The following is a 144,179-nucleotide window of genomic DNA, read 5'->3' as shown; positions in this document are numbered from 1 at the left end:
TCTAGGCAGTTTAAAGAAACCATAACTCCCCTTTGGACAAATGCACACTTATCAATCAACCCTTTCAGAAAGAGAAGGCTAGGTAAACGTATTGGCCTTACGTGTCCTGAAGGTCAGACTTGGGCTGTTAGGTAGGATTCCAGACTTGAGGACCCTCCTCCACTGCTCACGCTCTGCTCCAAGGGATACAAAACTGACACTTGTATGTTAATTTAAATACAGCAAAACTGTAGGTCAGCCATTGAGCAAACTTTAAACTGGCATATGCTTCTGATAAATTGGGAGTGTTTCATTAGCCTCAAACTGCCAGATGGCACTCCACACTTCCATAGCATTCTGCCATGCCAAGGTCTTATGTGAATGAATTTTCCCAAAGGTTTATAAGGATCTGAAATCTTCCGAAAACAGGAGTTTGAATAAACAGTAAGCAAGCCTGGTATGAAGATGCAAAATCCTACTTTCCAAGCAAAATTCTGGAAGTTTCCCTGAGTAGCATTTAGATGGGAGGCTCTCGGGGAGAAAAAGCTCTGGAGAGTGCAGGTCTAATTAGTATTTTCCTTTCCATCTTCTGCTTTGCCATTGCCTTCTCTATTATTTCCTCATGCCATTTAGACTCATAGACTTTAAGGTCAGAAGGGATCATCATGATCATCTCATCATAGCTCTTACATAGTGCAAGCCACAGAACCTCAACCACCCACTCCTGTAATAAGACTCCTAACCTCTGGCTGCATTACTGAAGTCCTCAAATAATGATTTAAAAAGACTTGAAGTTACAAAGAATCCACCACTGGCACTGGTTTAAACCTGCAAGTGACTTGTGGCCCATGCTGCAGAGGAAGGTGAAAAACTCCCCAGGGTCTCTGCCAATTCCTGCCATATTTGGGGTCAGTCAGTTAGGCTCTGAGCATGTGGGCAAGACCCATCAGCCAGACACCTGGGAAAGAATTGTCTGTCCTAATTCAGAGCCAGAGGTGAAAGTAAGCCGGTACACCCTGGTACGGCATATTGGCAAGAGCCGGTGCGCCGTACCGGGGTGGATCGGCTTCCCCAGGCGCAATTTAAAGGGCCTGCGTCTCCCAGCAGCGGCTGCAGCCCCCGGCCCTTTAAATTGCTGCCAGAGCCCTGGGGTAGTGGCGGCGGGACTGGGACAGCGATTTAAAGGGCCTGGGGCGGTAGCAGTGGCCGAGCCCTGGCCCCTTTAAATCGTCCCCAGAGCCCCGCCGCCGCTTCCCCAGGGCTCTGGCAGGCTCTGGGGATGATTTAAAGGGCCCGGGGCGGTAGTGGCAGCCGGAGCCCATCCCCAGAGCCCTGCTGCGGAGCCCTGGGGAAGCGGTGGTGGGGCTCTGGGGACTATTTAAAGGGCCCAGGGCGCCAGCTGCTGCTACCGCCCTGGGCCCTTTAAAACGCTGCCAGAGTCCCCAGCTGCCGCTGTTACCCCAGGGAGGGGGAAGGAGGCACTTGCCGGTACAGGGTGGGCAGGGGCTGGCTCTGACCTCCCCCAGCCCCATCCCTTCTGCCCAAGGCCCCGCCCCTTCCAGGGGCCAGAGCCTAGCCCCGTACCTGTAAGTCTAGTGTCCCATCACCAGCCATGGGAGATATTTGCAGCATGCAGTCATAGATCTGCTACATGCCACTGTAGGCAGTCTCATCATACCATCCCCTCCATAAAACTTATCAAGCTCAGTCTTGAAGCCAGTTAGCTTTTTGCCTCCAATGCTCCCTGTGGAAGGCTGCTCTAGAACTTCACTCCTTTGATTATTATAAACCTTCATCTAATTTCAAGCCTAAATTTGTTGATGGCCAGTTTATAAGCTGTCACGGGATAAGAGGGAAGGTTCTCTTATGGATTGGTAACTGGTTAAAAGATAAAATACAAAAAGGTAGGAATAAATGGAGAGGGGTAAATAGTAGTGTGGCCCAAGGGTCTGTACTGGGACCAGTTAGTCCTATTCAACATATTCATAAATGATCTGGAAAAAGGGGTAAACAGTGAGGTGACAAAATTTTCAGATGATACAAAACTACTCAAGATAGTTAAGTCCAAAGATGACTGTGAAGAGCTACAAAAGGATCTCTCAAAACTGGGTGCCTGGGCAACAAAAATGGCAGATGAAATTCAACGTTGATAAATGCAAAGTACTGCACATTGGAAAACATAATCGCAGCTATACATATAAAATGTAGGGTCTAAATTAGCTGTTGCCACTCAGGAAAGAGATCTTGGAGTCATTGTGGATAGTTCAATGTGCAGCAGCAGTCAAACAAGTGAACAGGATGTTGGGAATCATTAAGAAAGGGATAGATAATAAGACAGAAAAGATCATCTTGCCTCTCTATAAATCCATGGTACACCCACATCTTGAATACTGGGATGTGGTCACCCCCTCTCAAAAAAAGATATATTGGAATTGGAAAAGGTTCAGAAAAGGGCAACAAAAATGATGAGGGGTATGGAACGGCTTCTGTAGGAGGAGAGATTAATAAGACTGGGACTTTTCAGGTTGGAAAAGAGATGACTAACGGGCGATACGATTGAGGTCTATAAAATCATAACTGGTATGGAGAAAGTAAATAAGGAAGTGTTATTTATTCCTTCTCATAACACAAGAACTAGGGTTCATCCCTGAGCGCTAGCTCCACAGCTCCCATTGGCTGGGAATCACAGCCAATGGGAGCTGTGGGGGCAGCACCTGCAGCTGGAGGCAGAGCACAGAGCCATGCCTCTGCCTAGGAGCACCTGGCACAGGTCACTGCTTGCCGGGAGCCATCCAAGGTGAGCGGCCCCCTGATCCAGCACCCTGTACCTCCTCCCTGCTGCCCCTCCCACACCCAGACTCCCTCCCTCTTAGTTAACTGGCGTTTTTCACTTACAGGCACCCCCTCGTTCCTCCAACATGCCGGATAAAACAGCTTTTACTGTAAATTCATGGAGGATAGGTCCATCAATGGTTGTTAGCCAGGATGGGCAGGGATGGTGTCCCCAGCCTCTGTTTGCCAGAAGCTGGAAATGGGCGACAGGGAATGGATCACATGATGATTACCTGTTCTGTTCATTCCCTCTGGGGCACCTGGCATTGGCCACTGTCGGAAGACAGGATAACTGGGCTAGATGGACCTTTGGTCTGACGCAGTATGGGCGTTCTTATATCCATTTGTTCTTGTTCATTTACAGTTTTATGCTTAGTATATATTTAAATTAGCATGTTGCTACAAAATGGTGGATGCGGTTCTGGGGAGGCATTTCCTCCTACCTGTAGGAGGAAAGGGTGTTATTAACGATAAGTTAGAAGGGTCTCACTAAAGGATTGTTACAGATACGGGCGCAATAATACGTGCTTGGGCTATGTATTAGTTTAATCAGACTTTCATTTTCCCAGATCTATGTATTCGTTATATTGATTTTTAACTGTTACTTTAAGACCCAAAGTCTGCCTTTCATAATTACATAAGAGTACCTGTGAGATATGCACACAGCAAATAATATACAACTTTAGAGATGGTCAAATTGCCCTATGCCCCCAAAGCAGCCCCAAGATTGGCATGTCTGTACCTTCCCCAGACAGGCACCCTCCATCTCTGCTTTCTTCTCTATGGGAAAATTCAAGAGAAGCTGTGTAAAGGGAACCTCATGAGTTTCTGGCTGGTAGGTGGATATTTCCTTGTAGCAGCATGATTTCATCCTAAATTTTTACCACAGTACAGATTGTAAAAATTGAGGAAAGGACCTTATTATATAGCCCCAGGTCGTAAGAGCACTATGATGCAAAATTTGCACATTGAATCACTTTTTATGAACAAAGACTTTTGAACAGTGCCCCAGAGATAGATTAGAGAAGGAAGTTATGCTTGAACAGAGTACATAAATTCAAAGGTAAGAAATAGAAAGTGAGATACAGAAGGGAAAAATGATCAGGCAACCCTGCATTCTTCAACCCCTGACAGGCTCGTGGCTAATTTCCCAGCTGCCAGCAGGGAACCCAACCAGAAAAACCCTCCGCAAATGTGCCAGCCAAGGAATCGGACGCCCAACAAGATGCTGCTGCTGGAAAAGATATTCTACAGCTTGGCTTCTGTGCAGGACAGCTGTCACACATGGTCCATCTGTAGCTACAGCTGTTGATTCCATTGCTGAAGGAAAGGAGCAGGCAGAAGACAAATAGGGGGTTTCCACAGGACTAACGGAGTCAGAAGTACTGTCAAGTCAGCATTGCAATTACAGGGTTGTGTCAACTTTTTTTTTTTTTTAATTGCACATTTTAAAATGTGCTTTGCTCGCTCACTCAGTGGATGCCCAAATGTAATGGGTGAAATAACATGATGGTTCAGGAATAATTCCTCTGCACTGACATTCAGAATAGAGAAGCAAGAACTCATAGTTTCTTCTGACATTTTAAAGAAACCACCATGACCTTATTGGTCCCCTTTCAGTATATCAGTCACTACAGATGAGACCTCTATAGCTCCTGACGTGACAAATGTACACATATTGATCAGTTAAATAGAGCTGTGAAGTTGAAAGGGAAAGAAAATAGCATTTTCCATACACATTTACCCCTAAAAATTAAAACAAGGGCATCAAATATTTGATATAGAATACATTTCAGACTGAGCTACAAGTGTGTGGAATTAATTCAACATTAAGCAGGTACTTTGATGGTACAGGCTGTAGTTATTTAAAACTACAGTAATTAGATTTTATAAACCAATAGTCCTCATATCAGTTAAGTATTTAACAAAGTTATCCCCAATTCTGTTTTACAAAAGTTGTTCTAGTCCACTATTTTGAATTAAAATTGGACATTTTGGAAGAGAAATTGACCCATTTCAACACTGCTGTTCTCAAGGTTCTTTGTCCACCTTTCCCAGTTATTTATATAAGTTAGTCTACTAAAGTCACAGGCCCCAATTGCTGAGTTTATGATGTAAGGTTACCTGCAGAGATTAGTTCTTCAGTGACAAATATTGTAAAAAACAATATTGGTGCCCTAAGAAAACAACAGGGACCAACTAAATAGTGTCCCAAATCTTACCATTTTCATCACAAGTTTCACTCGTGTTTCATAAAGCCCCAGCTCCTGAAGTAGGCAAGTACATGAGAATCTCAGCTCCCTCTCCCCCTCTGCCCATTCTCCCCATAAACTACCAGCCTTCACTGGCGTGGAGGAAAATGTGAATGCTAAGGGCTCCACAGGTAAATAAAAAATGCCCCAAATTTAGTTATTTTTTAAAAATCTCATGATTTTTAATACTTGGCATTGGGGATACTGAAGAATAATACTGTAAACATCTATCTCCAGAGGGCTTCACACATACAGGAAAATGTGCCATCACTATTACAAGCCATCAGTTTCTACAACCGTAGCACCTCATTTCCCATATGCATTCAAGGCTTTTGAAACTGGTATTTATTAAATTGATTTGGGTCCACGCTAGACCTTGACAATCCAAGCCTGGCTGTATTTTACAGCTAGGACAATCTATAACAGTGGTTCTCAACCAAAAGTGACTGTACCCCTGGTGGTACACAGAGGTCTTCCAAGGGGGACATCAACTCATCTAGTTATTTTTCTAGTTTTACAATGGCTATATAAAAAGCACTAGCAAAGTCAGTACAAGATTAAAATTTCAGAGACTTATTTATACTTCTCTATATATAATATACACTGAAATGCAAGTACAATATTTATATTCCAGTTGATTTCTTTTATAATTATATGGTAAAAATGAGGAAGCAAGCACTTTTTCAATGTTATGACACCTTTGTATTTTTATGTCTGATTTTGTAAGCAAGTAGTTTAAGTGAGGTGAAACTTGGGGGGTACTCAAGAGAAATTAGACTTCTGAAAGGGGTACAGTAGTCTGGAAAGATTAAGAGCCACTGATCTACAAGACCTTCAGCAGTATGACTGCAGGTATGAGAAGAAATGAAGGATAAATCCATCGTGACACAAATATTCCTGTTTGGATAAAAGATTATTGAAGCATTTAAATTACATCATCAATTCATTTAGAATCAGAAAATAAATTAATCTCAAGTTTCCAGATGTCTTATTTCTTAATTTGTCAAGACATTGGGGGTGGGGGGAGGATGTCTTCATTAGCGTTAAACTTGCTACACGGAGCATTGAGAAAATGTCAATATCACATCAGAGAAAGAAGTGTGCATACTACAAGAATGATGGAGAAGGGCTTTAGAATGCAACAGCAGAAATCTGTGATTTAATAGATATGAAATCAGTTTAAATTTGTATTATCTTCAAAAACAAATAATGGAATATAAAGGAGGCTAAAGACCCCTTACTTTACTAGGTTTTTACCTGGAAATCAATTTCTCTTACATATAAGAAACAGTACTTAGCAGTATGGATTTTTGAATCTCATCCAAATGCAGAATGACTGCCGTACACACAAAACAATTGTTTGTCAAAAATGTCACAAGGATTTTTGATAAACCCACAAACTGGAAATAAATAATTGCATGATATGCCAGTTTCACTATCAAGGAAATGATTTGTGTATTTAAGGTGTTTTAAACATGGAAACCATAAACATAGAAAAATAGATTGTCTAGTCAGTCTCCTGGTTAGTATACCTAGCAGGTGTTTTCTCACTATTGTTAATGATCTCTGAACATCCAAAGCAAACTAACATTATTGTATATGGCTCTAATCCTGCAGACACTTGCCCATGTCAGTAGTTTTACACTTCTGAATAGCCTCATTAAACTGAGCACAAATTTGCTGGACTGGGGCCTGAAGTGTTTTAAAACTAATTCAAATCTTTGTTAACGTGAAAGGGAAAAATAAGTCAACAGAAGACAAAAATGACTTGTGTCCTTCCTAACCAAAATAAGCATCTCCTGTTCTTCTTGGCTCTAGAAACAGCCATCTCAAGAACAGGGAAGGATACGCTTGTTGTGGAAGTCAAGCTGTACTGCAAAATTAAAGATCAACTTGCTGAGGGATAAGTACTTCATACATTGACTCTCTGTGCTAAAGACTCAAATGTTGTAGGGAATGAGGAGTGGTAGGGTAGATCTCCCTAGGTACTTGGGTAGGCTTTTACACCTACATACACAGAAACAAAAGTACTTGAGTACTTATAGCCCTACTCTCAGTTTTCTCTCTTTCATCTCTGCTTCCAGTCTAGCTTGACTCATTGTACCAGTAGTCATAAGGGCAAGAAAAAAGGGCCAACTCCAGCAAGCTCCTACTCAGTTATAGTAATGGGAGTGCTAAATGTCCAGGCCCTACCTGCGAAAGAGAGACTGCAGGGTTACGAACAGTTGGTCAGTCAATCCACTGGCGAACGAGCCTGCTCATGTCCACAGGCACAATGCGCTGCCCCTCTTTTCCAGCAAACTCAAAATCTTCCACAGGACAATGAGTGCAAATGTCTAACCTCCCACCCCCTTCACCAAAGCCTCTGGCTTTGTACATAAAGGTCCTTGGCTCCTAGCAACAGTACAGATAAGAAGGTGCAATGCCAACTATCTAGTACATGCTGCCACCCCTCTTGAAGTTATTTATAATGCTGGCTTCAGGGGAATGGTCTTTCATAGAAGAAGGAAGGAAAGAAGCAGCTTGTATTACAGCATTTAGAAGAAATATTTGTGTAATTATACATTTGTGTCTACCATTTATTGATCTTCATTTTAAAACTAAGTATTAGTAAAATGAGTTCAGCTGTACTATAATGGACAATACAAACGCTGATCCTTCAGCCTGATCCAATTCCTACTGAACTCAGTGGAAAGACTCATTAACTTTAGTGGCAGCTGGCCCCTAGTTCTTGTACATTTGCTAAAATGTTTGACTACTAGTTAACTGATTACATCTCAAATAAAAAGTCAGTGACAAAGTCTGTGCACCCAGTCTCCAACTAAAGTACTTGCAACTTCTGAATTGCAACGTTCAACAAATTTCTACAGAAACAGAGAACAGTCTCACTCACCTCTTTTTGTAAGTAGGAAAAACAAGTAAGTGCTGCAAAAAGACTTGGCAACAGTAGAATTCTTGCACTGGCAAACTAGCTCATTGCAAACAACTCTATCTCTTGAAGGAAAAACTGAAGCCTCTCTGTGAGGCTTAACTGCATAAATGATCACATGATATTAAGCACTTGCCACCACATTTAATTGCAATGGGCTGTGTTTGAGCCAAGTAGTGGTATAGTCCCTGCATGCTTCACATTTGTAACAGTTGTGACAGTAGCAGTAAAGGGAGTAAACGCAATAGCCCAAACCAATTTCTTGCTTCAGTAATTGATTGTTTAATTACAATTGGAGTCACTGAACTAACAGCCTATTCAGGGAGACCAGTGCTCCTAATTTTGTTACCTTTTGCCCAACCTGCTGTGCTGAGCAAAATGAGGACAATTTTTGTATAAAGCAAATAGAGCAAGTAACTTCTATAGCAATTTGCATCTTAAAAATACTTTACAAACATTTCTTAACCTTCCTCAGACCCCATTATGACAGGTGAGTGTTATTCCCTTTTTACAGGTGGGGAGAAAGAGGCACAGAGAAATTAAATGACTTTTTCAAGGTCACAGAGTTCCTGACCAATACTCAGAATCATAGACATGAGAGCTTGAAGGGACCTCAAGAAGTCATCAAGTCCAAGCCCCTGAAGAGGCAGGGCCAAGTAAACCTAGGCCATCCCTGACAGGTCCAGCCTGTTCTTACAAAACCTCCTGTGATGGGGATTCCACCTTCCTTGGAAGCCTATTCAGAGCTTAACTACCCTTACCATTAGGAAGTTTTTCTTAATATCTAACCTAAGTCTCCCTTGCTGAAGACTAAGCCCATTACTACTTGTCCTACCTTCAGTGACCTGGAGAACAGTTGATCAGTCCTCTTTATAAGTCAACATACCTGAAGACTAATCAGGCCCCCCACAGTCTTCTTTTCTCAAGACTAAACGTGCCCAGTTTTTTAAACCTTTCGTCATAGGTCAAGTTTTCAAAGCTTTTTATCATTTTTGTTGCTCTCCTCTGGACTCCCTCCAGTTTGTCCAAATCTTTCCTCAAGTATGGCACCCAGAATTGGACACAGTACTTCAGCTGAAGCCTCACCAGTGCCCAGCAGAGCAGAATTAGCTCCGGTCTCTTACATACAACACTCCTGTTAATAAATCAAAGAATGATATGAGCCATTTTTGTAACTTCACATTGTTGACTCATCTTCAATTTGTGATCCACTATAACCTCCAGATCTTTTTCAGCAGTACTACCATCTAGCCAGTTATTCCCCATTTCTTCATTCTGTGTGAAGTATTTAGCACTTTATCTTTACTGAATTTCATCTTTTTGATTTCAGACTAATTCTTTAATTTGTCAAAGCTGTTTTGAATTCTAATCCTGTCCTCCAAAGTGCTTGCAACCCCTTCCAGGTTGGTGTCATACACAAATTTTCTAAGTATACTTTCCACTCCATTATCCAGGTTATCAGTGAAAATATTTAGTAGTACCAGACCCAGGACTGACTCCTGCAGGATCCCAATAGATACATCACCCAATCTAATAGCAAATCATTGATAACTACTCTTTGTACAGTCATTCAACCAGTTGTGCACCCACCTTATAGTAATTTTATCTAGACCACATTTCCCTAGTGTCTGTCAAAAATACATTAGCTGAGGTTTGCTCTTTTTTCTGAATCTGAACAATCATGAACACATAGCCCTATTCTTAATTCATCTGGTTTCTTCTAGTGATCTTTCAAAGTGATGTGTGAGTACAAAAACTAAATAAAATGAAAAAATTAAAGTTCAAATGCAATTGCTCCTTCAGACTATATAAAGAAATTTGTTTAATGAACAGAATTCTATAAATAGTAACTTTCTGTAACAGTTCTCAGAACAATCTTACCCACTTAAGAAGTAGTAGCAGTACCACTACCAAAAATGCAAATTCTTAAAAACAAAACAAAACAAAAACCCGAACAAAACACCACACATCCAGAGTGAAAAAAAAACTGTCTCCTTACCCCAACATGCACAATATTTACATTTTCCAGTGGGATGTCTTTAAATGCAGATACAGCACACGTTGAAACCCATTACAAACATTAGAAGCAATTTTCAAGTGAACTGCAAATTTTTTCTGGAAGATTGGATTGTTGATTCCATTACCTCTACATGATGCCATGTTTGAGAAATATTTTCCCCATTCTAGATCTATTCCATCTTGTCATTTAGTAATGTTCTTTCACTAAACAGCAGAGACGAGTTTCCAAAATTTTAATTATAACTGCAAAAGGAACATAAAATATAAAATTTGCATTATATCTGGGATTGATCAGAAAGATACTTTAGTTCAAATTTGTCACTTCCTTTTAGACTGGGTAGAAGGGAAGAAAGTAATAAGCAAAGGGAATTACAGTGAAAACTAATAGAAACACAAGCCTTTTCCACCAATTGAATTAGAAAATTCAAACAGTACTTTGCCAAACAAGTTTCAATATGTGATCCACGAAATTGCAGTTCCCCACAGAAGTGTTGCATTCCTAGAATATCCTAATGCCCTTCTGTTGTACAGAGAGTCAGTTACACAGACAAGACAGTATTTACAAGAGACCCAGGATTGGCAGCTCCTACTCCTGGATTAACAGATACATTAAAGTCCTTTAACCATTCATAGCTCATCGTGTTTTGCAGGGTCCATGCTGGGTTTAATGAAAACTCCTTCCATTGCCATCCAGTAGTTGTGATGATTAGGAGAAGTCATGCCATGAACTTCCCGTTGGCCTCTGATTGGGTGGCCATATTGTTCTCCCGTTATTGAAAGGAATACGTCAGTTCCTATGTGCTTGAAACGCACTGCATCCTCCCGCTCCCAGTGTGTCCCACTGCACTGTACGGTCCATATATCCAAGTCATCTCCTTCACCATCATCACCAAAGGCACTTACTTCCTGAATTAGAAATAAGGGAACACCAATGATACTTAAGACACCAATCACTCAGCCAGTAGGGGGAATTGTAAAGACAAGGGTAGGTAGGAAACAAAAAGTGATGTTGTATTGCTTTTGTGGCAATGGATCTAACCCAGCTGGGATAATTTGCCCCCCTCTATAGTCCAGAGGTAAAGTGCTAAAAATAAAGGCATTATGAACAAAAATAAAACAAGGGAAACGGGAGGACAATCCTTTTGAGGAAAAAAACCCTTGAAAACTAAAGAACAAAATACTCCTCAGATACAGGGCTCACCTTCCTTCCTCTCAGCAAGATAGTATGGTATCAATCAGGTATTTACCGGTAAGTCATTCGTTTGAAACATTTCCTCTCAGTCATTTATTTTATTACTACTTATATCGCAGTAGTGCCTAGAGACCCCATTGTGTGAGGCACTGTACAAACACATAGTAAAAAGACAGACCCTTCTCAAAGAGCTTAGAAGCTAAGCAGACAAGACAAATGGTGGGAGACCATGTAACTTGCCACGATCGCACAATAGGTCTGTGACCAAGTCAGAAATAGAACCCAGGTCTCATGTATCCCAATCTAATGTCCTATCCACCATACGATGCTTCCTCTCAGGAAGGAAGACTCCAGTGAGTACTTATGGAAACCCACAACAGCTAAATAAGAAATTTACTTTAAAAAGTATTTTCAAATTTTGCAGAAGTACTTGCTAAATGAAGAGGGAGGGAGCCGGGAGGACTAAGAAGGGGAAACGTTGATCTTCAGAGAAATACAAAGATGAAGTGTATAAGTGTGACTGTGGAAGCAAAGGGTTCTTTTGATGGGGTGGGCAGAGAGCAAACTGAGGACAGAGAGAGACTTAGGGTATGTCTACACAGCAGTTGGGAGGGTGCTTCCCAGCATGATTAGACAGACACGTGGTACCTCTACTCAAGCTAGTGCACTAAAATTAGTAGCATGGCTAAAGAGCGGCGTAGGTGGTGGCTTGGGCTAGCTGCCTGAATAAAATTCTGCCTGACCCCTGGATACGTACTCAAGCAGGTAGCCCAAGCTACTGCAGCCACATTGCTATTTTTAAATTTGCTAGCTTGAGCTGAACGAGTGTGTGTCTGTCTCCCTACACTGGGATGCACCCTTCCAACTATGTGTAGATATACCCCAAGTGACTTGCCCAAGCTCATGCAAAAAGTCTGAGGTAGAGTAGGTCTCACAAGTCCCTGGCTAGCATCTAAACCCCTGGACCATGACTGCTCCAAATTAGGGTGAAGACCATTTTAGACACTTTTTCCATATACAAGAGAAATTTATAAAGCACAAGCTTTGAGGGCTCCACCATCTTACCTGATTATTGGACAGCGGTGACGGGAAGTGATGGGTGTGTAAGTTTTTTCCTGTGTTAACATGGGTAAGTCGTATTGCTTGCCCACACTTCACTGGTGTTCCTCGTTGGCAAGTGTCGTCATTTTTCCCTCGAATCCGCCAGTAACTGTTAGCATCATCTGAAGCTTCAACTCCAGTCACCGATTGCTGTCCACTTCCTGTTTGAAAATAATTTTAAAATGGTGGTTGACCTAACCCACCTTTCACCAGTTCAGGGAATCAAAAATACTTTACTACTAAAGAGCATCAATCTATTCAGACTAATAATTGGAGGGGAAGAGCAAAGGAGGGTTACAAGACTAATTTCCCTTCTCACCCTATTTTTACACCACTCCTGTCACTAGTACAGCTTCTAGATCAACATCCTCACCTGTGATGCAAACCCAGAAAAAAAAATATATACTGAACTGTTGAGAAGCAGAAGAGACACTAATACACAAATATTACCAGGGGATGCCAGGATTTTCATAGGTGTTGTGCCCTAACAGCTCCCCTATTGACTTCAATGGGAGTTACAGGTACTCTGCACCTTAGAACAGTGGTTCTCAATCAGGGGTCCGGGCCCCCAAGGAGGTTTCAGGGGGGCTGCCAAGCATGGCCAGCATTAGACTTGCTGGGGCCCAGGGTAGAAAGCCAAAGCCCCACCGCATGGGGTTGAAGCCTGGGCCCTAAGCCCCACCACCTGGGGCTGAAGCCAAAGCTGGAGCAATATTGTTTTTTGTTTTGGTTGGGGGGGGGAGGGGGGCATGGCATGAGGCCACAGGCAATTGCTCTGCTTTCTATCCCATAACCCCAACCCTGGCTTTTATATGCAGAAAGCCAGTGGCACAGGTGGGCCGTGGAGTTTTTAATCGCATGTTGAGGGGGCCTCAGAAAGAAAAAGGTTGAGAACCCCTCCCTGCCTTAGGAGATCAGGTTCTGAAGATGTAGAAACAGAATATGGCTCATTAAATTAAGCATTTTAAAATTAAAGCCTCTGTTGCCTATGGCTCCAGACCCCCTTGTGGATACCCCCTAACTGTTCTGTGTGGCTCAGTCCTGGATATTTGCTTGCTGCTGCTAAGGAAAGAGTAATGCTCCGTGGTAAGTGTGCTGCATGTGAGCACTTAGCTGGTGATGTGCCTCTCCATGCGAAAAACGAAACCCGTGAGATACTAACAGGAGACTTTTGCATTTTCTGCCCGCCCCCCCCCGGGGCTTTGTGCCAGAGGCATTTAACCCTGGGAGCGGCCCTTCCTTCCACCCTCTTCCTTCGCTCTTATGCGAGCCCATTGAGCAGCACTGGCCTGGCAGCAGACTTCTTCAGGCGCCAGCCTCCCTCCCCACATCTCCTGCCCCGCGAAGGGCAGCGCGCCTCCGCCCGCTCCCCGCCGCCTCGGCCAGCTCCTCCCCACGGGGCTCCACCCGCGCCCCTCACCAGCTGCGGGGCGCGCCTGGGCCAGCCCGTCAGCCCCGCGGGCAGGGCCCCCCTCTCACCCCGGGCAGCCGACTCCGGGCCGCTGGGTCGCGCCCCGTCCCAGGGCAGGGCTCTGGCCCTTAGCCCACCCCGGACACCTCGCCGGCATCCCCATCGCCCTCCTGCAGTCCCCGCCTCCGAGTTCTCCCGCGCTACCCACCCTCCGCCCCCTTCCTCAGCCCGGCGCGCCGGACCCCTCCCCCGCCTCCCCCTCAGGCCGCCCCCGCTCTCCGGCCCCGCTCCTCACCCGATCCGTACTTGACCTCATGCGAGTGCAGCCGTACGTTGTGGCGGGTGTTGAGCAGCTTCAGCACCGACCCGCAGGTAACAGCGCCCGGCCCGGGCTCGCTCCCGCGGCCCGGCTCGCACAGCAGCGCCAGGAGCAGCAGGAGGCAGCGGCGCCGCATCTCTCGTCAGCCCGGCGGCCCCGACGCCCGGCGGCTCCACACACACAGCCAACCAACCCGCTTCCGCAAGCCACCGGCACCCCGCTTCCGCATCCCGGCCAATCATACGACGCCAGCACCGCAGCCTGCCAATCCCCGCCCGCCTCTCTTCCAACATCGCCTCCGCATTGGGCCGCCACCTGCGGACCGCGCAAAGCGTCCACGAAGGAGGAGCCTATTGGGCTACGGACCATGCCGAGACGACCAATCAGAAGAGGCGGCGTGGCACCTCGCAGGGCGCGGACCCAGAGGGAAACTAAAAGTTGGAGTTGAAGGGAATTAGTCAGTGGGGCCTGGCTGTCTGGGGGAGGTGGGAGCTCGGAGCTCGCAGGTGGGGTGGACCTTAGATACGTGGGGTTACTTTATGGACAGTCTCTGCTATAGGGATTGGCAGCAACAAGAGGCCCAATTGTCATCCCTTGTGGTGCCATGCAGCCAACACACCCTGAAACATCAGTGTGTTACCCCTGTGCCTTGCCACTTTCCCCTGGCACCCACCCATCACGCAAAGCATCAGCATGCCTCAAGGCAAGGCGGTGACACCGCATCAGCATCACTCCCTGTTCATGGGAACATCAGCATACTGTGATGCAACACCATGAGTAGAGTTGATCTGACTTTTTTTATCCACTGAAAATCCCTACCTTTCAAAAAATAAAACAACCTCTCCCCCCAAACTGGACAATTTTCAGTTTTCAGACAAAAAACCCAACACAAAACTAAAGAGGATTTTTTGAGGACAGCAGGCAGGTTCTGCTAAAATATTTGTTTAGTTGAAACCCCAATTTTCAGTTACAAAAATGTCAATGGAAAGTTTTTGACCAGCCCTAAATGATAAGGCGAAAAAGGGGCCCTCAAATGCCCTGGCAATGAGACTGGGTTATTAAATAACATGGCATCCTGGAAATAACGGTTCCAAGAAGTTCAGTGAGCCTCTCTGACGCATAGCTCTCGTCGTTCACTATGCCACATTTAACAAAGGGCTGAAAAGAAAAGCCAAAATATTGTAATGGATTGGTTGGTATGCGTGTGTACCACTGCCCCTGTACTGGATAAAATCAGCTTCTCAACCATGTGGCATAGCCAACATATTGCTAACTGCTAATAATGACTGTCATTCAGCTCAAGTGATTGTGTGCCTGTGCTTTCGGAGCAGAAAGGTCACTTTTTTGTCCCAAGTGCTACTATGAAGTTATTGTAACATAAAGCAATTATTAAATTATAAAAACTATAACAGAAAGGTTGCCGTTTTAGCCATGGAAAATCAATCATATGTGTATAGAAAGTGACTGAGACAATGAATGGATCCTCTTTCCCTCCTAGTGCAGTTCTGCAGACTGAAGCAAATTTTCTTTCCTTACATAGTTCTGGATAGAAGAAGAATGAGTTTCTCATCACTTTATCTACAGGAGCACCTGGGTCAAGAGGTGACACTGAGGGAACTATTATGTGGGCTTCCTTAGGTATGCATCTGACAGTTGATACAGGGCCTGTACAACAAACCATGTTCATTGTTGCATGGTGTGAGGATGCCAAGCTACTAATTTAATGCTCCTATGAAGGCAACATAATTTTCTTGGGACTGAGCAAAAAGTCTCCAACCCTCTAAGCCCCAAGGAGGTAAGTAGGAATGGAATTGGATGAGTGAAACAGCACAGAAGTGGAGCTCTGCTCGGAGTTATCCTGACCTGGATAGTTTGGGCAGCACATCACCGCTTTGCGCTAGTGAGAGAGTCATGAGATACTCAGGTTTCAGAGTGGCAGCCGTGTTAGTCTGTATTCGCAAAAAGAAAAGGAGGACTTGTGGCACCTTAGAGACTAACCAATTTATTTGAGCATAAGCTTTCGTGAGCTACAGCTCACTTCATTGGATGCATTCAGTGGAAAATACAGTGAGGAGATTTATATACACACAGAACATGAAAAAATGGGTGTTATCATACATACTGTAAGGAGAGTGGTCACTTAAGATGAGCTATTACCAGCAGGAGAGTGGGGGGGGGGGGTTCCCCGCGGGGAAAGAAAACCTTTTGTAGTGATAATCAAAGTGGGCCATTTCCAGCAGTTAACAAGAACGTCTGAGGAACAGTGAGGGGGGGGGAGGGGAATAAACATGGGGAAACAGTTTTACTTTGTGTAATGACTCATCCACTCCCAGTCTCTATTCAAGCCTAAGTTAATTGTTTCCAGTTTGCAAATTAATTCCAATTCAGCAGTCTCTCATTGGAGTCTGTTTTTGAAGTCTTTTTGTTGTAATATTGCGACTTTTAGGTCAGAGATCAAGTGACCAGAGAGATTGAAGTGTTCTCCGACTGGTTTATGAATGTGATCACTCTCCTTACAGTGTGTATGATAACACCCGTTTTTTCATGTTCTGTGTGTATATAAATCTCCTCACTGTATTTTCCACTGAATGCATCCGATGAAGTGAGCTATAGCTCAGGAAAGCTTATGCTCAAATAACTTGGTTAGTCTCTAAGGTGCCACAAGTCCTCCTTTTCTTTATGAGATACTCAGCTGACTCAATTTTCCACCAGTGCTGAATCTGTCAAGCCCTTTGCTCCCCACATGAGGTAACTCATTCATTTGCTCACTCAAAGGTTTGTTATTTGGCTTGTTGATATTAACCTATTACATATGTAGGGAAGTGTCTCTGACTTTTGGTTCATGTGTGTTCAAATTGCCTTTATTAAATTAAGCTTCAGTCCTAAATCTCCCTCAACCACAACTGTACCCCCACTCCCCACACCATGTCCATTTCTGTTCATCAGAAAATCATTTTCTATTGCTTGGTGTTTGTGTCTGATCCAGAAGAATGCAAATGAATATGGTGCATTGTTTGACACTTGAATACCTTATTTCTGTTTCTTCTAAGAGGCTTTCCTCTTCTTCTAAGACAACAGCTCACTTTTGTTATTGTTTTTTAAACAGGGCAAAACAGATGTCTGTGGTTGCCGTTTTAGCCATGGAAAATCAATCATATGGGGCTTTAGCTGGCACCTGTTTGTCTTTCTGGGAGGTCACTAACTCCCAGTGCATTTAGTACAGTTTACATGGTGCTCCCTACAATGCTTTTCAGTTGTACTTTAGAAACATAATTGGGTTAGAACGGTTGCCAACAAAGAACCCCATTAGTGCCAAACAACTATGGCAATTAACAGCCACATTATTGCTTTAGGAGCGGTTGTTGTTTTTAGTAGGCTGCTGTGAGATGCAGGTAAACTGTCCCCTGAAATGATATGATGGGGCTGGGATTGAGATATATGCTTCTTGGAGGGGAACATTATAATTTCTCTTTATGCATATGAAACAAAAAACTCAGTGAAACTGAACCAGTATAACAGACCAGACCAGAATTTAGCAAACAGCTAGAATGCCTTAGGCCCTTAGTCACTTAACGACACTTAAGGTTGTAGTCTTGATTTTTAGAGATACTGAGCACTCACAACTTCCTTTCCACTGTACTTGTGGCTACTGAGCACCCATGAAAATCAGGCCGTAATTGACTTTGCAGTAGAAATCAGTCATGGATTAGAAGTGCAGGACTGGGACCCATGAGATACAGGGGTGTATCTTGAGAGGAGTATTCTGGCACAAAGCACTGTATTTTATGAGAGGATTTCCCTTTCTATTTGAATGGTCGTTGTGAAACAAAGCTTTGAGCTTTCTGTTTAGTGTGCATGACAAAAGCACTAATTAACAATGAGGCTAACATGGCAGGCAGCTCTCAGGTTTGATCTACACAGCAAATTTTACCGATTTAGCTGGACTCGTGACACTTCATATACAAGTGCTTGGGTATGAAGAATGTGATAGGACTCTTGGGTTCTAGTCCTCAGATTGCTGCTAATCTGAGGCAAGACATTCAGAGCCTGATTCTGACTTTACTTAGGGCCTGATCCAAAGCCTGTTGAGGTCAGTGGGTGTAAATTAGGAGTCATTCCACTGAAATCAGAGAAATTACAGTGGGGATAAGGAAATTACCCCCCTAACTGTTCTGTGACTCACTACACCTATTTTTATTTGCCACCTTCTTTTCCCCCCACATTGATAAACTGGTTATAATGATGCTTCTCCAGATTGAGTAATTTTATTATCTCACTTCATTTAGCACAATGGGGCCCTGATCTCAGCTGGGGCTCTAACCACTGCAGTACTACAAATAATAAATAATAGTAATAATCATAATAGCAGTCAATCACCCAAGGAGAGCTAGATGTAGTGAAAAGAAACGGTAGATTGCAAAGAATTTTTGGAAATGTATAGCTCCCTGCCCCCAACAGACAAACTTTTTTGGAGTGAGGGCCGATAATAGGTATTCAGGTGTGTTAGCAATACATGTCAATAAATAGAAGAAATTTGACAATAAAATACAAATATATTTGTTTTATTTTAAACTGGTAGGGTTTCAAATTTTGGGGAGAACAGTTGATGATTTTCGGCTGCTGTCCCCTGTGATGCTAGTCCTTTGAGAAAATGAGGATTGCCTTAGAGATTCTACAGAATTCTGGCCTTCAGTGTCCAGTAAAATAGTCGATGATTTTCTGTTGCTCCCCTCCATGATGCTAGTCCTTCGAGAAGATGAGGCTTGCCGTAGAGGTTCTACAGAATTCTGGCCTTCAGTGTCCAGTAAAACAGTTGACGATTTTCGGCTGCTGTCCCTGGTGATGCTAGTCCTTCTAGAAGATGAGGCTTCCCATAGAGGTTCTACAGAGTTCTGGAGTTCAGTGTCTGGTAAAAGTGTTGGTGATTTTCTGTTGCTCTCACTGGTGATGCTAGTCCTTCGAGATGACAAGGATTGCCTTGAAGATTCTAGAGAATTCTGGCCCTCAGTGTCCAGTAAAACAGCAGATAATTTTCTCTGGCTATCAATGGGAATGATAGACTTTCTAGAAAATGACATTTGTCTTAAGGCTTCAACAGAATCCAGACCTTGCAAATCCTCTCCACTCTGTGGTATATCATCAGAGAATTTTAGAGGAACTATTTCAGTTATTTCTGGCAGAGCAGAGATGTTTTGTTCATTGGGCTTCTCAATTACTTTTACCTTGCCAGTGATTACTTTTGGTTTGGAATGAGCGTTTTTTTTGTCACAACTCTTTGAACGAAGCTTTTGGGGTTTAGTGGGTCTTTTTGCATGTACTTGCTGATATACCTCAGCCCAATCAATCTGTGATGATAGCCTTATGCCGCTGCCCTTTAATTTTTTAAAGCCAAACATTATCTCAAGGAGTACCTTTGTTACAGGAACTGAAATAAATCCAAGTTTCTCTGACAGTGACTTTTCGTAGTTATACTTGTACAATACATGTTTGGCTGCATTTTCAACAAGAAAGTCAACAATCTCCTCTTGTCTTCTGGAAAGCTTGCCTTTCAAGTGTCCACCTGATTGATCTTTATTAAAAATCTGGCTGTGAAACTGATGTCTTGAAAGAAAATGACCAGTAGACTATCCAAAATTTCAGTGGGCAAAACAGGAAAAAAGGTTATTCATTAAAAAGTCTATTTAATACCAACATTTTAAATGTAAAATTTAGTAAGTTACCAGTGTTTTAAAGCTATGGGTCCCAACTCTGCAACCACTCACTAGGATATCTCCAAGGATTTCCATGGAGCTATTCTTGATTTATACCCATTTGAGAGCAGAATCAAGCCCTTTGGGCCAAGTTCCACTCTCTGTTAGGTGTAAATTGAAATCAGTAGAGTTATCCTGGATTTACACCAGCCTAACTGCAAATAGCATTTGTTCTGTCAGCTGTGCATGTTTTGCAGCAGATCCAATGTGAAGGGAATCATCCAAATGTTGGTTTTGATTGCTGTTTTTATCTGATTTCCTTTTCGTTATTTGAAGGTGGGGGAATGCAATATTTTGGGCCAGATTTTTAAAGGTATTTAGGCCCCTAAAGATGCAGATGGACACCTAGTGAGATTTTCACAAGTGCCGAGGCACCTACCTCCCGCTGATTTCAATGGGAGTGAGGGCACCTTTAAAAATCTGGCTCGTTGTGATCTGCATGAATGTGATATGCTACATACCTTCTTAGGGCACTTTCCTTCACATATTTACATTAGAAAATGACTAAGAATTTGTTTTCAGACATTGTCATTTCATCTGCAGTTGTGAAGTAGTTTTATTGCGATGAGCCTGTCACTTGGATTCCAGATGAAACCATTACTCCTATCATTTAGTCAAAGTGTTCATATGTTTGGTCCCATTATTTTACTGTTTGTTAGGGATTACCCTCCTTCTGCCTTCCCCCTCCCAATCTCTTTTGACTTTACAAACCCTTTTATATTTTCTAATTCTTGTAAGAATGTGGCATAAAAGCTGTTTGTGGTAGGGACAGACAAACTTATTTGACCTAATTTCAAAAATCATGGACTCCAAGTTCAGCTCAGATGCAAATGTTAATGGGTTTGCATTGTATGTAGGAGAGACTATGAGGAAGAGGAGGGGAATGGAGTAAAATCAGCTGTAAATGAACATTAATTAAATTAAAATATAGACAGGTTTGGACATTCTGACTTAATGGTGGTGTATGAATATTAATTCTAAATCATAGCCAAATCTTGGTCCAGTTGAACTCTAGTGCAGTGGTTCCCAAATTCTATTGGTATATGTACACTTCCTTAAAAACATTGATGTTTGAAGTACCTACCACATGTAAATGTCTCCTTTTTTTGCACTTATATTTAAGCCTTAATAGGCTTAATATAGGTATTTATGGATTCACAGTAAATTAAGTTTTGAATTTGGCTGGTGGAGATCTGTCTGGGGCAAATTAGAAGAGAAGAGAGTTTGCCTGAGGGAGTCTGGGTGGAAGAGTTAGAGGCCATGAGATTTAAAGCAGGTAGGGAATTTTCTGACAAAACCATTATTCATAAGAAAATGCCAGTTTGTCAAAATTGAAACTTTTCATGGGAGTATACCAGTTTCAACAAAACTTGCTGGGAAAGATTTAGCAAATCCAGGATAGAATTTCTGGTCAAAACCAGAGAGAGAGCAAGACCAACCCCATGATAACCTGGTGGCAGGGGCACTCACTTGAAATGTAGAAGGCCCAAGTTCAAGTCCCTGCTCTACTGCGTATTTGATTTATACCATGTTGAACAATTCCACCTGAAGATATTGAGAAAGACCCACTCCCTGAATAGTCTGTGGCCAGGGGACTCACCTTGCGTGTGGAAGATACAGGTATAAATCCCTGGTCTGGCTGATTCAGACCAGGTACTTCAACCTGGCTGATTCAGACCAGCCTATGCCCTGTTCACAGGCTATTGTCTAATCTGAGGGAAGGTAGGGGTTTCTCACTTTGTTGTTGTGGGACAGTTTTAAGTGAAGTATCAGAGGGGTAGCCGTGTTAGTCTGGATCTGTAAAAGCGGCAAAGAGTCCTGTGGCATCTTATAGACTAACAGACGTATTGGAGCATAGGCTTCCGTGGTGAATACCCACTTCGTCAAATGCATGTTCGATAAAGTGGGTATTCAACCATGGAAGCTTATGCTCCAATACGTCTGTTACTTTTAAGTGAGTGTCTTTGTGTGAGACAGAAAGAGAGAATTTGAAAGATCTCAGTTTTGTTCTGAGGTGGAATGGGAAATTTTTTGAAACCACGAAAAATGTCATGAGATATGAATACCATTTCTTGGCTAGCTCTAATGAGGTTAGACTTATGTTAGTGGTTCCAGCAGGGGAGCTCTGGTGCTGTGTGTGTGCGCAGTCCCTGGATTCTGTCTGGATTGTCTTTCCTACATGTCTCCTCCTCCTGTCCTCACAATTCTTTCCTCTTGGTTAAGGGATTCCATAGCCCTCCTCCATGGGGTTGTGCTGTGATTCAAGCAGGTTTCCTAATCCCACCCGTATCCAGGTTCGAGCCCTATTCCATGAAGCCTCTCTTGGTCTCATTCATTTCTTCCCTTTGGGGCCCCCACAGTCCTCCTTTGTGAGGCTGTGGTGTGATTAAGGCAGGCTTCCCTAGCCTGCCAGTCTCCCTTCTGTTTCTAGGTCCCATCCCAGGGAATCTGTCTTCTGACTTGATGCTCCCGTGTAAAGCTCCTCTCCAAGTGGCCTGCCCTCTGTCTCCTCCTGGGAGTCATCTAACATCTAGGTTTTATCATGTTAAGGTGATAGCTACGTGATTAAGGTGGGGGGGAGGGATAGCTCAGTGGTTTGAGCATTGGCCTGCTAAACCCAGGGTTGTGAGTTCAATCCTTGAGGGGGCCATTTAGGGATCTGGGGCAAAAATTGGGGATTGGTCCTGCTTTGAGCAGGGGGTTGGACTAGATGACCTCCTGAGGTCCCTTCCAACCCTGATATTCTATGATTAACACCTGGTTCTGTTCCCCAGCTAGTCTGCTGCTCCCTTGAAAACCTTTTTCCTTAAAGGGGTCATGTGATTGAATAAAGGTTGTCTGGCCTGAGCCTCACCACTTTTTAGGGGGGACAGACCACACTGTTACAGTGTACCACTTCCAACAAGACCACCTACCACAGTTTGGGAATCCCTGATATAGAGTAAAACTCCAGTTGACTTCATTGGGACTAAGATTTAGCCTTAAATGCATATTTAGGCCCTGATCCTGCAAGATACTCCACCCAAGTGGACCCTGCACCTATACCGAGTCCCACCAAAGTCACCGCAAAGACTCAGGAGTCTTCCCACATGCATTTCCTTGCAGAATCAGGGCCCTAGTTTAACATTTTCATACTGGAAAATTAGCCATTGAATATTAAACCCTATGTGACAGTAAAAGTCGCCACAATCACCACCAGAGGCCAACTCCTCCCTTCATTTACACTGATGCAGCCTCTCGCCCTTCCCCTGGACCAGGTTCTGATCTCATTTACCAAAGTCCCTGATCCAGAATGGGAATTAGAAACTCACTCTCCCACATCCCAAGTGAGTGCTCTGAGCATTGGGTTATAAGGTTAAAGGGGCGGAGGCCACCACTAACACCATTTCCTCAATTTTGTGAATGGCTCCAAAGTCCGCTTGAGAATCCAGACCTTTCTTTCCAAATTTCCCTTGCTTTTATTAAAAAAAAAAAAAAAAAGCCTGAAATCTAAACAAAATGTTTAGTTTGGGGTTGAGTTTTGTTCAATTCCAAATTAAAATGTTTTCGACTTTTTGATTTGCTGAAAATTCCAACAAGTTTTGGTTTTGGGTTGACACCAAATAATGTTTTTTTCAATTTTTCAGAACTGCCAGCAAACTGAAAAAAAATCCGTTTTTCACACAGCTCTGCTCCTGCGTGTCTGAAATACAAGGCTGCATAGTGACCACTGTGAGCTCTCCTAAATTGAACACAGTCCTATAACGACTGAATCTGTGTTTTGAGTCCATGCTGTTCAAGTGGGCATGAAATTAGGCAAAATGAGTTAATTCATCCCTGATTCTTAAATCGACCTCATACACTATGAAGTAGGTAGAAATAGCACCAAGCACGATGGAATGATAACAATACTCAAGTATTCCACATATATATGATTATAAATAATTCTGGTTGAGCTAAAAAAGCAAAGGTACCTGGGAAAATGGAAGTTCGTCTTCTACCATTGCTGGTTTCTTTGGTTTAGGCTTAGGAAGTGGGGGTGGCACATATTTTGGTTTGGGTGGAGGTTTCTCAGCTGGTGGCCTAGGCTTGGATTTAGGGAGTGGGGGAGGTACATATTTTGATTTGGGTGGAGGTGCCTCATCTGCTGCCCTAGGCTTGGATTTAGGGAGTGGGGGTGGCACATATTTTGGTTTGGATGGAGGTTTCTCGGGTGGTGATTTTGGCTTGGACTTATGAAGTGACTGTGGTCCATGTTTTGATTTTTGTGTAGATTCTTTTAATGTCTTCTCTCTTGTCTTAGGTTCCTTTCCCTCTTCTGTCTTTTCTTCCTTTGTCTTTCCCTCCTCTGCATTTTCTGAAGCTGTTTGAGTTGACTCATCTATATTTCCAGGCGAAGAACTTTTTTCATAGAGGTTTGTTAGATTCAAATCATCACCAGTAATGCCAGAGTCATCGGCCATGTTAAATAAAGGGGATCCATCTTTCTTTGTTGCATTCAATATTTCTAGAATGGCTTGATTTACAATATCTTGAAGAGCAGAGACTAATTTATTTTCTTCTAAGAAATCAAGCGTTTCAAATGGCTGCTGACCAGGATAGTCAGTATCAGATGGAGTGGGTTGTTTCAGGACATTTGTGATTTCTTTTTCAATGTGCTTAATATCAAAAGATGAGTCTTTTTCAGACTGAGACTTATCTTTCTTCTTAATCTTAGAGAAAAAATCTGATGTAGCTCTTTGTTTATGGAGGCCAACAGAAGAGTCTGCCAGTTGTGCCCAAATGTGAAAGTGTTCTTGACGGAAATAATAATCAGATGCTTTTTCTGTAACACTCTGTAACAGAACAAAAAGAAGGTGAAGATCTGAAAAGAGTAAATAATGTAATGGATAAAAGCAAAAGGAAGCATTAGGACATTGTAGCAAAGGAAGGAAAAGCGGTAAGTTTTCAATAGACAAATCCCATTTCAGATTTGAGAGCTGTGTCCTTGAATCTAAACCCTGTGAAATTCAGCAAAGACTGGAGTTTAATCCTTGTATCTGAACCTGTCCTTTTCAAATATTGGTTCTGGGATGGATCAAAAACCAGAGAGACCTATTTTCTGTTTGAATGCAACACAACTCTTCTGAGAACATTCCCATGAACTGGCTGCATGTAGGGGTGGAATTGTTCTTATGAGAACAGCTGCTCTCATGAGACTTCCAGCACTTAGGTTTAAAATTGCAAGATTGCAGTACAATAAAATCCAAGCCTGTACTGCAGCTTTCATTCAGCCTCATGCTCTGTTGCCAACTTTTGCAATTTTATCACAAATCTTGCAATATTTGGTATTATGCTTGAAGCCCCAGCTTCTGGAGTCATGTGAACACAGGAGAAGCTGAGATTTCATATTTTTAAATAAGTAATTTTGTAGCATGATGATTGTAGAAAAAAAGCCTGAAAATGCGACCCAAGTGCACTCTAGAGAAACCAGAAGGCAAATAAAAAGAATCCCAAATTAATTATATGTGATTTTTAGGTACATGATTCATGGTTTCTGAACTGTTGGGCTAGCAATGCTGCCCACACCTGAACCTTTAGAGTAAATCAGATCCAGACCCAAACACCACTTTCTTGGCCCATTTCCAATTTATGTCCCCATTTTCTAGTTTATAGCACCAATTAGCTTCATTGGGACTACTCAAAGTGCATACTGTGGTGAAGGGAAAAGCAATGGAACAACCATCCAGGGGAACTCTGCAGTTCCACAACAGGTTTGAGCAAAGGAAGGGTCCCCAAGCCAGCTCAGGAGATGAGCGGCAGCCCACATCTGTAGTGCAGACGACAGTCCCTTCCATGACTGTGCAGCACGGGCCAGGCCGAGGGAGCCTTCTGTGGTGCAATAGGCAGTACACAATGTGCTTAGTGAGGCTGGGAGCTGGAAAGCAAAGTGGGTAAGATTGCCCAACGTTTTCTGTTATAAGATCCTGTTTTCAGTGGTTTATAATTTTGCCAGACTTTCACCATTCAGGCTGAAATTTTCCATGGTTGGTGTCTGCCTCAGGATGAGTTGTTTTTAGAAGATTTCAACAAAAAAGATTCAGCCGTTTCTTAGAATGAGATAAGGAAAAAACGTGCTGTTTTGCCCATATTAGAAAATTAATACAGCTGTTTCATTGACAAGTTATAGCACCTTCATGCTTTGGAGAAGGAACTTGAAGTTTGGCCAGGGAAGGGGGACTTTGGTGTCAGGGACGTGCTTTTTGCCATCTCTGTGAAAATACACCCAAATTTGGCCAAGTTATGAGCCTCTGAAAATCCTACTTTGCATAAGTGAAGCAGAGACTTGTTAAGAGTCTGGCAGCAAAATTTTGCAAACAATCCATTTGCACAGGGATGCAGGAGCTGAGCAGGACTCTCCTGGCAGTTGCTCCTCGGGGGAGCCAGGGGCTGCTGTAATGCTGGGCATAGGAACTGAGAGCAGGGAGACTCTCTCTCTTGTGGTCTCAGTGGTCCCCCTGCTGTCACCCAGGCAGCAAGGAGAAGGAGGGGGAAATAGCCTGACTGGAATACAGAGGGGTGAGGAGCCAGGCCTGGGATAGTGATGGGGGGCACTGTGTTGAGGATCTGAGGGAGAGTGGGCTGGGACTGAGAGATAGCACTGTGGCATGGAGGAGGAAGACAAGCATGAAGAGTCAAGGATGTGTGTGGGAGGAACTGGGACAAGAAGGGGCTGCAGGGACTAGGGTCAAAAGTGGTCAGGTTTTGGTGGAACAGGGGCAGATGGGTCTGAGGTGACTAGAATACACTCCCCTCAACACCTGGAACAGAACCCAGAATTCATCCACTCCAAACAGCTCCACCTCTTCAGCAACGACAGTAAAATATTTCTAAAGTTTCTATCACAATTCTATACCTTCATTTGTTAGATCTCTAATCTGCAATTATTTTTGGTGGTTCCTTTGGTGGTTTCACTGTATCTTCAATGCACAGCTTTGGTGCAGAGAATTCATGTCTCTTTTAATAGCTGGATTCTTCTACATTGTGTTTAATTTTAGAGATGGCTATGCCATTCTTAACTCACCATATTGTGCCTAGATAATGCAATGCCCTTCAGACACGGGGACACATACTCCCTGAATTCCTTTGTGGTAGACTAACATGAAGCCCAAAGGAGGAAGTTCAGGATGAAATTTTAGCTGGAACTTGGAATTGCTTGGCTTTTATGGCAAGTATTCACAACTGCATGTGTACACAAAAACGTGTGCATTTGCCCCCATAATTTTTATGTGCAGTGAGTGCAGTTGCATGTGTGTTCACGGCACTGGTGCATGCAAAGGCAAATTAGATACCCAGAAAGTTATGCATACATATGGATTAGGCATGTGATAGATTATGGGTCAAATCCAGTGCAGTGCTGCATGAGTAACCTAGCTTGGGGGTGGCGGAACAGGGCATAAGAAACCTCTTACCTCCTACCTCTACAAAGCAGCTAGCATGCTGCAGAGCACTAGGGTGGGGGAGTTTGCCTGCACGGGCAACCACAGCACAGGCCTCCTGGGACATGATCTGGTGACTAGGTGGCATGGCCAAGTCCCCAGCTGGTGAGTGTGCATGCTTTTTGGCATGTGCTACCCCAGGTGTGTATGAAAAGGAGGAAAAGTCTGTGCTTGGAAGCTGCCTGCCCTGAGCCATTTCGTCACACTCTTGCAGAATGGCTCGTGCTCTGAGTAAATAGCAGGCACAGAACCCTACCTCTTCCCCTGCCACTGAGGCACCTCCTGGTAAGGGCAGAATTTTGCTGCTTGGGTATGTCTGTGATAGTCTATAAAAGCAGTGTCAAATAAAAATTGGGAGTACTTTCTTTCCTACTTTAATCTTTCAGGAAAGAGCCCTAGTGCCCAGAGAATTAGAAGAGAGGAGTAGAAATACCTTTGTGTGGAATATCCCAGCCACTTCCTCCGTCCCCCTCCTTGTCTCTTTCTTTGTGGCTTGAGCTACAAATTTATCCAGCATGCACTGATTCTGGAGTTTGGTTTCACTGCCCAGCTTATGCCCGGCTTTGCTTTTGAAACATTCTTTACAGTCTTCCTCTGAGCTGGATGTGGAGGGATAATGACTTGAGCTGAAACAATCACACTGCTTTCGACAGGAGATAGTCCAAGACTCACTTTCTGGACTAGAACTGACATCCTCTTTGAAATCAAGTAAACCCCCTTCATCCTCCACTATTACTTCCCTTATTTTCTGGATTGCCTCTTCCATGGTTTGCTGGAGGCTGTCCAAGGCATCCATGTCCATCAAGAAGTCCACAAAGTTGGAGAAATCCTGTGCAGCCCCCTGGATATTAGAGAAGGTATCATCCTGCTTCCCTTTTTTCTCCAGTTTATTGTCACTCTCAAATGCGCTAAAAGCCATAACATCTGGTGATACGGTTGGATTCTGGCATCCACAGGGAGAAGCCGGTCTCAGCAGGGCTTTCCAGTCATATGTTTTTCTCACTTGGGTGACAGTTGGCTTGTTTGATGATTTGTCTGTCTGTAACTAAGCAAAGCAGGGAGTGTCATTAATGAGGAGACTGGAAAGATCTGAAGCCCCATTGCCTGAGACTGTGAAAAACGAGATTGGCTTTTGCAGTCTTAACTGTGAAGTCACTATTGTAACTCAATAGTAAAGCCCGAGAAATTACACTAATTATGGAATAAGCCTGCATGTGCAGGAGGAAGGACTAGATTAGTTAGTAAGTCTTTGATTAATAAGAGAATAATCATTTAAGAATACTTTTTCTGGTGCTTTCCATCTGTGATCTCTAGATTTTACAAGTATTAGTGAATGTAATCTCACAATAGCCCATGAAAGAGGAATGTTTTATCACCCTGATTTTACAAATGAGGAAACTGAGGCACAGAGTGGTTAAGTGACTTAGCTCATACAGTGAGTCAGTAGCAGAGCTGGGACCAGAGAACTCAGATTGCCTGTCGTGTGCTTGACACTTTGCTTTGCCAGCTCTAACTTTTGTGATTCTAATATTCACTTTGCAAGGAAAGAAGGTTAAATGTTATTTCTGGTGAACAACTGTGAATGTGACCCTGAAACTGGTTGCAGGTATGGAAAGGCCAAGTGTCGAAACTGATGCATTAATGGGGTTTGTTGAAAGTTTATATAAGTCCAGAAGAGGAAACCATCTCACTCATCTGAGGAAGCATTAATATAGACATTCTGATGAGCTGTAATAAGCAGCCTGTTCTTTACAAAAGCTACTTGTTGTCTCTCTCCTCCCACACTGCTCCCCTGTCCAAAACATATGTTTTACCTACAGCAAGCAGAACAGAAATATCATGGGCAAAATATAGGCCTGATTCTCCTCCCTTTTTCACACCACTTCACTGGAGTTACAATTGATCTACACCAGTCTTAGTGAGTTGAGAACCAGGCCCAAAGGACAAGTCAGGCTGTCTCTGGTGTGTGCAGGGTGGCAGGGGGAGGGAGCAAGGAGTATGTATGTGGTACTGGTGTGAAGTGTGAAAATGGGGTCCGCTGGGAGGTACTGAGGTACGTCTGGATGGTGTGTGAGAGGGCGGGGGCATCAGCGGTGTGTTTTTGAGGATAAGGTGTGCAAGGGTGGGCAGTGCAAGTGGTGGTGGGGATTGATGTGGGTGAGTGTGTAAACTGGCAGGAAAGGATGACGTGCACATGTGGGGTGGTGAGAATGTTGTGTATGTGAGTGTGTTGGGGTGTGGCAGGGTGCATGCGTGGGGGGGGTGGCTGGTGAGGTGTATGGGGAGCAGGGGGTGTGTATGAAGGATACTTGGGAGTATTATGGCGGTGGGGGGACAAAGATGAAATCTGTGGGGTGGGAATGGATGTACAGGGTAGATGGGAGGGACCAGAAATATTTCCCGTGGGATTAGAAATAAAAGGTTATTGGGGTGACTTCAGGTAGGCAAATGGTGCAGGCCCAGGAGGCCCAGAGTCACTGCTGACTGCAGTGTTATTAGTTTAAATAATGAAATCCTGATTCCAGTGTGCCCCCACAACCCCCATTGTGTAGACAGATGGCAGGATGTGTCCCTAGAAATGCAAGCTAAGGGGATGTTTTCTCTTTCTCTGATTCTTACCTGGGCTCCTTGAAGATCTTCATCATCTGCCAGATAGCCTGAGTAGTAGCGGCCCACCATGGTGCTGAAAGGACAGCGACTCTCTGTCCTCTCCTGCCTGCAGCTCCCTCTTCTTCTTCCTCCTCCTGCTGCAGCTGCACAAGGCTCTGGAAAGAGTTTTCCACACAGAAGGGCTCTCGAGGGATGAGAGAGACACAGCACTGGTGAAATCCTGACCCTATTTAAGTCAGTTTGCTATTGTCTGCAGTGGGGCCAGGATTTCACACCATCTGTCAAATACCCCCTGCCATCTCCCTCCGCACACTCATCCCACCCAAAAGCCTTAGAAGTACCTCAGGAGAAAGTCTAAAAGAAAATCCAAGCACATTTCTAGATCAGATGAATTTGTCACAAGGGCAATAAAACAGTGTCAGAATAATTGGAGCCATTCTGGATTTACCCCAGTGTAACTGAGAGCAGAATTTAGCCCCTTATAGCATATTAAAAACATCAAAATGCCATCAAATATCTAATTTTTCTAGGGCATTTCTTACCAGAAGATAACCAGATAAGAACATAAGAATGGCCATACTGGATCAGACCAAAGGTCCATCTAGCCCAGTATCCTGTCTTCTGACAGTGGCCTTTGCCAGGTGCTTCCGAGGGAATGAACAGAACAGATAATCATCAAGAGATCCATCTCTTGTTGCCCATTCCCAGCTTCTGGCAAACAGCCTTCCAACTGTGTTTAATACTTACAGCTACTTTAATAAAGGCTGAACTATCCGGACAATTAGAGAGTGTGGAATCCAGGACTTTGGTTTCTTATGATTTCTTCCAATGCCATAAGATCTGAATATGGAAAGTGCCTAATTTTGAAGTCAGCAGAGTTTCAGTGAACGAGACCTTGCAACTATGAGGAAAAAACCTGACTTGAAAGGTTCAGATGGAAGCCAGAGAGTTAAGCACATCACAGCCCCACCCTCTCTTCTAAGCAGTCTTCCCCAGTGATTGTTATGCAGGAGATTCTATTTGTTTGTGCAAAAGATTCCATGCATTTGCATAGAGGATTCCATTCATTTACATAGCATGACCTAGCTGGTGAAAAAGCAGTTCAAAGCTCTCATTTCACTGATCCTAACAATCATCTCTTTTTAATACTCTCCAGAAATCATAAAGAATATTCTGCATAAAATGAAAGGATGCACAGTTGTGCATTAAAAGTTTGTAAATATGCCCAAAGATAAATGATATAGGGCCTGACCCTTTTCCAGTTGAAATTAGGGGGCCCCCACCATGTGAGACGAGGAAGTGAACCTGAGGAAAGTGGATGGCTCAGGGAACATGGAGCCTTTCAGCTCTCAGATGCTGTTTCAAATTAGGTTTGATTTGTTAGGGACCAAAAGTCATTACCAGATAATGACCCACACAAGGACTTGAAGACATGTTTGTTATGGAGGCCTATGTGAAAGGACTTCATGGTTGCAAGCCAGTTCCTTGGAGACAACTGCCTTTATCACAAAACAGTGTGTGACAACTGGCCTCCTTTTGAGCAGTCCCACCAAAGAGAAAGGATTGGGTGGGCATAGGAAATGAATTGGTGGCCTCTAATTACCATGCCACAATTCAACCATGAGCTGTTCCAGATTGTGACTTCCCTCTGCTGTGACAATTCTAGAAAAGGAGGAGAGAGAGAGAGAGAGAAACAAGGAAGAGGGGGAAGAGAAATGGAGAAGGAGAGGAACAGGGGGGAACTGCCTCTGATGTCACAATCCTATCACAAGATAGGATATTCCCAGCGTGGAAGCAGAGGGAGAGGGAAGAGAAAAGTCGGGGAAAGGAAGGGGCCAGGTGAAGGCTGAAAAGAAGATCAAGATGGGAGATGGCGGGGGGATCAGAAGAGAGGAGAGAAGGAAGAAGTCAGGGCTGTGACCTACCCCTGATGTAAGTACCCTCCCAGCCAAAGAAAGTGACACAGTGAGGAATGGAGGAACAGGCAGGGGAAACAAGAAAGCTTTTTAAGGTGTAACTTGCCTCTGGGGTTGCATTATCTCCACTTATGAGTGACCTGCAGAAAGGCTTAAGGACAGTGCTGGATTAGAGCAGCAGAGGGAGGAAAGATGAGGAAAGGCAAAGAAGAAAGGAGTGGTTGTGGGCTACTTCTCCTGTCAAAATCCCACTAACCCACCCATCCTGGGTAAGCTACCAGCTAAGCTGGCTTGTATACCACAGTTGCTTTAAGATTGTTACTTTTATGTATGGTGAGCACAAAATTATCACCCTCATCCAGTAAAACACTCGATCCTGCTTTAATGAAAGTTAATAGTAGTTTTGCCATTTACTCCAATGGTAGTGGGCTAGGTCCAGAACCCTTTACTTTCCATGCCCTTTAAGGGGCACCTGAATGTGTAAAAGCACCCCTTTGAAAACAACCCATATATACAGCATGGGGCACACAGGACTGTCAGCATGTGACTGTGGAGCTCAGACTGGTATATGCTAGTGCAGCAAAAGCTGGATCCATGTGGGCAGAACTCAGGCCCAGGCACCATCTCATGCAGGCTGGAGCTCTAGGGATGCCATATTTCTTTGATCTATCTGATGTGATTAATTTATGCATTCGTTTCAAGAAGCACTCCCTAGGAATGGGGAAATGTGCTCTTCTAGCTCACTAAAGCAGTGGTTTTCAACCTTTTTGTGGACCCCGAAAAAATGTCATGTGGCGATGTGGACCCCTTTGGAAATCTTAGACATAGTCTAGGGAGCCCCAGGGGTCTGGGGACCACAGGTTGAAAACCACTGTTGTAGGGTAATGACAACCTTTCACGAACCCCTTAGACATATTCTGTGGACTTCCAGGGGTCCGCAGACCACAGGTTGAAAACCGCTGCACTAAAGATTGCAATTCACCTTTCCTGTCAAATTGTATGAAACATGGTCACAATGGACCTGGCCCTCGGTTCCCGGAGTAATTATGTTTTTTTAATAATTCTACTCTGTTCTATTTGGGTTCCATCACAGCGCTTGATAATGACAGATGATCTGACATTGCCAAAAGAGGCTTTGCATTCAAAGCTGTTGGAATTAAAAATAAGAGAGATAAAGAGGTTTAAAATCCAACATCCTTATGGAAGCCATTAAACTGTCATTAAATATATTCCGTAAACCGGTGAGACTGGGTCAGAAAAGAAAATTATATATTCTATCATTTTAAAAACAGTTCTTGTATCATCTCATTAAAATGTCTTTCATATTTTATGAAACACACTAATTTCAAGTAAATTTTATTCTAGGGAAAAGATCCTGTCTCATTTAGCAACCACTATCATCTCAAATGAACATTAACTGACAGCAGCTGAGGGAACAGAAAAACAAAATGCATTTTAATGTTAACATGTACAGACAAAGATTTCCCAGCTTGCTGGAAGCATTAATGGTTGGGCAAATGACCTTCCAAAATGCAGGAAACCCTTAACAGTGCTATTGTTAATCAGGAGTTTAACTGATCTCTGGGGAAAGTGAGCTAGCCCCTGAGCCAGGAAAACACTTACGCTCATGAGCAACTTTAGGCATGCAAATAATCCTATTGAGTTCAGTGACTTCAACTTAATTCCATGAGCTCAATAGGTTGCTTAAAGTTACGCACATGTTTAAAAACCTGATCGAAAGACCTTTTGAGTCAGTGGGAGTCTTTCCGTTGACTTCAGTCGTCTTTGGATCAGACCCTAAAGCCCAGATCCTTAAAGGTATCAAGGTGCCTAACTGCCATTGAAATTATCTTCTTACTCCACAGGTCTGCTGCTTCTGAGTATTTGGAGTCAAATCAACTGACTATAGTGACTAGAATAAGTTGTGACTGCTTTTTGTTTCTGTCATCCCTGCAGAGCCAGCCCAGCTCTAAGACTGTGAGCTGAATTCTCTTCTGACTCATGCATACTCAACACAAGTGTTAGCTAACATTCCAGTTGTGAGGTCTTTATTAAAGATGACACACTGGGGACTTCTGGGACCTAGCAGGGAAAAATGGCTGCCTAGATTTGGAGCTCTTGCTTGGCCCCACTAACATCTGCCGTCATCCGCTATAGTAAGGCCACAGCTTTTATTTCTGGATGGTTCATCCTGCTTTTTAACATCATAGTAGCAAACAGATCCATTTTAAACCCCTCTCTCTACTTGGACTCCCCACAAAGTGTGAAGAAGCAGAGGTTCTCTGACAGCTCTGTACCAGGCAGTCTGGCAGAGCTTGAAGAGGAGGTCCCAACAGGCCTGGATCAAATCTACAAAATGCTGAAGCAGATATCCAGGGAACAGATCCTGCTAAGGAAAATATCAGAGGATCTCTCTTTTGTAATTAAAGCTACAACTGCAGCACACTAAGAAAGTTTGCAGGGGCAATCCTCCAGGACTGAAGAGGCAGAAACTAGAAGCTCCACCTTAGAAGCCAATATGGGCTCTATCAGGATCACTCCAGACTGACAACAATGTCTGATCTGAAAGCTACAAGTTAAAATCAACGACGTGGAAGGCCAGGCCAGAATAAATCATTTGAGGGTGGTTGGGTTCTCTGAGGATGTAGAGAAAGGGAGGCCAGTGGAATTTCTGTGTAAGACCCTCTTGAGATCCTTTCTTTACACCTGGATACAGAGGCAGACGTAGAAAGAGCCCACTGCTCCCTAGCTCCTAAACCTACAGCTCATGCCAAGTCCAAGGCATTTATATTAAAATTCCTAAAATACCATGTGAAAGAATCCATCCTTTAAAAAGCCTGAGAAAAAGGAAACCTGGATTGGATGAGGCATAAAATAATGATAGTTTCCAGCTACAGTGGGCCGTAGTTGAAAAAAGGAGCCCTGTTCAATACCTCAAGGAAGCTGGCCAAGGAGAAGGGACTGACCTATTTTATAGCCTTCCCAGCTATTTTTAAGATCTAGTGGGATTGCCAATTCCTTAGCTCCTTCAGATTGATGGAGTTTGGTATTGTCTTGGATGCAATCTTACTTATTTACAAGGAATGTATAAAGTCTTCCTCTGAATGTTGGAGGAACCAAAAGGGGCAGTTTCTTAGCTTACAACCCCAAGCCTGTTAGCCACGACCAGACCCAAAAGCGCTCTCTCTAGCTTTTTCCAGAGTAACACTGTGCGTGCAGACTCCTGCTTGGCTCTCGTGCCATTTGCTCTCTGTATTCTTGTCCATTCCCAGTTTCTGTACATTTTTCTTCCCCAGCACCAACGCAAAACAATACTAAGCCAAAAGCTGCTGGGTGGGTTTACACATATCTTTTGTTTTATGTGGGGGCTTCTGCTTCCAGTTACATTAATTGAAGGATGAGTTCACCCCAACCAATCTCAATAGGGTTTTAACTCAAATCATAACAAGGTTTCACCAAGCCCATAACACTTGGAACATAAAAGAAATTGGTAACATTTTAAAAAGGAAGAAAAATGGTCTCACTTAAGAAAGTTGAAAGCTGATATAATACTCCTCCCAGAAATCCCCCTTCCTTGAATCAGAGACTGACAAGCTCTAAAAAAGTCTGGATTGGTGATGGCGTTTTTAGTAATTACTCAGCCAAGTCCAGTGGAGTGTCCATTCAATACAAAACTGACCACACAAATCCTATCAACTGATAAACATATGAAGGGACGATTCTTAATGATTAAAGTTTGTATCTCCAATGTTATATGCACTCTTGTAACCCTCTTGCCCCCAGCAAAGAGGAGCCTTCCTTTTTCAATCTATTGTTTTCAAGACTAATCGTCTCCTCCCTACAAAATTTGATTCGTAGCATGGGGCTTCAACAAATTATTAAACCTGCTTTTGGACGGATCAAGCAGACCTCAAAGATCCCAATCATCTGCTATGCAGACCATTATTGCCCAGATGGAGGAATTGGATTTTAAGTCTGCAGCACCATATAGGTAGATACGACACCTTTTTTCCCCTCCACGCTTTCACATGCTCATGGTTTTTTGGTAATGGGTGGCTTGGTGTGCTCTGTTATTAACAACGAAATAAAAGTGATTATGATCTCTGATCACACACCTGTGGTGTTGCAGCTCTCAGCTCCTATAAAACAAAGGGCTACCAGAAGATGGAGGTTAAATTCCTCTTTACTACTAGACACACAATTTAAGAATGTATTTTCCACTGAATGCATCCGATAAAGTGAGCTGCAGCTCATGAAAGCTTATGCTCAAATAAATTGGTTAGTCTCTAAGGTGCCACAAGTACTCCTGTTCTTTATGCGAATACAGACTAACACGGCTGCTACTCTGAAACCTGTCATTATGCAAGGCACTGAATTTAGCCATATGGAGTGGAAATCTATCCACTTCATGAAAAAACTCATACAGATACAGACAGACATCATCTTCCTTTCCAAATGCAAACAGATGGACATCATACCGAAAGGACTGAAGGTAAAAAATCCATTACAATCTACATACCACACAGACTATGCTGACAGCTTATGCCACACACTCTCAAAGAAACTGCGGAACCATCTGATCAACATCCTCTACAGCAAACAGGGAAAGATTAAGAATGAGCTCTCAAAACTGGATACTCTCATAAAAAACCAACCTTCCACACAAACTTCCTCGTGGCTGGACTTTACAAAAACTAGACAAGCCACTCACAACACACACTTTGCTTCTCTACAAAAGAAAAAAGACACTAAACTATCTAAACTACTACATGCCACAAGGGGCCACAACAGTGGTTCCCTTAACCCACCCAGCAATACTGTTAATCTATCCAAGTATACTCTTAGCCCCAGCAGAAGAATCTGTCCTATCTCGGAGCCTCTCCTTCTGTCCCTCCACCCCCACGAACATGATACGGTTCTGTGGTGACCTAGAATCCTATTTTCAACGCCTCCGACTCAAGGAATATTTCCAACACGCCTCTGAACAACATACTAACCCACAGAGAGCTTCCTACCAAGACTACAAAAAGAAGGATTCTGGGTGGACTTCTCCTGAAGGTCGAAACAACAGACTGGACTTCTACATAGAGTGCTTCCGCTGACGTGCACGGGCTGAAATTGTGGAAAAGCAGCATCACTTGCCCCATAACCTCAGCCATGCAGAACACAATGCCATCCACAGCCTCAGAAACAACTCTGACATCATAATCAAAAAGGCTGACAAAGAAGGTGCTGTCGTCATCATGAATAGGTCGGAATATGAACAACAGGCTGCTAGGCAGCTCTCCAACACCACTTTCTACAAGCCATTACCCTCTGATCCCACTGAGGGTTACCAAAAGAAACTACACCGTTTGCTCAAGAAACTCCCTGAAGAAGCAGAACAAATCTGCACAGACACACCCTTGGAACCCTGACCTGGGGTATTCTGTCTGCTACCCAAGATCCGTAAACCTGGAAACCCTGGATGCCCCATCATCTCAGGCATTGGCACCCTGACAGCAGGATTGTCTGGCTATGTAGACTCCCTCCTCAGGCCCTACGCTACCAGAACTCCCAGCTATCTTCGAGACACCACTGACTTCCTGAGGAAACTACAATCCATCAGTGATCTTCCTGAAAACACCATCCTGGCCACTATGGATGTAGAAGCCCTCTACACCAACATTCCACACAAAGATGGACTACAAGCCATCAGGAACAGTATCCCCAATAATGTCACGGCTAACCTGGTGGCTGAACTTTGTGACTTTGTCCTCACACATAACTATTTCACATTTGGGGACAATGTATACCTTCAAATCAGCGGCACTGCTATGGGTACCCGCATGGCCCCACAATATGCCAACGTTTTTATGGCTGACTTAGAATAATGCTTCCTCAGCTCTCGTCCCCTAATGCCCCTACTCTACTTGTGCTATATTGATGACATCTTCATCATCTGGACCCATGAAAAAGAAGCCCTTGAGGAATTCCACCATGATTTCAACAATTTCCATCCCACCATCAACCTCAGCCTGGACCAGTCCACACAAGAGATCCACTTCCTGGACACTACGGTGCTAATAAGCGATGGTCACATAAACACCACCCTATACCGGAAACCTACTGACCGCTATACTTACCTACATGCCTCCAGCTTTCATCCAGACCACACCACACGATCCATTGTCTACAGCCAAGCTCTGCGATACAACCGCATTTGCTCCAACCCCTCAGACAGAGACAAACACCTACAAGATCTCTATCAAGCATTCTTACAACTACAGTATCCACCTGCTGAAGTGAAGAAACAGATTGACAGAGCCAGAAGAGTACCCAGAAGTCACCTAATACAGGACAGGCCCAACAAAGAAAATAACAGAACGCCACTAGCCCCCATCACCATCAGCCCCCAACTAAAACCTCTCCAATGCATCATCAAGGATCTACAACCTATCCTGAAGGACGACCCATCACTCTCACAGATCTTGGGAGACAGGCCAGTCCTTGCTTACAGACAGCCCCCCAACCTGCAGCAAATACTCACCAGCAACCACACGCCACACAACAGAACCACTAACCCAGGAACCTATCCTTGCAACAAAGCCCGTTGCCAACTGTGTCCACATATCTATTCAGGGGACACCATCATAGGGCCTAATCACATCAGCCACAATATCAGAGGCTCGTTCACCTGCACGTCCACCAATGTGATATATGCCATCATGTGCCAGCAATGCCCCTCTGCCATGTACATTGGCCAAACCGGACAGTCTCTACGTAAAAGAATAAATAGACACAAATCAGATGTCAAGAATTATAACATTTAAAAACCGGTTTGAGAACACTTCAATCTCTCTGGTCACTCGATTACAGACCTAAAAGTGGCAATACTTCAACAAAAAAACTTCAAAAACATACTCCAAGGAGAGACTGCTGAATTGGAATTAATTTGCAAACTGGATACAATTAACTTAGGCTTGAATAGAGACTGGTAGTGGATGGGTCATTACACAAAGTAAAACTATTTCCCCATGTTTATCCCCCCCCCCCATTGTTCCTCAGATGTTCTTGTCAACTGCTGGAAATGGCCCACCTTGATTATCACTACAAAAGGTTCCCCCCCCCCCTCCTGCTGGTAATAGCTCACCTAAGTGATCACTCTGGTTACAGTGTGTACGGTAACACCCATTGTTTCATGTTCTCTATGTATATAAATCTCCCCACTGTATTTTCCACTGAATGCATCCGATGAAGTGAGCTGTAGCTCATGAAAGCTTATGCTCAAATAAATTTGTTAGTCTCTAAGGTGCCACAAGTACTCCTTTTCTTTTTACAATTTAAGAAGTTTGTGGAGGAAGAAATAAATTTTTTCTTTGACACCAATAACAACCCCTCAGTCTCCCAAGCAATCTTATGGGACACTAAGGGTATGTCTACACAGGAAAGAAAAACCCAAGGCTGGCCCCTGCCACTCAACTCCAGCTCGTGGAGCTCGGGCTGTGGAGCTGATCATTGCTGTGTAGAGTTCCTGACACGGGCTGGAGACCAAGCTCTGGGACCCTGCCTGTGTGTGTGGGAGGAAATTGTAGCCCCACCACTATTAGAATCAGTTCTAAACTCAGACTTCTATTATTTCCCTAGGGAGAAATTGGTCACAATTGTGGCTATAGGTAAGCCTAGTATCTGGTTGCGTTAAATTTAAAAGCCATCCCTTATTATATTCAGAGTCTTCAGTCTGGGGTGACTACAACATTTCAATTGCCCATAGACCCATTCTGTGGCCCCATTGGATTAAAAAAAGGGATTTTGAACGTTCACTCCATAATTGAAAATGATTCCTTCATGTTCTTGCCTCGCTTCAGAGAGGTTCCAACTGGCCCCAAACCCCCAAAGAAGGAATAACAATACCTTCAACTTAAACATGCTCTACAACACTAGTGTGGGCTGGATGCCTTTGAAGCACCAGAAGCCTTTGACCCCTGAGGCTTTCTGAAAAAGTTATACTACCTACGTAGGCCATTGGCCAGTCTGTAGCCATACCTATCAGGCAAATTGGCAATCAGCAGTGACAATGTTATTAAGAAATGGGAACGTGAGCTGTCAGTTTCCCTTACCAACATTGTTGCATTCCTCATCAGTCTCAGAGCCGCTTATCTGTGACCGTGCAAACCTGAAAGTCCTGCCTATGCAGCTCTCCTCAGTTATATGTAAAACAAAACTATGGAAAGAATGTGCCTCAACCACATACTTGACAGGTTTCAGAGTAACAGCCGTGTTAGTCTGTATTCGCAAAAAGAAAAGGAGTACTTGTGGCACCTTAGAGACTAACCAATTTATTTGAGCATGAGCTTTCGTGAGCTACAGCTCACTTCATCAGATGCATACCGTGGAAACTGCAGCAGACTTTATATATACACAGAGAATATGAAACAATACCTCCTCCCACCCCACTGTCCTGCTGGTAATAGAGAATATGTGTGTATATATAAAGTCTGCTGCAGTTTCCACGGTATGCATCCGATGAAGTGAGCTGTAGCTCACGAAAGCTCATGCTCAAATAAATTGGTTAGTCTCTAAGGTGCCACAAGTACTCCTTTTCTTTTTGCGAATACAGACTAACACGGCTGTTACTCTGAAACTGTAAGGACAGTGATCACTTAAGGTGAGCTATTACCAGCAGGAGGGGGTGTAGTGATAATCAAGGTGGGCCATTTCTGGCAGTTGACAAGAATGTTGACATGGCCCACCTTGATTATCACTACAAAAGGTTCCCCCCCACCCCCGCTCTCCTGCTGGTAATAGCTCACCTTAAGTGACAGGTTTCAGAGTAACAGCTGTGTTAGTCTGTATTCTCAAAAAGAAAAGGAGTACTTGTGGCACCTTAGAGACTAACCAATTTATTTTAGCATGAGCTTTCGTGAGCTACAGCTCACTTCATCACTTCATCACCTTAAGTGATCACTCTCCTTACAGTGTGTATGGTAACACCCATTGTTTCATGTTCTCTATGTATATAAATCTCCCCACTGTATTTTCCACTGAATGCATCCGATGAAGTGAGCTGTAGCTCACGAAAGCTTATGCTCAAATAAATTTGTCAGTCTCTAAGGTGCCACAAGCACTCCTTTTCTTTTTATGAACCACATACTTGTTACGAATAGTGCTATTTATTTACAATAAAACAATTTCCCTATTGCATTTTGACTGTGTTACAAAAATGTTCCAACCTAAGTCTACAGAAACACTATCTTTGTATAATGGTAATTTAATAATAATTTAAAAAAATTAATCGCAATTAATCGCACTGTTAAACAACAATAGAATGCCATTTATTTAAATATTTTTGGATGTTTTCTACATTTTCAAATATATTGATTTCAACTATAACACAGAATACAAAGTGTACAGTGCTCACTTTATATTTATTTTTATTACAAATATTTGCACTGTAAAAACCGCAAGAAATAGTATTTTTCAATTCACTTAATACAAGGGGGAGGGATAGCTCAGTGGTTTGAGCATTGGCCTGCTAAACCCAGGGTTGTGAGTTCAATCCTTGAGAGGGCTATTTAGGGGTCTGGGACAAAAATGGGAGATTGGTCCTGCTTTAAGCAGGGGGTTGGACTAGATGACCTCCTGAGGTCCCTTCCAATCCTGATATTCTGTGATTCTAAGTACTGTAGTGCAATCTCTTTATCATGAAAGTTAGACTTACAAATGTAGAATTATGTACAAAAAAACCCTGCATTCAAAAACAAAACAATGTAAAACTTTAGAGCCTAAAAGTCCACTCAGTCCTATTTCTTGTTCAGCCAATCGCTCAGACAAACAAGTTTGTTTACATTTTCAGGAGATAATGCTGCCCACTTTTTGTTCACAATGTCATCAGAAAGTGAGAACAGGTGTTCTCATGGCACTGTTGTAGCCGGCGACGCAAGATATTTATGTGCCAGGTGCGCTAATGTTTCATATGTCCCTTCATGCTTCAACCACCATTCCAGAGGACATGTGTCCATGCTGATGTTGGGTTCTGCTCGATAACAATCCAAAGCAGTGTAGACCGACGCATGTTCATATTCATCATCTGAGTCAGATGCCCACCAGCAGAAAGTTGGTTTTCTTTTTTGGTGGTTCAGTAGTTTCCGCATTAGAGTGTTGCTCTTTTAAGACTTCTGAAAGCATGCTCCACACCTCATCCCTCTCAGATTTTGGAAGGCTAATCAGATTCTTAAACCTTGGGTCAAGTGCTATAGCTATCTTTAGAAATCTCACATTCGTACCTTCTTTGTGTTTTGTCAAATCGGCAGCAAAAGTGTTCTTAAAATGAACAACATTTGCTGAGTCATCATCTGAGACTACTATAACATGAAATATATGCCAGAATATGGGTAAAATAGAGCCAGAGACATACAATTTCCCTGCAAGGAGTTCAGTCACAAATTTAATTAACGCATTATTTTTTTAATGAGTGTCATCAGCCTGGAAGCATGCCCTCTTGAATGGTGGCCGAAGCATGAAGGGGCATACAAATGTTTAGCATATCTGGCATGTAAATACCTTGCAATGCCAGCTATAAAAGTCCCATGTGAACACCTGTTCTCACTTTCTGGTGACATTGTAAATAAGAAGTGGGCAGCATTATCTCCCATAAATATAAACAAACTTGTTTGTCTTAGTGATTGGCTGAACAAGAAATTGGACTGAATGGACTAGTAAGCTCTAAAGTTTTATATTGTTTTGTTTTTGAGTGCAGTTATGTAACAACAACAACAAAAATCTACATTTGTAAATTGCACTTTCACGATAAAGAGATTGCACTACAGTACTTGTATGAGGTGAATTGAAAAATACTGTTTCTTTTGTTTATAATTTTTTCAGTGCAAATATTTGTAATAAAAAATCATAATATAGAGTGAGCAGTTGTATTCTGTATTCTAATTGAAATCAATATATTAGAAAATATAGAAAAACATCCAAAAATACTTAATAAATTTGAATTGGTTTTCTATGGTTTAACAATGCGATTAAAACTGTGATTAATCGTGATTAATTTTTTTAACCGCGATTAATTTTTTTGAATTAATCATGTGAGTTAACTGCGATTAATTCACAGCCCTAAATAATAGGCATACTAAGCTTTGATAAAAGTTTGGTTAAAGAAATGAACTGAAAGCCCAGGAACTTTATTCATTGCTATGTTTATGATTGATCTGTGATCACACCAAAACATCTGGATTTCCACAAGTCTCATAATATCATAGGAGAATTAGTTGAATTCTTGAGTAAGTGCCCTTGAAGTATTTCTAGAAAAAAGAAAAGGAGTACTTGTGGCACCTTAGAGACTAACCAGTTAAGGTGCCACAAGTACTCCTTTTCTTTTTGTGAATACAGACTAACAGGGCTGTTACTCTGAAACCTATTTCTAGAAAAATAGTCCTGTGCTGAACTGACTAGTATTTATGTGCACTACTGCCATCTACTGGAAGAAATTAAAACTGCTCAGCTGCATGTTAGGTAGAAAGAGGCAAATAATTCACATAGAATTATTTATGCAATGAATTTCACCTTTCTCCCCCCCCCCCCCGCTTGTGAATCATCCAAACACATCACAAAATTCTTGAGCATATTTGTTGTTCACATTCAGTCACAAATTTCTTCTTCAAATTAATACTAGCTTGCAGATTGCTTGCAATTTGTTACAATATTGTGATGCAGACAATTCACAGTTATTGGAGGGTAAGCTAGCAACAGCCAGACCTCACAGCAATAACGCACAAATAAACAAGAAAACTGTACATGAATGTTTTTGAGAGTTCTCCAAAACAAAGTTGGGAGGACGCGTGTAATTAGATTTTCTTGGACAGATTTGGACTCCAATTGGAAATCAAACTATATATAGCTCTTCTGCCTATCTAGTTCATGTACTTATAGCTCTTATTACTATAGCATGTGAGTATCTCGCAATCATTTAGCATCACAGTACCCATGTGCAATAGGGCAGTGCTATTGATCCCCATTTTACAGACAGGAAATGAGGCACAGAGAAGCTAAGTAACTTGCCCAAGGTCACACAGGAAGTCTGTCGCACTGCAGGGACTTGACCCAGAACTCCCAAGTCCTAGGCTAGTGCCCTAACTACTGGACCATCCATCCTGTCTTGTGAGCTACTGGTTGTCCCCTGTACCTTTATGCTTCTGAGACCCCTGTTTGTCCTGACCACAAACCAGACAGATCACTTGCTTTTATTCTCCCTCTCCTGAACTATTTGAGTGCAGATCTGTGCACCCATATGCAAAATGTTAGCTCACAGGAAATACAGTTTTTCTCACAGAGATTTCTCAGCTTGGTTGGAGAGAGCAGAGAGGTTTCCAGCCCTCCATCAGCAGATGTTTGCACAGAGGGTCAAATTCAGAAAAAGTGTGTAAGATGGTGTAAGTTAGGCTACACTTCCCCTAGCTCTACTTACTCCCACTCTACCAATGTTTGAGGACACTCGTAATTTACATGCTGAGAAGCTGGAAGAAGCCAGAAGAAGCTACTGTTATTTAAAGTACAGTGGAAGGTTCTAAAATTTACACTTTCTTCTACCTCCTCAGCATGTAAGTTCACCAAGTTCGCTCCTTCCCACCTCAGCAGAGTGTGTGTAAGTTGAGCTAAGGCAGTCTGAGGGAATGAAAGGGGGTCTGTACGTTACACCACATTATGCAGCACTGCTGCATTTGGGCCAAAGGCTTTGTAGCTGGTCCACATAAATGAGTTTATTAGTCAAAGACGAACTTGAGGCCTCTGTATTCAATAGACGTGATAGTCCTGGCTGCATGTAAGATTAGGTCCTTACAACCAGTGTGGGACAGAGAGCTTGTATTTTCCCACCACCACCAGTCCTGTCCTTGGCTAGGGGAGCCCTTTCAGTGTAAATGCAATGTGGAATATTATGTTTTTGAGAGGATCAGCTGTGTGGGGAAGGGAAGAACAGCCAAGCCAGGTGGTTGTGGGGAGGGGAGAAGTGTGCAAGGGGCAGGTGTGGGCAGAGACAGAGGGCTGGTTATGAGGGGAGGAGGAAGGAGAGACAGGCCTCTACTACGCACTTAAAGGAGAACTGGAGAGAACTCATTTATACTTCCGAAATGATTCACCCATCAAACATCAAGAGAGAAAACAACCAGGCACTTGTCGCTTCTGCCATAATCTTCCCAGCCAAGAAACTCTGCCTGCCAGGAAACGCTTGAGGGAGTTAACTCACAAAACCAGACTCACTACTATTTGATCCACCCTGGAAAATGAAGATTGGGTATTTTTCCAAAACTTGCTATTTTGGAAACTCACATGGAGACAGCAAATAGATGGTCTGGGTATTAGGATACGGACTATGGACAATCATGTTGCCATATAGAGACAGGTCACAGACAAAGGCCAAAAACATTGGAATTCGAGAAGCTTGGTAATGAAGATATCTCAGATATGGTCACTTTGATGGACAGCCTGGTGCTCCAAGTTCTAAAACTTAACATTCACCCTAAAGACCTGAGTTAAAGTCCCTAGAAATACCTGTTCTGAGTGTGTCTAAAATGAGGAGACCAATTTTTAAACTTGGGCTTTGTTAGGGGACTCAGTTCTCCATCTGGGCACTCACACTGGCATCTGAAAGAACAACATGTCTATAGTTCCTTCCATCTGAGGCTCTCAAAACACTTCACAAATATTAAGGAATAAGCCTCCCAGCTGTCCTGTGAGGGAGGTGATTATTACTATCCCCATGCAACAGATTGAGAAACTGAGCGACAAGAAGTTTAAGTGACTTCTCCAGTGTCTCTCAGTAAATCTGTGACAGCTGCGATTGGAACTCAGATTTCCTGATTCCCAATCCTGTGCTTTAACCAATGACTATTTGAGTGCAGATCTGTGCACCCATATGCAAAACTGGGTGTCCTAACTTATGTGTCCGAGTTTGAAAATTGGGCCCCGTGTCACTGTTCGCTCACAAATACCTAGTCCCCCTACTTGCTGCAGCTTGTTTTACTCTGATTGCTTGTAATTAAAAGCCTCAGAGTACTTGGGAGTAATATATTCCTGTTTATCTTTTGACAAACCAATAGATACTAGAGCCAGCAGCATGATTAAAGACTTAAAAGACTAATTTTTCACAATAATAAAAACATATTAAACATTTCATTACTTATTGATGGCAAATTGCCATCTTGTTGATCATTAGTCAGCACACAATTAAATAGTGATAGGAATAATACACCAAGCGTAATGGATAGTCTACTAACTTACACTATACAAAGAATGCTCTCTGAGAGCAGCTTGGAGTAAAAGTGCTTTTAAAAAATATATTTCTAGCTGTATCACATGCTTGGCTTATAGTCACTCCAGTTCTTTATGCATTTTAAAATGTAGGTCTCTCTGTCTAATCTTAAGGTTTTAATCTACTGCCTAGCAATGTTGTGTCTGAGCACCTTCCAAGTAAAACTGATAGCAATCAATTTCCTATCATCACTCACAATTTCTCTGTCACTAAAGCTGAACAGGTTATTTATTATTTGACAGTGCTCAGGTATGTACCAGGTGCCTCCCAATACAGATAAAAGAACAAAGGAGCTTACAAGCCATGTCACAAATTCAACACATGCTTAACTTTAAGCGTGTGAGTAGTCCCATTGACTTCAGTGCAACAACTCACAAGGGGTTCATGATAAGTACATGTATAAGTCTTTGCAGGATCCAGACTTTCAGACATGACACTATGCAGGGAGGGAGGATAAGAAGGACCTGATCCAAAGCCACTGAAGTCAATAGGAATCTTTCCAATAACTTTGATGGAATCTGGATCAGATCCCAAGACAGCAAGAAGAGCATGGGGCAAGAAGGGCAGGGGTAACATTAATATGCAGTTGCTCAGGCCAGATCTACACTAGGAAAGTTTTGCCAGTATAGCTACAATCGGCAAACTCTCCTAAGCTTTGTCTACACTAGCTTTTGTCTGTAAAACTTTTGTCAGGGGTGTGAAGAAACAACCCCCCTGACCGACATAAGTTTCACTGACAAAAACACCAGTGGACAGCGCTATGTTGGTGGGAGATGCTCTTCTGCCGACATAGCTTCCACCGCTCAGTAGGGGTGGTTTAATTATGCTGGCGGGAGAGCTCTCTCCCGCCAGCATAGAGCAGCTACATGGGAAACCTTATAGTAGCAATTTTCTTCCTCAATCAGTGCCACTGTATGGTCTGTAGTGTAGACAAAGCCCTAGTGTAGACAGTTTATATTGGGGAAAATGCTTTTGCTGGTATACCTTATACCAGTTCCTTGACTGAAATAAACTATAGTAGCACAAACAATTCTATGCCAGTACAACTCAGTCTACTCTAGGGCTTTTGCTGCTATAGGACTGCCCTAAAATAAATCAGACCCCTAACTGACATCGCTATACTGGCAAAAGTTTCTAGAGTAGAACTGGCCTCTTTGAGGCTAGTGCCCAGCACAATGGAGTAAAGAACTTGTGCTTGGTTAAATACATGCAATATATAAAAGTCCTTGCTAGTGTAGTAGCCTTGGGATCAGCTCAGCAAGTGATTTTGGGGTGGGGTGTGGCAGCATGGAAGGGATTCAGAAATGTCCTCAATTTGCTGAGAGAGAGAGAAAAAAAAGATGCCAAAAGGGGGCAAAATGGCAAACTGTAAATGTCTCTTAAGGTGTAGCTCTGCCTCCTGCAGCCCTGATTCTGCAAAGGTGTAACATGTGCTTAGCTTTAAGCATGTGAGTTATTCCAGTTAAGCCTGCCTGTAAGTCTTTGCAGGATTGGGGCCTAATTTAGTAAAAGAATAAAACCTGTGTTAGTACAACATGCCTAGTAACCTTCTTTGCTCTTCTTTGTCCATAATGGCTCCCGCTAGCCCTTCTGTGGCACTGACTGAGGAAGAAAACTTCTGTCTAAAACCTTTTTCCCGAGCTGTTACCTAATCCTAGCTTTGCCTCCACTGTGATCAGAGCTCAGTTCCCCTCCGCAAGGTGCCCATATATAACAGCTAGCAGTTACTTGTTTCAGGTCATCTGATAGAATCATAGAAATGTAGGGCTGGAAGGGACCTCAAGGGATTATCAAGTCCAGCCCTTTGTGCTGAGGCTGGACCAAGTAAACCTAGACCATCCCTGACAGGTGTTTGTTCAACCTGTTCTTAAAAACCTCCAATGCAGCGATTCCACAGCCTGCCTTGGAAGCCTGTTCCAGTGCTTAACTACCCTTAGAGTTAGAAAGATTTTCCTAATACCTAACCTAAATCTCCCTTGCAGCAGATTAAGCCCATTACTTCTTGTCCTACGTCCTGTGGATATGGAGAACAATTGATCACCTTCCTCTTTATAACAGCCCTTACATATATGAAGACTGCATTAAATAGTCCCTCCCCCTCCCCCAGTCTTCTTTTCTCAAGATTAAACATGCCCAGTTTTTAAAAACTTTCCTCATAAGACTCCATGGGTGCTCCGGGTCTGGACAAGATGGTCATTTCCTTTGTGGGAAGCTCGCTCAGACAATACATTCCTTTTGGAAACCATTTTCCAGTGACTAATGTTTAACTTTTGCCTTCTCCCAAAAATGAATGACTGTTTTCTGGGGGTGTCCATGTCTCATCTCTTTCTCTCTGAGAGTTGTGTACATATTCAGTCTCCTTTGTCGGGCTAACGACTCTAAACAACATCAGCATCTGCAAGGAACTCCCTGAGATTTGGATTTCTTATCCTAGGATTTCACAGAATCAAGAATAGACTTTTGGTTCCTGGAGAAACCTACCAAAAGGGATTTGTCTAAATACAGGCAATTTTAACAGGATCCCACACAAAACAATGGAGTACTTCAGTTAGCCTCTCTCTAGTCCAGTGGTTCTCACACTTTTGTACTGGTGACCCCTTTCACATAGCAACCCTCTGAGTGTGACCCCCCCTTATAAATTAAAAACACTTTTAAAATATATTTAACACCATTCTAAATGCTGGAGGCAAAGCAGGGTTTGGGGTGGAGGCTGACAGCTCGCAATCACCCATGTAATAACCTCCCGACCCCCTAAGGGGTCCTGACCTCCAGTTTGAGAACCCCTGCCCTAGTCCAACACCAGCTACTCTACTTAACCATGCTACTTCTTCTTCTGGCCTATGCAAGAAGAGTACAGCTGTAGTCTGAACATTTAGGGACAATCCTAACAACTGAGATGAGACTCACTGAACATTGATGAAACTTGGTCCTCTACCTTCATAGTTGAGAACATTGATAATACATTTTTGGGATTATTCACACAATCTATTAAATCTTTTTTCTCTCTGTATTAAGGAAAAGAAGCAGTTAAAAGCCCGAGAAACAGGATTTTACATGCAACATAAGAGATAGGCCTGAATCCAATACTAAATGGTAGGTTGTGATCTAAACTATGTCCTCCCAGACGACTTATCTATTCCACCCAATGCCCCTCCCCATCCCAGGATAAGAATCTTAGGCACTTCCTGGTCAAGGTCAATTGGATTGGATTTCAGCTCTAGATCAACACCTAAACTCAGAGCTGCAAACAGACAAAGGTAAGTAAAAAACAGGACTGAGCAGCTACCCTGGCAATTCATGAACCAAATGGTGCCAGTGAAAAAAGATTTTGATTAATTTTACACTGGGGAAACAAAAGAAAACATCTTGTGTGATTGCACTAGTCATGCCATTTACAGCTGCAGGTACAAATCTAACCTCATCAGTAGGTCTGAGAAAGGGAATCATCTCTTTGTATGGTGAGTGTTGTGGGCATTTTGTCTGGGAGAGAAGGATATTCTACCTATCTGTCTATGTCAGGGTTTTCTATACCACTCATTACTGTAGTATCTAAGTGCTTCCCAGGCATGGTAAGGCTGTGTTTGGGAATAGTTTTATATCTGAATCCATCGGGGCATGTTGGGGTGCAACAGGGGGAAATATACACCAAGGTCATACAGAAAATATTAAATACAGTAGAACCTCAGTTTTATGAATGTCTCACAGGACACCTAAGCCCTTTGTAAATGTGAGGATTCAGATAACTCCGGTTTTCTTGGTAATTGGTTGGTTGATTTAGCTCACAAGAGCTTCAGTTTCATGGATCTTAGTGGACCTGTAGAGCTTAGCAGATGGCGAGGAGTGAGGCTTCAGTCAGCACAGCATTTGGGGACCTACCTGCTTTATTGTTGAACAGTTTGGACAGTTGGATTTTCTCTAGGAAGCCCAGAGTAGTTGATCCAATGGGGTTTTCTTTCATTCTGAATAACATGCATTTTCTACTGATGGGATTCAGGTTCTCATTAACCTGAGAATGCAACACAAAACTCAGCTGAAACCAGAGCATTTCAACTAGTTTTGTGACAAAGTGTACAACGATGCAAACTGATGTGAAACCATAAATCAGCCCTAGGTTCAGCTGTGGAAAAAAAAATTAGACCAAGGTCCGTGGAAACATCCAGCATTTTAGTGCATCTTTGCATAAATGTAAACTGAGTTTTGCATTTATAACAAAGCAGGAAAGCAGGAGAGGTGCCTGTGTTTTCTAGTTTCAGGAGTAAAGTTTGGTAATAATACCATCCCATCTTCTTGCCCTCTTGTACCATGGTGCTGGGTTAGGAACACCCCGCCCTTTTGGTATAAATAAGGACACCTGGCAGTCTCAGGTACTATGGCAATGAGCTCTATGGAAATGCCCACCAACAGTCACAAGGTAAATAAAATATCTTTTATTGGACCAACTTCCAATGGTGAGAGAGAGAGACAAGCTTTCCAGCCATGAAGAGCTCTACTTCAGGTGTGGGAAAGGAACTCCCCAGGTCAAAACAAAATCCAAGGTGGAACAGATTGTTAAGGAAAAGTAGTTCACACATATTGTAAGAGACCATTCAAGGTAGAGTGGCCTGTTAATACCTTTGCTGTCACAGGACAAAAAGAGGGGGTTAGTGGGTTATATGTTGTTGTAGTCGACATCCTGAGAGTGAAGGGCTATGAGGTACAGATGGACGCCCTGATCGTTGGAGCCCTGGGCGCCTGGGACCCCTGCAACAAGCGTGTGCTGCGGACCTGCAGGATCAGTCAACTCTATGCATGGCTCATGCGGCACCTCATGGTCTCGGACATGATCCGATGGTCCAGGGACATCTAAATCAAACACGTCACCAGCCACCGACAGTACCAGGAGGTGTGAGCCGGAGCGACATTGTGCTGCGACTACGAGAAAGGGACTGAGAGACTTTGTACATTGGACCATATGAACTGGAACCATAAACTCACTGAACATTAAATCTCATCAAATGAGGGGGTAAATCCATCCTCATCACTGTATCCACTCATTATATGCCACACCTGAACATAGCCATTATATGAACAACATACCCTCATATCTCAATGTCTGTAGTTTGACCCATCAACCTTTTACCCCCAATCAGGAATATTACAGTGTTATACCAATAAAATAAAAACCAGCAGGATCTTATTAAAGGGGAAAAGGCAAAATGCCACATTTATTGTGAATACAGAAAGAATCATAGTAAGCAGTTAGTTATAGCTATAACATTCCATTCAATTTCATATTTATTCACACATTCATTCATACACACACACACACACACACACACACACACACAGGTACTTCAAGGTTGTTATCATAGTTACCAGCCTTAGAGTTGCTCATGCCAAGCCACTGGCCAGGTGGCCTGGACATGAGGAGGGAGCAGGGCCTTGTCAGATGCTCATCTGACGGTCCTGGAAGTTGGTTTGCAGAATCAGACCCCAAAGTTCTCACTTTCTAGAGTCCATTTTTATAGGAATTTCTTCCTATGCCAGTCTATGGGAATTGCTTCATCATGCTGTTGCTGAATCAATCAGCAGATGGCACATTCCTGACGGCTCCGTGCTGCCAGATGTTGTCTTGTTCTTTGGTTCTCCCATTCTTGAGGCTGTTGGGTGGATTCCAGTCTGCCCTTCGGGGGTCCTCTGGTTATTTCCACTTGACGCCTTCTTCAGCTGATGGACACTGTATTCTTAGGCTGGCACCAAACTGATCATTCAGTTATTATCCACACCAAGCATCCATCCACATACATCCTCTATCTCTATTTTAATCACAATTGTTAACAAAGCGAGATGAATACAACAAAAGGTCGGGGAGTCTCTGGGTGCTGTTTCTGTTGTTACAGACTATTGCTTTGAGTCTCTCTCCGTGTGAGTAGTTGTTGTTACAAAGAATTGCTTTGAGAATAGACTCTGTCTTAGAATGTACTAACACAATTAGCAGCTTGCAAGTTTCACACATAGAGGGAGAGAAACAGTACCAAAAACCAAGAGACCTCTTAATTAGTAATACCCTGGAATTTAAACTATGGGGAATCAAACTCATTTGTGATTTTAATACAGAACTTCTTTAATATGATCCAACAACAGATTATGTATTCCTTACGCCATCCGATCCTAAACTGAACTTCGCACCCCTTGATAATCTGTACGTTATTTCCTGATAACAAGAAACTTTTATGCTTCAACTTTGTACCATTCACTTTTTTTAAACATCATCTTAATAAAATCCAGTGTCTCTGTTCAGTCCATGATTTTTGATGTCTGGCACAGTCATGAATTTAAGCTCCCAGGCTCATCTTTTGAAAGTGTTGTGCCAGTTTCCTCTGAGGATAATGACTGACAGGTCAGATATACAGAGATCGCTTTGTGAAAAATGTTCACGCACAGGTGATACGGTGTTTTTGTGTTTTATCATTTTCCTGTGTGTGTTCATTCAAGAGCATAGTGATTGTCTGGTTTCACCCACATAGTTGTTATTGGGGCATTTAGTGCACTGGAAGAGGTATACCACATGTTGTGATAGGCATGTTTAGGACCCATGGATCTTGAAAGGTGTTTTGTTTGGGGGTGTGGATCATTGTAGGAGTGGCAATATGTCTGCAGGTTTTGCATCTGTTGTTCTGCCAGGGTCTGGTGCTGCTCTGAGTTGTGTCCTGATCTGTCGGGAGCTTGCTTCTGATGATGAGCTTGGAGAAATTGGGGGGTTGTCTGAAGGACAGAAACAGGGGTTCAGCAAAGATTTCTTTCAGGATGGGGTCCCCATCAAGTAAGGGTTGTAGGTGTTTGATGATATCCTGTAGGGGTTCCAGTGTGAGGTGGTAGGCAACAACTAGGGGTATGTAGGCAGAGGGGGTTTTATTTCTGTATTGAAGCAGGTTTTCTTAGGGTATTTGGGTGGCCTATTCCATGATGCAATCTACTTCTCTGGTGGAGTGTCCTTGTATGGTGAAAGTGGTTTTAAGTGTGTTAAGGTATATCTTGGACTTTCTCCTCAGAGCATATTCTGTGATATGGCTGTAGATAACAGATTTCTTGGTGTGTTCGGGGCAGTTAGTGCATCTATGAAGGTAGGTGTGGTGATCCGTGGGTTTCTTGTATATAGTTGTCTGTAGGGTTCCATTGTTGAAGCTGATTGTGGTGTCCAGGAAGTTGATGTTAGTGTGGGAGTGCTCCAGAGAGAGTTTAATGGATGTGAGTTGGTTGTTGAAGTGGAAATCTATGAGGGAGTTTAAGTTGTCTGTCCAGAGGATGAAAATATCATTGATGTATCTCAGATATATCACTGGTTATATGGTGCATTTGATTAGAAATTCTTCTTCAAGGTGGCCCGGGAAGAGGCTGGCATATTGGGAAGCCATCTTAGTTCCTATGTCTATGGCCATGGTTTGGATAAAGTGTTTGCTGTTGATTGTAAAACTGTTATGGGTGAGGATGAAATGGATGGAGGTGTTAACTGGCCCCTCTACCTGGAATGGTCCCTAATAATCTCTGCTAACTACTGATGCTAAACAATCCCTTCACCTGTGCTGTGAGTTCTGCCTGTGGCTTGACAGCTTGTCTCCCTCACCAACAGAAGTTGGTCCACAAAAAGGTGTGGCCTCCCCCACCTTGTCACTCTAATATCCTGGGACACACTGGGCTACAACTAACTACTGCGCATACAACAGTGGCGCCATATCAGACCCCCACCCCGCAAGCATCCAAAGCTTAATTTGCAAGGAAAGATGCGATGGGGCTCGAACATTCCCCCCCCCCCCCATTCAGCAAGCCCAGAGGTGCGGAGGCTATGACCTGCCAAGCCCTAGAGGTGCCAGGGCTCAGCCCTGGCACAAATTAAGCGCCGCCTGCCCATCACTCCAGTGCACCGGGTCCATCCCTCTTTTTACGGCCTGCTGAGCCGTGGGTGCCCCAGCTGCAGCAGGCCCCTGGACATCCGAGCCGCCGCCCGCCTCCACCACGGCCGGGCCCACCCGCCGCGGCCCGCGAGCCCCAGCGGCTCTGTGCAGCGCGGCGCGGCGCGGCGGGGGCGCCCGGCTCGGGAGCGTGTGGTGGAGGCCGCAGCAGCAGCTGCTGCCAGGGGCTGGGCGGGCGCTTCACGATGGGTGAGTCCGGGGGCCCCCCGCGCCCGGGGGGGTGAGCGGGAGGGAAGCGGCAGCGCCGGCGCGGGAGCAGCCGCCGGCCTCCGGCGTTCAAGGGGAGGGAGGCGGCCGCAGCTCGGGGCTGGCCCCTGTGGACGCCGCAGCGTGTTGGACTCTAGCTGAAGGGCCCGGCGCTGGCTGTCAGGGCCGGGGCCGGGGGCGGCGCTCCGGGGAGCGGGAGCCCCCCTGCAGGCTGGGGGCCCCCCTTTGCTTAGTGCGGGGCATCCCTGGGGCAGCTGGCAGAGGGCCCGGCTCCCGGGGCAGGGGTTGTGCCGTGGAGTCGCGGGGCTGGGGAGCCTTCTGGCGACAGGCGGCTTAACTCAGGGACGAGCCAGGAAATCATGAGGGCCACACCTTCACCCCAGGACCTTAGGGGGTCTAACAGCAGCTTGCAGGGGTCAGAAGCCCTCCCATCACTGATTGAGCAGGGGCTTTTTGGTGCCTGTGTGTCTTCTTCAGGGCGTCCCATCCTTGCCCCAGGAGGGGACCTCCCCTGCTCCTGGTTGTTTCAGGGGGATCAGGGCAGTTGCTGTCACTCCACAAATGGGATCGCAAGGTCCCTGCCTTTAGGAATTCTTGTGATGAAATATTGTAGCAGACAGAGTTAAGTGCTCCAATTAGGGTGAGCAGATGTCCCGATTTTATAGGGACAGTCCCAATATTTGAGGCTTTTTCTTATATAGGCACCTATTACTCCCCACTCCCATCCCGATTTTTAACACTTGCTCTCTGGTCATCTTAGCTCCAATTGGGGGTGGCTTGTGGCTATATTTTTATATGATCTACGAGCAAAGGCAGCATGGCCCTGTGAATAAAGCAGATGGATTATACTGAAAAATCACTTAGAAAACGAGACAAGCACGCTATTGCTTCAGCCAGTTACTTTCTGCCCTATTGATTTTGGGCCGCTGTTATGAATTCTAGGTCTCTTACCCTCTCCATAAGCAAACCCTGTGTGGAGTATATAAATAGCTCACTTCTCTGCTGCTGGAGGCATTGCGCCACACTTCCTGCTTGTTCTCAGCGCATGCACAGCAGCTTCCTTACTGCTGCTGGAGTCCCAGCTCAGAAAAAGAGGGACAGAGACGATGAACCGCTTCTAACTGGAAAGAAGAAAGGAAGAACAATAGACGGGGTGCAAAAAAAGAGGGTCTGATTGACTTCCCAAGGGGCGCTGTGCTCTCAGAGCTTTTTCTGGTGAAGCAGGAAAGCTCCAGCTTCCTGTGTGTCCAATGCCGAACAAACCCCGTACGCTCAACAGTTAAATGAGCCTCAGATCTGTGTGACAGGAAAGTGCAAATACCGATGTGAAGGAATCTTGCTTATTCTTCAAAAGAGGAGGCATGCAAATTGGAAAGGGAGAGGCAGTGTGAGGAAATTAAGACTCTAACCTCTTTCCCTTGTCCACTGTTTTACTTGAAAAAATACCAAATATGATGCCTTTTTGAAACCCTGATGTGGGAGAATGTAAGCTGCTTCTGTGGAATAGCTGCAGAATTCAGACAGCCTATGCAGAACCAGGAACCAGCATGTACCTTCTTCGTACTGGACTTTTATTGAGATTTGGCTATTGGAAGAAGTCCATCTTTTAACATAGACTAATGGTTTAGTTTCTTCTAGGATTGTCTGAGCTCTGCATTCCTGATGTTTCTTCTCTTCAGATACTGTAAGCTAGCTGCTCAATATGATGGAGTCCAGAAACCAGAGGTTTCTGAACCTTGATGTACCATCAGTCATTTAAATCATTATGTAAATCAGTGACCTGTTAAACTGGAAAAAACTACTCTTAATCCAGCTGGGTAATATAGCATGACATTCCTTCCTTCCCTGAATAGAAAAGTGAAGGAGGCTGATCTTGGCACTGAGGGAGGGGCAGAGTACTGTGAGTGAGAGCCACAATTACAGTGAAATGAAACTAGCCCTGCCAGTATATTCGTCATTACCACTGTAAACAGCTAAGGTGGAGCAGCAGATCTGGCAGGAGGCGGAGTCACTTTTTGATTCATTTCTCTATTCTCTCTCTCTCTCTCTTTCTCATTCATATATACTGATCCTGCCTTTTCCTGTAGCCTTTTAATGTGCTGCAGCGTTCATTGCTTTGATTTTGTCTCCTTTGATTTCCTGTCAGGGCTGACCCCTAAGGATGCTTCAGGCCAGAGTGAAGTTAATTGTAACCGGAGATGACTTTGGCTACTGCCCAAAGAGGAACCAAGGAATCGTGGAGTGTTTCCTGGCCGGAGCAGTTTCCAATGTTTCCCTTCTGGTCAATGGCAGCGCTGCGCCAGACGCAGCACAACTGGCGAGAAGGTGAGCTACTTACTTTGGTCCCCTTCACGTGCAGCCTCTGCAGGCCGTACGAGCAGAGCCCAGACTGTGACGTTCAGTGAATTCGTAACATTTATAGCCAAATGGAAAAACTCAACTTTCCCAGACTTGGGCAGGAAAACTAGAGCTAGAGCATAGAGAGACAAGGTGGGTGAGGTAATATAAGTTATTAGTCCAACTTCTGTTGGTGAAGAGAAGTTTTCGAGCTTACACAGAGCTGTTCTTCAGGTCTGGGAAGGTACTCAGAGTGTCACACCTTCTATTGAGTTGTAACATCTTGTTACATAAGAAGTTAACACGTTGCAAGAGTCCATTCAAGGTCAAGTGGGCAGTAATTTGACTGCAGTTGTAGGACAAGGGAGGGTTAGTGGATTACGGATTGTTGTAATGAGCCATACATTCAGTGTCTATCCAGTCCATGATTTTTAGTGTCTAGCACAGTTATGAATTTAAGCTCTCAGGCTCATCTTTTGAAGGTGTTATGCACATTCACCAACAGAAGTTGATCTAATAAGAGATATTACCAACCTGACCCACCTTGTCTCTAATATACTGGGACTGACTCAGCTGCAACACTGCTTTATTAACATAGTCAAACAAAGTATACTCATCTGCAAACGTTACTCTAAGGGTACGTCTACACTGCAGTTCAACACCTGCGGCTGCCCCGGGTCAGCTGACTCAGGCTCGTGCTAAGGGACTGTTGAATTGCAGTGTAGATGTTTGGGCTCAGGCTGGAGCTTGAACTCTATGACCTCCCTCTCCTGGGATCCCAGAGCCTGGGCTTCAGCCGGAACTTGAACATCTGCACTGCAATTAAACAGCCCCGTAGCCCGAGCCCCACAAGCCTGAGTTGTTTTTAATTGCAGTGTAGACGTATCCTAAATGGTTCTACTTTCTCTTAGCCATTACTTTGCACATTTTTCCCCCTCACATGTATGGGGGGGCGGAATGGAGATTATACTGATAGTTATTTCTTTCATTGTCACAGTCTGGGTTTGTTGGTCTCTTGCTTTCCAGAGCACTTCAAGGGACACCACCACGCTTTAAAAAGCAAATGTCCTTACTGAACTGCTTACACCCTAGATTATTAGAACTGAATGAATTTTAAACATCTCACTTATTTTTACTGTTTATGCTGTTTGTTTACTTTTTGCATTTCACTCAGCTTGGCCACTGAAAATAAACTAGCGGGTTTCACTCTCTCTGGTTCTCAGACACTAGTACAATTTTGCAATGTTTGGGTTGCAAACCTGTGCAATTCCAACCAAAAAACCATAGTTTTTAATATTCATGAAAGCATTTTACTCATATTAGGTTTTGTAAAACCATTAATAAAAAACACACACACAAAAAGAAGTTTGGGGTGTCAGGTACCTAACTTATTTTATATATTCCTGATTACTGCAGGGGCTCTTTAAGAGATGCTGTCACACTTGGCTCTGTATCACATCACACGGTATGTTCAGGGCTCCTGGACTAACCCAGCAAATCCTTTAATATGAAATATTACTTGTAACTCATTTAGAAGGTAAAAGCCAGCTTATACCGTAGCTCCAGACTGGGTTAGCACTTGGAAAGAGAAGTACTTCCTGAAACAGTGAGCAACTCGGTGAGCTGGACCTTGAAAGCACTGTGTAGACTAAAAAGCGGGCTCTGTTGGGACTCTGAAACCTTGTGCCCCATTTCCCAACTCCAGTTGTTCACGGGTGACAACTTTATATTGGGAACTTCATGCTAGTTCTCAGTGCACATCCAAAGCTGCCTTTGGAAGAGGTTTGGATATGCTTGGAGTGTGGCATGTGTGTTTTGCATGGTGTGTATAACTGTAGTCATATTTTAAAGACAAGAATGTCTTCAGTGAATTTGGCCATCAGAGAAGGGGCCCAATTGGCAGCCCTACAGACTGATCTTCTAGCAACAGATCATAGGTGGCACCAGCGCAGGTTTCCCACCATCATACATCAACACTGAGCTAGGGACTTTCTCTAAGGGAAAGGCCTCCAGGCCCCTTCAGTCCATCGCCTCTCTGCCTACAAGAGACCAATTATTAGTGGTAGGTTTGTCTGTTGTTAGAAATTATATGCTACTGTTGACAGGAGAGCAGATCAGGCAGAAGGAAGTGTCGGGGGGAAATGTAACCTAGAGGCCTGCTTATTAGTAAATCAAAAAAATCATGTAAAACAGTGAGGTTAAGTGAACACTTTCCCAAGATACAGCTATACCATGAAAAGCTTTAAACCCTGGTACTCTGGTAATAGTCTACTATATATAACTGTACTTTCCAGCCCTACTCTCCGGCAGGTTTTTAAATATAGACTCCACCTGGCCTAGTTTCTGATTACTTACACTTCTGTATTCAGAAAGTAGACCATGTGAGTGCAGTTTTAAAAGGCATGACTAAATCCAGGTCACAGCATTTATACTGTCAGCTGACTAAGTGTTCTAGAGCAGGGTTGGAGGGCCATTTGCCAGTACAAACTACAGCCCTCCTTTCCCCTCCCTTATTTTATTAGCGCAAACAGGGATTGTTTTGGATTCTAAACGTGTGAAATTGATTTAAATTACTTCTGGGAAAACAAGCTGGGTGGCCTGGGAAACATTTTAATACGGAATAACTGTAGCCCAGGTCTTGCAAACACTTACACATATGAGTAACTTTAAGCAGCTTTGGTAGTCCCATCTAATGCAATAAGAAAAGGAGGATTTGTGGCACCTTAGAGACTAACAAATTTATTTGAGCATAAGCTTTCATGAGCTACAGCTCACTTCATCAGATGCCTGTAGCTCACAAAAGCTTATGCTCAAATAAATTTGTTAGTCTCTAAGGTGCCACAAGTCCTCCTTTTCTTTTTGCGAATACAGACTAACACGGCTGCTACTCTGAAACCTGTCATTATGCAAGGCACTGCATTTAGCTGTATGGAGTGGAAATCTATCAGGAATGCGTAAGATAAAGTGAGCTGTAGCTCACAAAAGCTTATGCTCAAATAAATTTGTTAGTCTCTAAGGTGCCACAAGTCCTCCTTTTCTTTTTGTGGATACAGACTAACACAGCTGCTACTCTGAAACCTATCTAATGCAATGTTATTCATATGCATAGATGTTTGTAGGATCTTATTGTTTATAATGCTCTAAAGTGTTAACTCCCAGAGGAGAGCCAAATTCAGGTAGCGTTTTTTGCTTGTTGCCACAATAAACGTAGCATCTGATTATGTAAATGAACCCTTTTATCTGTCTCTGCCGATTGAGATACTAGCAGCTCTAATATAAAGGCTCAAGCCAGCTTTCTGTCAGAAGTCTGATTTTAAACAACCTTGAGGCTGTGACCTTCTTAAAGTCCTTAGTAAATCCTGCACCAAAATTTTGACATCCCACAATGCCAGGTGCAGGAAATCCCTATTGTCTGAGTGACTCTCTCGTGTTTGGAGATTTTGAAGTTTAAGCTTTACTATGAATTTTGTGGCTTTTCAATGCTCTGGCTTTTGGGGAGAAAACTACAACATTCTTTCCTGGGTTCCATCCCAGCCCATGAAGTAACTGGCAAATATTTGCAACCTGAATTCCATAGTGAGGTTTTCAGCCTGAGAATGGGCAACAATATTGGTGAGGCACTTATCCATTTTGAAATTAGCTTTGGATTTAGAGGAGCCTTAAAGTAACTGGCCTCAAATTTATCAGATGCAGGCAAAGCTTAACTATGAATACAAATAAATGAGTGCTCTTCTCTCCCTCAGATATCTCCTTTCAGAATGACGCCACTTCTTAAGCATCCCATCCTGCACTGAAATGGTAGGAGTAAAAACCCTTCTGATGGGAATTAGTTTCTTTTTGTGCCACACTATGGATTTGTCTAAATGAATACTTAGGTCATGGCTAGCTGAGGTGTGAATGTATCCTGCTGCAGACTGTGTGTCCGCAGCTATGCAATAAGAGCTCCGTAGTGCACTTTGATCTATTGTGGTTTGACACAGGAGTAGATCAAAGTACACTAGGGAACTATTAGTGAGCGTCAGCAGGGTTCACATGAAACTTCACGCACAGCAGATTCACACCCCAGCTTGCTGCAAACTAAGTATTTGTTCAGACAAGCCCGGTGATGGTGAAGTGTGTGTCATCCTAGACTTCACTTCACCACCACTTTGCTAGGCCTCCTTTGGAACACCATAGGTTGCCTTATGCTGTGGTTGGGCCCCTCAGCAGAAATTAGCTACTATAAAGCAAAACAAGAGACTGTAGAGTGTGGCAAACAGCAGCAAAAAAATAAAAATACCAACTCCCCCGCCAGCTTTCAACATCCGGATGTAGATCTTTGCCTTCCCACAGTGTCCCCTGTCTGGCTGTTCTCCAGCCACTCATATAGTCCCTGAGCCCCCATGCAAGGAATACCAGCATTCAGCCTTATTTGCTGCGGAGCTGTACTGCATGGCCTCCTGCCTCAGAAAACTTTGGGGGAAGTCTCTGTGCAGGTATTCAGCATCTGCAAAAGTCTATAGTGAAGTGTTGCTCTTAGATGCGCATGGATCTGCACACATTCCTTAGTGTTGTAAGGATCAGTGAGCATGGGTGAAACCCCGCTGCAGAGAAGCAGGAGCTGTCAGTGGCGTCTCCGGGAAACTGCTATACCCTGCACTTTGACAAGAGGAGCTGCTTCAGCCATCGGTAGTTCTGAGTATGGAAGTATTTAGACAGTCTCTGTCCCAGGCCATCCACAATGGGGACAGATGACTTGTGTTTTCCCCCAAGCACCTGCAGCCTTTGTGAGCCAAACAGCCAGCACATAATTAGTCCCATGCACAAGGCAGGGCTGCCCTGGGTAATGTTAACTTGCAGCGCCTTTGCAGTCAGAAATTGTGCAGTGTTGAGATGGACAACTTGGCAAATATCAGGTTTCCCATCCCTCACAGCATTGCTTTGCAGATCCCACCCTCACTTTCACTGAATCTCTGGCTGGGATTATCCATTCCAAGGCCACAAGGGACTGTTGTGATCATCTAGTCTGACCTCCTGTCTAACACAGGCCATGGAACTTCCCCAAAATAATTCCTATAGGATATCTTTTAGAAAAACATCCAATCTTGATTTTAAAATTGTCAGTGATGGAGAGTCCACCACAACCCTTGGTAAAGTGTTCCAATGATTAATTATTGTCTGTGTTAAATATGTACACCTTATTTCCAGTCTGAATTTCTCTAGCTTCAACTTTCAGCCATCGGATCATGTTCTGTCTTTCTCTGCTAGACTGAAGAGCCCATTATTAAATATTTATTCCCCATGTAGGTACTTATACACTGTAATCACATCACCTCTTCGCCTTCTCTTTGTTAAACTAAATCAATGGAGCTCCTTGAGTCTGTCACTATAAGGAATTTTTTCTAATCCCTTAATCAGTCTCGTGGCTTTACTCTGAACCCTCTTCAATTTTTCAACATTGTTCTTGAACTGTGGACACCAGAACTGGACACAGCATTCCAACAGCGGTCACCCAGTGCCAAATACAGAGGTAAAATAACCTCCCTAGTCCTACGTGAGATTCCCCTGTTAGTGCATCCAAGGACTGCATTAGCCGTTTTGGCCACAATGTTGCCTTGGGAACCGATGGTCAGTTGATTATCTACTCCATCCCCCAAAACTTTTTCAGATTCACTGCTTGAGTCCCTCATCATGTATATAAGGCCTACATTCTTTGTTCCAAGATGTATACATTTACATTTAGATGTAATTAAACACAGACTGTTAGCTTGTGCCCATTTTAGTAACTGATCCAGATCACTCTCTATCCGTGACCTGGCCTCTTCATTATTTACCACGCTCCCAATTTTTGTGTCATCTGCAAACTTTATCAGTGATGATTTGATGTTTTCTTCCAAATCATTAATAAAAATGTTAACTAGTGTAGGTACAAGAACCATGATCCTTGCAGGACCCCACTAGAAATACACCTGTTTAATGATGATGATTTCCCATTTACAATTACATTTTGAGACCCACTAATTAGCCAGCTTTTAATGCATTTAATGTGTGCCATGTTAAATGTATATCTTTCTAGTTTTTTAATCAGAATGTCATATGGTATCAAAGTCAAGTACCTTATATTAGTCTGTAAGTCTGTTACATCAACACTATTACCTTTCTCAACAAAACTTGTAGTCTTACAAAAAAGAAAAAGATCATGTTAGTTAGACGGGATCTGTTTTCTATAAACCCATGTTGATCAGCATTAATTATATTACCCTCCTTTATTTATTAATTGAGTCCCATGTCAGCTGCTCCATAATTTTGCCTGGGATTGAGGTCAGACTGACAGGCCTACAATTACTCTGGTCATCCCATTTACCCTTTTAAAGTACTGCACAACATTAGCTTTCCTCCAGTTTTCTGGAACTTCTCTGGTGTTCCAAGACTTATTGAATATCAGCCCTGACAGTCCAGTGAGCTCCTGAGCGAGCTCTTTAAAACTCTTGGATGCAAGTTTATTTCAGCTCGTTGATTTAAAAATGTCTAACTTTAGTAGCTGCTGTTTAACATCCTTTGACATACTAGTAGAATGGAAATAATGTTATCATATGATATGACTACGTCATCTGTTTTTCCCCTAAATACAGAACAAATATTTATTGAACACTTCTGCATTTTCAGCATTATTAATGATAATTCTATCATTTCCATCTAGTAATGGACCAATACCATTGTTAGGATTCTTTTTGTTCCTCATATGCTTAAAAAAACCCTGCTTATTGTCCTTAACTCTGCTGGCCATACATCTCTCCTTGTGTCCCTTTGCTTCCCTTATCAGTTTTCTAAAATTCCTAGTTTCTGATTTATATTCATTACTGTCAACTTCCCCTTTCTTCCAGTTGTTGCATTTTTATAGCTGCTTTCACATCTCCTCTAAACCAGGTTGTTTTTTTTAATCAGTATAGCCTTCTTCCTCAATTGTGGGATTGTGGCTTTGGGGCATCTAGTAAAGTGTTCTTAAACAATTCCCAATTTTCATTTGTATTTTTCTGATTAAAGTCTTGGTTTGCACATGGGAAATTCCTTTGCATATGTGGGGTTTTATACCACTGTTGGGGTTGTGTTCAGGTTTTGTCTCACAACACTTAGCTTGTCAGTTTTCAGTGCTGCTTGGCTTACTTTGTACTGCTCTTCTTTGTTCCATAGCTCACAAGACACTAGTCTGCAGCCATGTTTGCAGGTTTTAAAAAGCTGAATAAATACAACCTCAAAGAAATAAGATGCTGGTCTAGTAGTCTGAAAAGAAATATATAACCTGAATGCCCCTGGGAGTCAACACATACAAAGTTTGAAACATCTTTTCCCCTTGTTAGGCCCCTCATTATATCCTGCTCTGAATCTTGGCTCCCAGTCTAATGTGGCACCTTCCATCATGCCCCAGCTGAAGACACCTTCACAGCCACAGTAGGTTATTGGGTGTTCTTGCGAAGTTATATTAAAAAAGCACAAAGAAGCCTGGCTTAAGACAGCCACCCAATGGGCCAACAAAACTTGGTTGCCTGATGTACACAGGACTTTCACTGAAGGTCAACTTAGTTCACACTGGAAAGCTTGGGGACGTTTTAAAGATACCTCTGAAGACAAAGGCTTGCTTATTGGAAATGGCCCTGAGTGCAGGTTTCACTGTATCAATCACCCAGTGAGACATAAAAATATCTAAGGAACTGAGGTACACTTAAGGGGAATTCCCTGCCCCCTCTGCTGGTTCAGTGGGACCAGCTGTGTGTTGCAGCAGGTTTGTGGGTGATCAGAACAAGGCCAGGATGTTGCAAGACTTGAAAAAACAACTTTAATATCTTCTTTCTCTTAGCTCGTTGTGGAACACTCGTAAAAAGATTTATTGATCACCCTGAATTGCAACTCCACCAGTATCACCAGCATTCCGTAGGAATGGAGACTTAGACCTGCTACGGTTATTTTATTGCCCTTCATAGATAGATTCCAACATCTTATCTTTGCTGGAGATAGAACGGCCTTTTAAATGCTTTCCACAGTATTTTCTTCATTCTTTTGTCAGTTCAATGGTGACTGAACATCAGTGTCCCTTATCTCTTATGTGCTGCTTAAACCAAAACATTTGATGAAAAAAATGAAACATTGTGAAATGGAAGTTGATAGTCTTCCCTACTCTCATTTGTTTTTATAGCTCAGATGTAGAATGTTGGTTGCACAAACTCTACCGCATCTGGGTACATTTAGAAGAAAAATTCGAACCAAACCACATGTAATTGCCCTCCATTTTCACTTCCTTTCCCATCAGTGCTAATTGCAAAACGTGTGTGTAAACAGTGACTTCATTCTGATCCTCCTGCTTGACATTCACCTAATCTGGAAGTATTTCTGCTGCTCCCTCCACACTCTCATCTGACTGCTAACTGCATCGCCCTCACTTCCTCAGTGAGTTGTGATGACCCAACCATTGAATGAAGGGGGGGCTGCACAGTATAAGGCCTTGTCTGCCTGCAAGTTAGTGTACTCAGCCTCTGGAGCACCCTCTTGCATCAGGGTGCAATGCTGGAAGGGGCCCTTGTCTCCAGCGCCTCCTGGAAGCTGTCTGCCTCTCACCAGGTCTCTTGTGGCTCAGCCCTCTGGCCAAGTCATAAAGTTCAGTCCCCTTCTCGGGTAGCACAAGGTCCAACTGATAGTCCAAGCTAAATATCCAAATAATAATTCTTCTGCCCTCAGGCTCCATTGCAGTGTTTCTATGGGCCCTTCCTCAGGTCTCCCTCCCAGGAGCCTGACCTGTTCCTGCGGAGTTCTTCCTTCGTTACTTCTGGTCTGAGCAGGTTTTCCCTCACTGCCTGCCTGGCAGGTTCCCCTAGACATCTCCCTACTCTTGTCAGACCTAGCTCAGGACTTCCCACACAGGAGCCTAACTTACCCCCTGGGGCCCTTCTACCTAACTTTGTCCCTGGTTAAGCCCTAGCTCAGAGCTTCTACCCCCACAGGTGCTGGACCCTGCTCTGCAATCCACCCTCTCCCCACTGAACTCCTAGCTCTGTGTAAGTAGCAGTTCATGATTCCCTGCAGCTGGGATCACTAATGATCATTAAATGGCCACATCACTATCAGCCAGGGGCTAGCTACCATGTGACAGAGAAGGCTGAGCCTGGCTTGCCTTGAGGGCCAGCCAGTGACCTTCCCCTAGATAGGGTTTATTGGGATAGCTATTCCAGCAAACCCTCCTACTGTAAGCGCAGCTTATACCAGCAAAAGTGTACTTTTACTGCTGTAGTTTATTTCATTCAGGTAATTGGTATCCGATTACTCCAACAAAAGAGTGCTTTTACCAGTATAGCTTATACAAGTGCCCCACATGAAGTTACCTAGACGGCAAAAGGACTTCTTTTGCATCTGCTTGAGGGCTTTTGCCAATATAAAAGTGTCCTAATAAAACTATACCCCTAACCAACATTACTATACCAACAAAAGTTTTTAATGTAGATCAGACCTAAGAAGCCTTGTCTCTGTATAAAAGGCCTTGGAATCAGAAATAATGGGAAGAAAAACAAGAACAAGATGCATGACAATTAGATGTGTTCTTTGACCAGCTCTTGAAGTTTGTCAGAGGGAGGCAGTGACTAACTCTTATGCAACAAACTTTTTTGTGTAAATGTGTTAGATGGGGTGGGATCTGAGTTACTACAGAAAATTCTTTCCTGGGTATCTGGCTGGTGAATCTTGCCCATATGCTCAGGGTTTAGCTGATCGCCATATTTGGGGTCGGGAAGGAATTTTCCTCCAGGGCAGATTGGAAGAGGCCCTGGAGGTTTTTCACCTTCTTCTGTAGAATGGGGCACGGGTCACTTGCTGGAGGATTCTCTGCTCCTTGAAGTCTTTAAACCACGATTTGAAGACTTCAATAGCTCAGACATAGGTGAGAGGTTTTTTGCAGGAGTGGGTGGGTGAGAGAGATTCTGTGGCCTGCGTTGTGCAGGAGGTCAGACTAGATGATCATAATGGTCCCTTCTGACCTTAGTATCTATGAATCTATTTGGCAAGCTGAAATCCGGAGGCGCTCTGCTGGCACAAGTTCTTGTAAGCATTGCATGGCATAGCATTGCTTTCCCTGGTGTCAGACACTGATATTTATGAACGTGACATCTGTATGCAGATATTTCTATCTTCATCATGTCACCACTTGTAATACAAGCTGACAAGCCCAGCCAGCTGGTGGTTTCCAAGGTAGGGATATAAACAGGATGCAAACAGAGATCCATTTACTTATAAAGGAAGAGAATAGAATTCACCCAGCAGCACTGCTATTCGATAACATGCAGCTTAAAGCAAGAGCTCTGTGTAAGGGCCTAGGAAGATCCCTTCAAGATTCCCAGCTAGGAATTCAAAACAACTGAAGATACTGGTCTCAAAGAATAAATCCCAAGTTTTGCACTGGGCCCAGCATATGGCTGGTCAGGACTGTTCAGGAAGCTGATGGATCTGTTAACAACAAGTTTAATGCAGTTATGCATGAAGCTCCCAGTAACCAGAGATACTCAACTATATTCTGAACTCAGCGTTTACTGTGATTGCGGTAGGTCAATCGTTTCAGCAGGAACATTTGCTTAGAGTACTCACACTGAGAAACAACAGATCCTTGAAAAGGAAACTATTCCAATGATTCATTTACCTGGTTTATTCCTCTGCCTTGTTTGCATTTCCCACAAGAGTGCATTCTCCTCTCTCTACCCGTTTGGATTATGGTTTTTGAGAACACAGCCAGTGGGCTGGCTTTGACAGTTACCCTTCACTCAGGAGAAGCTGGATGCTGTCCCATTATTGAGTGCTGACAATATGCTCAGTGTGGTACAGAACACAAAACAGATTAGAAATCTGCCCCAAGCAGATTACAATCAAACAACTAAATCCTCCTTGCCTGATTCCTGTGGATAGCCCCATTGGTTATTTGTCATGGTGTGTGTCTGAGTTCACAGAAATTGTGTCTTTTTGGCTTTGTTTATCACAATTTAGTTAAACCCTGATGCTGCACAGCTGTTGCCTCTCTCTCTATTACTCAGAGATTATCAAGACAATCTTGTAAACATACAGTTGCAGGTCTCAGTCAACTGATCATAGAATTGTGATTGTTGCTTAACACCTTGGGTAAAATCGATTTAGAGACCAAGCCCTGGTCTACACGGGGGGTGGGTTAGGGTTAGTTGGACAAGTTATTGTCTCTGTGTGTCAATCAGTGCAGTGAGGATAACAATCCCTCCCCTCCTTTGTAAAGAGCTGTGCAAGAGTACAGTATTGCTACTTTGTAGGTGTGAGACGTTATCTGCCTCAGGCTGGAAGCTTTCTTCTAAGGAAGGGTCAGGGTTCATAGAATCCTAGAGTATCAGGGTTGGAAGGGACCTCAGGAGGTCATCTAGTCCAACCCCCTGCTCAAAGCAGGACCAATCCCCAGTTTTTGCCCCGATCCCTAAATGGCCCCCTCAAGGATTGAACTCACAACCCTGGGTTTAGCAGGCCAATGCTCAAACCGGTTGTCCCTCCCTGTTCCTAATGGACGTGAGTCTTGGGGATCCTCCCCACATATCTCAGCTTTCACCATCCTTTTCCGTTTGTATAGCTCATCAGTGGCTGGAGAGGTTCCTTTTCAGTGCTGAGAAGCACTGCAGCCTGTAGAAGTAATGCCCATTGGAGGCCGCTCCTATAGACTTCAGTGCCCACTGGGTCAGTGTTCCCTCCCTGGTGTTGTTCCCTCCATACACCTGTACCCCACTGACCTGGATGAAGCGTGCTTGGGGTCAGGAACAGAACCCTGTCTCCCTCGCGGCAGTGCAGATCGCTGCCAAAATGCTACTTTTGCTTGTGTTTTGCATCCAGTTTAATAAATGTGGGAGAGTATCTGTCCCCAGCGTTGGAATTGTTAGGAACACCATCCACTGCAGAGCATCTGTTGCTGAATACATGCAGGGACTCAGCATTAAATGGCTTATGGTATCCCAAAGAAAACACACACAGGTAGGACAGGAAGATGACATGTTATCAATACCCCTCAGAGGACTATAGAGTTAGAGATCTACAAGAGCAGAGGGTCAATCCCTTTGCCAGAGCAGAATATAGCTCCTCAATAGAGGACTTACCAGATGTTCAACTGATCTTAGCCAAAGTTTTGGAACATGCTCTGAAGTTACCTCAAAGCCTCCTTTTACCATGAAAACAAGCCCAGCTCTCTTAACCTTGTGACTTCAGCATATCTGCTGAGGGGAAGGGAAGCCAAGAAGCAACAGAGTTGGGAGCAGGATGTGCTCATGGATTCCCCACGATCCAGGGGACTGTCCTTTGTATTCCCTATGGATCCAGTGACCTCTAGAGCAGTGGTTCTCAAAGCTGGTCCACCTCTTGTTCAGGGAAAGCCCCTGGCATGCCAGACCGGTTTGTTTACCTGCCGCGTCCGCAGGTTCAGCCCATCATGGCTCCCACTGGCCGCGGTTCGCTGCTCCAGGCCAATGGGGGCTGCGGGAAGGGCGGCCAGCATGTCCCTTGGCCCGCACTGCTTCCCACAGCCCCCATTGGCCTGGAGCAGTGAACCATGGCCAGTGGGAGCCGCTATTGGCCGAACCTGTGGACGCGGCAGGTAAACAAACCGGTCTGGTGCACCAGGGGCTTTCCCTGAACAAGCGGCGGACCGGCTTTGAGAACCACTGCTCTAGAGCCGTTCTTCAGGCTTTCCCTCCCCGACAACTAGAAAAACTCCCACATGGCAAACCATACAGAATATCCATTGTAAGTATTCCAGCCCCATCGAGTGCCCTGTCACGGGGAAAGATCAAACCCCATACGCATCACTACACCAGGGAATGGTAAGGAAGTTCCCAGGTAGGTTCAGCTGCATTGGTATTAACTGAATTGGGGCCCTTGTGGAGAAGGTTCTCTGGCTCCAGCAGCTGTTTTTAGCACCATGTCAGGTAAATGTGCTCAGAGCATGTGGCTGGAAACAGCTGCTGGAGCCGGAGCCCTGTCCACACTAGGGCACCCAATGTAGCTGACACAGTACTGCTGCCCCAAGTAGTTTAAAAGTGGGGCTTATGGAAGTCAGGACACACTGGGGAACCCAGGAGTGGGGCTGGCTGGGATGTGGAGTTTTGAAATAATAAGTTAACTTTTGCCAGCTTTGTTCTGGAATCCATCATGCCCGAGAGTTCCTACTGCCCTTTGCAGCACCTACGTGTAAAGGTCACATGAAAGGTGGGATTTAAATGGTTGCAAACCCGACCGTTTTAAGGTATGAAGGTGCAATGGCAAAGTCCCTCAAAGCGGCCACTCAGAGGCTGGTAGTGCTCTAACACGGCAGCCGTGTTGCAGCAGAGCTAGTGAGAAAGGCGCTATATTAGTCCTCCACCCCTTCCTGGGTCTACAGGAGACCCAGGAATAGCTCTGGGAGGCGTTTCAAAGCATAATTAGGCCAACACAGAAGCATTTCCAGAAGCAACAGAGAAACAAACAACATATCTGAGCACTTGTGGTTCCTATATTCATTGTAGGGGAAACCATAATAAACACTGAGCAAGAAAATGTAATTGCTATGCAAAGCATTTCAGTAAATTACATTTTAAGAGATCTGCTGGCTTTTGTTAATTTTTAATCCAGTTATTAAGACAGACCCTTGCTGTTATTTAAGTGTAGGCTTTGCATTTATCCTCTGCCAACTCTCTGCTGTTACCATCCTTCTCTAATAGAGAGAAGTGCTAATTCGTACAACACCATCCATGTTGTTCAGTCAGCAATTGTCCTTGTACATAAACAGAAGACCTGGGCACTGTCTGTGATCACAAATTCAGCCTGTTGAACTGAGTTGCCCTTAAACACTGGGGTTTCTTACCATACATTCGTAGCTTGCACTGTTACCATAATATCTACTGTATAGGTCTTATGTACTGTCTATAACTGGATTTTATCAAAGGGCATCTTAAAAATAAGCTGTCAGGCAAACCTGGAATATCCCGTAAACAACGTATTTTTAATGTAATAAACTCCATCTCTAGATGCATTGCCTATGAAAATACCAATGAACTGCTGTCAGAAGCAGGGTGATGAGGGCCAAATTCACTACAATGGAGTTACAGCAGGGCAGAGTTTGGCCCAAGATGTTTCATTGCTTCTGTTCCTGCCATTGTGTCGCACAGAATCAAAGACATTTGAGGTGGAAGGGACCTATTAGATTGTCTCCCAGCAGACAACACAGGAGTGATCCCTGGAGAGGATCTACTCTTGTTCAGCATCTTGCTCTGCCTCGCTTTCCAGAGCAGCAGCAACTCTAAATTTCATGATGAAAAGAGACTCTGAAACCCCTCCACATAAATCCAGCTCCTTAACTAGGATTTCGCCCACTGGCTACAGGAAGGTGAAACTTAACCAGCCTTTTGTTCATATTCTAGGCATAACATTCCAATAGGTCTGCACGCCAACCTGTCCGAGGGCTCTCCTGTCAGCAAGGCACTCAAGAAGAACTCCTCCCTGCTCAACAAAGACGGATTCTTCCACGGAAAGATGGGATTCAGGACAGTTCTAGCAAAAGGTCTCCTGAAAATGTCAGAGGTGGGAGAAAAAGCAGCTGACGCTACCCAAACACTTTCTATTGACATAACTTTCCCTAGAATCATTTTGCTTTATTACTCATCCATAGATCATGTGGAAAGCTTCTCGAGGTCAGAGCTCAGGGTGAGCTCCAGAATTAACATGGCCTGCGTTGGAGACTATTGTCTTGTAGTTGGAGCAGGAGCCTGGCAGACAGGCGCTCTGGGTTCTACTCCTAGATCTGCCTTGTGACTATAGGCAAGTCACAGCGCTTTTCTGTGCCTCGGTTTCCCCACATGCGGCTATGTTATAACCGCTTACCTAAGTGGATGGGGTTTTACAGGAATTATTGTTTATAAGGTGTCCTGAGATCATTGCATAGGAAATGCAATAGAAGCACTTATTAGGATTAATTTGTCTGCTGAAAAACCGTTTGCTTCTGATAGTTATCAACTTGAAGATTCAGAGTATGTTAAACCCATTGGGTTGGTGCAAGAGGTTTTCATCTGTGTTCCAACAGGATTTTGGTAGCAAGTCAGAGAAGTTTTGTGGCTTCAATCTTGTCCCCAGTGACTCTTCTAGAACACAAAGCCACCACACAATTTAACACCTCTGGGTGGATCTTCAGGAGAGGCCCAGGAGCGTAGTAACGTGTGCTAAGGTGCATGGGTGGGTCAGGGTAGGAATCACCCACACAAGGGCTGGCGAAAGCCAAGAGCCTTCACTTCTCTGTTGTTTGTGAAGAGCTGCGCATTCAGCCACGGATAACCACATTCAAGGAGAGGCTTCCCTGCGAACCTGGCAGTGGTGCCTGAAGGCCCTGGCCAGGACAGCCCCGTTGTGCAGACTGAAAGGTCGGCAGTGCCTGCTTCAAAGAGCATACAGGGATGTTGGGCTCAGATTGTCAGAGCTGAATGCCTATTTCCCATTCACTTTAATGGGAACTGGAAATCCAGCTCCCTTAGGTGGCTTTGACAATCTCACTCTCCATGTATAGCCCCGCGCACACAGACCATGCTCTAGGGGCCTGATCCTAGAAAGCTAATGGGAACCCAGGACCCTTGGCAATTACAGGGTAGAGTCCAGGGTTGGCTTTGCTGACAGTTGAGGGTGCTCAGCACCTCCGAGGAGCAGGCCCTACAAGAGTAATAATGGACGGTGTCGTGGATGGGGCGGGGTGTACTCCAGTGAATACCTTGTACCAGACATCTCCTATTCTCTGCACTAGTGACAACTCTCCCTCTCTCTCCCCTCCCCCCCCCCCCGCCTGCTGTCTTCATTATTTAGGTGAAACAGGAGCTAACGGCACAAGTTGACCTCTTTCGTGAATTGACAGGTCATGTCCCTCATCACATGGACGGACACCAGCATGTTCATGTTCTCCCAGGTAGGGCGGTGGTGATATTCCTCCCAGCCCCCCAGAATTAAGGATAATTCTGCTTTGAGGGAACACCCCCCATGCCACCCCCACTCTCGATTTGCTGAATGATTCTTCACACAAAGATATTTGGTCAGGAACTATAGCATGAAATTTCACCAGCCAGCACGAGAGGAAATTATCCTTCCTGTGCCTGAATCAGCTGCCATTTAACTTCCCTTTCGCTGCCTCTAACATTGAGGATCTTCACGGTCCTAGAATGGCAGCTTCCTTTCCAGGGCTGACAGTTCAGAGCAGGGTTTTCCTCTACTAATTCCCTGCCCCTGTCACAGTTGGAGTCAAGCAGGGGACGGGCAGCTGACTGGCCATTCTGAAAGTCAGAGCGTTAAAATGCTGTTGGGGGAGGTTTTTGTTCTTAAAATTGTTTTAATTTTGTCAATAACTGGGTGTTTCTTTCCCCCGCATTTATTAGCATCAGACATTTGAGGTGATTGTGCTTAAAGGCATCATGACATGAGAAGAAGAGACCCTTTAATCCTTTGGGGGGAGGGATGGGGCAGGATGTACAGAAATACAAATGGCAGTTAGGTGACTGACTACATTTTGTGCCTTTGAACGTGTTCCCTTCTCCCCCCGGATATCTGTGCTGGGCTCTCCTTAAATGGCAAGGCTCTCTGGCCTCTGCTATGCAGGAGATCTGACTAGCTGATCATGAGGGTCCCTTCTGGCCTTAAATGCTCTGAATCTATGAATCATTCTGACTCCCTGCCCAAACCAGCAGTTGTTTTGCTGCCATTCACTGCAGCTTTCTGATCTCCGCAGCACATTTCTTATAATTAAGTAGCAGGAATTGCACACAATACATTTAGGGCTCCTACGTTTCTCCTTCTCTGCTGGGCACAGAGGGGAGCAAGCAGGTGGAGAAGGATCAGGGAGAGATTTGTGGGTGGGAGGAAGGAAGCTGTGCTATACCATCCTATGCCCCTTCCTGTCACATACATGCAGTGCAGAGGTCTGTGTTCAAAGAGGCAGGTGGTCAGTCCAGTCAGAGAGGAGTCGGGAAGACATTTTATGCTGCATGTTTCCCAGACACATCTGGATAATAGATGCTGAAAACACCCAGGGAAATTCAAGCTTCTGAGCAGAGGGTGGAGATTTCCCTGGCTTCCCTTCCAACAGAACAACTCAAATGCTGCTTGTTAATACTTAATTATAATAACAAAGAGCAATAAAGATAAGATTTAATTATAATAGGAAGAACTGATCAAATTACGCTTCCAAGCGGCCCAGGCCTGGTGAGAGAAGTGGTTGTACTGATCACACTATCGTAGGAAGATTTTGTGCAGCAGTAGGAGGTGCCAAAGCTCCTGAAGTGCTAACACCCGAGCTTCGCATGCAAACACCCAGAAGTATATCATGCACTTTGGGAGGTTTCAGCCAAGCTGTTTATCCACCATAGCTGTGGTGCTGGCTTCAGGGAGCAGTAAATGGAGTACAGCTGCTGACAAGACTGGAGAGGTTTCCACTTCTGCCAGTCTCCCAGGACAACAGTAATTGATCAGCTGAGCCTCACTTTAAGGTGTACATTGGGAGATCTGGCAGTGGGCCACAGAACTGCTATTTCTAGGATGAGGAATTTGAAGCCCCAGCTTCAGAGCAGTTCAGGCCCCACTCTTCCAGCAAGTCTCTGAGAATCACAGGGCCTGACTGGAGTCACCTTTCACCCGTCAGCAGAGATTCAGATAGAGACAGAGCCTCATTCTAGGTCAATCAGCTCATTGCAGCAAAAGAAAACTTCACTGGAGGCTGGTGATTTTAGAGCAACTCGGTGAAATTGACACATAAAGGTGCACTCAGAGCCAGCTTCTATTACCAGGGTCACGATGTATGTGAGTCACAGTAGCTCAGGATGGATACATCCTGAAGAGCCTCCACTGCAAAATTCCATGTTAGCAGATCATATTAAAGCTGATGATGTCTTCAAGTACAAACAGCCCCTAATGCCCATAATGCTTTGTGTTTGTGGAGCACTTTCCATCCAGAGATCTCAGTGCGCTTTATGAAGGTGGGGGAGTATCTTTGTTTCCATTTTACAAATGGGATCAGTGGGGCACAGCCAGTGCACTGGAACCCTTTTAATAGTGGGGATGCTGAAAGCCAGTCCCTTTACCCCTGTCCGGGCCTCCCTCCGCCCTGCAGCTAGGACCGGGAGCAGTGCCATGTCTCCGGGAGTGGGAGACCCAGACAGGGGTAAAAGTCTGGGAGTGGGCACAGGGCCTACAGCTGGCACCCCGTGTGCGGGGCCAGTAGCAGAGCTCCGGCTGTGGAGTAATTTTACCAGGTGCTGATGGGATTCTTTGGACACTGTGCTTTGTGGGTGGGAGGGAGGTAAAGGGAGAGGGTCTTGGGACGCCCCACAGGTGAAGACCCTTTAAGGGGGAGAAAGGCTATGTGGAATTATATTTTTCAATTGAAAGGAAAAGGGGAGCTGATTTCCTAGTTACCTAATTTCTACCTGTAAATTCTCTCTGGCTTTTCTTGTAGAGGTTAGACGTGTGTTTGCCCAGGTGTTAGAAGAGTATGGGATCAAGTATACACGTGTGCCAATAGAACCAGGCCTTCACAGCTGTGCATGGATAGAGCCACCTCTAATGGACTTTTATCTGGGAGTGGAAAAAGATTCCCTTGACACAGTAGATGTGTTTACAAGACATGGAATAAGGTAAGACAGACACACCCATCACATATATACATTAAAGAACTCAGATTTTACCAGGTCTTGATGTTCTTCATCTTCCCACGCAGAACATTACAGAAAGAGAGAGCAGGCATTCTCCTACCTCAAAGGGACAGTTTCTGTCGTGGTTTGTGTGTCCCTTGGACTCAAGGGCACAGAGATAAACACTAGGTTAACTTATAGGAAACACCATCTTGAATCAGGTAATTGGCCTGCAACTGCTGTTGATTTATAGCCTCCCACAGCACCAAGTGGTGGTAGACATGCGGCACTGCAGTCTCCCACTGAGACATGAGGGAAAGTGTAAATACCAACTTCTGTTTGCAGTGCTGTAGCCATGTCAGTCCCAGGATAGGAGAGAGACAAGGTGGGTGAGGTCATATCTTTCATTGGACTAGCCCTCTGTTGATGAGAGAAACAAGCTTTCAGCTTCAGGACCTGAAGAAGAGCTCTGTGTGACCTCTCTCTCACCAACAGAGGTTGATCCAATAAAAGATATGACCTCACCCCCCTTGTCTCTCTGACTTCTGTTTGTTCATGTCTGTTTTACTTCCACTTCTCCATCTAGGCTCCTGTTGGCCAAAGGGGCAAACTGTGATAAAACAAACACATGCAAAAAAAACTATAGCAGAGAGGTGGAGGGAGACAAAATGCCTGAAGCCAAAGGGAAGCAGAGCGAGACCCATGAAACTGATCTCTAGCATCTGTGCAGGCCGTTCAAACCAGACTTCTTAAAGTGCTCCAGCCAAGACTTTGTATAATTGGTATGACCCTATGTTTATTGTGTAGTAATGGTGGTTTTGTCAAATTTCATCAGTTTACAATTAAAAAGACTGAGTTGCTGTCAGTCCTGCAAACTCAGCCTGAAATCTGAAAGTCACATTGGGGTCTTGCCTGCTTATGCACCATTCACAGTAATACAGATTAAAGCAGCCACTCACACGACATTCTGGTGCTTCCGGGAGCAGCGTGGGCCCACCCCTGCTGGCATGACCTCATGCGTCCAGTGCGTGAGGTCACACCACACAGAGGAGGCTCCATCTTTAAGAGCTTGCTGCCCTGGCCCCATCAGCATAATCTTGTACAAATGGTGCATTCAAGGTCACGCCACACAGGGGTGCTATTTTTAAGAGCTGGAGGGGGCGGAGCAGAATCCCTCAGCCAATACCGAACAAAACCACATCCAGTTTTGTCCCAGTACCAGACAGGGGACAAACCTTTGAAAAAGAGGACTGTCCAGTTTAACACCAGACAAGTGGCCTTCCTAGGCCAAGTTCTGTCCTCAGTTATACCTGGGAACTTTATTGTGTTCTAATTCTGCACTCCCTTACACACAGCAAACCCATTTGGGATTGCACAGGTGAAACAAGAGTTTGGCCCTGCAGCTGGAACATAGTCAACAATTCTGTTGCGAATGCATAAGAATGCATTGCCTCTGGCTCCCTGCCTCTTGGGTTTGTTGGCTCTTCAGTACTAACTGTAGTAAAACCCTGTAATTTTGTCCCTAAAGTAAGCAAGCATGTCTCTGCTATGCACAGGGGGGCAGATCTGTTAGCAAGGTTTCCCATTTTAGAGTCAAATTTAAGCTATTAGAGGTAACTATAACCTGAAACTATGATTTACTCATTTTAAAAAAATGAAACTTTCAATAAAAACACACTATTTTCATGTCTAGTAGTAAACAATATCCTGCATGGTCACCACCCTTCCTCCCCACATTCTAAGGTGGGTCTACAGCCACAGGGCCCCAGCAAGAGCCGTACCATGACACATTTAAACATTCTCCAACCAAAACAGTGGGACTAGGGTTGACTTCATCGGGGCTCTCAGTGGGAGCAGGGTCCTCCCACACCGAACAGCCTGCAGGAATGGAGCCTTTGTTCAAAAACTGATGTGTAAAATGCCGGTGCTCTGTGTTGGCGTATGCTAATAATGAAAGGAGGAGTTATCCTGTTCAGTGGTAGTTGTATTTGATTTTATTTTGTATTAAATATTTACACTAACAAAAGATCATGTGAAATTAACTTTTTTTTGAGAGTCTAAGGCTACAGCTAAGTTTCATGCCTTTTGTTCATATTAATTTTTGTATCCTCCCCCCAACAGGTGGGCTGACATTTATATCGGTTTGAGCACCATGGGCAAAAGCATGTCTGTCAGCAACATTCAGAGCGCCATTGATACTGCCGTGGCGGCTTCTGCCACCAAGGAAAACTCTCTGATGACTCAATTTTCACCTCAACATCAGCAAAGCAGAACAGTCACAATTGAACTGATGGTACATCCAGGGTACCCCACTATTCCACCTGTTGGCGGCTGTGGAGAAGGACCGGATGATTTTTCACAGTCATGGGAACGCTTGCATGAACTCCAAACATTAATGAATCCCGAGTTGCAAAGCTATTACAAAACAAGGAACATTCAACTTTGTGCATTTAAAGATCTTTAAGCAAGAGAAGCTAAATATAGCTTGTGGGGGGCAGGGGGGGATCTGTCGCTGATCGTATACCTCTCATTAACGCAGAAAGGAACTGTGAATGGACTGGCAGCAGCCTATATTTACAGTAATTTGAAATACCTGGACTCTCCAAAGCACCTAGCGGCAATATCCCAGCCTGTATCTCTCTCATTATCATCAGAGTTGTAAAACACCCCAGCTGATTGGAAAGCGATGGATTTCTGTGTGTAACGTATTCACGCTCCACCCCAAAATTTAACTTGAAAGCCAAGGCCCAACTGACAGACTAACAATTAATCAGTTCCTGCAGATGCTGCAATAGCAGATCCACACATGGCTGACAATCACGCATCAACTTTTGGAAGATTTTGTGTGTATGAGGTGGCAGCGATTAGTTGCAAAAAGATACACAGCCCAGACTCAGCTGGCCCGGGGAGGCTGATTTTTTTGTCAGCCTAGTAGCTTTGAGCATTCCCCTTTTTAAAGTAGTTAAATAGTCAGAAATTACTGTATTTTTCTTTCATTTTTTTACTGTTGCAGCTTTACGCATGCCTACAGAAAAGGAATGGTCACTGCAGGCCTTTTTTTTTTTTTCACTAAAAGTAATCAACTCATGCTATTAGCCTTCTGCTGCCTTCAATCATACTCCACACAAGTAGCTGGATGCAGAGTTACTGTTCTATTTAAGTAGGCTCTAGGCATTACGCAGTCGAAAGAAAGTCATTTTAATGACAGCACTTCCAGACAGGCTTTTTAGATGACTTTACAAGAACAGCAACCATTGATCCATTAGATAGTTCATGAAGAATGTTACCTGTAAAAATCCTACCATCGCCTGTCAATACAGCATACTCTTCCCTTTCATGAGCTAGTTCCTGTGATGGCCACTTACTGTAAACATGAAGATAGTCTAAGGTCTAGAGGGAGCAATGACAATGAGAAGGGCAAAACAAAACTCTGATTATCATCAGTGCTTTCTAATTTCTCCAGTTCCTGGCACCATTTGCTACAGTTCTACTACAGGTCAGTTTTCATTCATCTAGTACTTTCTGAAAAATCCTCCTTGAGGTATGTTTCAGAGTAGCAGCCGTGTTAGTCTGTATTCGCAAAAAGAAAAGGAGGACTTGTGGCACCTTAGAGTCTAACAAATTTATTTGAGCATAAGCTTTCGTGAGCTACATGCATCTGACGAAGTGAGCAGTAGCTCACGAAAGCTTATGCTCAAATAAATTGGTTAGTCTCTGGTGCCACAAGTACTGCTTTTCTCCTTGAGGTATGAGATTTTTCTAAGCTTAGTGAATCCAAAGTGTAGTTTAATGTGTCAGTGTTGTTCCGCCATCTTGGATTTATAAAGAGATGGAAAAATGCACTTCATCCCAGCCTGACCAGAATTTTTCCCCTTTTAGACAACGCAAACCTCATTTTAGCACAATGCGTTTATTTTTATAAAGTCTTAACTGTTTGAAGCATAAACTGTAGAAAAATCAAAGTCTACAACTGCCCAGTCATACCAGGGCTGTGTGCTCAGAGGCCATAATTTTTTCCCATGATTAACAGGACCTAGTTGGCCTCGGGTTCCTAACCAACTGGGAACTTTCTTTGTGTAAGGGGAAAAAACCCAAACAAAACTAACATTAATGCACTATTAAGATTGCTATATCAAGCACCTTTCAGGGCAATTCCATAAATTTAGATTATACCGCAATATTAATTCCAGATTTACAATCTGTATTGTAATATGTACATGATGTACAAGGTGGGGGAGGCAAAATTACAAAAGAAACCAATTTCTGGAAGTGCTCGATATGTCAAACAACTTTACATTAATACCAGTCTTTACATTTAGTGGTAAAGTTTCCAGGTTACTGATGGTGATAAAGTAGAATAAAAGAACAAGGAATGGAAGCGTTGCACTCAGCCATGAAAGAATGAGATTGTAAAAGTGCTGTTAGAAATATGAGTGCCACCTAGCGTTTGATTACATGTTTTTCATGTGCAGTAATATGCCTGGAGGCACTGTGGATTATCTAATACTGGGTCGCAGATTTTTACACATTACCTTGTTTTATTACATAATTTTTAACCTTTGATTTATTCTCATGAGTACTTACTATGAATTTTCTTTGATCACACAATCATCAGAACATCCTCTCTTTTCTACTGTTTGTGCTCATTTTCTGCTGCCTTCACCTGCACTGAACACTGTGAAATCAGCATGAGTGGCCTTAACCGATTCAGTTCTGTACTGTGAATAGTAGAGAATTTTGTAAATGTCCATCTTTTTAAATGAATAGGACAAAAACAGGATTTTAACAGTCAAATGAATTGAAAGCACTTTCAGGTGGAAGTGTGAGTAAAGAACTCCTCATTTTAAGTACATGGACTTTTAGCTGAACTATTTTTATGTAAATAGGGAAATGATAAAGTGCTCTGAGAAAGTCTTGAGAGATATGAAGTTCACAAGAAGAATACTCAACAAACCAACGATAAGCTTTCCCTGTATACAGATATTTTCAAAATTCAGTCAGTCTAAAAATAAATCATGCCACAAAGCCTTTGAGAGCCTTTTTATTACAGATAGCAGAATGGAATTGCAGAAAGCCTACACCAATACTCTTGGGTGTATCGTTTCACCAGGATGCTGTAGTTCGGGGTTTTAAACTGGATGTTTAGAACTGAGCATGGCTTAGAGAACCAGATAGGACAAGAGCTTGAATTCCTGAGTTAACACAGGACTGGCTTAGTACTCTTCATTTGTCTACTCCCACTTCAACCATACAGTACACATACTTATTTGGTCTGTATCTTTTGCAAAGAGAGTCACCTATAAGTAAAAGCTACTACTTGTGTTTCACATCTTGTGGTTTGGGTACTGGACTATAAAGAAAGCAAGAAGAGAACTGAGATTAATATTTTCTTCCACCTAACCCCTACACATAAAATTAGATAATAGGCACGACCTTGCTATAGGCTGATGTGAATTTGAACTGCAGTTCCTGGAATTATCCAACCTCTTCAGTTCCCTTTCAGTGGTATCTAATGGCACCAATTCACATGTATGCAGCATTTATCCTGAGAGGTTTACAATCAGAAGGTATATTCACTTTTATATAGAAACAAGAGTGACAAACAGGTGCTACAGTTTTTATAAATATGAAAGGATAATTTGGGCAATGGCAAGTTTCCATGCTAACAGACGTGATCAAGAGGAGAGAAAAAACAGTGGGCCATTTAGGTATCTGTTGCAGAAGTTACACACACTTCAGTTTGACAGATAATTTGGCTTTTTTTTTTTTTTTATTATGAATCAGTGAGCGTGAATGAAACAAAATCAGTACGAACTTTCTGCAAATGAAGACACAAAGATGAGAAAATTTGGTAATAGACAGTGCTCTCACCAAGCCTGAAAACACTTAGGAAATGCAAGTTTCCTTAAATAAGGTGACCACGGTTTAACTTTATTTACCTGCCAAAGAATCTGTCTAAGAATACTTAAACATGAAAGTTCTTAACGTCCCTCACTTTTAAAATGTTTTACTTTTCAACAAAGGTACTGGGCTGTCATTCTTTATGCTAAATTCTGAATCAAAGCTGGATCTAGATAAAAAAGGGCTGGGCAGAAAAGACCGGAAACATACAAGACATTAAAACCTAAAGGGTCTCTACTGCTCCCTAGACACACAAAAGTCCTGAAACATTGCAAAGACAGAGGCTGTACTAATGCTGATCGTAGGAGTACAAATAACCATCTGGGTGTGAAGAATTTACTAATACAGCTTCCTGCACATCAAAATGATATGCACTCCTAATTTCTGGAAATCAACCTGCTTGTTCAATAAGATATCAAAATTCTAATGATTGGGAAGAGAAGGCGGTTTGTGTGGCTATGACCTCACTTTAGATTTAGGGGGAAAAAACAGGCAGTTAAAAAATATGAAAAACAGATTATAAAGGGTACTGAGTCCTGAACAGTCCTTTTTTCTGAGCAGGCATGCCTTGGATTGAAGGGAAAATAACTTATTCAGGTAAAAATAAGATAGGAGGGAGTGTTACTTTAAATACTCATTGAATCATCTAACTCAAGCATAGTATATTATTTCTTACAGATATTTATGAACAGTACTAGTGAAATGTATTCTAGTTATTAGTTTATTGCTTAATGCTATTCTCATACCATTTTCAAAAAAAGAATCATACAATAATTGGGGGGGGGAGGGGTTTGCCATCCCAAAAAAATACAGATGGTTTCATAATACATTTTGATGGAAAGATGTACTCAAATGATTAGCCGTGGTGTCAGATTTAGCTTTTAATTTCAAAATTAACATTTCCAAAAAGTATTGATTTTTAATTCAAACACAGTTTGTTACTTTGGTACCTATTGGTCCCCAATTTCTGAAACTCTTCTAAAGTGGTTGAAATGCTGTTCTGTGCAATTTTTTCTAGCTAGTCTGCATAGATATTAAGAATTAAAGTGAAAGAACTTCATAATCACATTCCACTATTCATTTGCTACAGAATTTTTTTTTTTTTTTTTTTTTCAGTTTTCCGAAACCAGCACATAAGTCATATTTTAATTCAATCACGCACACAAAACTTGGGTTTCCCCATTTAATAAACATTATTGTGGTAACATCAGCCAGATTTACATAAGACCTAGGCTTTGTTTCTGATTGTTTTTGTGGGGGGGTTGTTTTTGTTTATTATGTTACAAACTGAAGTTAAGGGGAACTTGCAACCTAAGTTCCACAAAGAACAGTGCAACATCTAAAGAGAAAAGTAAACAGAACTACCAAACATTCAACCATTTTCTGTCAGGACAGGAATATATGTTTTCTAAGACATCAGTTTGGGGGAAGAAAATTAAATGAAAAATTAAATGAACGCAAGATAGTGGGAACTGCAAGGGAAAATAAGAAATAGCCACAACCTTTTGAATTTTAAGGGCAGAATATAAGTCTAAGATATTTTTGATAAATTCTGACAAGAAAAAGAAACAGCATCCTTTAAAGTATACTGAAGCAGTGATTTTTAAACAAAGAAAGCAGAACTAGAACATCTTAAATGTTTAATCCTTTCTTTACAGGTTACCTAGACCACTTTTGATTAAGAAAACTGTAGAAAGTTAGTAACAGCCACAAGTTAACACCAAAAGGTGGCACTTGTCAATTTTCCATAGAGTCCTGCTTTGTGGTGTGTCTGAAATGCACTGCTCCGGATCTTCTAACACACGTTGCTGACATCAATTGTGTCAGATTTTAGTCCACTGGTCGCTTTTCACCATATTTCTTTGTAAACTCTTCAGCGTTCTTACAGAATTTTTTACGGTCCTTAGAGTATTCTTCAGCTAGGTCAGCCCGAAGGGGGTGCTCGGGCTGTGGGTCATTCACCAGTGCTATGAGGGACTGGATTACTGTCAAAAGAAGTACAAGTACTGTCAGTGACTTGAACATTTAATTTTTAAATAGCCAAAATGTAAGAGTGATGCACTAAAAATAAGAGTTTAAATGGTGTTAAAGAATGTCCCTATAAATCTGTATGCTTTCCAAAGACAGACCAATACATTGTATGAACAAGTACATAGCAACCGCACGCAGTTCAAAATTTTAGGTTGGTAGTGATTCTGAATTCATAATTCATCTCAAGAAGGGAAAAAACTGGAAGTTGACACTAGAAAACTAATGAACAAATCCCATACAGCTCAAACTGCATTCCAGATTTTCTGGCTAAGTAACTGGCGCGACTGATGAAACATATTTTATCTAGCTGTATATGGAAGAAACTACCATTGTTACAAACAACCTGGTCTAAAATGAATACAATAAATTGGATATTCTCTCATTTCCTGAAACAATTTCTACCATTACTCCAACATGAATTGCAAATATACCTGCTGGTGAAGATATACTGGATGAACAAACTGGTAATACTTCAGGGTGATTCTCACCCCAATATTCATGACCATGCTCTAAAAACGTCAATGTTCTTCATGAGAAATGTCTGTCTTAACCACATTAACCTAAACTAGACTCAGCACTCAAATTATGGACTTGACAAACTGCTGTGAAATCTAAAGCTACTTTGTTTTTTATGTTCCTTTGGCCATTAGGAACTAATTAGCTAAACTGACAGGCTGCAGCAATCACAAATTCTCATACTGTACTACACGGTGTGCAGTCATTGAAAGGAATATGCACAAATGGAAGCTAGGTTATCTGCGATAAGTATCTTAGATCTACAGAAAATAGGTGTGTAGAAAAAAACAGGAGTTCACTGTCTGACGTTCATTCATCATACCCCAATCCAGTCAGATTTCGGGGTCTCAAACAATATACAGCATTGCTCCCCTGCTTTTCAGGCAACTATGCCAAAACTTTATTAACTTAATATTTTCCACACTGGTAACCAGCTGTCATATGGAATGGAAAGCAGCTCTCTGGAATGTTCGGGTATAAAAATCATTTAAAGGAAGTTTCCCTCCCTCAACACCACAGTTGCTTGATAAATATAGTACTTGTAGAAGAGGGAAGTCTCTACTATAGTCTCTACTACAGCACTGAAATGCGCTACAGACTTTTGTAACATGTTGCAAAGTCTGTAGCAAAATTCAAGGGGCATGGTTAACGCACAGTTCAGTCTCATTAATGCTATAAAGATGAACCATATTATAATCTTGTGGGAGGATAACTGTTTGGACATGTTTTTGAGAGTTTGGAATGGCCTCAAATCAGGCTACAAATTACTGTTCTCCTGCAGGCATATCATCTTCCTTCTCCATACTTCCCAACTTTAAATGCACTCATATTTCCCCATGCTCAACTCCACAACAGTATCTCAGCAGATGAGGATTTGGACTCTGTTCATCACTCGGGCATCTATCACATCATTTCAGAGTTCACCAAAATGGTAACTAGAATACTACATTCAGGTGCTTCTGCCAGAGGGTCTAATGTATTGCATTCACATCACTCACCCATCTGGGAGCGAGGAACATAGCTCGAGACCAAAACTTGGATCCCAGTAGGATAACCTATTCCTCTACTTCTAAGGTAGGGGCTGGCTTACATGTGCTTATCTTAAACTAGAGTTGTTTAAATAAAGTACTGAAATCAGCCAATATCAACACAATTGACTTATGAGACAGCTGCATCTGAGAGCTGCCACCATACTAAGCCAAATATCAACACTAGAGTATGCCACAGCTCCTCTTTCACAGACATTACATAATTAAATGAAAAAAATATTACAGCAATATTTAACACACACAAGTCAGGCCCTAAAATAGTATTAAGATGAGTTAACAGTAATGCAATCACAATGCACATGTATCTTTTTAATATTAAGTGGCTGTAACCTTAAAATGTAGTATAGCCTTAAGAGGTGCATTTGGTATATGAAAGGTGTGATGAGTTGAGACCCCTAAACTTTCCTTTTTCCTGACATTTGTGTGTTTAAAGCTATCATGATACTGCATTGAGTGATGCTGCATTTTTCCCTTTGGTTCCTGCAGACTTTAAAAGTCATATCTTGCAGCACAGCATGGAGATGAGGAAGAGTGCAGGGGACTGGACTAGATGATCGAGGTCCCTTCTAGTCTTACGGTAAGAGGAATGTGCATGTCAGCCAGACTGGCAATATTTGGTTGCAGACAGTTTTATGCAAGGCTGGGGCAACAAGCAGTGAATTTACATTGTGAAGACTCTTTGCCATTGCAAGAGAGAAACTGAATTTTTAAACACAGCATAAACTTGCAAAATGCAGCAAAAATCAGCAATGTTTTTTCACCCAGGATTTTTCCAGATTCCTGATTTTAAGGCAGTTTTATTTTTCCCCTTGTTTATTTTAAAAAGAGGATTTTGCTATTTTCAATTATTAGTATCAGCTGAAGCTGCTAAGCAAAGCCCAGGTGTTAGGCCAAGTAGAGAGACCGTATAGTTCTCCTTTTACTCTTCTGTACCAGACATACTCTGAAGCACCATTTTAAGTTTTTAGCAGATGCACAGTCCCAACTTAAATTTTCCCCCAAATTTGGCTAAAGGGCTATTCCTCCTGGAGGACTCACCATGTGATAGATTTGGTGGTTTTTATTTGGCTATTTAAGTTACTGGTGGGCAAAAATACCTCAATTAGTTTCCTAAATCCTTCTCTGGGCTGAGATCAGACATAGTATTAGGAAGTTATGAGTATATGGAAGTGAAAAGGGGAGGTCAGAGATGTAAGGGTTTTCATGGACATCCATATTAACTGTAGTATTTGTTTATTGTCAACACATAGTTCACGGCGAGAAACTGACAGATGGGGACTAGGAGAAGGGAAATTTTTGGTCAAGGATACCTGCACAGACTCTGCCTCCTACATAAAAAAAAGCTCTTCGTGGTCACTAAAGCTCTGATGAAATATAGAATCTCTCTATTATTAATTTGGGTTTATAACACTAAAAAAAGCCCATACAAAAAAGGAGCTCCCTAACAATAGTTATACTTACAATAGTCACCCAGCAGCATTCAATACCAATATATAAACCAATTAGTTCAGCCAGCCAGCCAGCAAACGGAGACAAATTCTCAGCCTGACAATAAATAGAAATAGAAAAGTCCCTCAAACCCAACCGTACCCTAAAATGTTTAAGGTCTTATCCAAGAGACCTCCACACTAAGTCTCAGAGTACTCAATTTATCATCTTTTAAGAACTAAGAGAGGAGCCATCTTTGTTAGGATTTGAATCTGTCGTTCTATGGTTTCCAGGTATTTCAAACCTGACGCTCTGATCATCAGTGATGGAGCTCCACAGCAACACATGCTAAGTCATGGCATTATCCTAACGTATCACTGAAGATCAACCACCACTGATTCACTACATTCCCAGAGGGGGTACTCCATTGCACAAACCTACAGACAACAGATACCTTGGGATAATACCAAGCATCCCTTGGCTTTAACCAACACAGTTACTTGAGATTAAGTTCACCATACACAGTGTCTTACCTTGGTCAGTTTTGGTTGCTGGCTTCCAGTTTTCAGCACTAATTACTGGCAGACAAACCTGCCCCTTTTCATCGATGTTAGGGTGATAGATCTTTGTTTTAAATGTAATCTTAGGAGGTTTGAATGGATACTCTGCTGGAAAGTTGATTTCGATTCTGAAGGCTCCCTTATCATATGGAGGATTGTCCTGCAAATGAAAAGACAGAACATTACGGGATTTAAGACATCAGAAGAGATACACGGGAAGGGACTGTGTGCTCAGTCTTTTGAATGGTCCATGTTTAAGATACACCTGTTGTCTGTATAGGCCTTCAAGTCCATTTACATGTCTAGATTTAGGTTTATGTGCCAGAAAATATCAAAACCATAATATTCTTTTGCAAAGGGGTAATAGTGTTTTGTCAGTATTTGTATTTACCTTGAAAGGAGAAAAAAAGCAATGCATGTTATGGCAGCACTGAGGGGTGGCTGACATTTCTACTTGGTGAAAGCAGAACTTTGTGACATTGATAAAGAGGCCTCCAATCTCACAACTGTTAGTTATTCCCAGTTTCACAAAGGTTTTCGAGTCCTTTCTTAGATACCCATTTTCTTCCTCAAGTTTTCAGTTTCTGTCTCTAAACCTAGTTATTTCATTTCTCCCAACATGGTGGTACAAACAGAGCAATTTGACTTGTCAGGTTTCCCTCTATGTTCTGAGAGAACCTTTTTGCTTTAGCTGACTGCATAAAATCTGCTGATCATTCATTTTTTTACTGCATCTGCTGATGAGAACACTGAATTCATGTGCAGTTTCGGGTGCTTTTCATCAGATCATATTGGGAGGAGTACAATAAGAGGACTATGAAAGTAGGGAGAGTGAAACTGAACAAGACAATGCTCAGAAACTGACAGCAACTGCAGCTAGACACAGTAGTCCTAGTTTCAAAAATTATTTTGAGAAACCCAGAAGAAAAATCAACTATTGATATTTTTAGAGTTTATCAAAATATAACATTTTATACTGCAAACAATAATTCCAGCATGATAAAACTACTCAGGATATTGGGGAAAGGGAGATTCAGAATAGCTGGAAGTGAGTTTTTACTTAGTGTACGGTTTAACTTCCCCCACCTAGCAGCCAGTCAGTCCAATCCCTTTAATCAAAACCATTTTAGAAATTAAAAATGAGCTCTCCAGTATTAGCATCTTTAGGGAAAGAACAACACTCTACAGGGAAAGGAAAATAGTATTAAATCTATGGGGAGAGATTCTGTGTTGTCCTCGAAGACAGAAAAGAACTCAAAAGCTAGGATGTGGGGTGGTGAAGATGCCTTTAAACCACTTTACATCCATCCAGTTTTCTCAAGTGACCCTGGCATAATTTAGTCAGCCTTGGAAGCCTGTTTAACTTACAACAGCGTGCCCTATGAGCCGTACTGCTGCCTGGAATCTCTGCAACACTTCATACTGAAGCTTCACCCTGGCCCAGATACACTGTCGAGTCAGGGCTTACAAATCTTTCACAGATCCTGTGCTGGCCAGATCCTGGGCTTTTACAGCTACTTTATACAGCTATAACCCTTATTCCCAGCACAAGAGGTCAGAGCAGGGGTAAGGATCTGACTCAAGAAGCTGAATTACAAGATTGCATGCAAAGGGTTGTTCATCACTTATACTTGAACATGTATGACTGTAATGCTCACTTTGAATGTTTGCGCTACACCTTTCACTCCCCAAAAGGCCATCCATTGTGACCAGTATTTAAAAGGAAGATTCAGTTTATGATAAATCAGTAAATGTATTTTACAAGGGCACAAGGAGTCTGATGTTCTTTTATGTTTCATATTTTGGTGTTCTTTTATATTTCATATTTTGAAACTGAAACAAATATAGTATAGAAATTCAATGACATGCATAAATTTGTTTCAATGTATAGAATACGAAACCATCTTATCCTGCAAGGTTTTTTTTTAAATTAATGTCCTGTTATAAATCATGTAAAACAAGCAATATAAAAAAAATCTGACACAAATCTGTAGAGGAAAAACCCAAAATAACAAGCTGTCTTTGACTTGTATCATAACCGGGTGACTGCTTATTCCTTTAAACAATGTTTTAGAGACAAATATAGCAGGCTGAGCTACTTCTAGAACTGTATCCTCCACAACAACCTTAACTGAGTATTACACAAAATATCACTCAATAAGCCTGCCTACCGCATATGCCAGATAATTTCTCAATTGTACATCAAGGATCACTTTTACAAAAGCTGTGGAGAGGGGTTGGCCAGAAGGGAGATTAAAAATATAGAACTGGACAATCAATAACTAGCCAAAGCTAGTTGAAATACTGATAATTTGTTGTTTTTAAAAAATCCTTGTCAGCACTTTTAAAAAATACATATACCTGGTACTTCAAAAGCAAATTTAACATCAAAAAGCTTTCATCTGTACCCAGATTATGTCTGCTGATTTAAAAAAAAAAGTTTACTTAGTATGACAGCTGAATTTCAGACAATTCTAGACCAGTGAAGCAAAGAAAAGAGAGGATTATTATTTGTATTATGTCCTCCCTTTAAATAATGACCCAAGGTGCTTTTTAAATATGTACAAAAACATAAGATCCTTAATACATGTAGATTCAGCGACAAAACGTTATTTTAAAATAATTTCCTCATAATAATGCCAAAACAGGAGCTCAAAGTTCCGTTTCTCCTGCAAAAGCACATAACACAAACCTAAAGCGGTCTTTGGGATGCAACTCCCAATGCTGTTTTTGGTGTTTGTGATGTCATGAATTTGGAATACTTTTCTCTGCAAAGTTCAAGTGTTGATGAGCAGAAATCTTTGTTTTAAACAAACACCTCATTTTTAAAGCTACATATTTTCTGTTAATTTTTTTATTTTTTTAAGATCAAACATTTTGAGGGTTTTGGTTTGTTTGTTTTTTTTTATTTATTTTTTAAGAAATAGATCACCATAAAATGTTTTTCTTTAAAAAGAAAAGTACACTCTCAGCTTTAGGAAGAATGCCAAAGCAGTAAAATGCTGTACAAGAACCATAAACAGTGTTTTATTAAAAATATATTACTTAATAGAAATCTCCTCTCTAACGGTCAAATCCTGCTCACTTTATTCACAAAAGAGGCACTAAAGACTCAAAGGGATTATTTGCATCAGTCGTTCTACAGTGTTTCAAATCCAAAGGATCAGCAAGAATCTTGATGTAGCACGCATGATCCACGTTCAGGAGTGGCTTTCAACTAACAAAGCCAGAAGCGCTGCAGAGCTGATGTTGAAAGTCTTTAAGATCACATGCAGATTATATTTCTCTCCAGCTTTCTACTGCATCCAACCAAAAGGCAGTATTGATGTCCAAGTAGCCCAACTCTCCTTTCCACAGACTAGATGCAGCTGTTCATTCAGGAAAGTGAGCACGGAACTTGGTAGTGGAAAATGCCCAAAATAAAGAAGGTGAAAATCCATATGACTTCAACCAGACAATCCAATACATTGGATTCCTCCCTTCCCCTTTCCAACAAATCCCTCTCTATTTGACTAGTATAGTAGTAATTTACTTTTAGGGTTTGTCTAAACAGTGGGGTAATACAGTCTACAGAGGTGTGATTTCTAAAGCGCTCTAACGTATCAATATACCCCGTGGATCCTGCTGGTGCATACTACAGGTTCCCTAGTGAGTTTTCACATAATATAAACAGCATGCTGTTAAAGCACACCAGCAGGTTCTACACAGACCAATTAGTGCACAGCACCTTAGTACATTTTAGAAATCATATGCCCATATAATACATTTCCCCACCATGTAGACAAGCCCCAAAGTTGCCTATTAACACTCCTCTTTCAAAAATACAAAACCACGGGCAAGGTTTTTAAAAATGGATGCCTAAAGTTAGGTACCTAAATCCTTGCCTAAGTGCATACATAAGTGACCTGTTTTCCAAGGGGTGCCTAGATTTTAAAAACCTAGCAATTTGAGCCTAACTTAAGTACCCAATCCTGAAAATCCAGGCCAAATTCTTTTGCACTGAGCATTTTCAAGTAGTGAGACTAAATTTTTTTGGAAAGGCTATCAAATGGAATTAATTGCACATGTTTTCCCATGTATTTCCATCCTTTTCTCCATTATCTTGAGTCAACAGTTTTAAACCATGTGGATAGTCAGCTATGATACCACAGCACACCTTGGACTCCAGTTATTTTTGTACTGCCTGCACCAGTTTAAGACCTGTTGGTTTAAGCCCACCTTCTCTGGCATAAACAAAGTATTCTAGCAGAGCTGTTTTAAAACAATTTCAAAATTATTCCTGCTAAAATGAGGGTAAATACGGTTTGCCTGGCTACTATGATACAACCATAACTGTTTTAATACTCTTATCACCAAGTCTTAATGGCCAGGCAAACTATGTTTACACCAAATTAGCAGGAACCATTTAAAAATAGTAAAAATGGATTCACTAACATGATCTAAGTGCCAACATACACAAAGCTTTTGTATTTGCTTAGTCTAGCTGTTTCAAAGCACAAGATTCTTTACATGTTACTGCGTGAGCTGTGAATTATGGGCTACCTCCACATAAACAGATACCCGGAAAATAGTAGCGTGCCTACATCTCTCTCTCTCCCCACCCGCAACTAAGTTGACAATAAGTGATTGTTAAGCAACTTAAATGCTCAAATCACCTTACAACAGTGTTTGTTTTATAGTCTACGCAGCTTAATCTCAAAAGCTCTGTCCTCCCTACAGACTTCTAAAAATTTCATTATGTATCACGTACAAACCTAGGTTACATTTAGTGCGGTCAGAATTCAATTTTTTCTAATTTTTACTGTTGAAAATAATTTTTTTTTTTTTTTTTTTTTTAAAAAAAGGTTTTTTTCCTATTTTGAACTATTGTGATTTTTGCTGTTGGGGGGAGGGTGGGGGTAGGGCTGGGGTTAGGGCAGCGCTAACAGCAGGGTTGCAGGGGGTTTCCTGTGCAGCTGAGGGGCCCAAGACACCAGGTACAGGGGATGCTGCAGTCATCCTGGCCCAGTAGAGATCTCCTTCAGACCTGGCCAGGGGTAAGGATTAGCCCTGGGTCATGAAGCTGGCCACCCCACTGCTGAACTGCTCCTGCTTGGGGATGGCTACCATGTTCTGGGCTGGTGAATGAACAAGTGGGGCTGTAACCATGGAGCTGCAGGGCCGGTGACACTGGATCCCTGCAAGCACAAGGTGCAGGGAAGGCTGGGGTCCTGGCGGGGCACAGGAGAGATCCCCATCCAGGACTGTGAGGAGGAAGAGGAGGAGGAGGACAAAGATGAGTCCCTGGCTGTGGGGGAGGCCACCCCACTGCTAAATGGCTCTTGCCCAATGATGGAGCCATTCAGCAGTGGAGTAGCCTCCTCCACGGCTGGGGACAATACTGACTTCTCCTCACAGTCCTGTCCAAGGGTCTCTAGTCTGCCGGGCCAGGACCACAGCTTTCCCTGCATCTCGTGCCTGCAGTGATTAGGCGTCTCCAGCCAGGAATGTGTGAGCCATCCCCAGACAGGAACTCTTCAACTACAGGGTGATGTCTGGCACAGCCAGAGACTTGTGGTCCTTCTTTGCAGTCCTGGCCAGGGATCTCTGCTCCAATGGGCCAGGATAATCGCAGCCTCCCCCGCACCCTAATGCCTGCAAGGATTGGGTGTCACTGGTGCTGCAGCTGTCTAGAGAGCCCTCTGCAACTCTGCTGACACACAAGTAAGGGAGTGGGGCTGTGACAGCGAAGTTTCAGTGGGCTCCCTACATGGCTACAGCACTGGTGGTACCTAATTCCTACAGGTGCAAGGTGCAGGGAAGGTTGCAGTCTCCTGGTATTCTCAGCTGATGAGAGAGAATGCAGGTCCGTGCTAGTGAGGATGCAGAGAGCTCCCTGAACTGTTGCAGGAGCCATTCAGCAGTGGGTTGGCCTCCCCCACAGCTGGAGGCTCATCGTCCTTCCCCTTGCAGTCCCAGCCAGGGGCCTCGACTCCATCCCCACTGTGGTATCAGGTGAAGCGCAGGGAGCCCTCTGCAGCTGGATCCACTCACTCCCCTGAGAACAGGACTCCAGAGTACTCCCTGAATCGCCGGAGGGCCAGTGACACTTGATTGCTGCAGGCAAAGTGACTGTTACCAATTTATTTTCTTTTTTGTCAATTTCAGTGTGTCATCTGAAATCAGCATTTACCAAGTTATAAATTAAAACTGAATCCTGCTAAGCCTAGTTATTTTTATAACCAGTAAATAACAGGTATATTTTCATTCAACCATTCACTGGATCTTTTCTTCTTCAAACATAACCAGAATAACCAAAGTAATGTTTTATAATAGCAAATAATCACTCATTTGTCAGGGTGCAACAATTATGTAATGGCCACCTACAGTACTAATAAACTATGGATTTGCGAGAGTTTTTTCCCCCTCAGCACAAGTCATCACCAGGTACAAATGGTCTGTGGATTGCTTTTAAGCACAATATAAGTGTTCTATACTCACAGGAACAATAAGCCCTTGCCAAGTCAATAAATTAGCTTCATCAACCTGGATATTACGGAAGTTTTTCATTCCACATTTGCGGATTTCTTCAAGCTCCTGAAAAGCAAGCAGAGTGTAAGTATACATTAATAACAGTAATAAGCAGCATGTTCATTTATTTTTTTTCAAGAAACTTAGAAATGAAAATGGGTTCCTTTGTTTTATATTAAATGAGTTTGTGGTTTCAGAAGTGACAAGCCACATAATTAATAAAACAAATGGAATTCCTACACCTATAAAGAATCGGGGTTATCTAAGGCAGGGAATCAAAATCTTTATTTGCTGAATTAAGGGATATGCCATGGAGCTACAACAAAAGCATGGTTAATAATATTGCATCATAGCTATATATTTTATTTACACTTTTGTTACACTCACCTGTATATCAGATTCATTTGTTTAAAAAGCTTATTCTCAAAGAATTTGTGAATTGAGAATATTGTATCAACTTGTCAGCTACAAATACAAGTAACAGATGTGTTAGGACTTGTCTACGGGAGAAAGCTACGCTGGTTTAAAGGTATTATTTTAAACCAATCTAATGAAACTTATACAAACTACCGTGTGGACACTTATTTCGGTTTAAGATTTAAACTAAACTGAAATATGCCCACTTTAAACCAAAATAAGTATCCACACAGAGGTCTGTACCAGTCTAATTAGATTGGTTTTAAAACCAATCCAGTGCACCTCCATCATGTAGACAAAGATCCAAGTTAAGGCTGAAAAACAAAACAAAGTTAACAGCAATATTACAGCCATTTGGGTACTTACTTACCTACCTTCAGGAATTGCAATATAGTTAACTAACTGCATGAGCTAAGAAACTATATTATCCCTTCCTTTAGAAATTATTTCTGAGGGAATGACAAGCCTTGTGAGCCAAAATGTTATTAACTAGTTTTCAGTGAAAAAAAAAAGCCAATTACATACAAGTGTACACAATATTTTGAGAGAGTTTAGGTCAAGGAAAACAAACACTACGTCTATTTCCTTTATTAATAAATACATCAGTAGTTTGCAAAGGGCACTCGCAGTGAAACAAAAAAACTACTCTCTTATTCTTTTAGAACTAGAGTGTTACTATGGCATCATGATTAAATGTAAGTTCAACCGGAAGACCAAAGTCCAAACTCACATACAACATACACAATAGAAAATGAACCTTTACGTATGTCAGAATAGACATAAGCACAGCTAAGGAGCATGTCCAGAACATAAGGTTCAGACTTGTCTTCGAGACACTAGAAATGACTAATTAGTCTGGTCCCCTGGCTCCAGTGCCATTAAATATGCCCCAACTTGTTCAATATTACAGAAATAGGGGTTTTTGTGATTAGATTATGCTTTAGAGCATGAAGACACACACATCAAGAGTCCCCTGGATTGCCATTCATAGGGATATGCTAAACCTAAACCATGCTGTTCAGTGGAAGATAACCTTTATTAGCAGCAGCAATAAGGAGGCATCATATGTCCATTTTAACTATGAATCTAGTACTATGCTAGGTATTTGGTTTTGGACACTGAAAGTACAAAAGGTCTCAGTTCAAAAGCACAGAAGATTGTGGTGTTTTTCTGAGAAACTCAGGAAGGTACGTAACTAATTCAGTTGCGTTTTCAGCTGGTTCATTTCTTTTTTTTGCATATAGCACTGTTGTGCAGTCACATTGAACTACCCTTTTTCATAACCCACAATTTTAAACAATGAAGCCCATTCTAAACCAAAAATAACTTATGGGATATCATGAAATGGGCAAGTTACAGATACAGATCAACCATCACACATTAAAACAGAACATATGCATGACTGATGCCTTCTCCCACAAAACACAGATGGATAGAAAAATTGGTTATTTTAGACATTATTTAACTCTTGATAGATGTTTATATAATATGTATAATTTATATTAGTTTCTCTCAAATGGCCCCCCATTTAAGATCATGGTCACACTGTACTAGGTGTTATACAAAAAACACAGGAAGATATGGTCCCTGACCAGAGAGCTTACAATCTAATACATATAAAAGCAGATGAAGGATGAAGTAGTTATATAAAGACAAGTTAACTATCAAGTGATCAGTGTCTGTCTCCCTCTAAATAATTAACGCATTTAAATGTGGTAAGCTTTGAAAAAATGAAAAAAAAAAGATGTTAATTTAAAGAGGTAAACTCTCACGTTTGTTTTAAAAACTTGACATGTCTGTAATGTGGTTGATTTAAGAAATACAATAAATACAGTGCAGAAGTTAACTGTGGTCACCACAAAATTATTAAGCTTTGTATGTAACCAAAGAAAGTTTCAAATGAACCAGCAAGCCTCTCTCTGGTTCCCTTAAAATCCTTCATTCAAAGTTGACAGAATTAAGTTTTTCTCCAGTAACCCTACTGGCTCTGCAACGCTTCCATTTGAAATGACATATAATAGTGAAACCCATTCAAGAGACTCCCAGCCCATCAAGTATCTCCAAATATCTGAGCCTGATTCTCCACCACCTTTCACCTACTGTATCAATTTCTACTTATGCAAAGGAAGTACAAAGTAGGTATAAAAAGTTGCCATCTCAGACTAGAATATAATACATATATTTTAAACAGGCATGACTACACAAGGTGCAAGATTGTGGAGAATCAAGTCCTTGAGTACAATCCTACTCTGCCTTTACTAGATCATCATCTCCATTAGACAAACATTTTTTGTTAGTCCCTTGTGTGGCTGCTTCAAGTTTCACTTTATACTCAGAAATGACTGTCTGAAAGTAGCACTGTGAGGTTCCATATTTATTGCAAATCAGTAACTTCCATATTAAACTTATTCAGTTTAGAAGTGGCTTTTTGCTTACTGCCCCCCCTGCAAATTCAACCAGGAAGCTGCAAATCAAATTGTGTTCTTTCTGGATGATGCAATGCCAGAAATAAAGATTTTGTAACAGAAATTTAGTTACTTTTGTTGGGGATACACAATTCATAATAAAATATTAGCACAGCAAAGGCAACATAGCTAATGAATAAAAACATACTTTTGTCAAAGAAAGAAAGAAAATATGATTCTGCTGAATGTCCACAGGCAACAGGCTGGTAAAAGGTAGTACCACCATGTTCAGAGACAGAAAAATGACTAATTTCACCTTAAGATCACACTGACTCTGAAAGGACAAAAAGGTCTTTTGGAAGTGAGAGACTGAGGCCAAACATGCATTTTTTTCAAAAAGAAACCTTAAGGTTAGAAATGTAGCGAATAGCTCAATTCCCATTCTCTCCCACTCTCTCCCACCCCCTTTAATGTTGTTTTAAATAATGTAAATTATTGCCTCTGAGAGAGTGTACTAATAGCTAGAACACAGAAGTGGGAGTGCACACTCCTAATTCCAGTTCTGCCACTGACCCTGCGTGTGACATTGCTGAATTAGGTTTCCCTTTTATAACATGGAGACATCTACTTATTTTAAAGGGATGTGTTGGGACTTCAAGTAAGTAAAGTGTTTCGACAAGTTCAGATAAAAAACACAGTACAGTATATAACATGGAGAATATACTGTTTGATATGTAATATTTAATCTTCAGGTACAGCACTGAAGGGACCAGATCACAAAAAGCATTTAGTATTTTTCCTTACGTATGTTACAGTACTGAAAATGAAAAAAGTACTTTTCACCATTTATGCTGTTTGAAAGCATAAATTAAAAATTCAAAATCAAGCAAAAAGTAAAAAAAGAAAAATAACTTGAAATCTAGTCAGTTAAAAAAGAGTTAAAAGTAATTTCAAGTACTGCACTTGCACCCAAGTCCCTCTGCCAGTTTGTGATTTTATAAACAGGCTAAAAAAAAAAAATGTTCCTGCTGCTTTCTGAAAAAGCCACACAAACAAGGAAAACCAACTTTGGTCCCAATCCTGCAAACTCTTGCGCATATGAACCATCCCAAGACTGGGGCCTGCCTCAATGATTGTCTACACAGGGAAAACAGGGAAACTGACTATACGCAAAGGGTTTAAACCCAAAGCCCACTGAAATCAGTGGAAAGACTCTCATTGACTCCAATAAGCTTTGCATCAGGCACAAAGTAAATAAACCGAATAGAGAAAAAATATTCTGTAATCTTTTATTTATGAACAAGAGTAGGTAAACAATTTCTAAACATAAGTGTTTTTATGATGAATATGTCTCTTAGCCAGTGGTAAGAAGTTGATCTATTTCAATTTCTGGTTCTCTGGTACTGCAGGGCAGTGTTTGTTTTTTTTAAAAAAACTTTAAATTTAAATTAAAAAAATCATGAGAATATTTAGTTTTCATAAAAGCTGTAGTTAAGGTTCCATTGAAACATTACAATTTTGTGTTTTCACATATTCTTTATTTTCTGAATAATTCTTCTTTCCAGCAGAAAGTTTCTACGTTTGATCTCTGCTCAAAAGTGAATTTTGAGTAAAATATCGTCACCCATTTTTGAGTTATAAAACCGTACTGTTCTCACTCCTGCTGTAAAATGTGTAAGCTTTTTTTAAAAAACACCAACACGAAAACAGATAAAGTTTATGTTTCTCCTGACTAGTTGTTACTGAGGAGTAAAGGCCAGAACAATTAAAAACCTACACATACAAAGTATGAAAGCTATAAACTGAAAAAAATCTGATTAAAAATACAAAATTCTCAATAAATTTGGCGTTATTATACTGTTTACAACACTAAGGCATAATGTAAATACATGCCATCAACATTAATTACATGGGTGTGGTTCTGAGATTTATTTCACCGTGGAGTTCATTGCTTCATAAATGTTTGCTATGCAAATATGGGAGTACACAAAGAAAAGATTAAAATAATCTTCCTTTGCCATTCCTCACTTAAAACATAAAAACAAAAGCTTACATTAACAGACTATTAATTATACTTTTTTAAAAACTAAAAACCCCCAGAAGTGGAAATATTATAAACCTAATAGAAACCTTTACTTGGTCATATTATAGTTGGGACTTCAACAGGAGCTTTACCTGAGGAAGGAGTGTCAGATACTGTCCAAGAGTGTCTTCTGGACTACTAATTATGTTTTTAAATATATATCTCTATATACAGTAGTCCCAACCCAATTTAATAAAAGTACAAGTTCCATACATGGTATTTTATATTAACATGATGTATACCTACAAAGACAAGTAACTTCACCACCTTTCTCATATAAGCCTCCCTCTCATCTTTAACTGGACCACCAGCTAGTGTCATCTCTCCATCCACCTACCTTAGGATTTTATACTGTTGCCTATCACTGTGGTATCCAAGTGACTTCCGCATAAAATCAATAGCAACAACAAAATCCTTTATTATGGACACCATGGAGTCTCTGGCACTCCTCCCTTTCTGGGATCAAAACTCTGCTTGGGGTAGGGTTTTTGTGGTGTTGGTGAATAAGGGTTAGTAACAGTTTGGAAATAAACAGGGTCTTTGAATTGTGAGTGTCAGCTACGGTGTAAAAGCTCTCTCAGAAGGGAAGTCCTTACAGGGTTTCCTAAGACAGACTCCAGATTCACCACTTCCCTTCTGAAAGACTGTTCCATAGCTGGATCCTTTCGACAGAGAATGCTTTGTCACCAGCTCTCACATGCTTTGAGATCTGCACTGTCCTAGAAGAGCTCAGCTGTCACAGTGGCTTATAGATTAAAACTGGGTCTTTGATGTACTCAGGCTTAATCCACTAACTGCGTTTGTTATGATAAACTTGGGGCCTGATCCTGTAAAATGCTCATGCAAGTAGCCCCCAATGACTTCAATTAGACTATTCAGATGAATGAGAGTTTGTGACGAAACGCCACTATTTGCTGTTTGTACAGGGCCTAGCACAACGGGGCTCAGGCCCCTAGACACCACCACAACGCCCCCTCCCTGTTTTGAATGTTTATGATTGTAACCATACAATTGCATTTGTGTAAATTTTAGTATGTCATTAAAATTTGAAAGTTATTAAATATAATTTTAGAAATATTTGATTTTTATTGGTAAATATCAATTTCACTGTCACAAAACAAAACATACTTCAATCAATAATAACTAAAATGTATAGCCAGGCAAAGAAAGAAAAATGCTACTTGAGAACAGAGTCAAAACCCAAGGATTTAGATTTTTGAATTAGACTTGTTACGAATGGACTAACGAGAGGACTAGTAAAAACAGCTATGATTTGTTGACTTAAGGATATTTACTTTGTATATTTTGACATATTGACAATTTGTATTTTAAGTTATAAAGCTTGAATTTTTTGAATCTCAGTGTCTACTGTCATTAAATAATCTTCTGATTCCCCATAGCTTCCTGCAGCTGAACATTTAAAATGATAGAGAAAAGTGCTTATGACCCATAATTTCACAGAAATGTAAAAAAATTGATAAAAATCTAAAAAATGCTCAAAAATAAACATCAATATTATCCATTGAAATTACAAAAAATAAAAATTGAATTCTGCCAACACTAAATATAAATAATGGCTCTCTCAATTTAAAGAGAGAGATCAGTTTTCACCCGTAAAGTGGGGATGATACTACGATCTCCCACACTTTGTCTTGTCTCTCTTCACAGCAAGCACTATCACCTACCACAACAGGACTCTGATCTCAAGTGCAGCCTCTTGTTGTTGGTGTAATATAAATAAATAACCATGATCCATGTCAGTGGTTCCAAACAACTCCAGTACTTTGGAAATTGTTTTATTTTAATTCACTTACATCCCTGTTCACATGAATGTTATATTTTGAACAATCTGCAGGAGGTTCCAAATTTATTTTCAGTTATAAAACAAACTATATTTAGTTCAAAGATCTGTAAGAAAGTTAAGAGATTTTAAAATTATTATTAATTATTATTATTATTAACAAGTGTGAAAATACAGAGCTAAAATTGGATTTCCTTTGAGGTTTTGAGCATTCATTACATTTTATGACCCTAAGCTTTTTTAAAAAGTATAATTTAAATAACTGAGAAAACATCCAATTATCATCACTATTTAAAAAGAAAAAACAAAAACAGAATCTGTTCAGCAATGGAACACTTACGGATGCAGTTTGTGGTACTGTGGAACTGTACTACAGTCCAAAATCCTGAAACTGGGGGTGGGGTGATGGGAGTGGGTAATAATATCTACTAATTGTGGTGTATAAGAAGGAAATTTCTGAACTGTTAAGGGCATTTTGCAGCTGCTGAACTCATGGGGAAAAGTTTCTGATTACCACGATTCATGAACACGAAACAAAAATGAAAGTAAAATCAAGTAATAGATTCTCTATTCCCAACACCACGCTCTCAAATCAATCAAGGTCTGGCCACAAATTTTTTCTAGAAGAGATATGTCTAAGTGCAGACAGAAGAATCAAATGCTTCAAAAAACTATCACCTATATACTGTCTCTGTAAACATACTGCAGCAACAACACCATAAAACGTAGCAGAATGATAACTAGCTTTGGTAGATACTTAGCAATATTAACTATTGCCTCTGCAGCCCTCCAGACTTTTAAGATTATATTTTTTTTGCTCCTGTTTAGAAATGTACTAGGAGTATTTATGTACATTTTTTACTTTTCACAAATTTTAAAAAGGTATATATGACTGAATATGAAATTCAATTTCAAATAAAACAGAAAACCTAAGGTTATTAAAACATAAAATAACTACCCTTGTTCACCATGTGAAATGGAGGGGGTTCTTATTCTGACATATTTGCAACAACAGCTTCATATGTGGTAGCAGTTAAGATATATTATTAAAAATAAAATATATTAAAAAATAAACAAAAACCTAAGTTAGTTCAGCCTCATCAAGCTCCTCAGGAGCAGTTTATGTTCCTCGCTGACATGGATGTTATCTTGTGTGCATGACTCTGCATCGAAGGTGTTCTACTGTTTAAATTACAATCTACACTCAGAACAAATTTAAAATAGCAAAGCTAATCTTAAATGAAATCAATATTAAACTATCACAATTCTCTTTGTCCTTATAATCCGTTGGCATTTTTGAATGTATAACTCAAGTTTCACACCCCAATCCAGCATCCGGCTCGACAAGGATAGAACCCTATGTCCGGGTGGAACCCCATTGACCTCAGTGAGGCTCTGGGCAGGGCTCCACCGGCCTGAAGCCAGTTTCAGGATCCAGACTTAAAAGAACAAAAGTAATGGAAGTGGAACCAAACTTCTCTTCCATCAAGTACAAGATATGGGAAAAATGAAGAACATTGAACAACATTCAGTTTAGTCCTTGCATCTATGTATCATGTGGTTAAACTATATCATCTATCTAACTCAGGTTATGAACACCTAAGTGCAAAGATCAAGGTGTGTTTGTATTAATACCAGGTACAGAGATAATTACAGTTGTTGCAGTCCCACTAGGTGCTAAACAGAAAGTGTGGCAGATCCCTGCCCTGAGTAGTATGCAATCTGAATTGATGATAACGATGTCATCCACGACATAAGACTGTAAACTTCTGGGGGCAGTGACTGTCTTCCTAGGCATCGGAAAAGCATCTTACACATTGTGAGAGCTATTGCAAGAGAACAAATAATAAAGATACAAAACTGAACAACTGAATAGAATAAAACTACTAAATAAAACCAGTCTTAAGTAAAAACCAGCCACCACAGGCGGCGGCCGCGCTTTACACTATCATACATACGTCAGAAGGAACAGAGGTTTGGAAACGCAAATGCGTTTGTGTTTAAGGCAAACTGAGCGAAGTGACTTCTGAACCCAGGCCTATATGTCAACGGGATAAACCAGCCACGTCTCCCTCACGCGCGGGGCAGATTAACGTTAAAAGCACACAAATGCCGGACAAAACTCAACTTAAAATAAGCCTGGGAGGGGGGAACCCTCCGTCCGTCCGTCCCACCCCGTCCTATCCTCGTGGTCCCGGCAGGCCGGGGCTCCTGCCCGCCGGGGGCTGCGGGGCGCTCGGGCAGCCCTGCAGCCAGCTCGGGCGAATCGCCGCCATCCCGGCGAGCCCGGGGGGAGAAAGCCCCCGCCCTTCCTCTTTGCTTAGTCACGGCAGGAGCCCCCTCAGGGAGGGGCCCGGCGCCGGCCCGGGCCCCTCGAGCGCCCTTCGCTGGCTCCCCACACGGGGCCAGGCAGCCGCGGGGGCTGTGGGGCCCCCTGGAGCCCGGCCCCGGGCAGAGCGGGTGGAGCGAGGCCCCGCCGAGGCGCGGCCTAGATGCCGGCTGTTCCCGTTCCGGTCTCCTCGTCCCGCGGGCTGCCGCGGGGGGGAGGGGAGAGTTCCCCGCGCGCCCCGAGTCGGGGGGGGGTCGCTGCCTGCCCCCCCCGGCACGGAAGGGGCCCGGGGCGGAAGCGCACCTTCCCCAAGCCGCCCCCCACTCGGTCCTTCCCCGGCGCGGGGCTGGATGTTACCTTCATCAGCCTCCTGCTGGCCGCCATCTTGGATCTGCTTCTGCTGCCCCACAATGCATAGCGGCTGCGGGCTGGGCGGCTAAAGCCCGGCGCTTCCTGGAACGGGGGGGGGGAACGAGCAGCCCCTGTCTCCGCGCCGGGGCTGCCCCCTCCCTCACTCCCCCCACCTCGGGGGGCAGGAGACCAGACCCCGCCCAGGGGCAAGGGGATGCTCGAGGCTCCCCGCGCCTTTCCCGTGGAGAGCCTGCAGCTCTGGGCAAGGGGGGGGAAACACACCCCGTCCCCTCCTAGGGGGCCTGTACCCCGGAGGCAGGAGCGAGGGGTCCCCCCTCCCCGGAGGCCTGCAGGGAAACGTGACCCCCCCCCCCCGGCACACGCTGCGAGTGCGAGCTGCACACTCTTGGGAGGGGGGGCACAGGGACTGCACAGGCCACCCTTCTGAGAGAGGGACCCCGGACCCCTTTGGGGGGCTCCCTCTCAATGCTCCTGGGGGCCCCTGTGTGCGTGTGTGTACGAGCAGAGATCTGCACACACAGCGCTCTTGGGGCACAGGGCGAAAGAGGGGAGGGGACCCTTCGTCCAGCCCTCTTGGAAAGCCCTGAGGTGGGGCAGAGGAAGAGCCCAGCATTCACACTTCTGGGCTGAAGGGAGGGAAAACTGGGGAGGGCGCTGTACACACCTTTCTTTGGCACTAGCTTTAAGACAGTTTTAAAAGCCCCTTCCTTTATGTTGTTTGAGTTGGGCGGTTTAGTATTATCCGTTTTTTACAATTACTACTGCTGCTGGGTTGTATTTTATTTACTGTGCACCATCTTCCATGGAAGCATCTGTGGAAAGAGGAAATGTTACTGAATAAATCCACCTGATTCTCTGAGCCACTAATACTCCCTCTTTGGGGGTACCCTTACAGGAGTGGGGGGGCTGCAGTTCCAGCATAGACCAGGAAGTCATTTGAAACTATCATATGCCCCACTGATATCAGACAAGATGCGCTGAGTAGCCCCACCACAAAATACACTAGTACAGCTAGTTCAGGTGCCATCATCCTGCTGGCTTCCCCGCTGAAGCTGTGCATTCCTACTTTCTCCAGAAAGAATGAAATCTGTGGAATAGTATAGCTAATACTAACCAACACAACAATGTGATGTGCTTTATAGCCTTTTCCCAGGTCTCCAAACATGGTTGCTCCCCAACTTCATCTCTCCCTGGCTGGCTTCTCAATTTTCAGTAGACTTTCTAATGCACATTGTTGGCACAATCGTCTCTGGGAGTACTACCCAACTCCATTCTGTTTGTATTTGTGCCCCTTAGTTCCTTTCTGCATTGGACATGTCCCCAAGTGACTGAGACTTGGCAAATCTGACTCTTTAGGAAATGCTGTTCCTCTTTCCTGAAAAGCTTTAAGTCTTACAACAAACTTGTAGAGTCCTGTCAAACTCAGGTAATTTGAAAGGGTGAAATTTCAAACTGTTATGAGAGATTTTTAAAGTCTCATTAAAACATACATAATAAATTCCTTTGAGTGGCATAGAATGAATCCATCAAATAATAATTATTATTTAATCAAATATTTTGCCTTTCTGTGGTGCTTTTTGTTCCAAGAACTCAAAGAACTTTACTAACATTAGGTAATGAGTTAAATCATGCTACAACCCCTGGCAACTAATTTAATACCTACCTCATCGGGGTGTTGTGAGAAATAATTAGTTTGTAAAATGCTTTGACGGTTAAAATGCTATATAAATGTTAAGTGTTATGATTACTTTATTCTAATATTAGGCATTTAGGGATTATTATATCCATTTTGCTGATGGGGAAAATGAAGCACACAGAGAGGTTAAGCAAAAGGAGCAGGGTGACTCAGAGAGGTAACTGTATGTGTAGAGCAGTTGCAGCTGTGCCTAGCAGGTACACAGTGGGAGAAAGCTGACTATTGCTCAGGAAAGAAAGGAGAAAAGGCAGATGAGATGGAAAAGCTGCAGAGTCTCTCTGATAAAAGATCCTGGTGTACTACTGAAGTTGGATGTTTGTACTAAAGGTTTAAGAACATTGATATTTGATTAACAAGGACTAGTTGAAGTCTTACTGTACTGAAACCTGAAATATCCAAATCTGATACCATACTGACTGGGAAGAATAGCACTTATGTGTCTTCCAGTCCTGTAAATATGTGACACATGAACTGTTTCAAACATTATCTTCATTTCTTCTCTGCCAAAACTCTTAATCACACCAGAGCTATAGTCCTTCAAAGACACCATAAATCCCTATTCTTTAAACTTCAGTTTTTCCAACATACAGATGCTCAGGTCCCCACCTGTTGCTGGAAAAAGAAATCCACCATCTTCTTCTTCAACATGAAGTCCTAAAAGCACTACATGAAAACTAAGCCATCATCTGCAATTCTGATCCATGCCCTCCATGGCTGGTAAAAGAGAGTCCAAACAGTATCTGTGACCCTTACTAATGGAGATAGTCAACACTTCTTTTGTAGAGGAAAAGCTACCACCCATATTATAGTAAGCTATAGTCCATCCATTCTTAAGAAACCATTGTTCATTGCAGTTGACTTCCCAAATAACCACCTGAATCCCTAAATCCCTTTTCTAGCCAGATGATTGAGAAGCTTGCAAAGAACTGTGTACATTCCACCTACCAACTACCAATATCCTGCATACCCCTCAAATCAGGTTTCAGACTGAACACAACAGATACAGTGGTGATCACACTGGTGGATGATCTCTTGTCCATGGACAAGGGCTATGTAACAGTGACCATGCTGCTGCATCTCTCTATGACATTTGTTATTGTCAGTCATGAAATGCTGCTGTATCATCTCAAAGATGTGGCAGGGGTTTCCTCCACCAGGGAACTGCTCCTTTACCACCAGAGCCAGTACCACCATTCTTCCACATGGAGTGAGACCAGGACCCCCAACTGTACTGAATTCGCAGCATGTTCTGCATTTGGCTAATGTGATCCCTGCTTTTGTGACCTTCAGGCTTGACTACTGCAATACGCTATACCCAAGAATGAAACTTATGACTTAAACAAAAACAAGAGAAAACACCTCCAAGAAATTCAAATGTATGATTGAGTTTACTTGACAATGAATACTGTCCAGAGCACAGGTTTCAGTCCTTATCTTCCAAATCCTCCAAGGGCCTGCCCAAAACTACCTTAACGGCCTCTTTGCGCTCAAAGATCATGATCTCCCATGACAGTTCCATTGTTGCAGGATAGATAACTCATCCTTGAGAGGAAATAAAGTTTTCTCAGCCACTAGCCCACAATAGCAACACAGTCCCAGAGGATATGATATTAGACATATCTCACAGACTCATTAGACAAATGTAAAACCCATATCTTTGATTAAGCTTTCTCATAATAACAAAAAAAAACACAAAAACCCATGCTGACCCAGGGTGAGGGTAGGCGGGTGGAGCAGAGAGAAAGAAATCCTTTATTATGTTTACTTGTAGAATTTGTATATGCTTAGATAGAAATTCAGTTAAAGGGTCTATCTCTAATCTAGTACTGTGACATTCACTTCCAATAACTACTAATAATAGGATAAAACATTTACAAAAATCCATTTTCCATGTCCCAAACCATTTTATATGCCTCTCAATTGCAACTGTTAAAAGAATAAAATGGATAAAAGAATGAAGACAAACTTTAACTTTTTTCATTTGAAATTCTTCACCCTACATTCCCATAAATTTGCTGACAAATGCTGTTTTTATATGTGTTGCCTTATCTCTTGAGTTGTTTTCTAATAGTAAGCATTTTTAAGCAATGAATTATGTATTGAGGTGGTTATTGTGACTCTTACTCTCTCATTTGAGGATTTAATACAAATTTATAAACTTGTTTTTTCTCCCTCTGTCTTGCCTTCTGTGATTTGGGTAATGTACATTGTCATATTAATTCTGTTTTAGGCAGATGCTTTCTACATTATGGAACATTTCTTAAAACATTCATGAAAAAAGTAAATACAGCCTCCCAGCCCCATTCCCTCCAGAATAAAAAGTTCACAAAGCTCTCCATCCTGAGAAAAAGGCTGGATGTGTTGACTTAATTGGTATTATTGTGTGCATAACACTAACATGAACAGATGCACAAAACCCCTAATACAGAGGTTTCTCACGCTTTTAGATAATATGGGCCATGTCTTAATGGAGAGATTGACTCACGGACCACTATTCCTCCCATTCACAGCAGTCGCCACCCCTTCCATTCATGGTCACATAACACCCGTGTCACAACTGCAGTAATTGCTTCCATGGAAAAACAATATTTGAAAATATGAAATATATTTTTAGCTTCCTTTTAATGTGATTTACCAGCTGGAAACAAGGAAAGCCAGCACCAGGTGACCAGCCTGTTCTTCACAGACCAGCAGTCGAAGATTGAGTACTGTTGCTCTAAGAGCTAGCAAGATTTCAGCTAATACATTACTTGGGATCCACATATACAGAGTTTCCCCAAAGCTAGGAAACAAGTTAAAACACCATTTCTTCAAATACTGTTATGTTGGATAAGGTGAATGAAGCGTAACTTTGTTGAAAACATTTTTGAAAAATGTCCTCAAAACCTAGTCTTGTGAATTGTTTTGTGTATATATATATACATATATGTACAATTCACAAGACTAGGTTTTGAGAACATTTTCAGATATATAGAGAGAGAGAAAGTGAGAGAGATTTAACAAAGATATACTCAATTTACACTGGCTGACATGACATTTTCTGCAGAAACCATGTTTAAAAATTGTTGGCTGACACAGGAAACTAGTGTACAGAATACAAAGCTTTGGTGATGCAAACTTGTACAAAGTATTAAAATCAATGTGCTATGAAGCTTTACTTTATATAGATATAGATATATATAAAAATAAATTTTTAAATTTGTATTGCATCAGTGTCTAGTTGCCCCAATCAAGGATTGGGGTCTATTGTGGTAGGCACGATACGTAGATATAATGAAACAACAGGATCTACTGAACTGAACAGAGGCCAAGAGTACATCCATATCTGAATAAGCTATGGGGTTTGATGGTTCTAAAAAGTAGCATGACATTTCTTGCAAGCTATTTAATTATATCTTAAAATAGATAACTTTATGGCTAACAGACAGCCCCCCAACCTGAAGCAAATACTCACCAGCAACTACACAGCACATCACAGAAACACTAACCCAGGAACCAGTCCCTGTAGCAAACCTCGTTGCCTACTCTGTCCCCATATCTACTCTAGTGACACCATCAGAGGACCCAACCACGTCAGCCACACCATCAGAGGCCCATTCACCTGCATGTCTACTAATGTCATATATGCCATCATGTGCCAGCAATGCCCCTCTGCCGTGTACACTGGCCAAACTGGACAGTCCCTATGTAAAAGAATAAACAGACACAAATCGGACATCAGGAATGGTAATACAAAAAGCCAGTGGGAGAACACTTCAGTCTTCCTGGACCTTCTATAACAGATTTGAAAGTAGCTATACTTGAACAAAAAACTTCAGAAACAGATTTCAAAGAGAAACATCAGAACTAAAATTCATTTGCAAATTTAACACCATTAATTTGGGCTTGAATAGGGACTGGGAGTGGCTGGCTCATTACAGAAGCAGCTTCGCCTCTCCTGGAATTGACACCTCCTCATCTGTTGTTGGGAGTGGACTACATCCACCCTGATCAAATTGGCCCTGTCAACACTGGTTCTCCACTTGTGAGGTAACTCCCCTCTCTTCATGTGTCAGTATATTTATGTCTGCATCTGTAACTTTCACTCCATGCATCTGAAGAAGTGAGGTTTTTACCCACGAAAGCCTATGCTCAAATAAGTCTGTTAGTCTTTAAGGTGCCACCGGACTCCTTGTTGTTTTTGTGGATACAGGCTAACACAGCTACCCCCAATACTTGACATTTATAGCTAATGTTATTCTCTACATATTGTGCATGTTCTTTAGTTCCTGTTCCTCTCTGATGGAAGTTTGATTATACTTTAGTTCTAATCATATGAATGCAGTATGCCATAGCAGGTGTATACATAATCTCAATTCTAGCAATTGCTTTATATTCTGGAGATGAGGCCTAATTTGAGCATATGCTACAGGTGCCATCTATTTTGTAAGCAACTAGTTTGTGACTATGTGTACCAGTGCCCTCTATTGGAGGTTTTATGTTTGTCTTTTGCTATTTAATATTTCTTTTTCTTTCCAAAACTAAGATTTATACACAACAGAACCTATTCCAAAAGCAGCATGTTGTGCCAAATCTGAATTTGGTCCACCATCAATCATAAGATAAGAATATAAACAATAAATCAAAAGAAACTCTTACACGTAAGATAATAAAATTACAAAGTAGATGAACAAGAAATATTAATAATAAACTACAAAAAATGGGAAACAGAAAGAAAACCCAATCAACAAATGTCCCATAATTTTTTCATTTTTATCAGTCAATTGAAAGGAATCCCACTGGCTAGACCCATGTCAACCTCCATCAGTTCCTTCTACTCTCTTTTCTCTGACTCTAACTCACATGAAGTTGACATCATCATTTGGCCCCATCTACAGTGGGATTTTACATTTGATAGAAATCATATTTAAACTTTATTTAAAGTAAATTAAGCAAAATATTTTAACATGGTTTAGCCAACCAGACTATTTGAAAACATGATTTAGCATAGCACAGACTGTATTCTAGAGAGCTAGGCTCAGATCTTCAGGCCCACATTCTCCCAATTTCAGGCTGCTTCAGGAGAATCAGCTGAATGGTGGCACAGAGCTGGTAGAAGCATTTCTTCACTCTCCCTGTAGCTGGGGCATTTCTGCGCTAGCTGCTGTGGTGACTATTTGGAGCCATCTGCAGGCAGCATAAACTTATGACAGGAGATTGGACTGATGCACAGACATCCCAAGAATGAGAGTGTGGCTTAATGTCACCTTAGCACTCTTCTTCCCTGAGCTGTGCTATGCATTTCTCAGTTGTAGCCAAGGATCTATTTTTAAAAATGTCTTTGCCAGCTCCATCCACAGTAGCTTAGACAAACTGTATTTCAACTGAGTTTGTCTGAATCAGGCCAAACTGTTCAAGCAATATGGTTCCCCACCCAGATGGACCCTAAAGGGTAGCTACAAATCTGAAACATGGATCCCCACTGTTCCCTTCCTTGTGTTCTGCTGGGAATGAGAAGGGTCACTCATCTTACTGTCTCTCTTCTATTGCTACACCTTACTTTAAAAGTTTATTTGCACTACGAAAGCAACCCATTACCAACCATCTAAGGCCCTGATCATACACAGATTTACCCATATGCTTAACTTTACACTTGTGAGTATTCTCATTGAGCTCATTGGACCACTCGTACGCTTAAACCCATCCATAAGTCTTGGCAAGATCAGGGTCACTGTCAATAATGAGTCCTCCTGAACCAATGTTACAAATGGTTTGACTGTTTTCAGCATCATTACAAAAACTGACAGACTTTCAGAACCAAGTGTCCCTACTATATGAGCGCTTAAACCATTTTCAGTACTAGTTCAGTGACCTATTGATAAACATTGTCAGCCACGATCACTTTCCTAATGCAGAGGAAGTTCTAGTAGCTGCTGCCATTACCTTGTTTTGAACAATGATGGCGTGTGTGAATGACTTTCTCAAAAGCAATACATCCTGATTAATGAGGGGACAAAGAATGGGGCATTTTTAAACAGCAGTTCCCAAATGTGGTCCTCTGAGCACTGTTGCTCTGAGGAGTTTTCACTGGCTGGTAACATAGTTGCTCTTGTCCTTGTTTCCAACTGCCTGTACATGAATTCAGATCCTTCAGTGCAAAAGAGTGGAAATCTGTAATACTTCCAGATGCCTGGCATAAAGACAGCAAAAAAAGTAAACAAATATTTTCCGAACAAAATTGCTGCATTTGCAACAGGGAATTTAAGGCCATGTCTACACTACCAATTTGTGTCGACAAAAGTGACGTCCACACCCGTAAGTCAACATAATAAAAATCTCAATTTTGTGTTCACACTTGTTCCCTCTGTCGGCAGACCGCATCCACAGTGGGGGCACCATCATCGAAGGTGTGAGCAATGCCCTGTGGGTATCTATCCCACAGTCCTTCTGTCGCTAGATATTGTGGGATGACAGAGTGGAACGTGGTGCATCTGGGGACAGTGCTAAATGTCCCGTGATGCACTGCTTTCTGACCCAGCACTCCATGGGCTTCCGGCTTTCTTTTGCAGCATTTTTTCAACAACCCTTCTTTGCTGTGCACCCTGGCATCTTTGTGAGAAGGGATGGATCTCACACTGCTGTCCTATGCTCTGTTAACTGTCATGAAGACATCGCAGATGGCAGTGCAGTTAATCATGAAGTTCCTACCTGAAGAAGACTTGCAGGTGCCCGACATGTTGCGTGATATGGATAGGAGCAACTTTAGATTGCTTTTGGCATTCACAGAGCAGGTGCATAGGGTAAGCCGTCGCTTTGGGGCTTGTAAAACAAGCACTGAATGGTGGGATCGTATCATCATGTAGATGTGAGATAGCGAGCAGTGGCTACAGGACTTTCAGATGCAGAAAGCCACCTTCCTGGAACTGTGTGCGGAGCTCACCCTGGACCTGCAGCGCAAGGACACCAGATTGAGAACTGCCCTCTCGGCAGAGAAGCTAGCAACTGTGTGGAAGCTAGCAACTCCAGACTGCTACCAATCAATTTAGAGTGGGGAAGTTGACCGCAAGTGTGCAGGGCAATAAATCGCATTCTGCTACGAAGGACTGTGACTCTGGGAAATGTGCGTGAAATAGTGGACGGCTTTGCAGAAATGGGTTTCCCTAACCGTGGAACGGCAATAGATGGCACACATATTCCAATTTTGGCACCAGATCACCTTGCGATGGAGTACATCAGTAGGAAGGGGTACTTCTCCATGATGTTGCAGGCACTTGTGGATCACTGTGGGCATTTCACTGACATCAACGCAGGGTGGTCTGGGAAGGTGCATGACACACACATGTTCAGGAACAACAGCCTGTACAGAAAGCTGCAAGTGGGGATTTTCTTTCCTAACTGGAAGATTACAGCGGGGGGGTGTTGAAATGCTCATAGTGATCCTGGGGGACCCTGCATACCCCTTACAGCTGTGGCTCATGAAACCTTATATGGGACACCTGGACAGCAGTAAGGAGCAGTTCAACAACAGGCTCAGTAGGTGCCAGATGGCAGCTGAATGTGCCTTTGGCAGATTAAAGGCACGCTGGCGATGCCTTTATGGCAGGTTGGACCTCACTGAGGATAATATTTCTATGATCATATCTGCATGCTGTACGTTGCATAATCTCTGTGAAGCTAAGGGTGAAAGGTTTGCTCAGACGTGGAGTGCTGAGACAGACCGCTTGACTGCTGATTTTGAGCAGCCAGAAACCAGGGCTGTCAGAGGAGCCCAGAGGAGAGCTATTCAAATCAGGGAGGCTTTGAGGCAATGACCACCAGTAACATATTTCTGTCTGAGTTGCTTCAATGTTACCTTACATGCAGTTTTTCTACGGGGCAATGGTGACATTTGGGGCCTTATATTCCTGTAATAAAGTGATTTAAATGCCTGTGCATGTATTGGCAGTGCCTGCAATCTCACCTTGAAGAAAAAAAATAAAGATGATTTACCATTATAAAAGTTTGCTTTTATTGCACAAGAAGCTAACTTTGTCCTCGGGGTTAGGTCCTCTTTCCGCCACCTCTGTGCCCTCTGAAGTATCCATGGGACTCTTGGTGATGGAGGTGGGGTCATCACCAAGGATGGCATCCAGCTCCTTATAGAACCAGCGGGTCTTAAGTGAAGCACCTGAGGGAAGGTTTGCCTCCGTCGTGTTATGGTACGCCTGCTTCAGCTCCTTTATCGTCATGCTTCACTGCAGCGTGTCCCGATCATAGCTTTTTCATACAAGCCTCGTGAAATCTGCCCATAGGTATCCCAATTCCTATGGCTCAAGAGCAGCTGGGACTGCATAGCCTCCTCTCCCCATATACTGAGCATATCCAACAGCTCTGCAGTGGTACAAGCGGGAGAGCGTTTGCTGCGATATCCTGCCATGGTCATCTGGGAAGCTGCAATGAGACCTCTCCACCCCGAGCAAACAAGAAATGGAATTTCAAAAATTCCCCGGGCTTCTAAAGGGGAGGGGTGGATGGTTATTTACCTGACTACAAGACAGTGGAGTTCAAACAGCTGACCAGAGTGGTCAGGATGGGCATTGTGGGACACCTCCTGGAGACCAATTAAAGTGATGAAATGAAGCGTGGGGTCTACACTTGCACTTTGTTGACAAAAAAATAGAGGAAAAAGATGTAAATCTCTCATGAGGGTGGATGTATTTTGTCTCCAAAACCAGGCATTTTCCCCAATAAAAGTTGCCTCGCAGTGTGTACACACTCACTGTTTGGATCAACAAATGGCAGTTTTGGTGACAAAACATGGCCGTGATGGTAAATGGGAGAAAAGGTGATTCCTATAAGGAACAGGAAGGCTGCCAAGGAGATACTTCTTGTGTTACCAAGTGGACCATGCCATTAAAACTTTTGACAACCCCTGCTCTGAATGCAACGCAGCAACTCCTCTGGAGTTTTAGCAGATGGCACCTTTGACTTGCTCTGTTTTGGCTGTCTCTGGGGGGGGAGGGGAGGGGGGTTGTTGCATAAGTGGGAAGAGGAGCAGCCTCTCACGTTTGGAAGATAATCTTGATTTGGTGAAGAATGCTTTATGCTTTTTTGTGCATGCAGTCCGGGTTAATCCGATACAGGAGAAATCCAGGCACGGGCTGGGGATATGGGGAGCGGGGTTACCCAGCGCACACCCAGGCGACCTCTGAGGACTGCCAAGACGCTGACTGTTCACACCGGCTCCAGGGGCTGGGGCAAGGCCGGGTCAGCGGGAGGGAGGCAATGGGGGGGGGGGGGCGCGGGAGGGGGCCGCGAGGAGGCGGCTGCCCCGCTGGGGAAGCGGGGAGTTAGGGCCTTCCCGAGGGGCCCGAGCCCAGCGCTGAAGGGGCCGCGCGCGCGTGCCGGCGGCGGTTGGCGGCCGTTCCCCGCCAGCCCGCGCTCCTCGCTTCGTCCCTCGGCCGGCCCTGCCTCGCCGCCGCCGCGCCTCCCCTGGGCCATGACCCGAGACAGCCCGGGCGGGGGCCCGCCCCCGGGGGGCCGGCTGTCTCCCCGCAAGGCCCCGGCGCCGCCCGCCGGCAGCCAGGCCCAGCACGACGAGCACAAGCGGGAGCTGGAGGCGCTGCGGGCCGAGCTGGACGGGGAGCGGCTGCGCTCGCAGGAGAGCCGGCGCCGCTTCGCCGCCGAGGCCCGCGAGCTGCGGGAGGCGGCCGAGCGCGACCGGCAGCTGCTGGCCGACCAGCTCCGCTCCAAGTGGGAGCAGCAGCGGGCCCGAGAGCTGCACCAGCTGCGGGAGCTGAGCCTGCGGGAGCGGGAGGCCGAGATCCGCCAGCTCCTCCGCTGGAAGGACGCCGAGCTGCGCCAGGCCCAGGAGCTGCTCCAGCGGGAGCGGGACGCCGCCGTGCGGCAGGCCCGGGACCTGCAGCGGCAGCTGGCCGAGGAGCTGGTGAGCCGGGGCTACGGCAGCACCCGGGGCGGCCCCGCGGGGCTGAGCAGCGAATGCCGCGGCAAACTGCAGGAGGTGCTGGGCAAGCTGCGCTGGGAGACCGATGGCGACCAGGCCGCCCGCATCCGCCACCTCAGGGCCGAGCTGGAGCTGGAGCGGAGCCTCTTCCTCAAGTACATTCTGGAGCGCTTCGAGGGCGAGCAGCAGCCCGCCGGCTCCCCGCACAGGCCCAGGCCCGGCCCGCAGCCCCGCCTCAGCAGGAGCCTCCTGGAAGGGCCGAGGCCCCGCTCCTTGGAAAGCCTCATCGCCGCCGTCTCCCCGGATGGGGGAGCCTCCAGGTCGCGCTCGCTGGACAGCAGCCTAGCCAAACCCGAGTCCTCGCACGCAGCGCACCAGGCCCCGCTGGAGGGGAGCCCCCCGCAGAGCCCCTGTCGGGGGCAGCAGCCGGCCCAAAAGGCCTTAGAACAAGCTGCCAACCCCCAGGAAGGAGCTGCCAAGGAGCTCCCTCTGAAGCCCACCAGCCAGGAGCGGCCCCTGGAGTGCTTGGACTCGCCTCCTGAAGGGAAGATGGGCAGCTGGGGGTCTGCAGGAGAGGGTGGCACCCTGGCAGTGGGGCAGCAGCAGGAGTGGCTGTCTGGCAACAATTACAGCCAGCTGGTGAAGCAGAACACCGACCTGCTAAGTGCCCTGGAGGATCTAGAGCGGCGATGCACGGCCCTTAAGGAAGAGAACGGCCTTCTGAGGAGGAGCAGTTTCCCCGAGATGCAGGAGAAGGTGAAGCGGCTCAAGAAGAAAAATGCAGATCTGGCCATCATTGCCAAGCGATTGGAAGAGAGAGCCAGGAAACTCCAGGAGTCCAACCTCAAGGTGGTCAATGCCCCAATAACACTTTCCCTCAAAGGCTCCAATGTGGAACTGTGCAAGAAAGCATTTGCCCGGCAGCGGGCTAAAGACCTGAGTGAACAAGCTAGCATCCTTCTAGCCAAAGATAAACAAATAGAAGCCTTGCAGAGAGAGTGTTGGGAGCTGCAGGCCAAACTGGCCACAGGCAAGGAGGGCTCATGCTGGCTCAATTTAAGTGACTTTGATCGTTTGTTGCGGGAGTCTCAGAAAGAAGTGTTACGATTACAGAGACAGATCACGTTGAAGAACTTGAAAGAGTCTCTACAGTCCTCCAAAATGGGTCCAGACAGTTCTTCTCCAGCTGTTACCATGTGCCTAATACAGGAAACACTTGCACCAAACATTGATGCAAGCTTAGATGGTTCATCTTTGCCAAAACAGACACCACCAGGATCAATCACTTTGGCAAAGGATATTAAGCCAGTAGTATTACCTTCGGGAAATGTGTCTGAGGAATATGAAAACATCCCTTTGAAAACAGACCCAGACAGCAAAAATCAAATACAGCATTTGGAAGTAGAGCTTAGTAAGAAAAGTAAGCAGTGTGAAAACCTTGAACAAGAAATGGAGAAAAAGCAGAAAAAATGTGAAGAGTTGGAAATGCAGCTTCAGGAGGTGCTGACTGAAAATGCCAAAGTGGCTGAGGAAAACGCTCAACTCAGTGGGAAAACTAAATGGACAGAAAAGGTTGAATCTGAAAATGCTGACCTGAAGGTGAAACTAATGGGAGTGACAGAGGAGCGGAATTCTGCTGTCCAGTTGACCAAAGGACTTCAAACCAAGGTGGAGGATCTAGAGCATGTACTGAAGGACATGAAAGAAATGGCAGAGAGAAGGCAACAGCTGGAGGTTGACCATGAGGAAACACTGTTAGCACTGCAAAAGAAAGAAGAGGAGGTCAAATATTTGCAGCAGGCCCAGGTAGAAGCAAAAAGGGAACATGAAGAGGTAGTACAGCTATTAGAAGCCCAGGTGAGGGAATTGGAGAATCAGTATCACAGTCAAACTGAACATTTTAATCTTCTGTCTCAGGAACTCGAACAATTACAAATAAAAAATTCTGACCCTGTGACTTCAAACTTGCCACATGCTACGTGCTGTTCCTCAGAAGATTGCCATGCTCTTCAGTGCAGTACAAATATTAGTGACATAGACTTTGTATCCACTCCTGCTGCTTCTAAGAAGCAAACCAAGAAACTGGAGTTCCAGTCAAACTCCTCAAAATCAGAATCCACACAGTACAGTCCTAAGTCGTGCCCCACTCCAGAGGGGGATAGTGCAAGTGAGGTGGATGAATTGGAGACAGACAAATTTTCCCTAATCTTGGAGCCTGAGAGACAAGGTCCCGCAAAACTTCAAGTGTTTTTAGCTCGATACAGCTATGACCCTTTTGATGGTCCTAATAAGAACCCTGAGGCAGAGCTTCCACTGACAGCTGGAGAATACATTTACATCTATGGAGAGATGGATGAGGATGGCTTCTTTGAAGGAGAGCTGATGGATGGCAGAAGAGGGCTGGTTCCCTCTAATTTGATAGAAGAAGTTTCAGATGATGACCTCATGACCTTTGTGCCTCCAAAGACAAGTGACCTCTCCCATACTTCAGATCATGAAATGAGTTTCCTCAGCAGAAGTGCTAGTAGTGGAGAAAAGAGTGATTGCCATGATGAAGAAATCAGTGTCAATCTATTGCCCAGTAGACTAGAAGGAGACATGGAAATGCCTGATCATACAGCGGTGCCTTATCCAAGAAATTTGACTCTAATCAAACAGTTTGCAAGAAGTGTTGTTATAGGCTGGGAGTCACCACTCATGCCAGCTGGCTGGGGAGATGTGCAGAGCTATAACATTTATGTAGATACAGAACTTTGCCAAAATGTGAGGTCTGGTTGTCAGACTCAAACAGCAATTGAGAATCTGGATTTAAAGATTAAGGCTTTTCGGATCTCAGTACAAAGTGTGACAGAGAAGGGAAACTCAGATAAGATGCAATGTACCTTCCTTGTAGGGCAAGGTTTCCATATAGCACCAGCACTTCTGAAACTTAGGAGCATCACTGCCACTTCAGCGGAGGTCACCTGGTTACCAAGCAGTAGCAACTACACTCATGCAGTGTACCTTAATGAGAAGGAGTGTGATGTGACAAAGGCAGGGATCTACTGGTACACTTTCCATAACCTGCAACCCAGCACTCAATACAATGCAAAAGTGGAAACACAGCTTCAGAGGACAGTATGGGATTTGCCTCAAGAGAAATGGGAACAGAAATCAGCAATGATTAAGTTCATAACTCCATCAGCAGGACCACCTGATGCTCCACTTGATGTCCAAGTACAGCCTGATCCCTCAGCGGACATTCTAGTTATCAGCTGGCTACCAGTGACAATTGATGCAGCAGGATCATCCAATGGGGTACGTGTTACTGGTTATGCTGTGTATGTCAATGGACAAAGAGTAACAGAAGTTGTATCTCCAACAGCTGGCAGTGCCATAGTAGAACTGTCCCAGTTAGACATGCTACAAGGGTCTCAGAAGGTTTCTGTGAGAACTGTCTCCCCCAGTGGAGAGTCAGTTGATTCTGTGCCAGCTCTGATTCCCTCAGCCATGTTAAATGTTCCCAGTTGTTGTTCATCATCAAAGTCTATGTCTACCAGCCTGACCTCTGGACTACCCTATGGGGAATTCATAGACTCTCAGCATGTGAAAATCCCTTTGACACATTGCATATCTTCACCCTCTTCAGAGATGTTCATGGCCAGTCAAGATAACAAATTCACCATTCACTTCACCTCCAACTGCAGAGACTCAGTAGCTTCTCTGCCAGCAAGCATCCCTCCACCCCAGTTGTTCTCCTCTCAGAGTTCTTCCTTGATACATGAGCTTGCAATGTGCAACATTGGTGATAACGTAGCAAGAGATAAAGACGATAAATGTTTAAAGTCTTATCAGCAGACAGCAGTCAGTGTGCAACATTCAGGCCTTGTCTTTCCAACTAGATGGTGTGAAGAATCAGTCAATTCCAGGATGTCACCGTTAAAAGAACTTGCTGAAGACAGCCAGAGAAAGAGGATAAAAAAGCTCTTTGTTACTAAAAAAGCTGTGCTTGAAAATCAAACAGACATTAGCGACATGAAAATGTCTATGATCACCCACTATGTGCACTCTGACGACAAATCTGTGAAAGACTCAACCACTGGAGATATTGAGGGATATGATGAGAGCTGCTTGAGTTCTGTGCCTGAGCTGTGTTCTAGTCAGCTTGAATTGGAGGAGGACAGTTACAGAGACATAGGTATACATGATATCTGTGTTCAGGAAGTCCCAGATATTTCCACTGAGAAGAAACAGATGAAAGGATTATCCAAAGAAGTCCCCAGCCTAGCGATGTCTAGAGGTGAAATACAGGAAGACCAAATATCAAGAACAGAAAACTGGCAATTGAATCCTGTTGGTGACCACAGCCACAGTTCTGATCTTTCAGATATTTTGGAAGAGGAAGAAGAGGACCTGGATTTAGACACGCAGGAAGAGAATAGAATAAAGGTGGTTGGTAATGATTCCAGGCTACCGGAGCTTCCAGAGTTTCCCATGCAGTGGGCTCAAAACAGAAAAATGAACAAGGCTTTAAGAATAGGCCAAGCAGGGACATCTTCATTTTCCAAAACAGGCCCTCTGAGAAGCTTCGTCTCAGAGGAAATAGTTAATGATGATTCAGTAAGGATATTTGTGGCCCTTTTTGACTATGATCCCATATTGATGTCACCTAATCTTGATGCAGCTGAAGAGGAGCTCCCATTTAAAAAGGGGCAGATTCTAAAGGTGGTTGGTGATAAAGATGCTGATGGCTTTTACAGAGGTGAATATGCAGGAAGGGTAGGGTATATTCCCTATAATATGGTGTCTGAAGTGCAGGTGGAGAGTAATGAAACGAAACAGCACCTGTTAAAACAAGGTTCCATTACTGATGAAAAATCTGTGATTAACTTAGTAGAGGTGGATACACAGAATAACAATAAGTCTCGCACAGAACATAGCTGGCAGGATAGCAAAGCTGAACAGCTTACTTCTAAGACAATGGTGGCTGTCTTTGACTATAATCCAAGGGAGAACTCATTAAATGTAGATGTGGAAAGTGAGCTGACATTTAGTGCTGGAGACATCATCACAGTATTTGGGTCTGTGGATGATGATGGACTCTACTATGGGGAGTTAAACGGACAGAGAGGACTTATCCCTTCTGACTTTCTAAAAACTGTCTCTTGAGATGAAGAGTAAAAGAGGATTCATTTAAAAGACACCTCTGCAGAGAGTTATAGAAGAAGGAAAAGAAAAATCTGATATATCAACAACAAAAAAGCACAAAATGTAGATGAAAAATTAAATCTTTAGCGAAGTCTAGCATTAAAAACTATCCATGCAAATGCCTCCTACAAAATGTATATTTTTAAGAATTGAACAACTAGACAATTCATATGTACTTGAATCTTCGCTCATATGAGATTAATAGTTTGAACTATTTGCAGGAGACTCCAAATAGATTTTTAGTTGTGAAACAAACTGGGTACCTTTAAATTTGTTTCAAAGACCTGTAAGAAAGTTAGAAGTAACCTTTAAATATTTTCCTGTAGGGATTATGAAAAGACTGCATCGCAGAGATAAAAGTGAATTTCACATACAGTTTAAAACATTGTATGACCTTAATCTTTTTTTTCTTTTTCTTTTTAAATAAGGAGGAGATGTACATAGAGAAAATATGTTAGTACTTAATGGATCAACTTTTCCCACTTTTTGGAGTACAGACAGTATTGGTGTGAAATGGCTGTTAAAAGCATGCCAGATAATCTTTTTCTTAAGGGGTAGATGAACTTTGACTACTTTTTAGCATGTCTTTCTCTACAAAAATAACTGATTCATTAGCCCACTTCTCTTCTTCATTGAGAGTTGCAGTTCAAAGAGAGGAAGATGTTCCAAATGTGTAGAATGCTACAGTGACTGTGGGCAGAATGTTCCAATAGCTGACATAGAGCAAAACAAAAATATTTAACGGTAGACACCTACCTATTACAGTGTCCAAATGATTTCCAGCTCTGAACTGAATATAAACCCTTTTTCATTTGAGATTTTGATTTTAAGGAAGACACTGGTTTCCCTCTAGCCAGTTGCTCCCATTAAAGCTCGTATTATCTAGGAGAAACTTAACAGCTACATATGCTTTAATACTGTGGTTTCTTTGTGTGATTTACACTGAAATTTGTCTTTCCTGTTTCAGAGTGGGAGGTCTGTAATACCTCAACACTTGTTGAAAAGAATATGCCCTCTCCTGCTGTCATTGAAATCTGTAGGAGTTTTTCAGTCGACTTCAAGGAGAGCTGGATTGCGTCCACTGGTTGCACTTCATTGTCTCACATCTCAAGGGTTACTAACATAGGCATTTGTCCTATAAATATGCATTTGTGCTTAGGATCATATAAGGCATGCTCCACATAGGAGTTAGTACTAAAAGTGTTCTTGCACTGAGGGCTGTGTTAAATAGCTTTGCACACTGTAAGGCTTACATTTGCTGCAGAGAATAATCCTCCCAATGACAGGCTTTCATAGGAAGGATTCTGTTGGGTTAACGTTAGGCTCCCAATCTGGAGATGACTCCATTCAGGCACAGCAGTCCACTTGCACAAACTTACTCTCAGGAACAGGGCATCCATTTGTGCCGTTAGTATTGAAAATGGAGGGGTCAGTTTCTGTCCTTTAACTTATTTAAATATTTTACTTGTTCACTTATTTATGGAGATATTAAACTGTTTTACTTGTTTATTTAAATATTTTACTTGTTTACATATCTAAATACTTGTTTTACTATTGTATGATTCAGACTATGACTACAGAAGCTGTGAAGAGTGACTCAAAGCTCTTGAAGTAGGATCAAAGCTGTATATGTAGACGAGTTTGAAAACAGGAGAGTTTGCAGATGTTTCCTTATGAGATGTATTCTTCGTGTTACGATGTTACTTTTTAGACCTATGGGAAGTTTACTGTCTTTTATACCAATGTTAATTTCCTTGCATATTTCACTTTAATTGTCTTAAGAAAGCAATTTGTTTCATTTTGAAATTTGAATTTTAAAAGTGATATCCATCGGTGCTGGTGATACATTTTTATTTAAAAAAAATTATTTTAATAAAACTTATTTCTTATTTTCTGAGAATTTGCCCCTGTTCTTCATTGACACTTAAAGTGGTGTTATGAACTTGCAAAATTTTGATTAAAAGTTTTTTGACTTCTCTTGTTTGGTTTTCCCATTTCATCCTGTGTCTAAACAATACACCAATCACTTTGAAGCCTAATAAATTTTCAGATTTAAGGCCCTGATTTTGGGTTGTGGCAGAATTGACCTTGGTTTATCCCTAAGGGTAGAGATGGTATTTTTATGCCACCTTTGAACCTCCTGGATTCTGGGCAGCTGGGGGCTGGTTTTGTCCCAGAGGCAAGTAATTGCCCAGTAGCCTAGAATAAACAGAGCACAGATTGTTCCAGCCATGCCTCCTTCTGTTGTGCACCCTTCTGTGGTTTCAGATAGTATTTCTTTCTAACATTCATTTATTTTCTAGATTTAAATGAGCATGTATGGTGGCAACAAATACTTGTCATGAGAAAATTGTCGCCCATGCAGAAAACAGCAGTATATGCTAATTATTCATTTATATAAATAATTATATGGTACCACTAGATGGCAGCAGAGCCCATGGTATCAGACTACAGTGTATGGCCGTGTTAGCTAAGGACATGGTCAGGTTAAACATCACTTTGTTTTTTTCTAAGCTGTTGGTGGTGACACCGTTAGATTATTTTTAAAAAGAACTGTTAACACTGAATTTACTTTTAACTGTTTATGCTGTTTATTTTTTGCATTTCTCTTTTTTGTACAACATCCCAAAGTGCAGAAAGAATAGCAAATATGGCAGACGACCAGCTTGGCTTAACAGTGAAATCTTCGGTGAGCTTAAGCTCAAAAACGAAGCTTACAAGAAGTGGAAATTTGGACAGATGACTAGGGAGGAGTATAAAAATATTGCTAGAGCATTCAGGGATGTAATCAGGAAGGCCAAGGCACAATTGGGGTTGCAGCTAGCAAGGGATGTGAAGACTAACAAGAAGGGTTTCTACAGGTATGTTAGCAACGAGAAGAAGGTCATGGCAAGTGTGGGACCCTTACTGAATGGGGGAGGCAACATAGTGACTGATGATGTGGAAAAAGCTGAAGTACTCAATGCTTTTTTGCCTTGGTCTTCACAGACAAGGTCAGTTCCCAGACTGCTGCACTGGGCAACACAGTATGGGGAGGAGGTGAGCAGCCCTAGGTGATGAAAGAACAAGTTAAGGACTATATAGAAAAGCTGGATGTGCACAAGTCCATGGGTCCTGATCTAATGCATCTAAGGGTGCTGAGGGTGTTGGCTGATGTGATTGCAGAGCCATTGGCCATTATCTTTGAAAATTCGTGGCAAGCGGGGGCAGTCCCGGATGATTGGAAAAAGGCAAATATAGTGCCCATATTTAAAAAAGGGAAGAAAGAGAACCCGGGGAACTACAGACCGGTCAGCCTCACTTCAGTCCCCAGCAAAATCATGGAGCAGGTCTTCAATGAATCCATTTTGAAGCACTTGGAGGAGAAGAAAGTGACCAGAAACAGTCAACATAGATTCACCAAGGGCAAATCATGCCTGACCAACCTGATTGCCTTCTATGATGAGATAATTGGCTCTGTGGATATGGGGAAAGCAGTGGATGTGATATATCTTGACTTTAGCAAAGCTTTTGATACAGTCTCCCACAGTATTCTTGCCAGCAAGTTAAAAAAGTATGGATTGGATGAATGGACTATAAGGTGGATAGAAAGCTGGCTAGATTGTCAGGCTCAACAGGTAGTGATCAACGGCTCGATGTCTAGTTGGCATCCGGTATCAAGTGGAGTGCCCCAGGGGTCAGTCCTGGGGCTGGTTTTGTTCAACATCTTTCTCAATCTGAATGATGGAATTAATTGCACCCTCAGCATGTTCACAGATGACACTAAGCTGGGAGGAGAGGTAGATATGCTGGAGGGTAAGGATAGGGTACAGAGAGACCTAGACAAATTGGAGGATTGGGTCAAAAGAAATCTGATGAGGTTCAACAAGGACAAGTGCAGAGTCCTGCACTTAGGAAGGAAGAATCCCATGCACCGCAACAGACTAGGGACTGACTGGCTAAGCAGAAGTTCTGTAGAAAAGGATTTGGGGATTACAGTGGACGAGAAGCTGGATGAGTCAGCAATGTGCCCTCATTGCCAAGAAGGCCAACGGCATATTGGGCTGTATTAGTAGGAGCATTGTCAGCAGATCGAGGGACGTGATTATTCCCCTCTGTTTGGCACTGGTGAGGCCACACCTGAAGTATTGCATCCAGTTTTGGTCCCCCCCACTACAGAAGGGATGTGGACAAATTGGAGAGAGCCCAGCAGAGGGCAACGAAAATGATTAGGGGGCTGGGTCACATGACTTACAAGGAGAGGCTGAGGGAACTGCGGTTATTTTGTCTGCAGAAGAAAAGAGTTAGGGGGGATTTGATAGCAGCCTTCAACTACCTGAAGGGGGGTTCCAAAGAGGATGGAGCTCAGCTGTTCTCAGTGGTGGCAGATGACAGAACAAGGAGCAATGGTCTCAAGTTGCAGTGGGGGAGGTCTAGGTTGGATATTAGGAAACACTATTTCACTAGGAGGGTGGTGAAGCACTGGAATGGGTTACCTAGGGAGGTGGTGGAATCTCCATCCTTAGAGGTTTTTAAGGTTCGGGTTGACAAAGCCTTGGCTGGGATGATTTAGTTGGTGCTGGTCCTGCTTTGAGCAGGGGGTTGGACTAGATAACCTCCTGAGGTCTCTTCCAACCCTAATATTCTATGGTTCTTTGATTCTTGGCTCAGACAAGGAAAATAGAGTAGTCAGATTTGCTTTGGTTATGAATACTGCAAGTGAAGGTTTGGTATTTTTTATTTTTTTACATTAATGGAAGCATTTTCCTGTCAGTCTTAAGTTTGGAAAAGCTTGTTTAAAAAAATCTAAATTTGGGACCAAACTTGACCTGACAGCACCCCTTCAAACTGTGAATGGCTGAGGCCCCAATCCTACAAACACACATGAATTTGCTCTTAACTCTGAGCACAAGTTGTCCCACGGAAGTAAATGGTATTACTCGGATACTTTATGTTAAGCTTGTGAATAAGCGTTTGCAGGACTGACACATGTTTTAATTGCTTGACAAAAGGATGCTATGAGAACCTTTAGGAAACCCTACGTTCAGATAGTTGTCAACATTGAACCTGCATTATTTAGGTTTCAGAGTAGCAGCCGTGTTAGTCTGTATTTGCAAAAAGGAGTACTTGTGGCACCTTAGAGACTAACAAATTTATTTGAGCATAAGCTTTCGTGAGCTACAGCTCACTTCATCAGATGCTTTACCTGATCACTCTCGTTACAGTGTGTATGGTAACACCCATTGTTTCATGTTCTCTGTGTATTTAAAATTTCCCCACTATTTTCTACAGCATGCTTCCGATGAAGTGAGCTGTAGCTCATGAAAGCTTATGCTCAAATAAATTTGTTAGTCTCTAAGGTGCCACAAGTACTCCTTTTCTTTCTGCATTATTTAGATATTCTGCATTACAGAGCATCTGCAAAGCAGGAAGAGGAGTTGGAAGGTTTGAAACATCATTTAGTGCTTGGCTTCCTTTCACTCACCTTTAGTACATTTTGAGAATTTTTATTTCACTGAACTTTTCTCAAGTTAGAAAAGAAATATATTTTTTATTTACAGTTTTTTCATTCAGAGGTTAGCCAGCACATTTTATTACATTACAAATCATTCTTCTGTTTTTAAAAGAAAGTAAGGAACATCTTTTTATGTGTTTGTACACTGGCTAGCACAATGGTACTGGTCTCTAGGTGCTACTGTAGAACAATTAATAATTAGGCATCAATTTCCTATTTTATATTTGCATTTGGTTATTTAACTATAGGATAAAAAATTCAGAGAGTCTTGTATCCAAAATAAAATTTAGTATATATTGTGCTAGATTTATTTAGTACTGATAGATTTTTATGGCTCTTTATGGAGATAAAAAACAAATTCCCAGCTTAAGTAATTTAAGAGCTATTCTAGTGTGACAAAGTGATTACTTTCTGTAAGGGAAGAAATTATATAGTGAAATTTTGATTAGAGACAAAAATACCTGATGTTAAGGCTCAAATCCACAAAGGTATTTCGGGTTCTAACTTCCATTGATTTATCGATCTGGGCCTAAGTCTCTGAGTTTAGGCTTTGCATGACTTTAAAAAAAAAAAGTAAACTTCTTAAAAAGTTCAGTTTTGTTTTGTTTTAACATTCCCTGCAATGTTGGTAACCCAAAGACTGAAGCATTATTAGTCCACAGGGGTTCTGGCAGTATGTTGATGGTGTTGGAGTTTCTCATTAGAACATTACAACTGGATCCCTTTACCCTCTCAGTCTGTCATATCAGCATTGGCTAATAAAACCGATTCTGCCCCACAATCAGTTTCATTCCTTTCTTCTCCTCATATCACCCTCATTGTCTAAACTGTCCACCAGCAAACTTCCTCAGTGCATCCTTTCCCTATCCCTCATCCAGTTATTTATTCAGTCTTACTGAGGTACCAAATATCTTTTATTGCACCAACTTCAGCTGGTGAAAGAGACAGCTTTTGACTCACACAGAACTTTTCTTCAAGTCACTGTGTAGACACTCTGTGTCGCTCAAAAGCTTGTCTCTTTTACCAGCAGAAGTGGACGAATAAAAGATAATACCTCAAGAACCTTGTCTCTCTCATATGCTGGGACCAACATAGCTACAAAAACACAGCAAACAACACGATCTCTAGTGGGTTTTAAAGAAAAGGGCACCACAGTAAAATATGTAAGTTGTTGGTTATATTAAAAAAAGAAAAGGTTAAATAAATGGATTATTTTTGAAGTGCTGAAAATGGTTTTTGGAGAGAGACATCGGACCATAAAGATCTGCCTCACTCATCAACAGGTTCTCATATTTTAGAATAATTTCAGGGAAACAAAGTTTTTAACACCAGGAAAAACAGATTTTGATTCCCCAAAGCTATGCTATAATTATGCTAACATTAAACAGATAGGAAAAGCAGGAAACCTACCATATATGTAATATATGTCGTTACAGGAAAGCTGGTCTTTATATGGCCGAAGTGCTTGTAAATCTGCACTGAAGTTAATAGAAAAAAGACATAATAAATATAAGGAATGAGAAGAAAAACTATAGGTTATTTAGAAGAACCTGTAATGGATCAATGAAAATGCAGTTAACATAATGCTAACTGAAAATCCTAAACTTGCTTTTAAATTGCCCATATCATTCTTTTAAAGCCCATACCTGACAGTGATTGTAAAATATAATAATAATATAATAATAATGAAGGGTGGCTTCTTTGCACAGGCTCTTCAGAATCCACCCCAATACGGTTACTGATGTCAAGGTCAAAGTTAAGAGATCAGAGTGGTAAATTGCTCCAAGCAATACTTTAGGGAGGTAATATCCCCAATATGCTAGAAGTCAGACTTTCTTGTTGAAAATGGAATGCACTTGAATCTGATTTCAGAGATAAGAACATGGTCCAAAGGGGAGGCCAAACTGTATGCAGTTGCATCTTATATGTGTTTCAGCTAAGGAGTCCTGTGTGCCACCCAGACTCAGTTGGCTTGGAAGCACCTGGAACCTAGCTATTGGGGCCACTCACAACCAACTGGTGCCATACAAAATAATACTGGGCCAGGCTGCAATAGAAGGCAGTGCTGTAGACGTAGTAAAGAGGAGAGAGTAGCTGTATATGATACTAAAATTAGAAAATTAATGTGTAGTTGTGTCAGATTGTGAGCTCTTTGTTATGCTGAGTGAAAACAAGTCTGGAGCTGCCCGAAGACAGCCTACTATAATGCATTCAGACTGCTGCCCTGCCCAGGTGTTTGACAGCTCATTGAAAGACTAACACTAAAAGCCATCAAGAACGATCCACGTGGAACGACTCAACTGCTGTCCCCCTCCGCCATGGAACAACGGTTTTCCTACACTGGTGGGGTACATGTGACTGGGCAAGGAGACTGGAGCTTTCCTGCAGAGCACATCACAGAAGAGAGACCCTAATAAAGACCAGGGTTCTGCTCACTGCAGGGCATCCACCAATCACTACATGTAAGCGGAACGAACAGGCGAGAGGGCAGGAGGGATTCTGCCCAGCCTGATGATCCTTGGACTCACAGGAGGAGTGAGATTAGACTAGGGGAGGGTGCATCTGAGAACTTTTGTTGTTTTCAAAGCTCTGTAACTCTCAAGTACTTTAAGAGTAAAGTTTCTGTGGTTAAAAAATTCCTTGCCTAAGCCTGTATTCCTTGCTTTTTGCTATGTTGTCCCTGTGGGGGTTAAACTAGAAATACAAATTGCTCAGTGCCTAGGCAGAGCTCTGGGGGAATGTAAACAGCTGGGGGGGCGGATTTTGGAGGTCTCACACACACTGGTTTCACAGCCTAGGGAGGTTGGCTGGCAGTGACCCACCTCTCAAGAAAGGGCGTTAGACAGGCAGTCTGAGTCTGCGAATGTGCCTAGAGTCCTAGATCTAGAAACATTGACTAGACTCCATCTAGACGCAGTTGGCTTGGGTGCATGTGGAACCAAGTGATTGCGTTTACTCACAAGCAAATGGTGACCGTACAGAATGGTAGTGGGCTAGGCTGCAATAGAAGACAGTGTAGTAGGTGTAATATTTGGATTTTATTGAAACGTGCACTTAGCAATGTCTCATGAAATCCTACTTAGAAAATCTAGTCGTCTTGGGTATTATTACTACTGCCACGTGGTCTGTAAACTGGATGAAGGACCATATAAAGTAAACTAAGGGCAATGGTGTTGTTATAGTTGGCAACGGACTTTGGAGGATTTATGTAGAAGGATGCTGCAAGGGTCATATGTTAAATCCACTCTTACTATATCTTAATTTGGAAGTGTGACTATACAACCTGTTGTGTGCAGTGTTGTAGCCATGTGGGCCCCAGGATATTAGAAAGACAAGGTGGGTGAGGTAATACCTTTTATTGGCCCAACTTCTGTTGGTGAGGGAGAAACAAGTTTTCGAACTTAAGAACTCTGTATAAACTGAAAACTTTGTCTCTCTCACCAACAGAAGTTGGCCCAATTAAAGATCTTATTCACCCACCTTGTCTTTCTACACACTATGGTAACAGAATTGGCAGGTGCGGATAACAGAGAGAGAGGTTAGTTTGGAGTCTTGGTCAATCTGAGCCCCATTTAAACTTACTGATTGCGTCAACGAGGCATCTGATTGTGAGACCTTTTTTCCACTCCCCTCTGCAAAACCTTTAACTTATGTTGAGATAGTTACACAACAAGAGGATGGATGCCAGGGGTTGTAGATCACCCCCATATTGTCTCTTTGCCTCTTCCTCTCTGATTATCAAGCGTCTGTGTTTTTAGAAAGTATTTGCCCAAGTCCTGCCTCACCTAGGATTTTAGGTCGCCCTTGTTTGTGATTCTATTTTCATTACATTTTGTTACAACTTGGCTTCTGATCACACTGGTAAATTAGTTCATGAGATTCTAACACATCATGGTTTATGATGACAAGTTTGTGATGTGAAAATCAGAAAGTTTTGTCCTCAACTTCATGAACCGTGATCTGCATCCCATGACACAGAGGCAAGAAAAAAGTTGTTAATGATTTTTGATAATTAAATCATAAAGTAGAAACCCATTCTATTAACCATATCACATATTGCTATTCTATCAAGCTATATTCATGTTTGATAACAAGTACATTTATTTGTGCCTTTAGCAGCACTTCATTACATTTTTGATTGCAAATATAGCCTTCAAAACTCTACCAGAAACCTTAATTGCTTATCTTATCCTAAGGAAGAAAGACAAAGGGAAATATTCCAGGGAGAATAATGCTTCCATGGCTTATAGCTTTTAGAAATTACCTGCCGAGTGTGTAATTTTAAAGTGATTGTCTTCCATTAGGGCTCCAATAAACAGCACGGTGGAAAATTCAATCTGATTAGCTTTTCTAATGAGCTGTAGGAGGTCGTGGAGGCCAGAGCAGAAGAAAACTAAACATTTCATCATTCTGTCTACAAACATGCCTTTGACTTAAAGAGATAATGAAGTGCATGGTTTTAATGAACCCACTGCTATCAACAAATTATCAATGACCCCCATGGATTTTTGCTGTTCTGAAACTCATTCTTTCCAAGATTTCCTAAAATAGTGAGGTTGCAAACAGCATACATACAAACAGCATCTGATATATAAATAAATAAAAGTTATAAAGGTCACTGGAAGTCAACCTCATAGATAAGGATGCAGAATGATTTCCGTTATAGTCCTGTTTCCATTTACTCATAAGTTGATGAAACTTCCCTCTTTGATCTTCTGGCTGGCGGTTGAGGCAATTTGGCCAGGACACTAAGATTTAACACTATGAGCTAAGTTCCACTCTCTATTCTATTGACACAACCCCACAACCAAATTGAAGTCAACGGCTTTCTATCAGTGCAAATGAGAGCAGAATTTGTTTCAAGTACTGCATGCTGGGTAATAACAGGAGAAGATTCCATGTTTCTAAAATACATTTAGCACTTTATTAAGAGTACTATAGAGAGAGATGGTGCAATTGTAACTAGCATTCCAGCCATGTGGTCACAGACTGATTTACTGCCACCACCTCCCAATTCTTCCCTCCTGCAATCTGTGCTCTTCCCTCCCACTTCCATGCAGGGTACTACAGAATTTAGCTAGATATTTGCATTTTACAGCAGAAAAACTTATACCGGTACCTGAATGTTGTTTTTTCTAGCTAGGCAGGAGGATATACAGAGGGAAAAATAACACTATGTTTATGGTTTTAGCAACATCAGAATTTCCCAGGGAGGATTAACCCCATGACTGTGCCTAAGCAGACTAATATAAATTCTTGTGAGACAGGTAACTAGAACTCCGTTTGAAGCATAAAGAGAAATTGACTCAATCGCTGTTATTTCTATGTTTTGGGACATTCTGCTCTTGGGATCTCTGTTCAATTTCTGCTTTGTCACCACCATAATCCTTTGCTGCTTTCTGGATAACAATCATATATCCTCCACTTAGAATACAAATTGAGAAACTAAAATGCTATAGGCAAGCCTTTCAGTTAAATGATCACTTATTGATTTATAAAGTACATTTCACTTGCACTTTTAACAGGCTGCTGAGCAAAATAATATGTTTCAGTTTGACAGGACCTTTCATCCAAAGATCTCAAAGGGCTTTACAAGCATTACTGAATCAAGCCTCAGAACACACCCCTATCGGCTAGGTGATAATATTGCCCATTTACAGTCCATAAACAAGTAGACCCTTCCCTGGACACAGCTGAACCCCTGAACAGTACACACGTGCAATCTATCTTCATTTATTTATCTTCAGAATTAATCAGATGGAGTCATTACGAGAGATCTTTTGCTAAATCCTTCCACCTATTGTTCCTGTATGTTTTTAGCTTAGAGCAGACTTTGTATTTACTGTTAGCCTATTCCCCCCATGGTACTGAAGAACCTGACTGCTCACACTGTTCTGCTGCCAGTTTCCTTGCATGTCTTCTTCTTTGGTGTTTCAGATACAGGAGCTAATCTATTGGGAAATCCTGCTGGTTTTCTGTAACAGACATAGACTAAAGCACATTTTTGATGCAGCTAAATGACCAAACCACTGGGAACATGAAAATTTCACGAGGCCTATTTTACATTTGTTTTTCAATTCACTTAAGAGCAGAACTGATGGCACGTCACTAGAGAAAGTGAAAATGCAGAATCATTAGAATGAATTGACTTATATTTTATATTATGCCAACATTTTCCACTTAATTCCAGAAGCTTGGTTACATCTCAACAATGAAAATAAGTTAGAGGAAAAATTGTATTTTAAACAGTTTTTATTTAAAAGTATGTTAGAACTTGGCTTCCTTTTGTCTTTTCTTGTATGAGGACAAATAAAATCCCCAGGCCGCAAACAAAGACTTTCAGTTTGGTTTCCTAGACTTTGAGTTATCCCGCTTAAACATAACTCTCAGGAAGGGACTTCATTTCATTATTTTTGTGAATGTCCATACATGTGCCCAAATTGTGGGTTACTGGCATCCAATATGTAACTTTGTTGCCTTAAGCCCTGACGCTGCCATGAGATCCATGCAGATGAACTTCTGTCTATCCCAGAGCCCTACTGAAGTTCTAAGAGCTTCTCAGAGGCATAGAGCTCTGCCTGAATGGAGCTCATTGCAGGATCTGAGCCATATTAATTAAACTCTATTATACAAGCTTTTCTTGTTCTTGTCCCTTTAGGGACTTCAGTTGTCTGAACCAGTTGACCAAAGAAGTCAACTCCCTGATGTCTTTCACTGGATAGACAAATATTAATATAGATGAATACTGATCCTCCTTCAGAGGATCTTTACCTTCCTGCTATATAGAGGTGTCACAAGGGGTGATGAGGGGGATGAAAAAATGTAATGTCTTTAAAAAACCAGTTTAACCTAACCTGGGGCCACAAAATAGAAACACCTTAATCACAATGCTATTGCATGATGTCTCTACAGGGCAGAGTTAAGATTGCTTGGGCACCTTGACTATGCATTACTTCCCTTTAAAATCTCTGGGTTTCTTTTGACTGTAGCCTTAATTCTGAATGATCTGGGTATAAAATTCTTGGTTTGGGGGTAATTAAATCATCCTTACAATGCTTTTTACCCTTACATTACTGATACATACTCTCAGCCTTAGCTCCATCTTAACACAGGGGTTTTTTGTCTGGGATAGATATAGCCTATCAGAAACATGGCCCTCTTAACCTCAGGGGCCAATATGATCGCTTCAGCCCCAGTTCAGCAATAGGGTCCCCCGCTTGTCACCTGGATCATTATTGTATCTGGGTGCCGACTTTGCTAAATGGATATACGAAGCAGAAGTAAAAGCAATTATGTGAGATTTATATTGTTTTAAATAAGCAATTGGGTGTTGTTTGCACCTGAGAGAGAATTAACTTGCCTTTTTATTTGTGAACATTGTTGTTAGAGCTGATTAGATGATTGCAATTTCCTCAAAATTGTTCATTATTTGAGTTTATTTTCAAATATCTTAGGGGTTGTTTGTACTCAATTGATAGTAGATATTTGAAATTGAGCTATGTGGCATAGTTGTGATAGATCAGCAAATACAGTCTTTTTCATGTTCCCTGCTTGCATGAGGCCACAAGCATGTCTGGCATGGACACCCATGCATGCAAATTTAAAATTGGATTTCCACAAATACTAATGAATGTGACTTAAACTCCATTTTCCACAAAGGATTGTGCCAGTAGAACTCAGTCTCACTAACATTCCATGGAAAGTAAACACAAAAAACGTGTGAATATGACTGACATGACTTCATTTAAAAACAAACCAAACCAAACCAAACTATTAACAGACAACTTTTACATTCACAGCTCCAGCTCTAGTAATAACTCCCCAAGTTTATCTGTTTTGTTATCTTAAATGGTTGTCTCTTTGATTAAACTTTTTAAATACTATGTATTATTCCTTTTCTTATAAAAACATATCAACGTTTTTCTTTCTATCGCAGTTGCTTGTTTTGGTTTCAAGGGGAGGAGGTATTTATAGGACTATAATAGCAGTCACATGGGTTAAACCATTATCTCACTGAAATCAATAGGAGTTTTGCCATCAAGTGCAGTTGGACCATGACTTTGCCTAGCTGCTTGGAAAGTGGCTACTCTGTTTTAATGCCTAGTTATTGCTTATTTGTCCATGACATGATTTATCCTGCAATGTCCAGAATGTGTGTTTTGTCGACACTGCTTTTAACTCCAGAAAACTCTGGTGCTTCAAATGGAAATACCGGGGTTTCTTTATAAAGCAAGATTAGTAAGTAGATAGTAGATATTTGAAATTGAGCTATGTGGCGTAGTCGTGATTGATCAGCAAATACAGTCTTTTACATGTTCCCTGCTTGCATGAGTCCGCAAGCATGTTTTTAAAAATTAAAAACTTAATTTTTATCTCAGTTGCTGATTTACAGAGGCTCAGAGTCACTGTGGGGTTGAAGTTGGCAGAGTATTTTTGAAAGTAGCTTCTATTAACCATTTTTATCGAAGAGGGGGAATAAGTCAACTTTCGCAGCTATCGACATTTTGCATGTTATTGCTACAATCAGTGAACCACTGAATGCTGGTATGTCTTTAAATGGTTGTACGAACGTGTTCTAAGTACGATACCTTTGAGATTCTGAAAGGATATAAACACAAGAGGTCAACCAAACCAACAGATATGTAATTGCATCTAGAAATGGACTGGGCTAACCGTGAAACTCTTAGAAAATAAAAAAAGGAGTACTTGTGGCACCTTAGAGACTAACCAATTTATTTGAGCATGAGCTTTCGTGAGCTACAGCTCACTTCATTGGATGCATACTGTGGAAACTGCAGAAGAAATTATATACACAGAGACCATGAAACAATACCTCCTCCCACCCCACTCTCCTGCTGGTAATAGCTTATCTAAAGTGATCATCAAGTTGGGCCATTTCCAGCACAAATCCAGGTTTTCTCACCCTCCCCCCCACCCCCCTACACACACACAAACTCACTCTCCTGCTGCTAATAGCCCATCCAAAGTGACCACTCTCTTTAAAATGTGTATGATAATCAAGGTGGGCCATTTCCAGCACAAATCCAGGTTTTCTCACCCCCCCACCCCCCTCCAAAAACCACACACACAAACTCCCTCTCCTGCTGGTAATAGCTTATCCAAAGTGACCACTCTCCTCACAATGTGTATGATAATCAAGGTGGGCCATTTCCAGCACAAATACAGGTTTTCTTACCTCCCACCCCCTTTTTTTCAAAAAAACACACACACAAAAACTCACTCTCCTGCTGGTAATAGCTCATCCAAAGAAAAAGGACACTAAACTTTCTAAACTACTACATGCTACAAGGGGCCACAGCAATGGTTCCCTCAACCCACCCAGCAATATTGTTAACCTAGCCAACTATACTCTCAGCCCAGCAGAAGCAGCTGTCTTATCTCGGGGCCTCTCCTTCTGCCCCTCCAACCCCACGAACATGATACAGTTCTGTGGTGACCTAGAATCCTATTCTCGACGTCTCCGACTCAAGGAATATTTCCAAAATACCTCTGAACAACATACTAATCCACAGAGGCCTCCCTACCAACATTACAAAAAGAAGGATTCTAGGTGGACTCCTCCTGAAGGTCGAAACAGCAGATTGGACTTCTACATAGACTGCTTCCGCCGACGTGCACGGGCTGAAATTGTGGAAAAGCAGCATCACTTGCCCCATAACCTCAGCCGTGCAGAACACAATGCCATCCACAGCCTCAGAAACAACTCTGACATCATAATCAAAAAGGCTGACAAAGGAGGTGCTGTTGTCATCATGAATAGGTCGGAATATGAACAACAGGCTGCTCGGCAGCTCTCCAACACCACTTTCTACAAGCCATTACCCTATGATCCCACTGAGAGTTACCAAAAGCAACTACAGCATTTGCTCAAGAAACTTCCTGAAAAAGCACAAGATCAAATCCGCACAGACACACCCCTGGAACCCCGACCTGGGATATTCTATCTACTACCCAAGATCCATAAACCTGGAAATCCTGGGCGCCCCATCATCTCAGGCATTGGCACCCTGACAGCAGGATTGTCTGGCTATGTAGACTCCTTCCTCAGGCCCTACGCTACCAGCACTCCCAGCTACCTTCGAGACACCACTGACTTCCTGAGGAAACTACAATCCATCGGTGATCTTCCTGATAACACCATCTTGGCCACTATGGATGTAGAAGCCCTCTGCACCTACATTCCACACAAAGATGGACTACAAGCCATCAAGAACACTATCCCCAATAATGTCACGGCTAACCTGGTGGCTGAACTTTGTGACTTTGTCCTTACCCATAACTATTTTACATTTGGGGACAATGTATACCTTCAGATCAGCGGCACTGCTATGGGTACCCGCATGGCCCCACAGTATGCCAACATTTTTATGGCTGACTTAGAACAACGCTTCCTCAGCTCTCGTCCCCTAACACCCCTACTCTACTTGCGCTATATTGATGACATCTTCATCATCTGGACCCATGGAAAAGAAGCTCTTGAGGAATTCCACCATGATTTCAACAATTTCCATCCCACCATCAACCTCAGCCTGGTCCAGTCCACACAAGAGATCCACTTCCTGGACACTACAGTGCTAATAAACAATGGTCACATAAACACCACCCTATACCGGAAACCTACTGACCGCTATTCCTACCTACATGCCTCCAGCTTTCACCCTGACCACACCACACGATCCATCGTCTACAGCCAAACTCTGCGATACAACCGCATTTGCTCCAACCCCTCAGACAGAGACAAACACCTACAAGATCTCTATCAAGCATTCTTACAACTACAATACCCACCTGCGGAAGTGAAGAAACAGATTGATAGAGCCAGAAGAGTTCCCAGAAGTCACCTACTTCAGGACAGGCCTAACAAAGAAAATAACAGAACGCCACTAGCCGTCACCTTCAACCTCCAACTAACACCCCTCCAACGCATTATTAAGGATCTACAACCTATCCTGAAGGATGACCCAACACTCTCACAAATCTTGGGAGACAGGCCAGTCCTTGCCTACAGACAGCCCCCCAACCTGAAGCAAATACTCACCAACAACCACATACCACACAACAGAACCACTAACCCAGGAACCTATCCTTGCAACAAAGCCCGTTGCCAACTGTGCCCACATATTTATTCAGGGGACACCATCAAAGGGCCTAATAACATCAGCCACACTATTAGAGGCTCGTTCACCTGCATATCCACCAATGTGATATATGCCATCAAGTGCCAGCAATGCCCCTCTGCCATGTACATTGGTCAAACTAGACAATCTCTACGTAAAAGAATAAATGGACACAAATCAGATGTCAAGAATTACAACATTCATAAACCAGTCGGAGAACACTTCAATCTCTCTGGTCACGCAATCACAGACATGAAGGTCGCTATCTTACAACAAAAAAACTTCAAATCCAGACTCCAGCGAGAAAATGCTGAATTGGAATTCATTTGCAAATTGGATACTATTAATTTAGGCTTAAATAGAGACTGGGAGTGGCTAAGTCATTATACCAGGTAGCCTATTTCCCCTTGTTTTTTTCTACCCCTCCCCCCCCCGACGTTCTGGTTAAACTTGGATTTATGGTGGAAATGGCCCAGTGGTCAGTTTGGATGAGCTATTGCCAGCAGGAGAGTGAGTTTGTGTGTGTGTGGAGCGGGGGGGTGTGTGAGAAAACCTGGATTTGTGCTGGAAATGGCCCACCTTGATTATCATGCACATTGTAGGGAGAGTGGTCACTTTGGATGAGCTATTACCAGCAGGAGAGTGAGTTTTTGTGTGTGTGTTTTTTTGAAAAAAAGGGGGTGGGGGTGTGTGAGAAAACCTGTATTTGTGCTGCAAATGGCTCACCTTGATTTTCACACACATTGTGAGGAGAGTGGTCACTTTGGATAAGCTATTACCAGCAGGAGAGTGAGTTTGTGTGTGTGATTTTTGGAGGGGGGTGGAGGGGTGAGAAAAACTGGATTTGTGCTGGAAATGGCCCACCTTGATTATCATAAACATTTTAAAGAGAGTGGTCACTTTGGATGGGCTATTACCAGCAGGAGAGTGCGTTTGTGTGTGTGGGGGGGTGGGGGGCAGAGGGTGAGAAAACCTGGATTTGTGCTGGAAATGGCCCACCTTGATTATCATACACATTTTAAAGAGAGTGGTCACTTTGGATGGGCTATTACCAGCAGGAGAGTGAGTTTGTGTGTGTGTAGGGGGGTGGGGGGGAGGGTGAGAAAACCTGGATTTGTGCTGGAAATGGCCCAACTTGATGATCACTTTAGATAAGCTATTACCAGCAGGAGAGTGGGTTGGGAGGAGGTATTGTTTCACGGTCTCTGTGTATATAATGTCTTCTGCAGTTTCCACAGTATGCATCCGATGAAGTGAGCTGTAGCTCACGAAAGCTCATGCTCAAATAAATTGGTTAGTCTCTAAGGTGCCACAAGTCCTCCTTTTCTTTTTGCGAATACAGACTAACACGGCCGTTACTCTGAAACCTGTCTTAGAAAATAATTTCAGTTTTTTCTTTCAATTGCAAATAACGTATTGCTCACTGCAGGACTGAAAGTGACAGACGGCGCTTAAACAACGTCCTTTTCTGGGGATGGTTTTGTGAGAAGCCTGTGTAAGCAGCTTCACTGCTGCTGAGTTTTGATGAGAAGCTTCATTGATAAGGGGCAGAAAAGAAAAAGTTAGGGCTTCAGCAAACTCCGGCAGGAACACATTTCGATGACCCTTACGAGAACAGCCAGGGTAGTATTAGACACCATCGAAAGGGATCTGGAACCACAGAAGCAGAACGAGGACTATTTTCTGAGCAAACTTTTTAACAAGTGCGACCTTGCTTTCCAGAGGTGCTGAGCAATCACAGATTTCGCGGACTCCAGCTAGAGCGATGCACGCCCAGCACTTCCGAGTGTCAGGTCCTAAGGCAATGTAATAGCAAAAAGGCAAGCTGACCAAGAATTGATACCTATGTTTTACAAACTAATAGTCAAAAGGTAAAAAGGTTTGTCCCTATAATGGTGCTCCTCCACATTTATACATGTGTAGCTGAGCCCAGGGTCAGAATTTGGCACATGGTCTATATATAGGATGAACAGAAACCAAAAGACTGTGCACACATTTCTCTATATCTGTGCTCATTTGAGTTCCTCTATCTGGGGAGCAATTCCTTGTTATGCTGGCTTGATTTTTCCCCTTTTGCTTCTCCCGCCTCGCCCGCTGTCTCTTTGCAGGAACTCTCTAATGTGGTTAAAACAACTTGCAGATATAAAATAGTTATATTATTTTTTGTGTGCTTAACTGACCTGCCATCATCACTTCTATTAAAATTAGCTTTCTGTATAAACCAAGTTTCCTAGAAAGTTGAGATACATAATGCCTTTCGCCTTCCCAAGTTTTGTAAAGGGACTGCCCAGTGCAAGAAATGTAAGTCTACTCACAGGACTGCAGGGTGGGAAACTTGCTGCTTAATTTAACCCCCTCGGAGGGTGGGGGAGGGGTAGGGAAACTCCCACTGACTAAAACAGGAAGGAAGAGAGGGGTGGAGTAAACCTTCATCCCATGATACTCTGGATAACTCGGGCTAAGCTTATCATGACCACCTTACTAACTAGGGTTGTCAAGCCTCCAGGCTTGTCCTGGAGTCTCCAGGAATTAAAGAAAAGGAGTACTTGTGGCACCTTAGAGACTAACAAATTTATTTGAGCATAAGCTTTCATGAGCTACAGCTCACTTCATCGGATGCATTTAATTAAAGATTATGTTGTGTGATGAAACCTCCAAGAATATGTCCAATCAAAATTGGCAACCCTAACTACACCAAGTACTTTGAATATTGAAACTATGACTTCGGTTCACACCTGCCAAATCATATAATGTCATAGAATGGTCATGATTAGAGCTCCCTTTCAGGTATTTAAAATCGAGATCTGAGTTTTGCAGCTTGACCCATCTCTAGATATTTCTGGTGCTTCCTGTTGGCTAGAAACATCACAAGAACAGCACCTTCTCATGGTATTTTGGAACTTTGGCTTCCAGACCTCATCAGAACCAGGAAGTAGGGCTATGCACAAATGTGAAATAATTGTAAAATAGGAGTTAACTTTTTTAAGCCTCTGCAAATAAATATTCGCTTCAAATTCAGTTCATGTTGAAGGAGGTGATTTAGGTTTTGTATTTTGTAGATACCTTCTTATTCCTGAAGGGGAAAATAACTGCAGCCTGTTGGAGCTGGGAGTTACATTCTCATTTGCTGCCCTAGTCTAGCCCCACTGAATTTTCCCATTGACTTCAAAGGGGTCATGATTTGGTCCTTGATCTTCAGTTTTCCTTCCCAGTATTGCTCGCATTTGAAATACTTATTCAATTCTAAACAACTAGTAACCTTTCTGAATTTCCCTTTGGAGTGAGTTATTCCACAAAACAGTTCTCTCCCCATTCCCGCCTTGCACAGCAGAAGTTGTCCACGCTCTGAGAATTTATTTTGGGGAGTGCTGCTCCAAGTCACTGAGGGAAGGAATTAATTCTTGATTTTAAAACTAATTAAAATGATCATAAAACAAACAATAAAAGAACTTCACCAGGGATCGGCTGATAAACACAAACAGGATGGTCATGACTTTATCCCCTTTTAATGCTGGCCTCTGTGCTTTGTAATGCTTGCATAGAGACAATACTGCAATCCTTACTTTTAGTGGATAGAGAAAGATAAAATCATTTAAGAGCTTAATTGCAATGGTTTCACTATACCGGTATAATTATATAGGTATAACTGGACACATTTCCTGTGGAGATATATAGTCCTTCAGAGTCTATGGTTAAAAACGCGTCAGGGCAAGGGTCATGTCTTTTTATCTGGGCTGTAAAGTATATAGCATGACTTTGGGCACTGTAAGCATAAATAATATTACAGAGCTGCCAAGCAAGAATTCAGGATTTTGCAGGTGGTTCCCGTTAAGAGGAGAAACGGATGATGAGTCAGGTAATTTTGATGCTATCTTGTTTATTTCCAGGAAATTTATAAATCCTTCTTTCCTCCACAGGAAGAACCAAACAACAGGAGACAGTTTCTTTGCTTACAGCCCCAACCCTCTTTTAGCCAACTTGTCCAGGCTCTGTACATAGCTTCCTTCTCTCTGCATTTCAATGTGCTTCCTCTTTCTTGTCCTGTCTCTTACTACTTCACACACCTTTACCCAAAACAATACCTAGTGAAGCCCTCCACTCACATATTCTAATTCCTGGGGAGACTTCCATGTACCTTTGTTTTAGGTGGGGGCTGCTATAAAGGAGCTTAACTGTTCTTACAAATGTCTGCAGTTACACCCACCAGCTTCAAGGATGTTTCATTCAACCCACAACTATAATAATTATCTTCCGCAAGTGGCCATGGCCAAATTCACTTCTGTTGTACACAGGCATGACTCCACTGGTTTGAATGGAGTTGTGCCTTTTTACCAGTGGTTACTAAATCTACTTGCCCAAATACCTTCTAAAACTCCCAACGTGCCTAGTCACATGACAAATGACTGCTCGCTAGATTAACTGCTCACACAAATTTGTATGACCTGACTGACACACTGTCACTAATCACTTCAGGTCTGTTGGAACCTTGGGACATGGGGCTGTTTTTTCAGTCATGCAGAACTGTGAAGGTTGCATGTCAAACACTCGAGCTGAACAAAATGACTCGCATGCCACTTTTAAAATATATAGCTCTATACATCTCAGTGTGGCCTTTTCAACTGCATATTATGATATCACCGTGGGAAAACCCCTTTTGTGAGAGAAATGACACAGTTGATATTTATCACTCCAAAGTCCGTTGCAACATACTGTCTCTTTCTGTTGAAAAAAATGCTTTTGAATTCCAATATTCAAACATATTCACACCCCAAGCGAAACCAACATATTTCTGGCTTTTTGCCAGTATCAGCATGTGTGTGAAATTCTTGATGTTTTGCATTCGGGTTTTTTTGTTTGGGGTGTTTTTTTACAGTACCACTTCATCTTAGGTACACTACCACTTAATAGAAGCCACCATGGAACAATCCTCTACCTCACCTGGAGATTTGACACCCTGGAAACTTGGTGACCATGTTTTTACTTTAAAACAACCAGGATATTAAATGCAAGATCTATATTAATACAAACTGCACAGTTAAAATAGCCTGGAAACACGAGTGTTAACTTTCTAATAGCCCAGTAAATTGAGTCACATTGCACGTCCTGGGTATTTTGAGGTATGTATTTAGAGAAAGTTATATTAAGCTACACATGTAACCAGTAAAACAAGAATAGGCAGGACTGCATGTGTGCGTGTGTGGATGCGTTAATGTTGACCTAGAACCTTACATCTGTATTTCCCAAATCTCTAATTGCGCAACCTTAACGTTGCAATAACATCTCTTTCTGTGTTTATTTGTAATACAGTTTATTTGTCATATAATATCCGTTTCTTTTGGGGAAGGAGACACGTCAACAAACTGGAAGAGAGGGCAACGGGCTGAGAACAGGGATCAGAGTAAGGAGCACGTTCTAAGTTCAGCTGTAATACTTTCACTTAAATGTTTCTGGTAACATGTATATTCATTCCAATATGACAGCTCTTTAGTTTGCCTAGAAGGGTAAGGATTCCTGTTACAAGAAATCAAGAGTAAACCCCATCAAATAAGACCTCTGGCACAATGAAGAGTGAAGACGTTGGACAAATCCGCGAGGAACAGTTGTAACAGTAACTAACAGCTTTCAGATTGTTCAGATGTCCTCATACCTATAGTGGGATTCCTACACCTTATTATGACACTGCTTGGGAGGAAGATCAAAGCCTTCCCTCTGCCTGTGACTTTATGCCTAGACAGTTACCTCCTTCTTTTTCTCTTTCCTTTGAGAAGGAATCTCTTCATGTGCTCCAGTAAGTAACTGGCCCCGCTGTCTTCCCAAGCTCCAAAGCCACTCTAGGTTCACCCTTCTTTCAGGGCCAGGACTCACAGGACTCTCCCCCTGGAACCCCAGAATCAAAAGTAAAAAATTAAACTGACTTCTGCCCTCCTCAGACTTGACCTTTCATCCCTCTTCAGTTTCCCCTGCTGCATTCTTCAACTGAATAGTTTCCAGAGCTCTCTCTCCCTGGAAGTCCAGATCCTGCCCTATTATCAGTGCTCACCACTGGAGCTTGCTCCACCCCAGCAAGTGCTCTGTGTCTCTCTTGACCTCCTAACAGACTTCTTTACTCAGGAGAGTATCACCAGGCCAGCTCTCCCCCTTGGCCTCCTCTTCAACTGCTCGCTAGATTCCCCATCCCCCACTCCCCATCACAGTACCCATGACTAAACACATTACCAGAGCATTCTGAGTGGTGAACTAAGTCCAGAATGACAGGTTTCAGAGTAACAGCCGTGTTAGTCTGTATTTGCAAAAAGAAAAGGAGTACTTGTGGCACCTTAGAGACTAACCAATTTATTTGAGCATGAGCTTTCGTGAGCTACAGAGCTGTAGCTCACGAAAGCTCATGCTCAAATAAATTGGTTAGTCTCTAAGGTGCCACAAGTACTCCTTTTCTAAGTCCAGAATATTCCCCAATTTTAAGAGGTGGGAATTCTAAGTCTTTCTTACGGCAGGTTAAAGCATCCTTCCCCGATATGCCTGTGAACTCAAGAACTCCTTATGCCCAGAAGATCTAAGTATAAAAAAGTTCTGTTTTACAAATGAACTAGTACATAATTAATGAATTAATTATTTTTTAAAAAATCCCAATAAAGAACATATAATATATTAATGAATTTGCATTGGTATTTCTTAGGTCTACAAGGGCTTGCTTACAGGCTTATCATAATAGAAGCTCTTCTCATATTCACTGAACGTAGTAACACTCAGGGCCAAGACACAATGATGCACATCCGCCTGTAGCGTGCAAGTGGATGGGAAATGTGGCAAAATGAGTTTGCCCATTTCTCATTCACACAGGCACAAGAAAGCAAGTAAAGGAAAGTATATGTAGGTGGGAGAGAGAGGAGCACACAAGGTTCCAACATCATACAGTACAGCTTTAAATGGCGACAGTGTTTGTACTGACCGCATTTCACATTGACAAGGCAGACCTTTCGGTCAACGTATAAAGTACCTTGCATGTGCAGAGGATAAATGAGAAAAAAGACAGTGTGAAGCATGCATTGGCCGCATGCTGCCTGAAATGCTGAAAGCTGCTTTGTAGGAGACAATTTGCAGAAAAATAAAAAACGTTACAGACTTCTTCATGAGACAGTTAAATGGTTGGGGGTGGGGGCTTCCTTCTGACTGACTTATAAGCACAAAAAGAGTCGGAGGAATGGGCAAAGGCCTTGAGGCCTAACACGCTTGACTTCATTTGGGTTAACGGCGCTGCTGATTCTCACTATAACCTTCAGCTGGGGCACAGTCTCTAGAAATTATTTAAACGTTTTGCTTCAGCTGCCTTTGTTAGTGTTTTAGGCAATAACTTTATATACTTTTTTGTAAAATAGCCCTGCCTGAGTGCCCAGATGTTCAGTGTATGCCCCTTAGGGTATGTCTACACTACGGAATAAGGTCGAATTTATAGAAGTCGGTTTTTTAGAAATCGGTTTTATATATTCGAGTGTGTGTGTCCCCACAGAAAATGCTCTAAGTGCATTAACTGGGCGGAGTGCTTCCACAGTACCGAGGCTAGCGTCGACTTCCGGAGCATTGCACTGTGGGTGGCTATCCCACAGTTCCCGCAGTCTCCGCTGCCCATTGGAATTCTGGGTTGAGATCCCAATGCCTGATGGGGCTAAAACATTGTCGCGGGTGGTTCTGGGTACATATCGTCAGGCCCCCGTTCCCTCCCTCCCTCCGTGAAAGCAAGGGCAGACAATCGTTTCGTGCCTTTTTTCCTGAGTTACCTGTGCAGACGCCATACCACGGCAAGCATGGAGCCCGCTCAGGTAACCGTCACCCTATGTCTCCTGGGTGCTGGCAGACGCGGTACAGCTTTGCTACACAGTAGCAGCAACCCATTGCCTTCTGGCAGCAGACGGTGCAATACGACTGGTAGCCGTCCTCGTCGTGTCCGAGGTACTCCTGGCCACGTCGGCTGGGAACGCCTGGGCAGACATGGGCGCAGGGACTAAATTTGGAGTGACTTGACCAGGTCATTCTCTTTAGTCCTGCAGTCAGTCCTATTGAACCGTCTTATGGTGAGCAGGCAGGTGATACGGATTGCTAGCAGTCGTACTGTACCATCTTCTGCTGGACAGGCAAGAGATGAGGA

At 42.8% G+C, this 144,179-nt stretch overlaps 4 protein-coding genes and 1 long non-coding RNA gene across 8 annotated transcripts; 3 read left to right on the top strand and 2 right to left on the bottom strand.

The window, feature by feature from the left end:
• Positions 1 to 9,790: 9,790 nt before the first annotated feature.
• On the bottom strand, positions 9,791 to 14,231 carry SDF2L1 (stromal cell derived factor 2 like 1). The gene is made up of 3 exons (XM_077834883.1): positions 14,011 to 14,231; positions 12,269 to 12,465; positions 9,791 to 10,917 (listed from the first exon to the last, which is right to left on the bottom strand). The coding sequence occupies exons 1-3, from the start codon at positions 14,168 to 14,170 to the stop codon at positions 10,639 to 10,641; spliced, it is 636 nt and encodes a 211-aa protein (XP_077691009.1). The 5' UTR covers positions 14,171 to 14,231; the 3' UTR covers positions 9,791 to 10,638.
• A 39,873-nt stretch (positions 14,232 to 54,104) lies between these two features.
• YDJC (YdjC chitooligosaccharide deacetylase homolog) lies at positions 54,105 to 78,802 on the top strand. Of its 4 annotated transcripts, none has more exons than XM_077834600.1 (6): positions 54,105 to 54,198; positions 56,363 to 56,541; positions 70,962 to 71,121; positions 72,397 to 72,487; positions 75,023 to 75,200; positions 77,319 to 78,802. In XM_077834600.1, the coding sequence occupies exons 2-6, from the start codon at positions 56,378 to 56,380 to the stop codon at positions 77,659 to 77,661; spliced, it is 936 nt and encodes a 311-aa protein (XP_077690726.1). In that variant the 5' UTR covers positions 54,105 to 54,198; positions 56,363 to 56,377; the 3' UTR covers positions 77,662 to 78,802. The 4 variants fall into 4 exon arrangements, with proteins under 4 accessions (XP_077690726.1, XP_077690724.1, XP_077690725.1 ...); XM_077834598.1 differs by having other exon boundaries at positions 72,388 to 72,487; XM_077834599.1 differs by lacking the exon at positions 54,105 to 54,198 and having other exon boundaries at positions 56,243 to 56,541; positions 72,388 to 72,487.
• A 1,411-nt stretch (positions 78,803 to 80,213) lies between these two features.
• On the bottom strand, positions 80,214 to 102,653 carry UBE2L3 (ubiquitin conjugating enzyme E2 L3). The gene is made up of 4 exons (XM_077834602.1): positions 102,585 to 102,653; positions 93,163 to 93,258; positions 86,656 to 86,842; positions 80,214 to 83,083 (listed from the first exon to the last, which is right to left on the bottom strand). The coding sequence occupies exons 1-4, from the start codon at positions 102,609 to 102,611 to the stop codon at positions 82,929 to 82,931; spliced, it is 465 nt and encodes a 154-aa protein (XP_077690728.1). The 5' UTR covers positions 102,612 to 102,653; the 3' UTR covers positions 80,214 to 82,928.
• Positions 84,547 to 86,431, top strand: LOC144275422 (uncharacterized). Its single transcript, XR_013348027.1, has 3 exons — positions 84,547 to 84,576; positions 85,181 to 85,271; positions 86,416 to 86,431. It is a non-coding gene; the product is annotated as an uncharacterized LOC144275422 (long non-coding RNA).
• An 11,099-nt stretch (positions 102,654 to 113,752) lies between the features above and the next one.
• Positions 113,753 to 120,510, top strand: LOC144275734 (peripheral-type benzodiazepine receptor-associated protein 1-like). Its single transcript, XM_077835251.1, has one exon. It carries the CDS (start codon positions 113,753 to 113,755, stop codon positions 119,363 to 119,365), a length of 5,613 nt encoding a protein of 1,870 aa, XP_077691377.1. The 3' UTR covers positions 119,366 to 120,510.
• Positions 120,511 to 144,179: the final 23,669 nt, after the last annotated feature.

Source organism: Eretmochelys imbricata, chromosome 15 (genome assembly GCF_965152235.1).
Source record: "Eretmochelys imbricata isolate rEreImb1 chromosome 15, rEreImb1.hap1, whole genome shotgun sequence".
Classification (NCBI taxonomy): Eukaryota; Metazoa; Chordata; order Testudines; family Cheloniidae; genus Eretmochelys; species Eretmochelys imbricata.
Note: the sequence above shows the minus strand (reverse complement) of the source record. Positions and strands in the feature narration are given on the sequence as shown.

Coding starts and splice junctions, on each gene's coding strand:
- UBE2L3 (XM_077834602.1), bottom strand. CDS start 102,611: ATGGCGGCCAGCAGGAGGCTGATGAAG. Junction 93,259..102,584: donor CCAGCAGGAGGCTGATGAAG/GTAACATCCAGC, acceptor CTTGCTTTTCAG/GAGCTTGAAGAAATCCGCAA. Junction 83,084..86,655: donor AGCAACCAAAACTGACCAAG/GTAAGACACTGT, acceptor TTCTTTTGACAG/TAATCCAGTCCCTCATAGCA.
- YDJC (XM_077834598.1), top strand. CDS start 56,378: ATGCTTCAGGCCAGAGTGAAGTTAATTGTAACCGGAGATGACTTTGGC. Junction 72,488..75,022: donor GCATGTTCATGTTCTCCCAG/GTAGGGCGGTGG, acceptor CTTTTCTTGTAG/AGGTTAGACGTGTGTTTGCC. Junction 75,201..77,318: donor TTTACAAGACATGGAATAAG/GTAAGACAGACA, acceptor TCCCCCCAACAG/GTGGGCTGACATTTATATCG.
- SDF2L1 (XM_077834883.1), bottom strand. CDS start 14,170: ATGCGGCGCCGCTGCCTCCTGCTGCTCCTGGCGCTGCTGTGCGAGCCG. Junction 12,466..14,010: donor TGAGGTCAAGTACGGATCGG/GTGAGGAGCGGG, acceptor ATTTTCAAACAG/GAAGTGGACAGCAATCGGTG. Junction 10,918..12,268: donor CACCGCTGTCCAATAATCAG/GTAAGATGGTGG, acceptor TTTCTAATTCAG/GAAGTAAGTGCCTTTGGTGA.
- LOC144275734 (XM_077835251.1), top strand. CDS start 113,753: ATGACCCGAGACAGCCCGGGCGGGGGCCCGCCCCCGGGGGGCCGGCTG.